The sequence below is a fragment of the Pelecanus crispus genome, chromosome 1 (assembly GCF_030463565.1).
Source record: "Pelecanus crispus isolate bPelCri1 chromosome 1, bPelCri1.pri, whole genome shotgun sequence".
NCBI lineage: Eukaryota > Metazoa > Chordata > Aves > Pelecaniformes > Pelecanidae > Pelecanus > Pelecanus crispus.
In genome coordinates, this window is record NC_134643.1 from 158,582,974 (window position 1) to 158,726,683 (window position 143,710).

The window sequence follows — 143,710 nt, forward strand, 5'->3', positions numbered from 1 at the left end:
ATATTGTGGTTAATGGCACTTCCACACTGCAGTGTTTTGTTTTCTGTGTGTTTTTCATGGTTATTTTAGTCCTTTACCGAAATACATCTCCCATCTTTTTAACTTGGAGTAGCTCTAATGAAAACAGTACAAATTTGGAAGATACCTACTAATTTTTAAATCAAGTAGATGAAACAAACCCTGTTTTACTTTGTTCTTTTCAAAGGAAGCATGTTAGCAAAATAGTCTTATGTCTGGCATTTTTGTATAATTTCTGTGGTACTTCCCAAAAAACTACCATATGGCATAAATGAGTCACAAACATGTCTGACCTTTGTGTTAATGTAAGTGGTACTATTTATGAGGCCAGAATTATTTTGGATCCTGGAAATGTGAACCCTGTGGTACACTGGGGTACGCTGCAATTTCAGCTTAATATTATGTGAAAAAAGACTAATTCCATTTTCTAAAGCAATGTAATTCAGAGCAAAAACTTCTCCAAGACTGTGCATATGTGTGCATGTATGCAGAGATATTTTGCATAGACCACAACACCCCCAAACAAAAAAAGTGGTTTAGAAGAGAAAGCCAGAGTTTGTAAGTCTGGAGAATTACAGAAAGCAGGGGTCTTGTGTCAAACTGGATTGTTTTTAATACCCTACAGCAGTACCACGCTGAAGGAAGAGGCAGCTGCTTCTATATACCATTGAAAAGAGGAAAAAAGTGATAAGCATTCTTTCATTCCTCCTCAGTCACTGTGCTTTGACCCAAGAGAAATATTGATTTAATTTTTGTTCTATTATCAGTCTAGGTGCTCAACTCAAAGGGAGCAAGTCTGTTCTGGGCTTTGAATCCCCAAAATGAACCCTGGTGGTCCCCCGGTAGTATTCATAGTGAGTAAAAAGAAGTAAATTTGTAGTTCCACTCATTTCACGATCAGGGTTATTGTGCTCTTCACAGCATGCATCTGCACAAGAACGAAGCATTTTGGATGCGCCAAATTCATGTCTAAAGGAAAAATCATGGTCTCCTCTCTGTCTTCTGCTTCTCTTAACCAGGTTCATGTAACTCACCTTGTCAACAATAGACGTAAGGCACCTCATCACTGATGTTAACATTGCTGGCCTAAAACTTTGCATCTCAGAAAACCCTGCTTAATTGAACAAAACATGTTTTTTATTGTCCATATAAATTAACCTCTGATCTTATGTGTATTAGTACTGAATCTGGTTTTTATACATAGAGGTACAACACATAAATTAACAAATTTCTTGAAAGGTGGAAAATATTATGTAAAAGGCTGATCATTCTTTGTTCTATTTTCGGCTGGTCTGATGGTGTCACTTCCTTTCAGAGGAAACTGTCAAGTAGGCTGGTTTTGTTTATATAGGGGTTTTTTTTATAGTTTCATAATATGAAGCAGCTGCTTAAAATGTTAATGAGAAATACCTTCCTTTCCATGCTTTGCTCTTTGGCCTTTCAGGAAATTTCTATAGCTTCATTGCTGTCTAGACTGTAAGACCTATAGAGCAAGAAGCACCACCACCCTTCCTGCAGGAGGAAAACACAGAGAAAGGATGAGGCAGTCAGATGGGTTTTCATGCTGGCATAGCCACTCCTGCCCTGAAATACAGCAGCCACGTGCTAAGAGGGATCCCAGCTAATGTGATGCACAGTGAGGGGGCAGGGTGCACACGACAGGGACAAGACTTTGTTCCTGTCGTTGGCACTGTTACAGGTATCACTGCTTAGCCTTGTCAACATACTTTTGTCTCTATACAACAGGAGAAAATAAAAAAAAAGAAGGTATTCTGACCATCCATTCTGTTTCAGTTGTCGTAAAATGCCTGGATCAGGTCTTGATCAGTTTAAAAATAAATAATGGGTTTAACACAGAGTGGTTTTGGTTGTGGTCCTCTTTTGACTAGGAAGGAATTAATCTGAACACTAAAGTGAAGCTTAAATGCCTGTCTGGAAATTACATCTTTAGCACACTGACATGACATTTTATTATGCAGACTAGACTGGCACAAAGTTCGGATAAAATAGTCCCAATAAAATTAATCTTTCTGCTTGAAACCTGAAAGAGGGAACTTTTTCATTTGTTTTTTTGTTTTCCTGTCCTTACACATACACACAGCCTTAGGTACAGTATAAATATACACAGTTAATTTTATTGTAAAATAACTGCCACACTTTTTTTATCGGTACAACACTTTCACCAAAAAGGGTTATTAAATAAATACTACAAGCAAACAAACACCTGGTCTCTTCCTACCCAAAATGATTGACTCAGAGAGCTCCAGACTACCCACTCAGACAACACAGGCTAAACCCCCTCTATATTGGTTTATGAGAGCAGAACATATACCCAGGGTGCTTTCTTCATTTCTCCTCTTGAAGAAAAATCATTCTTCAGTAGATGGAGAAGGAAAAAACTCATGCTTATGGTAGCCAGAAAGCAACACTTCATTTGACAGCAGGCAAACTGGTGGTGACTGGTCACCCCGCTAGTGATGTGCCTGCCCTTACGTTTCCAGGGTTCTGCTCTGCTCACAGTGAGATGCAAGTAAAAGCAGAGTGGCCATAGCACACTCTGCAGTGGGTTCCTTGTCTAGTGCCTGCACGGCATGGTTTCCACAGGTTTCTTAAAAACAAAATAAAAGCCTACCAGCTACCTAAAAGAAATTCTTTGTTCTATGGTGCATACGGTGGAGGCTTTTCTCCAGGCAAGAAGTAAGTTGGTGTATAGAGGGCTGGAGCATTGGGAGGAAGACCATAGCTGGAGCTGGACTGAGATGGAGGCTGAGTTTCTTCTGATAAAGAAATGTCAGTAGATGATGTTCCTGGAAAATTGCTGGCAGGCTGTATACAGACAAAGAAAAATACTTCTTCAGTAAAGGATTACAACCCATTTGCAGCTCTGTATTGTTTGCCATGTAAGTGTTATATAATAAGCCCCATGATTAAATTTCTCAGGCATTGCAGCACAACACTCACTTTAGTTTTAAAGCACCTGCTTAAGTATAGAAATGATGGTGTCTAGTGAAACAAGACAGATTCCATCTGTAACCCAAGTCATTTTTAATAGACATTGCGCATACAGCTAAGCAATAGAGCAGAACAGGAATTTCTGCAGGAAAAGATGCGCTGGCTTCCTGGGTGAGGCACTGCACCTGACTGGCTGATTAGGTTACGTGTAGCTGCTCGTTTCCAGGCATCCCTGTGAAATTTAAATTGTCTCAGATGTAATTAATCTCAGTTATAATACTTGCATAAATGCAAGGTCTTACTCCTGCGTCAAATGCAGACTCCTCTTAAGACAATATTTTACAGGTAGGCATGTTTCTCCCTGTAGGTCTTTCAGTGTGGCTGTCTCAGCTGTAATGGGGCTTTGGCTGAAAGAGGCATGAAAAATAGAGCTTAGGAACCAGCCCATGTTCAGGAACAAGCAGAGTTTGTTAAAACAAAAGAATGCATGTAGGGACTAATGTTCTTGATAAAATCCTGCCACTATTTTAAACCAAATTTTGCCATTGATTTCAAGAGGGTCAGGTTTTCAGTCCTCCCCTCATATGCCAACACAGGCAAGTGCATGGGCCTCATCAGAAGAGTTGTGCTCAGCTCCCCTCAGGTTCAGGCCTAAAGTGCCTGGAATTTAAAAAACAAAACAAGACAAAAAATAGTAATCATGGATCTTTTTCAAGGGGAAATGAAAAATCTGGGCAAGTAAATGCTGCTCCTTGCTGCTAAAAAAATTAATAGTCACCATCTAGAAGGCCCGTACCAGGGCTGGCACTTGGACAGCGCCAGCTCAGAGCTGCCCAGACCCCCACGCCACGGTGCCTGGCTTCTCCGTGGGGCTCTGGATCAGCAGGGGCTGGGTCAAACGCCCATGGCGAGGAGAATGCTGTCCTGCATTTGTACCCCAGGGGGAATGAGTGAGTGAGAATGGGGATGTCCTGACAGGAAGGTTGATTATGCCCTTTAACTCTCCAGGAGCCAGTGCAGGTATACTGATGGACCTGCTAGCGAGATCAGCTCCAAACGTAGTTGTTGGGGTTTTGGGTGGTTTGGGGTTTTTTTTATTTATTTTGGAGTTGTTGCTTCCCTCCCCCCTCAAACTGCAGCGACTGTTTCCATCTGTCTGCCTGGAATTGCTTCTGTAATGAGCTCTCCTCTGGCAGGAAGGACTGGCACAACCCTTAGTGCTGTCCTCACCACCAGTCCCTGCACAGCTAATCATTTACCTGACCAATTGGCAGGCCTGTTACCAAGACTAGTTGTGACTGAACTGGACCAGTAAAGGACGAATGATTTTGTTAGCACATGCCACAGTAAACAAAAGAAATGTCAGTTACATCCTTGTCAAAATGCGTTCCTGTTATCACCCTTTCTTTTTTTGCATTTGGCTGATTTCTGCTTGTGGACAAGGAAGCATGAGGAACCGAAGAGCGTTTATCACCAGCTCAGGCTGTGGTTTTTTTATAAAGACTTTGTCCCTCCAGCAAGCAGTTATTCAGTGAGATACTGGATCCAAAAGAGGACTAGGAATGAATCTGCTCAATGGCGGGAGCCACAGCTCCTTTGAGCTAATGGAGCTTCAGTCCCTGCAAGTGGGGGCAGCACTTAGGCTGGGTGTGTTGGATGCCAGACTAACCCCAGGTGGGATGTGTTCCCAGGAGGAGGAATTATGGCTGCAGATTTCCTCTGGTTGAGGTGAGGGTTCAAACTAGAGTTATTAGTTGGTAATTGATTGCTAACTGCTTAACTTCATTAACTGGCATCAATTCACTTTTTTCCCCCCAACTCTTAGCTGAAGAAGGTCTTGCTCCTTTTGTTGTACTGAACCACCACCTGTGTGACAATGATAGGGCAATGTGAAATGCAGGGGAACAGTGTTTAGCCAAAGCTTCGGTGAGCCAAAGGGAATGCTGAGACGAGAAGTGCATCTTGGGGCCCTTACATGGATCTTGGTCTACGTGAAAGCAAAAACATTATGCCTTTTGAGATGCCCAAGGGCACCCTCTGCCAGCTGCTCCAGAAATATGTGCGAGTCTCATGTAGACCTTGGCCCAGATCAGCCAGCCCTGTCTTGTGGACATTAGGCCATCTTAGATGCCATATCTTTAGGCAAATGAACTACACCCCTAGGATACAGGGTTCAGCCTCAGATTTTGACGTCTCAGTTGAAGGCTCAAGAACATAGATATCTAAGCATATGGCACAGTGACATGTAGCAACTGAATCCCACCCCTAGTCAGTGGAAAGGCCTTTAGGGTGCATTTGTAGCACTCACATCATACATCTTTAGCCTGAGATAATCCATGTGTGGGTCTCCCTGTGGACTCTAAAGGGTAGACCAGCTCAGGCAGGGTCTCCTACACTATGGACAGCTAGAGCTCAATTCAGTTGTCCAGCCCTTTTGGGATGCCATGGGATATCCCAGACATCCACACAGATGTGACATGGACTACAGGACCTGGACCCTCCCGGAGTGGCAGCAGGGGCCAGGTGGCCCCTGATCTCATTATCAGGCAGCACCAGATCCCTACATGCCCACAGACCCTGCATTTAGCCAGACGAATCCCAGCCCCAGGGCCTGTAGTTGCCTTAAGGACTAGGACCAGCTGAACAGGGCTTGTGAAGGCATCAATCCAGCAGCTGGGCACTGCTTTGAGCACTTAGATGGGTCATGAAGACCCCCAGCCCCATGGATTCAGCCCATAGCTCTCAAGTCATGGAAGCGGATGACAGTTAAGCTTCTGGCTGTTCCTAATTGGGCCTGCTTCTAACATTCACCATTTGTAGCTTCAAGTAAGTTTATTATGATTTTTTTAACTCATATACTGATGCAGAAATTAATTCTCTCCAAACTACAACATAATGAGCTCATATATGCAGGAAGGTGGCTTGCTTCCCCCTCCCCGCCCCAAAAAGGATTAAGCACTTTCCCCTTTGGAGCCTACTGCTTCTTGCTAACCTCTCCTGGCTTGGGGACAGCTGGTGGTGTCTGCCTCTGAATGTTATGAAGGGAAGAGAAGACAAATGAACACATTTCTTAGAAAAAGTAGAAATCTAGGAAAAGAACTGTGTTTCTTTTGGAATGCAGTTAAGAATTTGGGGTAAATATGACATATTTCTGTTCCTCAGTGGACACAGGACTGAACAGTTGAAATTGATCCTCATAACTACTTACATGCATCTTTTCAGCTTAATTGCTTGCTTTCATCTGTTTTTATCCCCTTCCCTCTCTACTCTTGGCTACGTGCTAACTGAACTCTGCAGAACAGCACAGCTTTTCAGCTAAAAGCAAACAAAAAGAGATGCTCATTTTTCTCCTCTCAGCTCGTGGTCTCCAAAAGTGCCAGGCCCCATTTATGTTAATAAGACGTGCCAAGGACTGTTCTCTGGCTGTGAAGCCAACTGGCACAGCAAATATCACACCCTTACAGCTGAACTCTTACCACCAAACCAGCGCAACTGTCTGTATGCACACTACCTACCAGGAATGGTCCATTGCCCTTGCCATCTTCTGACCCCTTCCTGAGCATTGTTGGGAGACTGTGAGGTGGTCTGGGCCAAACCCATATCAGGAGCATGCTCACAATTCACTGGTGTGGATGATCATCATGTCCAAGTACTTGTGCCTGGTAGCTTATTGGCCCTGAAAACAGGGGTAGCCCAGGAGGCTGTGGGGAGCTGGTCCACAGCTAGTTCATGCTAAACATGCAGCGTTTGCAATTAAGTTCCGTTTCAATTAATTTCAGTATTGCAAAACTTGTGGTACCCACTGGTCTAGCACTACACAGCCAAAGCATAACAAGCCACTGGATGGAACAAAACAGACTTACTGTGCTTTAAAAAAACTAAAAACTCCTATGATTGTTCCAGGGTGTCAGTACATTCAGTTATTTACCAGCTCACCCCTCTGTTCTTTACTTCACCCTGGGGCAAAGAAAAAAAACCCATACACCATCCTCAGCACCGCTCCCTGCATTTTCCAGGCCAGCTCTGACGGACGCAGCCCAGGCTTGGAGCACGACTTACACCTCATCCTTCTGAAGGAGGTGAAGCAGAGTTGACTCGGCTCATGCTGTATCCCCTCCCGCAAGGGGAGGAAGCTGCACCTCTGGCAGCTTTCCCTCCTGCCTTCAGGCCAGCTGCCTCTGGTCAGCAAGGCTTGCCAGCCTCCGCCAACTGCCCTAGCAGCTCTGTACCTGTCTCCCAGTGGTGGCGTGTAGCAGATGTTTATAGGAAGCTAAAAGAATAAGGGCTCCATCTACTGATGAGCCCTGGTTGGCTTTTGTGGCAGGCAGCCATCTGGGGACTTGCTGGGCTGCAAGTGACACCTGAATCCCTGTATTTAACAGCAGCTGATGTTCATAACCCCTCATTTATATTCTTCCACAACATCCTGTGGCATTTGAATCTTCTCTGGTATGTAAAAATACTTCCTATTTCTGGCTTATCTTGCCACTTAATAGCTTTACTGGGGCAACCAAAACTTTGTGTGATTAGAAGTTGTCACTAATATCCACCCACAATCCTTTCCATATCACTTAGTTTCACAGACCTCTTATTTCCTCCCCCTTCTTGTCTCCTTTCCATCTGATGGGTCCTAATCTACTCATCTCCATATGAAGAGTAAGGTGGGCTAAGGTGTGTAAACTTTTCTGCCAAATCCTGTGTGTATCAGATGCTTCCTTTGGCTTCCCCAGTGCCTCTGTTGCTGCTTTATCTTGCCCAGCATGGGGGCTGCGTTCACCTTCATGGCTACTGTAGTGCAGCTCTAATCCCACATTGGGATTCCTGGTCAGCAGACAGAGTCCAAAGGACAACCAGAGAAAGCCTGAGATCTGAGAACAGACCTGAGAGCTAGGCCCACATTAAGTCATCCCAGAGACAAGTCTGTGAGTTGGGATCCACCTTCCTTGCCTTGTTTCAAACCCCCAGGAGCAAAGATCTACCACTGCAGAGTTGTACTGAGCAGCAGCTTATGCTTTTCTGATGGAGTAAGGAAAGTGCCATTTTGTACTGTACCTGAAGAGGTAACGGGTAGGATGGATATGTAGAAATAGTTGCTGCAGAAGGACAGAACCCAGCATATGTCAGGATCTGCTGGGCAGGATTGTACAGGATCTGAGGAGGTGCAGCACTGAAAGCAATTTGGGACAGAGGTACCTGTTGAGCACAGAAGACAACAATATGTCAGCACAGTGCAGAGGGGGCTGGAGCAGGAACTGGTCCTAACACAAGCAACTAGGCAATTTAACAACTTTCTATTTTCCAACACAATACTGGTACTACAAAAAAACAAGGAGCAGACAGAATGAGAGGAGGGTGTATCTGGAGTGAATTTTCTGACCAGAATTACACAGCTGTTTTAATCTTCTTCCCATGGAAAAAGACTGCTGCTGCTTCCCTAGCACCAGTTACAGAAGCACTGGCGGGACTCCAGACCCGAGACACCCTGAAAAGCACAGCATACAGCTTTGACCGCCTCTTCTTAATTCACTCCAGCACGAAACACCCAGTCCTTCACAATTTGCTGCAGACTCTTTCCAATAGCAGCTACCTGATGCCCTCATGTCTTTTCTCTCTGCTTTCCAACACAGATCTACAAAGATCTCCCTTTCCAGACCGCTTGCTCTTCTTTCACAGCTCCCTCTCACTTGTGAAATGGAGTTTGCTGCTGGCTGCCCAATACCACCTCCCATGTGCATATCTCATTCCTACTGTATAAAATCCTTCATCGTATCCCATGGCTTTATTGGCATGTCCCTTAACTGCAATGTGAGATGAGGTTTGCAGGAAGAACTAACAGCTCATGTTAAATCAGCTAATACAACTGGGGGAGAAAAAAAACCCCAAAAGCTAAATGTGAAAGGGGGCTTGCGTTAAACCCTAAAACCCTGTGCTATATAACCATTTATGAAGGACAGTAGAGCTCTGTGAAAGATTTTCATGTCCCTCTGCTTTGCAAAGCGAGACAAATCCAGTGGTTTCTTTTCTCTTTGTTTTTATTAGCAGATTCCTCTACATGAGAGCATGGAACTTTCTTTTTACTGAAATAATAAAATATGGTGGTTGCCAGACAAATGCTGAAAGCAGCAGCCAGGATTTTTTTTTTTTTTTTTTTTTTGGCATTTCCTTTCAGATTTATCAGTGAGAGACAGAAACCACTGCATCCTCTGGAGATAGTGTGAGGCGTCTCTGTGATTGAGAAAGAGGTATATTGTGTTTGTACATGGAAAACATCATCTAGGTCACTGATGTAGCACATGATTTTACCTGACAATCTAAGCCTTAGCTTTCTGCAGAACCTTAGCACCCCAGGAGCTGGCGCAAAGGCAGGGGTCAAAAGCAGAGAGTTTCATGGGAAAAGGCAAGTCTCTCATCTTCAAGGCAACCTCCTCAATACACCTCCTTTCTACCCACCCTGTCTGGGTGGGTATGGTGGGGACAAATGGAGAGACACTGCCTTTCAGACAGGAGAAGCGAGAAGCAGCTAATGAGCTTGCCTCAGACCCAAAGGTTTGGGGCCAGCGACATAGCTCACCCCAGCCAGGGCTGAGTCCGCACCCAGAGCGTGCCCTTCCTTGGAGGAGGGGGGCCCTGGCGCCATCAGATCCTTCTGGCTATGGACGTAAACACGGCAAGAAACACTTGTTTTGCCCAACGTGAAACACAGGTGCCTGTTCTGCATCTGTCACCAACTTTCTGGTGTGGGTCCCTTTGGGTGCTGCTGTCCTTCTCCCAAGAACCTCTCTCAGTCCTCTTACGTTCTCTCCATCCGTAGCAGCAATGCTCTCCAATTGCTATGGATGAACATCACAACAGTCCTAGAAGACAGTTCTGGGGAGTCATCCACCCCAAATCCACTGATCAAAGTACCTTATTATCAGGCTATCTGGTCTCAGCCTGGAGCCAGCAATGACTGGCAGGTATTGAAGCTGGTTAGATGCTTTTATCAAGTATTCCAGTAATGACACTATGTTAAATTAGCTACATAAAATACAAGGGTAGGTGGAGACATTTTAAACTGAAACGCCACCCAAGTCAAAGAGATAAGGAGCTGTGAACTGGCCAGGGAGCCCTGCCAGCACCATGCGGGCACCTGGGGACAGGGAGCTGCTGCTCGCTGTGTGCTGGGCTGCGCAGCTGCAGAGCAAGGCAGGTCAGCTCGCCGGCATGATGCAGTGATGCATGATGCCAAAGTGTTTATTTCTGAGCTACAACTACTTTTAACGTCAGACCGCACTTTTAGTTGCACGCGTGCTAAGACATGAAGCTCGGTAATTAGGGGTTCATTTTGTTTTCCTTTTTAGATCAGGGTGAGGGAAGAGGAGAGGGGATAAGGGAACGACATTTAACCTGTTCAGATTCCCTTGAGGACTCCAAGAAGGAGACTAATTGGGAAAAAAAAAAAAAGCCAGCAACCCCCCCCCAGGACCATCAGTAGCACTGATTAATGCAACCCTCAACTCGGGGCAGGCAGATTCCTTGGCAAGGTGTGTCAGGAAAATATCTACAATTCATCAGATGAATACTGGGGCAGGGAAGGGAGTTTCTAGATTAACTCTTAGTACCAGCAAGTGAAGTTTTCCATGCATTTCTTTACCTCTGCCTTCTGTAAGAAATAATTACAGTGTCTTACCATGTTGGATACTCCAAGTACATACTTCTATTTACATTATATCTTAATCTGCTTTTTATGAAAAGTTACTTTAAGGTAACTGCCTAGCCGGCATCCTATACCCAAGCTATAGATCCGAAAAGGAGGGTACTGTCGTAACCACTGCAGCTCCCCCAGCACCCAGCATATCACAGAGGATGGCCCCACAGGTGACACAGGGGCCACCGAGAGCTGACACCTTGGGGGTCAGGAGAGGATGAAATATTTCCCACTGAGCCAGCACGGCCCTCTGGCAGGCAGCAAAACCACGGGGAACGTGCCAGGGTCTGCAGGGAATTTGTCACAAGAAAGAAAACCCGCAACAGCCAAAACAACACTTCCTTTTTTTTTCTGTCCAGGAAATGTGATGGGTTTAGAGGCAACGGCAGTGTTTTGCAAACTCTCCCCTTTGTAACGTGTTTTGGCTGCCAGCATTCCCCAGAGATAAACATGATGGTTTTTGTTTGACTAGTCAGCCTGGCCCCGTGTTTTCTGGAAGTCAACCTCAGAGCAATGCCCTGAGGCGTTTCAGCGGGCTTTGCAGCTCTCCCTGCAAAATGCCAGTGAGCATTTCTGTGGGGAGGTGACATCCTGAAAGAAAGAAAACTGTTCTCCCACACATTTTGAAGGTTGGGGTTTTTTTCCTTATTTCAGTCCCGTGCCCCTTTCTCTCCCTCTTCTGCTTGATGTTTTCTTGGCCCCCGTCTTTCCCCAAGAGTTACTCCTTTCCTAATGAAGGCGAGCAACAGATTAGCGAACCAGCTCTGGTACGTCACTCAAAAGGACCCTGAAAAAGCACGGGCCGGAGCAAGGAGCGGTCTTTGCATTTCGGATTGCTGCTTTAGTAACACTTTCACAAGCATAGCATGGCTCCTGTGCTGAGGTAACTGACACAAACTCATCTTTCCCTTGAGCTAGTGAATGGGTTTTTTTCCGCTCCCGCTGCAGAGGAGACATTAAACAGGTTATTCAGATCAGGTTTTTAGCTGGAGCCCTGACAGACTCACTCCAGACGAGCCTGGGGGGAAGCTGCACATCCACTGCTGCTGCGATTTCCTTGCACAGCTTTATGCCGTCCAGAGGACCCAGACCTTCACCCAGGCTCTGCCTCCCAGCAAGGGAACATACCAGGTCATGGAGACCCCAGTTCTCCCAGGAACATCTCCTTGGCTTGGCGTCCCTCACGAGCAGTGCAGCAATGGCCCCTGCGCAGCACAGATGTGTGCTGGGCTGGGGCTCGCCCTGCTGTGAAGCATCAGCCCAAATCCCATGTAAGCCTCGGTTTGTTCGAGACAGATTAGGTGGGCTCAGGCTGGCTCTCTGCACCCTTCCCCATCTCAGGGGAGCACTAGCAGCTCCCACAGCTGCCCTTGGTGGAGGCACTCGCACCCATCTGTTAGGCAGGGGAAAATACTTAGCAGCACTGGAAAGCTGCAGTGCTCTACCAAGGACTTACTGTAGATGATGCCTGCCTTCCCCTCCTCATGTAGCTGCTCTTCCCCTCGTTTCCCACTGTGGTTGTTTCTGCTCCCCGTCTGCCATTGCTCCTCTGACAGAGAGGGGATGAATTAAGCTGGGAAAGCTGCTTCCACTCCCTCCTGTCGGGCAGCCACAAGTCTTTACTGGCTGGCTGCAATCTGTTATCAACTCCTTGCAAGAGTCCCCTCACGTAACAGACAGCTCAGCTGCACATTTCTTACATGCAAAGACTCAGTGTGCTTGTTTGCCTTAAGCTAGAGAGAGGAGTATTTCCGGCAAACATTTTGCAACTCTTAACAAAGGTGAATTTCAATAATTCATATGGCCCTGCTCTGTCACACGGTTTTAAGCACCCAACACATGTTGTAGATAGCTTGGACATGCTTGCTAAGGGACGCTGGGTGGTCGGAGCAGGGCCTGGATGGCCTGCAGTCTGACTGGGTCCTTGGCTCACTGGCTGCCAGCTCTGAGCCACCCCTTCCCTCTAGTCTGACCCCCCAGTGTACATCTCACCCATCTCTCTTGCTTTCTCTTCCCTGCTCCATCCCACTCTTCTTTCCTTTCACCTGTCTTTCTATTTAGTCTACTCCTCTGGAGTAGTCACCAGAAACATCACGGATCTAGACCTGTGCTGCTGTCACACCTCCCTTCAGCTCCTGCATTTCACCTCCATCCCCATGCCTCTGCCCATTTACTTTGGAAGCTCTTTGGGCTGGGGCCGTCTACTCTTCTGAGTGCCTAGTAAATCATGAGTCACTTGGTTGGTTTTTAGGCACTGCTTTAGCAAACATAACCACTGACAGTGATAATCCCAGGAACAGCTACTTCACCCTTTTAACATGTCAGAAAATCTAGGTGATGAGGCACTGTATTACAGAATCCCTCCTAGCACGCAGCCTCTTCTGACTGCAGCGGTGCACATCAGCACAACACGGTGGTGTGGCACAGGGAGCAGATAGAGGGTGTCAATCCTTAGTGAAATGAAAGAGGTTAATGTGACCTCAATACAACTGTTTAAATAAAAACCTGACTGGTGCTTCAGAGTTAATCCCCATTCTTGGGAAAAGAACTACATAAGGTTAAACAGGCACACCTAGGACTTGAGTTTTACATGCTAGCTACAAACTAGCATCCTCTAACTTTGTGCTGCCCCCCCTCTTCAATGCTGAATTAGAAGGAAAAAAAGATGCCACTAAGTGAATCACCAGCATCTGTTCAGAGAGGCTCCTGTTTTTTCCCTTCCATTCATGTATTTGACCATGCTTGACCTACTTAGCTGTTTGCAGCTGGCAACAGCTTAGCCTAAAGATATGACTCCAGACTCCCAGATCACACAGGAAACATGTTTAAAATGCCTCCTTCGTACACTTATGCTTCCTTGGTTTTAACCCATTTGATAACATCAACAAGCACAGAAGTCCTCACATAAGGCAAAAGACTGTGAGCCTTACCATGTCTTTAAATGCCCCAAGAATGGCTGCCGTAATAATCCCCAGAAACAACCCGATGATGTTGAGGACTGTGGAGGACCACAGCAGCCTATACAGATGAACCACATCCTGACAGCTGTTCACGCCGAGAAATTCATAGTAGCCAGAGGACTGCTCTGAACTGAAAGGGAATGCAGACAACGTCACTGCGGTGGGAATGGTTTTGCAGATAATGCAGAGCACCAGAGGATCTGAATTCCTCCTGCTTACTTTCCTCTTTGGCAAAGTACTTCATCCACGCTCCCACCAAACACTGCTCAGATGAATTCGAGAAAGTTCTACCGTAGACAAAAATTGGCTCTGCTAATGCCAGCATTAGGCATGTAGTCCAACTAACACCAACCCTAGTTTGGCTGATCGGTGTTGTGCACCCGCAGAGACTCTTTTTTTTTTTGCTCAGGGTGTCTGAACACAGGCATAGTCCTAGCATATGGATGCTGCCCTTGTCATTTAGCTACCAGCTAAAGCATGCTTAGCGTTGCTTTTTTTCCCAGCTTACCTGGACATCTGCTGGCATCTCTGAAACTGGGGAAGGCAAGTTGCTTAAGCATTAATTCAACCACAGGAAGGGAGATTTTGCCAGCTGGCTACATTTGTTTATGGTGTCTGCGGTTCCAAATTAGCAGATGCAACACAGTACAGATAAAGATGTGCCTTTACACTATGGATTGTACTATCCAGAAATCTTTCTTTGTTCATATTTCTACACTGCACTGGCTATTGTAAATCAGGCATGTTGTGAAGTTAATCCTCACTGTTTTGCCGAAAGTCAGAAATATCCTGCTGCAAAATTTGAAACCACAGTTTCCTGCAGTTCTTTCCAGTACCTGCCTTAATGCTAGCCCTCTAATGAGCTCCGAGAGCAGCTACTTGAGCTGGAAACATTTTTTAAATGCCAAGTCTGTTTTTGCACTGTTAGGAGATTGCCATCAGATTATGGTGGAAAACAGAAGTGAGCAGTTTGTACTCACTCTTCTGTTCCTCCACCCCCAGCACATGGGGCAGCAGTGGAGATGGTGGTTAGGGAAAGCTCTGCAGAGGAAGGTAGCAGCATGGAGAAACCCACATTTCTGGGAAGAACCAAGCCAAGCACAGTAATTCCTGGAAATGGTCAATCATTTATTGTGGGGCATGGTTCTGGCATTGCAGATCCACTACTGTTGAGTCCTATCATGAACCCAGAAGTTGCTTAACTAAATAAACCTATAGCTTCAGCTGCCATGAGGCTGAGGAAATCTGACTTGCGATCCCGTCTGCGTGCCAGTCTATTGCATGGCTGACACCGAGTCACTTTGTGTGACTGTGTCTCCTCCTACTTCTCTCTGGCCGCCCTATGAACTGGAATTGTCAAGTCTGTAGAGAAGCAAGACTGCTTCTTTACTATAGATTTGTCCATGCCAGTGCCATAAGATCTTGCTGTCCACTGTGGGCTGCTGACAATAGCAGAACACATGTGTTTAATTACATCAGTGAATACTGTCACAGCAGCAATCGGTTCCAGGTGTTTCAGACAAACCCAATGTCTTAAGCACTGGAGGGGGAGTATTCCCGATCTCTCCTTGTTGTTACCATATGCTTTAAGCAACAGAGTTGCAGTCACTTTATTTGATAACTGAATACTTTCACCCCTTTAAGACCCCTGTTCTTTTCTGTATTGGGGTGGGCTGGTCGATTGTAGATGTGGAACTTTGGGACATGGTTTAGTAGGCATTGTGGCGTTGGGTTGACGGTTGGACTGATGATCTTAGAGGTCCTTTCCAACCTTAATGATTCTATTCTAGTTTTACTTTCATTAAAAAATAATCCAGCCACCAAGCCAGGAAACATGAAATTAATTATTACTCTACCCTTAATTGGTTTAGTGGTGGACTTGGTAGTGTTGGGTTGATGGTTGGACCGGATGATCTTAAAGGTCTTTTCCAACCTGAACAATTCTATGATTCTGTAATTCTATGATTCTATGAGTCAGTGTTAACATGCAGTAGTTAGTTGTGTACCATGGAAGAAAGCATTCTCAGCATAACCATACTGCATTGTAACTATGATGTTCCATCATTTGTCTATCATAGAAAAAGTACCAAAGTTGTGCATACTCTACCTTTCCCATGTCATTTGTTTTGTATACCTCCATCATGGCCAGATTTAACACTTCTTACACAAACAAAAGACTCTAACATTCAAAGAGGATTTTAATCCATTCCATAGACCTGCACTCACTTCGTGTCTCTTGTGTGCATGAGAAATACGTATGAATAGATAACTTCCCTCTAGTCCCAAATTTTGTTTTGCTTCTCTAGTTGAGTCAGGATCTGGGCAAAAGCTACTCCTTTATGCAGAAGCCTTGTGTAGAAGCCTCATAGTGCTAGCCTCATTCCCCTACACCTAAAATGTTCATGTCTGGTAGCATGCTAGCCAAGGCTTACAGAGGACTGGGGTTATTCAGGGCTGCTAGCATGTGAAAAGGAAGCAAAACCAAAATAAAACAGGAGACATAGGAAGGAAGAAAGATGAGAAATACAGAGAGGGAAAGAAAGAAGAGTGACTGTGGGTAAACTGTAGAGGGTTGCAGAGGTTGCATGACAGTTCATGGTAAGATGATACTGAGGTGTGCAGAGGGTGAGTCAGGCAAAAGATCTGCTTTGGGAAATTCTCCCCAGTTTCTTGTATGTGGCAAGATATGATGCTACTTGCAGTTGAAATCTCTATGTGCCAGGTGACCAGTCAGTTGTGTGAGTTCATTTCATCTGTCTTCCACATTATAAACTCTTGGATTTTGCTGTGATGTAGTTTTCCTAACCACCTTTTTTACTCCTGTTAAGTCACTGCATGGCAACCCTGTGCTAACCTTCAGCTGATCTTCGTAAGCATATCCAGACATTTCCTCTCTTATCTTCTGACATCTCATGCTTTGGTAATGATGAAGTCAAATGGACAGCTTAAGAAAATGCTCAGAAGATCCTCTGTACCTATCCTATAACAATTTAGCAAAATCCCATGCCTACCGAGGCTGTTGCTAACAAAAGAGCTCTGCATATGCCTATAACATGATCTTTGCTCATGGACACCTATGTTCCTATTCATTTTATTTCCCCCAGTTTGGTAGAAAAAAAAAAGGATTCACTAAATCTAATAGGAAAATTGCATTGCAAGATCAACAGTAAATCTTGGCAGGGCTATGACTTGAGTGGTCGATTTTGATCAAACAGCAAAGAGCTTATGGACATATTTAAAGAAAAAGAAACTGAAATAACGCCAACACTAATATGCAACCCCTGAGCTCTTCTCTGCTAGCATCAGGACTTCAATTGCAGAGGAAGTGGATTGCTCAGCGTACAAGCCCCTTGTGTTGCTTTTCCATGCCTAAGGGCACCCCTCCCCATCATTTAAGAGGAGGGACAAACAACCAAGGATTTCTCAGAGGCCATTGACTGCACACAGGTACTTACTTCTCACAGTTGTACAGGTCACAGCAATAGCACGTGTTACTCTTTACTTTCAGCTGGCACTTGCTGCTTAAGGTATAACATGTCACCTGCCAAAAAAGAAGAGACTGACTTTTATTCTCAGTGTTTCAGTGTTGTGTGAATCATCCTAATGACCACAAAGAAGCAGCTACTGCAGCATCAGGTTTTATTACCTATTGTGCAGAAAGATCCTGAGATTCAAAAATCCACGACTGCAGGGCAGAAGGACATCCCTGAGCTCCCAGGAGTTTCATTTGGGACATCAGCCCCTGAGTCTCGGGGCATTTGCACTATGGAGCCCAGAGCCCCCAGCACCGACCCGCAGCCAGGGCTGCCAGAGTTTTCAAGCACTTTGCTGCACTGCCTGGTGCTAGTTTGCTGAGACCCAGAGTCTGCAGCTGCGAGATGCAGATCCCTACGGCTGTGATGCAGGGACCATGGGTCCTGAGAGATACACCACAGCAAGCCACTGAAGTGGATAAGAATACCACTCTATTACAGTGGGGAAATGGACAAAGAAGTCAATTTGTCTGAACAGCTTCCAATGAATGGGAGCTCTCTCCTTTCAGTAACACCCTTCTGAAGAAGGAAATAATTAGGAACAACAAGAAGATGATCTCCAAACCCACACACAAAACTGCTCAGAAAAGATCCAAGCACTCCAGCAAGTAAGTACCATTTACTGCAGGCTCTTGAATAGAAAACTGAAAAGGTTTATTTGTGTGAGCAGCAATTGCAGGGATGGACAGATGTTAGAACAATAAAGGTAGGCACACATAAGCCACTCTCCATCCAGACAAGAAATCATTTTAATGACTCCTTAAGTGTGGTAAGCATTAATCACTTCTATTTGGCACTACAGACCAATTGAAATATTTTATATGATGTAAGGCTTTTTTTTCCTGAGATTTTTAGCTTATTGACTTTGAAATCCTGGAGAACTGTCAGGTTTTAAAAGCCAGCAGGTCAGAAAATTCTTTCTAAAGTTTTTATTTTGATAAAAAAATGTAGCGTAACCACTGAGAAGTATTTTGTTCATCAAATGCAAATAAAATGCATTATTGAATGGAAAACTCCTCATAATGAAAAAGTAGAAGGAGCATGCTTTGGACTACATGCCTGCTTTTGAAAAGCTTCTGTCGGACAGTTCTGCTTAGCCATGAATGCATTGGTCTGTGGGACAGTCTCCACAGGAGATGTTAAACCAGATGTTTGTCAGCTCTTCAGCATCTGTGCATCCTTTTTAGTGTGAAAACTGCCACTGTTGATGAGTCTGTACTCCTCACGTGTTTGTTCCCAGCAAAAGTGAAAGCCTTAAACACACACACTCAGCATCAGAGAAAGTTCATCTTGTAGCGGGTCTCAGACTTGCCACACTTGTCCTTAGCAGGATTTGCTTCAGCAGTGGAATTTGGGTGATAAAGCTAAACTTAAATGGAAGTTAAAATTATGCCTTTGGATTGCTTTGCTGGCCAGGACAAGGCTGTACCTGTGGTTAGGGTCTCATACAAATCAGCTCTTCTAACCCAAAATGGAAGTTTGGTTATAAAAGGACAGTCTCAGTCTAGGCTGCAATCTGGAAATGGAGCTCACAGCTTGATACCAATACATCCCACTTGTCACAAGAATAAGACTTTGTTTCATCAGCCTTGTTCTGTTGTGTCTGAACTTACTGGAATTTGACATAAGGGCTTTGTTGGCCTGAAGTCACATTCAGCTGAAGCTGTCCTCAACCTGAGCTGCAGAAGAGGAGCCGGCTACTGTCAACGACTGCGTCAGCTTAATCAAGATCCAGCTCAGAAGTGGCTGAAACGCCACACCCGACTACTTCTCAAAGCAGTTTGAAAAATGATCCTGGAGCAGACTGTGCCAATGCATCCACTACCACAGCCATTTATTTGGGATGCCCTAGTGCTTTTGCACTGAATGGAACTTAAGATTTTGGTTTTGATCCCCTGTACGCTGTCAAAATGGCCTAGGACCTGCATAGTTAAAATACCCTTTTCCCATTACACAGGCATGATTGGGATCGAAGGGCTTTGTAAGATGGAGTGGGCTGCTAAAAAGGTGGTTTGTTCTGATGCATGGCTTTGGCGACCACTTCGGATGATAGGAAATAAAAGTAGTTTTCCCCTCCCCAAGCATCAATAAGGCCAGTTTGCCCCTTTCTACTGTAGATGGCCAGAAGTACAAAAGAGGGAGACTGGTAAGATCTTAAACATGTTTTTAGCTGCTTCTAGGCTACAAGACATATTATATTATTGGCCAAGGGAGTTACTGTAGTTGTCTATTTTTATCACTGCATTTTTAAAACATGCAAAGAGCAAGACACTCCTTTTTAGGAGAACAGTGAGTAAACCAAAATTACTGAATAAAACAAATTACTGTGTGGTGTGAGCAAGGGTGGTGGAAGCAGGCCATTTGTGGGTATTCTGCATGTCATGACTTACTATTTCATTTCAGTGACCAGACATTTAGCTTTTTCATGTTCTCGCTGTTTGTGCCTGTCTATCCCCTCAGCACCAATTGAGGAGATGTTCTCACCTCATGGTAATTGCAAGAAAATCAAATTCTTTCTGCTTTGAGCAAAGAGAAGAACTGAAACAGGCAAGCTACATGAGCTGGAGACCACTCACAGGCTAGAGGTGGTAATCAAAAAGAAATCTGCACTCAGTAAACAATCTGCCTTCCTCGTTAGGTGTTCGCCTGGCATGCAGAGCATGTCCCCTGCTCACTAGCTGGCTAACTTTGCAAAAACAAAAGCCAAATTCAAATGCCAGGGATCATTAACTCTGAATTAGCACATGCTGACTCTAGATCAGTGGACAACCAGACAAGAATGTTATTCCAAACTAACTACAGTTTTAAAAGATAGAGGGGTTTTGCCAGAATAGAGCAAGGAGCTCTGGGTGGCCCAACTTTAGACATTCCCAGAATCTGCAGAGCTGGGGAAACCTGTCTGGCCAGAAGCCCAAGGCTGGGGTAACCTGCAGGGAGTTGTGGTCAGTGTGACACCAGCTACACGCTTATTGCAGGAATGAGAAGCATTTTTCAGGCCATGTCTGTGTCTGAGTGTGCATGCACACTTTAGAAGAAGATGGATTAAAACTTATAGGAAAGGGTGTTGTCACAGATCGTAAGTTTGTCTGGGTAGGTCTTTAGGCAAGGAGGTCAATGAAATATTTTTGTCATACATTTTCTGGAATCAATAACAGGGTGCCCTAGCAGCAAGATTTAAGCAGGATTAGCTGCTTAACCTGGTAATATACTTTGCTAAGCTGTCTACAGTTATTAACGGTAACACTCCCATACACTTTTTCTTAGCCATGGGAGGAATGGTGATGAAGGACATCTGGCTTCTTGTAAGTTATACCACTGTTTAGCTGTTTTCAATCCCGCTCTGCTTGATTTCCTTTTCACTCTCACCAATTTACCACAATAATAAAATGAAAAATAGGAAAAGAAACTAAATCTGGACTTCTCAGGAGGCTAGCCATTTGGGTATGGGCACTTTTCCGACCATGTTAATGTCATTGAGATAATAAAAAAGCTGCATTCAAACCACTGACATTCTTGGCCTGTGCTGGATAAATAAGATTTTAAGTCTTCTGGACAATGCAAATGGATTAATTTAGATATTTCCTATTCCACTTGAAGTCTACACAAACCTCCTTAGAGAAAGATGCCAATGTGACAAAGACATTCCAGACAGCTATTATACAGTATAGATGGACTAGGAATCTTTCCAGTCCCAGAGTAATGTACTGGATAGAAACACTGATGACAACTCAAAACCTCACTGGTTGTAATGATTTGCAATCATCAGAGGTTTGGACAAGCGGGGAGTCACTTGTGAGAGAAAAAACAGTAGGGTTTCTGTCAACCCATGACCTACATGCACAGACATGCTCTCAAACACCTGCCTCCCTCCTCCCAAGCCCCTCAAAGCACAGCAGAAACAAGCATGGGATGAGGTGGGTTTGTTTACCTCTGTCTGGTAGGCATCATATAGGAATCCTACACCACTTGAATAAAACTGGCACCTTTTGTTATACAAAGGTCTGGGTTCCTGCAAAGAGAAAAATAGCCAAAAAAAGTACTCAGTCTGGAGGAAGTGTGAAGGCACCATGTCCCATGTCCCCATGCCAGATGCTTACAGCTCTGTGGAGCTGAAGCCAATGCAGATACTCGGGTAAGCAGCTCACACCCCCCCGTGTCGGCTTTCTTTCCAGAACGGCTCTCCTCAGGGTTACATTTTCCTTCCTCGCTCTGCCACTAAGCTACATGAGTATCACTTATTTTTCTCTGTACCAGCCACCTCTTTTAAGAAGACATCATCCCTGGCATTTAACCACTTCCTTCCCTGATGTCAAATAGTACTGGTCCATGAGAATGGTCCAGTCACTCTTTTTGATGGTACAGTTTCTTACCTAGCAGAAAGAATTACTTTGCTATTTGTGTTCAAGATAAGGGACTTTCTTTTTAAAGGATTTCAACAATATCCATAGTGAAAACAAAGTAAAATAGCAGAAAGAATTACTTTGCTATTTGTGTTCAAGATAAGGGACTTTCTTTTTAAAGGATTTCAACAATATCCATAGTGAAAACAAAGTAAAATAGCTAATACTTTAAGCATTCCTCTTAGTACAGACTTCAAACCCCAAAAGCAAAACAATGAATAATGAAGAAATGAAGGCATAAAGGGGAAGTAATTTGCACTTTTCCCCCCTTATTTTCCATTTAAGCTTATTGCGAAAGATGTATTCACTGCTCATATTTCATATCTTGCTTGTAACAGTTCCCACAAGCTGATATAAAGGAAGAACACAATGAACACAATGGCCAGATGGAAAATATGTGTTTCTGAACTTGGCGAATGGCCACTTTAAGGCTAGAGGGTGCACACCTCAGCCAATTTCAGGACTAGGCCATATTTGCCTAGGGAGGATTTGATGATGGAAGAGTCCTCTGTGATCAGATGTCTATCCCAAATAAAAGTGTGGGAATGACTTATGCTGGCAAAAAAAGTCTTTTTCAACCTTCTGTCACTTATCCAGTCCTAGGTCATGATCCGTGCCTTCAAAAGCACTCAGGTGCTTTCCAGTATGTCAGTCAGACCGCTTCCAAGAGAGGAGAACAAAATCCACTATGTGCCATCCCCTCTTTGCATGCTAACTTACAAGGAAAGAACTACGCAAGCTGTTAGCAGAAACCTGTGCTGATTAACTTTCACTGCATTTTAAAGCTCTATGACCCATCCAGGAATAACCCAGAAATTGCAGAAAGATCTGCACTATTAAGATCACGTCTAAGTATTCTATGCTTATAATGAAGTGTGAACTGTATAAATCTGCTGACCCAAATACATTATCAGTAAAAATGCAGAGCTAGGCAGGAATGCAGACAGCTCAATGAATAAAGCTCATCCATCAGCTTGTTTGCCTTTCTGATTACCCTGGCAAACCCAAGGAAGTTTGGACACCCACTTCCAAGGGTTAGGGAAAGGTTAGTTTCCTGCATCCAAAAATATTTATTTTTACCGCACAAGTGTAAGAAAAAAATGCTTCAGCAACTCTTTTTCTCTAGAGGAAAAGCAAATACCACACAAACAGCATGCCATGTCTTGAACTAGGACAACATTCTTCCATAGGCCTGGGAAAGCACCAAACTTTAGCCATTACTTCCAGGGACAGATCTGGTTGGGAGGACTAACAGGATTGTAGTTTCTCTGCTAGCACAGCAAGAATAGGATCAGGATGTGCTTGCTGCCCTTCTTTCATAGGGTATCATACTCCAACCCTGATTTCATCTGTTGCATGGTGATGAAATGAGAGAGAAGGAGAGTGAGCAGTAGAAATGGCTTTTTCTACCATGAGGAGTAAATCCATGAAAAACTGCTGTCCATCATATTCACAACAAGTTTCAGTTTGATCCTGGAAGATCCTGGAAGGAGGTGATGGTCAAGGGCATGGAGCTCAAGTGTTGTTCTCAATCCTGCTGGTGAAGAGAAATAGCTTGAGGAGGGCTGGATGGATCCACGAGATCAACAACTGGCTGCACATTTGGTGTCAGTAACAGGAATTTGGCTTTTATGACCATGAGAGCATCTTTCACTTCAAGGACTTCTTGGAAGAGATGGGATCCAAATGACTAATCAGGGCAAAAGCATTTTTGCCTACAGTCTAGTCAACTGGTGACAAGAGCTTTAAACTAGGAGCAACAGGGGAGGAAGATGAGGACCAACAATCAAGTGAGGAAGTAGTGGACCGATGGGACAAGTGAAGTGAACAGGGTGATGTGGACAAGAGAAATCTCATAATCAACGTAACAGGACTAAATGGGGCCCACTTCAAGTGTATGCACATGAATAAGGAAGCACCCATAGGACAGCACAAGGAAAGCTCTCCTCCCTTTTCTGGGAAGCTGAACAGTCTTTGAAGCATCCGTACACTGACACACACAACATGGAGAACTAACAGTTTGAGGTTTGTGTGCAGTCACAGGGCAATGATGTCACTGGGATCACAGAGATGTGGTAAGATAGCTCACAGGACTGGAGCGCTGCCATGGATGGATACAGGCTTTTTAGGAAGGACATGTGGGATGGCGGAAAGGGGAGTTGCTTTTTATGAAAGCAGCAAGAATGCATGGAGCTCTGCCTAGGGACAGATGAGGAGCCAGCTGAGAGCTTCTATGTCAGTATTAGAGGCCAGACCAAGATGGGCAATGGTGTGGTGGGTGTCTGCTATAGACTGCCTGATCAGGAAAAAGTAGATGAGGCTTCTTCAGACAACTGGAAGAAGTCTCGCACTCACAGGCCCGGGTGCTCATGGAGTACTTTACTACTTCAAAGTATTAAAGCGCTTTACCCCAATATCTGGGGGAGGCACGATGCATCTGCTGGAGGAACAACACAGCAGGGCGTAAGTAATCCAGGAGGGTTCTGGAGTGCATTAACAACAACTTCCTGACATGGGTGATTAAGGAGCTGACAAGGAGAGGAGCTCCACTGGACCTCATACTTACAAACAAGGAAGGATTGGTCAGGGATGTGAAGGTCAGGGGCATCCTTGCCCCTGATAGTGAGATGACGGAGTTCAGGATCTGGAGAGGAGAGAGCAGGGAAAAAAGCAGGATTCCAAGCCTGGACTTCAGGAAAGGAGACTTTGGCCTATTCAGGGATCTGCTTGGAAGAATCCCATGGGATACAGCCCTGGAAAGCACTGTGGTCCAGGAGAGCTGGTTGATATTCAAGGATCACTTCCTCCAAGCTTAAAAACAGTTCATTCCGACAAGCAGGAAATCAAGCAAAGGCAACAGGAGGCCTGCATGGATGAACAAGGAGTTCCTGATACAACTCAGACATAAAAAGGAAGAGTACACGAAGTGCAATCAGGGCAAGTCACCAGGGAGGAAAATAGAGAAATTATACGATCATGCAGGGATGGGGTTAGGAAAGCCAAAGCCCACCTGGAGTTCAGTTCAGCGAGGGCTACAAAGAGGAACAAGAAGGGTTTCTATGGGTATATTAGCAGCAAAAGATAGATTAGGAAGAATATGGGCACGCTACTGAATGAGGCAGGCGAGCTGGTGACAAAACACGTAGTAAAGGCCAAAGTACTCAATGCCTTCTTTGCCTTGGTCTTCAATGGAGACCAGTGGGAAAATCTGGGGCAAGAAAGACTTACCCTTGCCGGAGGAGGATCAGGTTAGGGAATGTTTAAACAGACTGGAGATACACAGGTCCATGGGACTTGATGGGATGCACCGATGAGTACTGAGGAGGCTCAATGTTGTCAGTGCAAAGCCACTCTCAGTTATCTTTAAAAGGTCATGGTGTTCAGGGAAGATTTCTGAGGACTTGAAGAAAGCAAATGTCACTCCTATCTTCAAGAATGGCAAGAAAGAGAATCCAGGGAACTACACACTGGTGGGAAAGTGATGGAGCAAATAATCTTGGAAACTATTTCCAAACATCTCAAGGACAGGAAGGTGATTGGGATTAGTCAACAGAATCATGTCTGACCAACCTGTTAGCCTTCTACAAAGGATGCGACTGGCTTGGCTGATGAGTGGAGCTTCTCACTCGTATGCTTCTGGATGTTGTTTATCTTTGCTTCAGTAAGGCCTTTGGCAGTCTCTCACAATATTCTCACAGACAAGCTGATGAAGTACAGGCTAAATAAATGGACAGTGAGGTGGACTGATGCACTGAAAGCTGGCAGAACTGCTGGGGTCATGGTGTTGTGATCAGTGACATGAAGTCCAGCTGGAGGCCACTCAATAGTGGTCTAGCCCAGGGGTCAATACTGGGGACAATATTGTGTAACACCATAATTACTGAACTGGGTGATGGGTAGAGTGCACCCTCTGCAAGCTTGTAGATGATACAAAACTGGGAGGAGTGGCTGAAGCACCAAAGGATTGTGCTATTGTTCAGAGGGGCCCGGGCTGGAGAAATGGCCCACAGAAACCTCAAGAAGTTCAGCACAGAGAAATGCCAAATCCTGTACCTGGGGAGGAATAATCCCATGCACCAGAAAAGGCTGGGGGCTGACTGGCTGGAAAGCAGCTTTACAGAGGACTTGAGGGTCTTGGTGGGCAGCAGGTTAAACATGAGCCAGCAATGCACCCTTGTGACAAAAAAGACCAGCAGTATCCTTGTCTGCATTAGGAAGGGCATCACCAGCAAGTCCAGGGAGGTGAGTCTTCCTCTACTCAGCACTGGTGAGACATATTTGGAGTGCTGGTCCAGTGCTGGGCTCCCCAGTATGAGACAGACATGGACACACTAGAGTGAGTGCAGAAAAGGACCATGAAGATAATTAACAGATGAGAGCATCTGTCATAAGAGAAGCTGAGAGAACTGGGACTGCTCAGCCTAGTGAAGAGAAGGCTCAGGTGTACCTTATCAATGCATATCAATACCTGATGGGGAAAGTAGATGGAGCCAGACTCTTCTCAGTAGTGCTGAGGAAAAGGACAAGAGGCAATAGGCACAAACTGAAATACAAGAAATTCTGTTCAAACATGAGAAGAAACTTTTTTTATTCTATGGGTGATTAAACACTGGAACAGGTTTCCCAGAGTGGTTGTGGAGTCTCCATCCTTGGAGATACCCAAAGCTCAACTGGACACAGTTCTGAGCAACCTGCTTTAGTTGGCACTGCTCTGAGCAGGGGGCCTTTGATTAGACAATCTGCCACCCAGCCTCAGCAACTCTGTTTTGTGAAGAGGGTCGGAGCCTACCTCAGGATATGAGCACACTAAAAAGTTCTCTCAAAGTACCACAGGCTGTGAATTTAGCAAATATACCTTAGCACCTGGGGACAGATGCTCCCTGACCTTACCTTCTGGGCATGCATGCCCTTACCACAGGCTGCTGATGAGTGACACCACCACATCACACCGGGAGGCTGTCTGGCCCTGAATGCTAATCCTTGCCTCAGACAAGTCTGTATCTTGTCAAAGGCAGTGAGAGAGCTGTCTAATCTGCCTCCATCAAGTACAAGACCCTCACCTTGGCCCTGATCTCTCGGCTCACACAGTTTTCCTACCCTTTACAGTTCCTTCCTCTTAATAAAGGAATCGGTCCTTTTATTGGTTTGGTCTTTCAGCACAAGTGTGCTTGTGACTGGAAGCAGCCTGTTCCCTGAGGAGAGAGGTGATTGATTAATCCATACCCGCTATTATCGCTTCATATTGCTATGCAGCAAAAAGGTCAGAGCTGTGACATAGAAGAGACCACTGTGAATACAGTTAATACATTTGCATGCACAATCATGGCAAACGAGTACTTTCCTTCATGCACCTGATTTTGAAAAGCAAGCCTGCTGCGCTAGTAAAGCCAGCTTTCTGCATTCAGTCTGTTCTTCTAAATGCATTTGTATGTGCAATTAGTCTGGTGACCCCAAATCAAAATACATGAGTGGTGATCGAGTGTATAAAAATAACAAAGATTACACATCATTGTTTTTATCCAGACACCTACAGACCTCAACACCTAAAGCATGCAGCTTTTAAGTAGAGGTACACTGGGGATGCCGAAAGGTTGCATTGGTAAAAGCTTCTGTTTGAATTAGATTTTCATGCTATAGAGGTGTTGTGGTCTGTCTGTCTACTAAGGTGTTTATATGAATAAGGCACCACACAGACATTACAAAGTAAAGTTTAAAAATTACCCAACAGTATGTCACACTGCATTAGCACCCATTGGATTTGATTGGCCTCTCTAATAACAAAGGCAAATGAGACATACTTCAAAGCTATAAAAGTATTCCTGACAGACTGCTCATAAAATACTTCATATTTTCATATCACTCACTGCAGACTGTGTATAGGATATGCAATATAATATAGGATACCTACCAGTCCTTGATTCTACTTGATTCTACTGCTTATAGCAATACTGGTAGAGACAAAGCTACTTTTACATATTATATATGTAAGTGTGCATATATATATATTTGATCTATTATCAGTGGCTTTCAAGTATATAGCAACAATATTCTGTTATATCTCCACTTATCACTGTATAGAAATAAGTAAGGTTATATTAAAATCCATTTTCTAAACTTAGACTGATAGCAATCTGATTGTATCTGCCTATTATACACAAACACACTCATACATAAAGTAAAAATGGCATCAGCATATTTTTAAAAAGACCTGAATATACAGACACAGAGCAGAAAAGATGACTACCGCTCTTGGGCTCTGCAGTAACACAGATAACAAATAACCACAACAAAACCAAGCACAATTAGCTAAGAAATCATCTTTTCCAGCGCTCAGAAGGGTTGAATGAAACCCAGCCATTTTTCCTTTACATCAGTAAATAAACCCAAGCATGCAACTACATTTTTATAGAGAATTCTTCCTCTTTCTGCCAACCTACTGGTGTTTGTCCTCTGTGTATATGAGCAGAGCTCTAATCAACAGATTTTTGCCACCCACCCATTTCCAGTTAGAGAGAGTTACTCAAAGAAACAGAAGGGGAATGCATTATTTATTATATATTAATGTATTAGTATTACACATTAGTGGGAGATATTGCATAGCTTTGTTCCAATAACAGTGGTTGAAGAAGTTCCTGGTAAAATCTGGTCATGTAATATGCTGTGCTGGGAAATACTTTTGAACGTGCGGCACTCAGTATGAAAACTTGATGTGCTGAAGTCAAAAGAAGGCTTGCTGCTGAATTCAGCAGAAACACATTAAGATCAGGCTACTGAAGAACATCCATGAGCCTCTGGGATTTGACCGTCATGGCTCCTACAAGACCTAACACTAGTCATACTAGAATTTGGGTTAAAATTTTCGGAGGTGTCAAAAAAAATCTGGACACCCAGTAATTCCCTTTAATTTCAGGCAAATCAGAATTGCTCAGCCTTGAAACCTACAGAGCAAACTGTAGCTCTCCCTGATCTTGCATGGGTTTTATTTCAATATTTTGTTTGCATGTGTATTAGAAGCTGGGAGTGATGAACAGATGGCTAAGAGGGAAGGCTTTATGCCAAGAAAGAGAAGATTTGGTCCAAATATAGAGGGGTTTGGTTTGGTAGGTTGCTTTCTTTTGAGAGCATACAATAAAACCCCCACATTCTCTTTGATGGTGGGAGCATTGCAATACATTATTTGTGTAAGGAAAGTATTTTTTGAACAGTATCTTTGGTGGATTTGATACAATGTCTGTGGGGAAGGAGGTTGTATGGCTCTTCACTGAGGTATGGAAAGTACATTTTTCTATTCCAGGTTCTGTTTCCTTGGAGAACAAATATATTCTGGATAACGGGGAAAATTCCATCTCCCTTATGTGTAAGTCCACTTTCTGAAAACTGAGATATAGCATAAATGATATTGACTGAAATTTATGCCATACTTTACAGACACAAAACATGGCTAATAATTTATTGAAATAATTATACAGTGAGGGATGTTTTTTTCCAATTACAGTATTTATTTAGTCTTAGCTTCCATGGCTGCATCAATAGAAGTGTAGATTAATCAGTGCCGGGGAATGTTCCCAGGCCTGAAACTCAATCACCTAGCCCATTAAATTGTTAGAATTGTGCCTGTGATGGCCTTGGCCTGGGCAGACTATCACTCTTCCAAAATAATTTCTGGGCATGTTTTGGAAATTAACTTGGGCCAAGAACCATTCCCAGTAAGTAATTTGGACATTGCCATGCTGCCTGTGACTGTAAGAAACTTCAAGAGTAAGGACGTGGGCTTCACTGTGCCAGTTGGCCTGGGGACCACAGAATGGTCCTGGGCACATGTAAAAGACAAATATAGATAAAATAGAGGAGTCCAAAACCAGACTAATGTTTTTAGTGGCTCATTAACTTGAAGTTTCTCATTTTCTGCTTTCTTGCTACAACATTTTTGTAGGTCCTTTTCATCTACAGCATAGCTAGCAATGAATAGGAGAGGGAGCTGCCAAGATTTTTCAAGTTTAATCCTAAAAGCAAACCGAAACATAACCCTTCAGTGCCAGCTCAGCCCTGTGCCAACAGTTGAGTGTTCTGGAGATTATCACTCCCTTCAAGATCAGACCCTCTGCTAACTTTCTGAAAACAGGCATGCAAATATGAACAAACAGATGTTATTAGCAACTAGCTTTTATGCTTTTCTGGAGGGCTAGATGGAGCATAGGTATCTGCGCTGCCTCACGCTGACTATCTGAGAGCGCGTAGCACATCGGAGCATACAGACTCAAGAGCTTTCAGACCAAAGACAGAAGAATCTCATGAAAGAAGGTGACAACATATTAGGAGTCATATTAGGAGTCTGGGAAAGCACGCAGACTGGATCACTGTCTGGGGACCTGAGCTACAGCTAATTGGATCCCACCCTGTAGAAATAATGAGCGGAAATGCTACAATCTTTGGTCATTCCTGTCTCTCTCTGACCAAGAACTGTTTCTCAGTCTTTTTCAACAACATTCTCAATGAGATGGGTGACTTCTGAGGAAGACCACCGCTAGGAGATCGCAGGGATTCATAGGAGTGATTAATACAAACATCTTTTGTGCTTTCACTCATAAACAAAAAAATACTTGTGCATTTTTTAAATGTTATGAACAGCTTCCATATTGGGCTGTGACAAGATGGGTATTAAGGAACACCTGAGTCTAAGGTACAGGTCAGTAGCTTCAGTAGTTGCAGTGAGGGGGTATCAGCTTTAAGAAACAAAACATTTTATACTTCTGTTTGCTCCCCAGCCTTGCAACTCCCACATAAAGAACACGATTATACCTTCTGGAATCAGAAACAAGGGTGGTGTTTTTGACAATTTTTTTTTGGCTTTTACTCATTGGCAGCTAAACATGCAATTCAGTTTTCAGTTTGCAATTTCTAGAGCAGAAGAGGCTTTCAGCAAACAATTTACCTTGCATAATCTCACTCTTCTAAGAAAAGAGCAGAAATAATAACCTCTCCAAACTCTCCAATTCCAGACTTACAATTATTGACCCCACATCAACTGATGGAAAAGAAAATAAACTAATTACAGTAACCACTTTAAACTGGCTAGTTTTTTACAGAACTGTATCTTCTCTTGTTTTCAATAAAGAATCTTTAACGTCCTGGTAGACCAACAGAACACCTTACCCATAATTCATGAGACATTAAATTTTTGTACACATAGTTTACAGATAGTTATTAAAATATTACTCCTCATATGCTTCACTGAAATTTATTTCTGTAAGCAATGGCATTATTTTCAGAACCTTTGCATTTCAGAGAGCAGCTGGGAAGAGAGGGGTCACTGCCCAACTGCAGGAGCATCTGGGCAGGATGGAGCATGTGTTCCCACAGGAAAAGGTGCCTCCTTGGACAGGCCAGTGCCCTGCGGCTGCCCACCACCACCATGGGGCTCAGTGGGCTTTTCTCTTCTCTCCCTTCACCATCAGGGAGTGCTCTTACGGGAGAGCCAGGCATCAGCTCCTGGCCTTTGCTGCACTGGGTTGAGCAGAAGTGCTCTTTCAGTCAGTGCCAGGGATGCTAAAGGAACCAGCCACTGCATCTCCATCTCCCTCATTCACTAAGAAACTCAAAACGCATAATAAATTGGCTGTAAGCACGTGGTTGACAGCAATCTGGAATGCTGTGGTTGCTACAAAACCCCAGGTTTTAAAAAACTCTGACCCTGAAAGGAAGTCCAGATGTTAGAAAATAAAGTCCTGAACACTACGGAGAGATGCCTGAAATACAGGAATTGTAAAAAATACCTGAATTTTATTCAAAATTAAGGAAGCTGGGAAAGTAAAGTTATGGGAAGAAAATGAACTGTACTGGTGGACTTGGCAGTTTAAGTTTACGGTTGGACTCGATGATCTTAAAGGCCTTTTCCAACCTAAATGATTCTGTGATTCTATGATAATTCCTACCTGCTTCACATTTTGACCATGCACCAAGAGAGTCTTTTCTACAGTTATTAACAGCTTTTATCTCATTGCCACCAAGCTCATCATCAGCTTTTGAATCCAAATGTCAGTTTAGTTTTACTTCATGAAGTGGGCCTCCAAGTCTTGCCATTTCTGCATTTCAGCAGTTTTCCTCCCCTGTAATACCAGTGCTTGTTTCCTACTTTTTCTTCTGTGTTTTGTCCTCTTGAGAGCATCACCTTGACTAACAAGACAGAAAGTCCTGGGCTGTCAGGGAGTGCACAGTGCATACTGGCTGGGATTTGGAAGGGTGAGTGCTGAAAAAAAAGAGTAAGCCATTTCTGGACTCCCATAGTCCTACTTCTGTGTACCAGCCTAGCCCTGAGGTTATGCCACTGCCAAGGGCTACAATGGACTGGACCATCAGGAACAGAATGTTTTCAAATTTTTTGCCATGTTTTCAAAATTCAGCCAATAATTAGCAAATTATATCAAGAAACTATATGCCCTAGAATTAGATTTTCACATGTTCTTTTGACCTAAGCTGCAGACTTGGCTAGTGTGCAATGATTCAGCTTCTACATGTACTGCTCCGCCTTCAAAGTCAAGGGTTCCCAAATGTACAGTTGAACAAACCCTTCAAAGTGATGTAGAGCGAGAGAGAGAGACGGGATGCTTCCGTCCATGCTGTACTCCTACTGTAACTGCAAGACATTAGTGATCCCCCGGTGCAAACAACACATTCCCAGTTTTGTTTACATACTTAGAAGGCAGTCAGGATAGTATTTGTTTACATACTTTGGGTGAGGTCATGCCATGAGAGCAATGCTGTGAGTTTCACTCTAGACTGCAGTCATCACTTACCCTTCTTCATGCTTCTCCGTCTGGCCTGCATGAACTTAACTTAGGAGCTAAACTTCTTCCAGAAATGCTGGGCTCCAGCCTAGGGACCCTGCTTGTCTTGTCTGCTATGCTGAAATCACCCAACTCCAGTGCTGAAAATAGGAAAAGCAGCTGGTGTGGCTTAAACACTTCTTCACTCTCACAAACCAGATTTACTTCACACTGTGCTTTCCAGGGGCTCGTTTTAGGATTTCTATTTAATTTGAAAGACTAGATCCTACAGAATACTCTTCTCTTAACTCTCGGGAGCAGCAGATACTCATTTCAGCTCTTTCAAACCAGCAAGTACTCCAGAGTACCTGTATATTGTCATGGCTGAAAAACACACATACACGGATCTGTCCCACTTTGTATTTCCTCACTGATTTTTCTTCTATTTGAAATATTTTGTAGTGGTAGCCTCAGTCTCACTCTCCTTTATTTGGGGAACATTTCTGGGCTGGTAGTACTGCTACAGTCAAATGAAAAGCCTCCAGATGCTGGAGCTGCCCCATTGCTGTGCACAGACAGGTCTATTCTTGATGTGGAGAGACAAGTCTGTTTTCACATGGATATAGTTCTATTAGGAGAGGTTAAATCCTCTTCAAATAGTTTTTTTCTTTCAGTGGCTTTTGGCCTCACTCTTCCTGGCATGAAGGCGGAAGGAGAGGCCCATCAGCCTTCACCACCATACACAGTGCAGTAGGACGAGTAGAAGAAACGGGAGGTGACTCCCCTGCACATCCCCATGGAGGTTCAGCAGCCCCGGTGCCTTTAGCTGATGCAGGCATAGGTGGTGGCAGGAGGAAAAGAGGTGCGTGCAGAGCTGCTGAGTGACACTGTGCCCGTCTGCTCGGGGGCTGCTGTGCTACAAACTAGTATGACATTAGGGGCAGTTGCTCTGGCTGTACTGGGGAGTTGTGGCCACACAAGGCTCCAGCGAGGAAGCCTACTCCTGCCTTAATACCCCAGACCTCTGGCTAATCTAAGCTTGGCACTGGAACATGACTGCTTTTCTTTAGTCAAGTTTTGCCAGCTAATGCCTCTTAGGATGAGGCTGTAGACCTTCCCATGATACCTGCAACAGCTATTTTGCATAGTTAAAAACTTAGATTTACCATTGGCTTTTACACAAGTTTCTAATGATGCAATTAGCTGATATTATTCAAGGCTGTAATTTTAGTTATTGCTTGATGCAGTTAGATATTTAATTGCTTATTATAGTTGATTACTTACATTGATTACATTACGTTGATTATAGGGTTTGCTATATGAACTGATTGCTCTGTCTTGATTATAATGATGTTGTGCCATGTGAGTAATTAACTTTTCCACAAGAATGCAAGAACTGTTTATTCTGTTTCTGGTAATGTAACTCAAATACATGAAATACAACCTGTCTCCTCCCTTTTGCCTTAATGCTATCAGAATATACAAGAAATATATATATATATTACTGCAGGAAATGTCATTTTGCAACACACCAACCTTTACATATCTGAAATACTGAATATCCTGCTGACTGAAATGTAGGGGGGTTTACATTTATAATGCTCTTTTGGATTTATTTTATATTAAAGAGAAAGAAAAGAGGCTGCATTAAATGCATCTAGTTGAGCAATATATATATTGAATATCTACATACACAAATAAAATGCTGGCGGCTTAATTAATGTTACAATGTTGATTTTAATTCTCAGGGCATGGCACACCACTGACAGGCACCTTTAAATATCCCCATCATAATCCAAGTAATATAATAACAACTGTATGTATGACATTTTTATGTTAGCTATTGAGCAGAAAACACACAGAAAGTAGGTGTTTATGCCCAGCAATTTGCCACCAAAACTCCCTATCATCCCTGTGAAGGGAAGACTCCCACTGACACACATCCCAGCACACTAGAGGCCAGGCTGACAGGGCCCACCCAAATGGAAGGGACTGCAGAACTAGCCCCCAAAATATAAAAGAGTAAAAAGTCCATGAGAGAAGCCCCAGGAGGAATGGAAAGACATGAGCTATAAAATTAAGGTGGTCTAAACAATTAGTGAAATGATTCATGCATACCCTGCTTGCTCAGGTACAATGAGCTTTTCCCTATCTCCACTGGCTTGTCATTTTGAAGCTCACATGCATTTCAGAAGATCAGAGATGTTCAAATACATGGTGTTCAGTGCTCCAGAGGCAAAAAAAACACTGGATATACTGCTGGCTGGGAGTGTGGAGAGAACTGCACTGAGGCATACACACAAGGAAATTCTAGGCAGGTTCGGTAAAAAAAAATTTTAACTAGGATAACCTAAACCCACATTTTTTCGAACTTGGAATTTCTCATCAAAGACTAAATAAATATATTAGTAGTGTGAACTTTCATAATCTAACAACACTGGTGTAACACATATGTTAATAAGCTCTTAATAGAGCCATAAATAATCATCAATCAAAACTTTATTGAATACCTGGGAACACACTTTTCATAGACACTATTTGCAACTGAATAATCATCCACTCACAGAGGGAGAAATTCCTGCTACATGATATTATTATTCATACTAATCATGATTTCTTCTTAAAGATGAAACAAGTAAAACCTCTGGCTTTTTGAAACCTTTTGCTAGGGCAAAATGCAGTATACTTGAATACCCTAAATTTTTACTCTAGTAGTATTTAAGGACTTTTACGCGCTTTGCTGATTTAGATCCATGTGAATAAACATCACCCTTTTTGGTTTTTTTACTCCACTAGTTCTGCACAGGGCAACTCAAAGCACTGCTTTTCCTTTGACAAATGATGGAAAAAATGCCAAGTATTTTTGCTGTAGTCTGAAGTCTGCAGGTGGCTACTCCCTCTCCCCTCTATGTATCTGTGTAGCAGCTTTGAATTTTTTTCATACAACAGAAACATCTGTTGATAGTCTAGAAACATTTCTGAGAATAGGAAACAATGAAGGAAATTATCTTCTGCTGGCAGCACATCAGAGGGAAATAGATGATGCTTTTCAGAGCAGACTGCAAGCCCTTTACCCCAGTCACCCACCTTTCATAGGATTAAACTGTAATTAACTTGCTTTGTATGCTTTGCATAAATCCCATCATGGCTAGTGCTTTGTAAAGTAAGGTTAAAGATGGAAGTAGACAGTTAATCTCCCTCGATCCAAGCTGCTATTCCACACTGCTAAATAAATTCCTCCCCACCCCGAACTAATTTTGGATGTATAGGAGCCACACAGATGCAGAAAACTATAACCTATGGAAGAAGGTGTAGATTATAGAAGACTATAATCTATGTACAAATGCAGAAGACTATAATCTATGGAAACTAGAACACCAGTGTCATTTTAAACATGGATCAAATCCTGCTCACTGTCTCACCTCTCATATTATTTCTCACACTAATGATATGATTATTGAGTAAAATGTGTAGAATTTCCCTCCATATCTCTGGAGTTCATTTACAGTATACTCAGTGGAGTTTGCACCTACCTAATTACACTGGAAGCAAAGCTAAAAGAAAATGATTTAATTTTCAGAGCCAAAGAAATTGGAAGTGCCAGATTTGCTATTGCCCCAATGCACTGAAAATTCTGCCCTGTGAGACAGGGTCATGTAATTAAATGGCAGTGACATTTAAGCATTAGCTTTCATATGCTTAAATGTGTGGGTCATTCCCTTAGTGTCTTCTCAAAGTTCAAACTCCTAATTTAAAATAAAAGAGCAGCCTTCCTCCCACCCTATTGCATGCAGTTGTAGTAAGATGCCCTTTACTACCTCTCGAAAGAATTTTTACCTCAAAGCTACATTACTGCAGCTTGAATGACCAAACTAATGACATTAAGGAGGGATTAATGTGTGGGCTGTTACATCTCAACGAGGGAAGCCAATGGACCAATGTTTGTGTCATGGGGCTAGGGGAAGCTGGACCAATCCTTGGTTTTGCCAACAGTGAAGGCTTTTGTCCTACACAGTGGTGCAGATGAAGAGCCGGGAAGGCTTGAGACAACCTGTCCTGGGGCTGCAGAACAGCACAAGGAGACCATGTGGTAGATCTAGAGAGATGCCACTGGGAAAGGAACTGGGAATCTCTCTTTTTCCTTCCCATCGACAACCGAATTGCTCTTTGGCATTCGAACACAATGTGTGTGCTGCCTAATAGTGTAGACATTTGCGTTTAGTTGGTGCAATTCCAACCCTTTTCCCCCAGGAAAACAAGTCACACCAGAGAAGAAAAAAGGGATTTTAAAGAATCTGCAATTCGGCTAAACCTGAAAGGAATTTCAGTGAGAAAAAAAAAAAGAAAGAGGAGCTGTATAACCAGGGGGCTTTGTCCCTGCCAATGTGAGATGCTCTGCAAATTGGAGGGGGGAATCTTAAGAGTTTCTCCCAAAAAAGAGTTGCCATTATTTTTCTTGCTGGAAAATACCTGGCAACCAAACTGAAGCATCCTACCAGCTCCTCTGTAATGTTAATATATTCAGGCTGTAAGCATAGTATGTACCTGTGCAGATATAGAGGAATATCAGACTGCAGATTCTTGGGGACAAATACCCTGAAGCCCTCCTCTGTCCCTCATACAATTTAAGTTCTCTGTGTTCTAGCCCAGAAAACATTAGCAAAATGACTGTTTTGCTCTCAAGCCCTTGGATGCATCCAATATATTCATCATTGGGTTGTCTTGTGTGTTATCCAATATCTGAGGAATAGTGGTTTTAGTAGAGATATTATTTCAGCTATGTTCACGTTAAAGATTGCATTTCCTTTGCAGATTTGAAGACCAGCAAACCTAGATCAGAAATCTTGATAAATGGTTTTCAACTGTTTTTAATCTGTGAACCCCTAAATGTTTTCCAGCAGGGAACAGGTCCCGGCACCACACAGAGAGACCTACTGCTGAGAGGCAATAGAGTTTCCAACTGACCATAAAAATAGTTCACAGAACCCTTCTTTGAAGACCCTGCTCTATAATGACCTTCTGAATAACATAGGCTAAATAATTCACCCCAAGACATCTGCATCAAGTCCATAACTTCTGGATAAGCTTCATAAGATCATGTAAAAAGAAGGTTGGGATTTAAATATTTCAGTGACAGAGAACCATCCATACCCTTGACAAAGGTGTTCCTGTAATTCATTGTTGTCAAAACTGTGTCTGCTTCATGGTTTGAATCTGTTTAGCATTGACTTCAACCCACTGCACTTACTTGTGCTTTTGTGAGAGAGACTAAAAGCCCAGTTATCTGATAACCTTTGATTATATAGATATCTGAGAGGCCGAGATCAATTTACCTCTCAACCTTTTTCTTTGATAAACAAAATAAATCAAACTTCTGAGTAGTGTTGCTAAGTGGTGCCACTCCAGATTTCAGATTTTTCTTCTCTGAACTCCTTCCAAGTTGATAATGTCCTTTGCAAAGCACAAAGAAACACCAGAGCTGGAGTCAGTAATCTAGCAATGGACCCACAGGCTATACCTATATTGCCAAATAAAAGCCAGAGACCAATCTCCAGTCCTGAGGCCACATGGTCCTATCCACACTGCTCATACCCACATAGCTTAGCGTTATCCCACTAGTTCAGATTTGTTTACAAGAGAGCTTGTGGGGTGGTCTGAAACTGAGCTGAAGTGGCAGCTATCCATTAGACAGAGGTGTGATGCTTGAGTTTATTCTATAGCAGCAGAGTAGACATGGCCACTGATACCTTACAAAATACCTGTCATTAAAGGTCACTCAGCTTCCTCTTGCTAGTAGACACTACTCTCCACTGATTGAGGGGTTGTGTTAGCTCAATTAACTACAGTATCTCCCCGGAAGATTACTTTACATTCAGATTTTCTACCACATTGACATTTCATCCCACCTTAGACTTGCTGCTTTCCAAAATACAGTGGCTCCATCCTAGAGCTAGGATGTCCTTTTTCTCTACTCAGTTCCTTGTGCATCAGCTAAAACTACTGTCATGGCAAAAAGGCATCCAAAAACCCCTTCTTTGGCCCAGGAAGGTTCTTCTGGCAAAAACACAATAACCTACAACAGCACCAATATAACTGCAGTTTTGATGGGGGAGATCTTCATCTGAAAGTAGGTGATTTTGCCAGAGCAGACAGCAGAGCAAAGCTTCCAGGCTCTGATGTGGCAGGAAGCATCAGACATCTGTAGATATCTGTAACTCATTCCAGGGCTCTCAATTAGGCTGGAGACCTATCCAGTGTGAGGAGCTCTTCTACCATCTGGATTGTGGTGTTCAAAGAAGAGTATTCATCCTTTGACTTAAAGTATACTTAACTGCATTTGGATACATGAACATACTGCTACGCGAATGTGGTTATCTTGCAGTACAAAAGAGAAATCTTGGCAGACTGGCTTAAGGTGGTTGTAAGAGTCTGCCTTTGCTCCAGCCCTTAAATGAAGTCCATAAAAAAGAATTAATCCCCCCTTGTAATTAAGTGGTACTGTAGGAATGCAGTCTGTGCTTCCCATCTCATGGGAAGATTAGACCTCACATTAGATGCAAGGTCCAATACTAGTATTTAATACTGTGGGATAATTGCACATGCCTTCAAAATGCACTGCTTGCAAACTTAAGCACTTCATATTTAAGAATTTTATCAAAAAATCATTTTTCACCTCAGTGGACCATCAATATAAAAATCACTACTGAACTAGTCCTAGTTTTCAGTTATAAATGTTTAGTGCTCACCCTGCTAAAAAAAACCCAACAAAACCCTTTATGGTATATGGTATGCCATGCTATTATATTAATGAGTCATACAGGATGGAAATGGAATTAAAAGTAATTAGCTGTAATTTTGTCTCATGTAGCAGCATGGAGAAAGTAAAATGCATTTAGTGTTCTTCTCAAGAGAAGCTAGCTAACTTAACTGCAATGAGAAATTACTTATTCTTTGTTGCATTTTCTAACACCAGTCATCAAGGTAACAACTTTGTTAGACATGGAATACAACTATTTGGTTTTTTCTTCAAAGGAAAGGCCAACAGGCTTGCTCAGAACATTTTCAAATGTCTTTTTAGGACATCTGGCTTGAAGCGTGCAAGGCTTTGGGGCGTGACAGTAAGCCGTGTTACCTGCCATGGGCTCATGAAGTCACCCTGTAGTAAAATGCAGTGGTTGTCAGTGAAGCTGCTGGGCACCCCTGCTACAATTCTTGACTGAGTGTCTGTAATCTGCACAAGAAGCTTCAAAGATGGAAAGAGGATCGAAATTCTTGGCCATTGCATGTGCAACCACCAGATCGTGCCACCCATTCTTGAGTGCGCACATGCAGCACCTGCCTCTCCTGTGCAAGGCTTGGGGAAGCAGCAGGGAACCTGCCGCTTGGTGCTGGTTGGGCATCCACCCCTGCCTGGGGTCCTGTGCTTACAGTGGAAATCATCAAATCTTCATGGCATTTCAGACTGTACTTCTCAGACTAACTAAGGTCCTGAGCTGAGGTCTTGTAATGTTTGACTGTTTCAGTCATCATTGGATTCATCGCTTCTAACTTGGCCTGACGTTGAATTTAAGGTGAGCCAAGTGAACGCTGCAGCCCCAAGAACTGGTCCTGCGTTCCCTCCAGCTCCCAGCTACACCTCCCCACCGCTCATCTTGGGTTGGCACCGACATTGTGTGTCTGTCTGCCTGAGATAAACTGGATGGGGCAATCCTGCTGGCAGCCAGCCTAGCAGGGGGAAAGCACACGGGGTGAGTTTTCCCTTCAGCCTGCCCTTGGCAGGCTCCTGCGCCTTAGCACAAGAGGTGAGGCAGAAACATGAAACCAGGGGAAGAAGGGTGCCGCTTTTTGACAGCCACCCTTATTTAAAATCCCACAAATATTTTACCACAGACAGCTGACCTGTCTCTGTAACCTGGAAAACACTGAAAGCACTGATGTTTGCTGAGGCTGACAAACCTCAGAGTGCTAATGCAGCTTCTCTGTTCTCCTCAGGAGCTTTTCTCCTTAGGAGGGAAGCTAGAGCACCAAGTGGCCATGATGATTTTGCAGCTTCAAAGGTCTAAAGGTATAAAATACCACATAACGCAGAGTATTTTACACATGCTTTCTGTGAGAAAAAAGCAGCACTCAACTCCCTGATCTGGTTTCTGTAGCTCAGAAAGGGACAATGCAAAACAGCCCTGATCTAAATCCTTTGGACAAGCTGAAAGAACCAAACCCCACACTCACTCCTGCTATTTGTTGCTGGGGTTTGCTGGGACTGCAGATTTATAATGTAGTTATTTGTTCACCGGACGGGGGCTGCCATCTTGGTATTACTTAGTACAGCAGCTTTTGAGCTCTACCAACCAGAGCCCAATTTGCATCAGCATCCCCCAGATGAAAGACTTCATTTTCCCCTCTATGCCTCCCAGAAGGTGAGTTTACATAATGCCACTCTTATTAAACAGTCTTTTGAGTTAACATACATAAAGAGAAGACAAATATCTCAAGTTTAGTTTCTAAACTCCCAAATCTATAGGTAATTACCCAGCTGATACACTTCAGCAGTCCACAAGCTGCACTTAAACCATGTGGGTGAAGATCCCATGCTAGGGATAAGTGTTTTAGTGTCCTCCGGTTCAGCTACAGGTTCATTTCAGAGCTTAGTGATGATGATATTTTCTATTGTAATTAATTCCTTAAGCCACCGCTATCAAGAGGAAGAAACTAGATCAGCCGAAAATGAAATTAAATCAATGTGACACAGATGAGGCTTTGCAGAAGAGGAGAGGAATTCAAGGGACAACTTAACACTACCTGGTTTGATGTGCATTTTAGATCTCATGATGGACAAGCAACTCTGCCTTTCCACAGCATCCTCCTTTTCCTTATACACATATCCCCCTAACATCTACATGATACATATCTACATTTAATAACTTCAGTCATCAATGTAAAGCTGGCACATAGACATAAAGTCACAAAGAGTGCAAAATGGGAGCTCAGGATTGGAGCTTGACTCTTTTTCTGTTCCAATTCTTGCACATCTGAAGTGTTGAGAACAGCTTCTATTGTAAATCACAATCTAACATGTTGTCTCTGCTTTTAGGCAGGATGGGATTTGAACCTTTGCTTGAAGTGAGTGATGTCATGCCTAAGGCACCAAGAATTCTCTCCTCTATATATATGCGGTCACATTAAAATGCTTCAGCTAGACAAGATCACTTATCATGTGTATATACAATATATGATTTCAAAGCCACGGCAACACATTTTTATCCCAGAGGCGCTACAGTTGGATCTAGTCTCCTTCAGAATAACTACTGTTTACAGAATTATCCTACATCACAAAAAACCTTCAGATGATCTCTTATTCCTCTGCCATTTCACTACAATGATCCAAGGCAGTCTGTAGCAAGAATAAAAAAGTCCCCAGATCTCCATAAACAAAGCAACCATTTGTGTTTCTGCTTTCTAGTGAAGATGAGCAAACCCCCACTGATCTTGGGCAGGATAATCTTATGGATAAATGGATTTTTTCCTTTCCCTGGACCAGTTTTCTCAACATTTCACATTCCACTACTTTCCCAGTTTCTTATTTGTGGACACTTAAGAAAATTCTTGAATGGATTAGTATCTATCTGTATAAAAATAGAGGTCTGAAATTGCGAAACAACAGAGCAAGATGGTCTTCTCCTCAGGCTCTTATGATTTCCCTTAGCATAGTCCATTTCAGGGTTCAGTTCCTAATACAGTACCTTATCATAGTGTTTTCTCAAATTGCTAGTAATAAAGTAATGAAGTAAGCCATGTTGTTGGCTACCTGTAAAAACTAACCTGAAGTGCATCTGATTATTCTGCCAATTTGTCACTTCACCATTCACAATCAGAAGCTGTAAGCAGCTTATAATCTTCTGAAGGGTCACCATCCATTACACTATCCAAGCATTCATTCGAAGATGCGTCCATTCAACCCAACCAGATGAAAACCATGGAGGCTGCTTTTAAGAGGCCCCTGAAATTATGACTATTTCAGAGGAACATCTTGGAAGCACTTCTAAGACTTTACGTACACAGCCGTTGGCTGAGCTTTTCACCGGATCTTACAGCTCTCTGTGACAGAGGAACCCAGCTCCAAGCACAAGGGGAAAGGACAGTGTGCATGCGCAGCAGTTCTGATCTGTAGATTTATGCTGTCCCTTCATTGTAGAACATAAAATCAGACTCTCTTAAAAATCACTTCCCTTTACAGCAAGTTCATGCCTGACCATAAACTGCTTTAAAACAGAACTTCAGCTAAGAGGGTATCGCAGTAATTAATGATAAGGTACATAAGGGTCATTATCAAAGTCTTAGGCTTTATAAACACAGAAAATTCATCCCAGTTCATGCTTAAAATAAAGCCAAAAATGGTAACGAAATGGCAATTAATAGAGCATCAAAACTTTTTATTCTTTTCTGTTGGTTATAGGAATTCAGAAACCTAGTGCATCTTCAAAAACAGTTGAACCTGAATCTAAATTCTTTGACTGTATTCTGTTAGTTTTTCTACAGTGTCACTGTAAAGTCCTGCATCTGGCAACAGTTCAAGCTGGCTTGGTAGCAGCTTGGCAAAGAAAAAAACAGATGTGTTTGTGGTCAAGTTGAACAAGTGTTGGCAGGGTGCTTTTGCAAAAGTGATGGCCAACTGCATACTGGGCTGCATTAGCAAACCATCACCAGGAGGTTGGAAGAAGTGATTGTTCCTTTTTGCTGAATGCTCATGAGGCCACATCTCAGTATGGTGTCCAATTTTAATCCCTCTCCAATATAAGAAAGACAAATTACAGTATGACCAGTGGAGGGCCGCTAAATGATCAGAAGACTGAAGGACAGGATGTACCAGGACGGGTTGAAGGAACTGGGCTTCTTCAGTGAGGAGAAGGGAAGGCTTAGGGATGTATTTATTGCTGTATTGAACTACCTGAAGAATTGTTACAGAGAAGACAGCCAAAGAGGTGCATAGAGAAAGGATAATGACAACTGTCCCCAGCTGCAATTTCAGTGCTGTATCTTCTGGTATTCTCATTGGTATTATCCCAAGCTCTTCAGCTCTGCTCTTTCTTTTTAGTGGATCCCCTTTAATAAATCTGTCCAGATGTGGTCTGTGAATTCCACTCAAGAAGATCAAAAAGCAGTTCTTATAGTCAAGCAGAGAGGACTTCCCCTGCCTGAGCCCTTGGTTCCTCCTAGAGCTTTCAGACACATTAGAGTCTCTTTTTATCCCATACTTCAGGAAATGTGACTGGCCATGTGTCAGTACCGATGTTCCATGATTCCCAGCTGAGCACGTGAAAAGATGATACAAAGCATTTGTCTCCACAACTTAAAATATCTGCCCGTGCTTTTGCATCCTACATTTAGGAGCTCTTTTGGGAGCCTGGAGGGCTCACAGCACCCCTAAACGCTTCCCTGCCCGGTCCCCCAGATCCGCCCTGCTACCCACGTCCCCTGGGGTATTGGTGGATGAAAAGCTGGACATGAGCTGGCAATGTGCACTTGCAGCCCAGAAAGCCAACCGTATCCTGGGCTGCATCAAAAGCAGCGTGGCCAGCAGGTCGAGGGAGGTGATTCTGCCCCTCTGCTCTGCTCTGGGGAGACCTCACCTGGAGTGCTGCGTCCAGCTCTGGGGCCCTCAGCACAAGAAGGACATGGACCTGTTGGAGTGGGTCCAGAGGAGGGCCACAAAAATGACCTGAGGGCTGAAGCACCTCCCCTACGAGGACAGGCTGAGAGAGTTGGGGTTGTTCAGCCTGGAGAAGAGAAGGCTGCGGGGAGACTTTGTTGCAGCCTTTCAGTACTTAAAGGGGGCCTATAGGAAAGATGGGGACAATCTTTAGCAAGGCCTGTTGTGACAGGACAAGGAGTAATGGATTTAAACTAAAGGAGGGTAGATTTAGACTGAATATAAGGAAGAAATTTTTTTACAATGAGGGTGGTGAAACACTGGAACAGGTTGCCCAGAGAGGTAGCGGAGGCCCCATCCCTGGAAACATTCAAGGCCAGGTTGGACGGGGCTCTGAGCAACCTGATCTGGTTGAAGATGTCCCTGCTTATTGCAGAGGGTTAGACTAGATGACCTCTAAAGGTCCCTTCCAACCCAAAGCATTCTATGATTCTATGATCTTCCTAACCTTCTCAGGAAGCTCTTGCAGGCAATTTCCACAATTCATAACTGGACTTCTTGCTGCTGGCTATTTTGTGTTCTGCCTGGGGGATACCTGCAAAGCTAAGGATCATGTGATCATGGATAGGAGATTAGCAGGTACTGCAGAGAATGTGTACGAGGTGGGACAGGGGGTCTCTCTGTGTGGTGAGAGGAGGTTGTTTAATGATCTCCATTAGCTGTTGCACAACTGGGCTATTCTCATCTGCTAAATAACAAAACATCTCAGGCAAACACAAATTTAGATAATGGATTCCTGTGATCACCATATTTTTCTGAAATAGTATCACTGCACATTAATTCCAGCTTTGATTTGTTTAATTTGATTCTGGCTTCTTTTTTTTTTTTTTGAAGGTGAAAAGTGCAGCTGAAGGGACCAATGGCAAAATTAACTTTACACAGTAAATTACATCTGCATTATTTTTTAAATAAGCTACTGCTATTTTAAATCAAGCTACTTTTCCTTCAGTGTTCTTAATTGTATAAGTGCTGTGCTCCAGAACTTTCTATTAAGCAAAGTGTTTTAAAATGAGTCTTAAATAATTTAAATATCTTTTTTGTGAAATACATCCCTTTCCTGGAAGAATTTTTGTCAATTTTATGCCTTCTTGGGAAGAAAATAAAACAGAGAAAGTATTTTATTATTCTATCTACAGTCTTACAAGAGCAGAAAAAATGTGCAATAGTAATAGTCTCCATTCCACAGCAGGCACACACTAAGAAAAATCTATAATAACATAATTTGCCTTCTTCACATCCCTCCCAACTCAAATGAAGTTAAAAATAAAATGAAAAATGGGAGACATTTCTTATTCCAAATTGATGTGAAGGAGGGTGTTGTATTTGTTGTCCATCTGAAGCCTGCCTGGCTTCAGCTAGTACTTCTCCCTCCAGGATAAAAGGGAGCTGGAGCCTTGGTATCAGCACCCTGATACTGAAAGCAGAAAAGTGAACACTGCCCAACTCGTCCTCATGAAAACTTTATAGCTGTAGTGTAGACCTGGGCACCTGCTCTGACAGGCCAGGAGTTTGTCCTTTCCCTGTGTCGTGGTTTAGCCCCAGCCAGCAACTAAGCACCACGCAGCCGCTCGCTCACTCCCCCTACCCGGATGGGATGGGGGAGAGAATCGGAGGAGTAAGAGTGAGAAACACTCCTGGGTTGAGATAAGAACAGTTTAATAATTGAAATAAAGTAAAATAGTAATGATAATAGTCACACTATAATAATGATAATAATAATAATGATACACAAAGCAAGTGATGCACAATGCAATTGCTCACCACCCGCCGACCGATACCCAGACAGTTCCCGAGCAGCGATCGCTGCCCCCTGGCCGCCCCCCCCCAGTTCATATACTGAGCATGACGTCATATGCCATGGAATAGCCCTTTGGTCAGTTTGGATCAACTATTCTGGCTGTGCCCCCTCCCAGTTTCTTGTGCGCCTGGCAGAGCATGGGAAGCTGAAAAAGTCCTTGACTGGCATAAGCAGTACTCAGCAACAACTAAAAACATCAGCGTGTTATCAACATTCTTCTCATACTAAATCCAAACCACAGCACTATGCCTGCTGCTAGGAAGAAAATTAACTCTATCCCAGCCGAAACCAGGACACCCTGCATGGAGGACAGTTTAGTCCCATTCTCCAGCAGTTATCCCCTAAAAGACAGTGGCCAAAGTAGCAATAGCACAACACAGGTCTGAAAATGGCTGGTACTGGCCTGTAGGGAATGGACTAAATGTTGGGTTCCTGCTCTCCCTCAAAGAAACTAGTTGTGACACAAAGGCGATGTAACACAGTGGCAATGACACCGTAGTCTGCATGACACACCTTCTTCTGATAAGGCCCCTCCATTCCTGCAAATCATATTGGGAGTGTACTTACACTACCACTCGCAGATTTCCCCAGGTGTGTTAGTCAGAAAAGTTAGGTGATGTACAGTTCATTTCATATTTCACCTGATCCTATTAAGCTCCTTATTAGACAGAGGAGGAGAATGAGATGAAGCGAGTGTGACCACATTGACAGGCAAATTAGTTTTCCAGCAAATGGTACTACTACGTATTTCTTTGTTCTGTAATATGTGAAGGAGACCAGGAGAGACAGATATGATAAACGAAAGTCGGCCCAAGTGTAAACAGCTGGAAATGGATTTCCATGAAGCATGTCATGCTGTGACTGAAGCAGGTTCATGTCATTGGGTTGTACATCTGCAGCACTCTGAGGGATGTCTGGATGGTGACCAGCCCCTTCCAATCTCCAGCTCTCCACAGATGATGCAGTCATGCCCAGTCACTGACTTAACCAGATACAGAACTGCACCCAAGATTCTAAGATGCTTTCTTCTTGGGTCAGTGCAACAACTTTGTGCCTTGATGCTCTCCTACAACAACTCACTGGCTCACTTTCTCCCTGGAGAGCACTGCAATGAACTGAATCTCATGAGGTTCAACAAGGCTAAGTGCAAGGTCTTGCACCTGGGTTGGGGCAACCCCCGGTATCAATACAGGCTGGGGGATGAAGGGATTGAGAGCAGCCCTGTGGAGAAGGACTTGGGGGTATTGGTGGATGAAAAGCTGGACATGAGCTGGCAATGTGCACTTGCAGCCCAGAAAGCCAACCGTATCCTGGGCTGCATCAAAAGCAGCATGGCCAGCAGGTCGAGGGAGGTGATTCTGCCCCTCTGCTCTGCTCTGGTGAGACCCCACCTGGAGTAGTACTGTGTCCAGCTCTGGAGCCCTCAGCACAAGAAGGACATGGACCTGTTGGAGTGGGTCCAGAGGAGGGTCACAAAAATGATCCGAGGGCTGGAGCACCTCTCCTACGAGGACAGGCTGAGAGAGTTGGGGTTGTTCAGCCTGGAGAAGAGAAGGCTGCAGGGAGACCTTACTGAAGACTTTCAGTACTTAGAGGGGGCCTATAGGAAAGATGGGGACAGTCTTTTTAGCAAGGCCTGTTGTGACAGGACAAGGAATAATGGTTTTAAACTAAAGAAGAATAGATTTAGACTGGATATAAGGAAGAAATTTTTTACAATGAGGGTGGTGAAGCACTGGAACAGGTTGCCCAGAGAGGTAGCGGAGGCCCCATCCCCATCTAGTTAAAGCTGTCCCTGCTCACTGCAGGGGGTTCGGCTAGATGACCTCTAAAGGTCCCTTCCAACCCAAAGCATTCTATGATTCTATGGTTCTATGAATCACTTTTAGTCCATAAGGAGACATCAAGGGCATGCCATGACAGTAAGCAATGCCACACAGCTGTTTATACTACAATAAAGATGAGGCAAATATAAACTCTAGGTGTTACATATGAGATGCTGTTTCTTCAGATATAAAGGTACAATAATATTCAAACATGATATTGTTGTTTGATTTAGATAGCAAGCAGTGTCATTTCTAGAACAGATAAGTAATGTATGTGAAAGGAACTTAAAGCCAAAAGAGTGCAAACTGACAAAGCAAACACCTAGAAAGACGATTGGTAATGCCTGTCTCTGTGTTTGAGATTGGGCATGCACACTGTCCTCTGACACAGTAACTTGCCTCAGAAAAGGCAAGATTGTGTCTAACCTCAGCAGTTGCGGGCTGTGGCTGCACAGTTGCATTGCAGTTGTAAGGTGTAAGACTGTACAAGTGCCATCTGAGCACTTCCTAATGATCACATCAAAGCAGAACAAAAATAAGTCCGGGAAATCAGGAGACAGGTCCAATATTTGAATAAGTGGCAATAGTTTTCTGGGGCACAACCACTGAATTTTCAGGAGCAGGAAACCTACATAGGAATCTGCTCCCCTCCTCTTTTAAGTAGCTCCCATAGAAAGGCTCCGGGCCTCACACTAATCAGAGACAAAGTTATACCAAGTGGCATCCAGACCAACAGCAGGACAAATCTGAGTAAAAGCAGGCCACTTCAGCATCCGGCAGGGTCTGTTTAGCACAAAACATGATTACAATCCAGAGTGTTTATTCATGCTCAAATTGCACAATTCAGTTGTTTATACCCATAGATATCTCCTTGTGCAATATACGTGAGGTTCTGAAGCCCACATTTGGTTCAAAGTCCTCTTTCATAACAGTAAAAAAGAAATTGGTTTATATCTTTATGCTCCAAGTGATCCACAGCCTAATTATTCTGATGCATTTGCTAACAGAAGATTAAGCATAGTTCTGCTGATGCCAGTGATGTTATGCTGCCCCTCAATGAACATAAGCAGAAAGATGAACAGGACCATGATATTTGATAGCAGTGAAGAGGTCATATACCATCATACTTGCTGTATTATGCAGCACACCACACCTCAGTTCTATTAAAATATATAACTAATTAATTCCTGATGCTTTTGGAAATCAAAGCTCAATTAAAAGGTTCAGTTTAGATTGATTTTTAGGCATTCTATCACAAAAGACAGAACAGCAAACACCACAGATCTAGCATGTAAACTGGCAAATTCAAATGACCCCACAACCCAGTCTGTCTTGTTCTTCTATTGTTCCTTGTTGTCTTAAGATTTTAATTTGAACTCTGTGAGCCAAAATAAAAAACCTTTGTTATAAGTTTGTCTAGTGCTTACACAAGAAGGTCATGAGAAAAACTCATAGGCACTCATAGACAGTGATGAACTACTAGTAACACCACTGCTACTGCAGCACTGTGAATGGCTATAAATGTCCTTTTGAAGCAGAGATGGCAGTAGGTTTGGTGGAAGAAGGAGGACTGGGTTTTGAAGACATGCTGGAAATACTAGTCACTCTGGTTAAATGACCCACCCACCTTTTGATGGCAGGCAGATGGTGAATTTTGGGTTGTTTGTCATTCAGTAGGTTCCCCCTTCACACTACCTCTAACCAAAGCCTGCCACTTTCTCTGCTGTCTTTGCTCCAATAAAATGTTCCCTTTATGCTGTTGCAATCCACTTCCCTCTAAAGATCCCATGGGGACTTTTGGTGCTCATCACCGCCTGGTGCATTCCGAATCCTTACCGTGCCCACAAAGCCTTTGTGCAAAAGCAAACAAATGCTGGTGGTGGCCAAAGTGTTTTCCCTTTCCTAAGCAGGCATGCATTTTAGCATTCCTGTCATTACATCATTTTACATCACCTCTGTATCTGGAACTCCCTGAGAGACAAATAAGCAGTTGGCATCATCTCTGGATATTGGCATGATGGGCTTTTGTGTCAATTTTTTGCCAAAAGACATTTCTCCAGCAAGGAGAACTATCAAAAAACCTAATGTGCCGCTAGACATAAACCAAAACGCTTTCCTGCTAGAAATGACATAAGTAATAAGAAAAGAAAGATGACAGAAAATCACTGTACTTACTATGTGTCGTGCTGCAAACACTCCATCAACTATTGCACAACAGAACGCTGCTACCACACCAAAGCTGATAAACACGATGGAGGCTACTAACTGAGAAGAGAAAAACAGATTGAGTAATGTTTTCAATATAATTCTTTAAGTAAAACAGTTATACTAATTTTTCTAGTATTCTTAAACGACGTTTCCCCCTGCTGTAATTCACTTTAGATCAGTGTGGCAGGATGCCAGTCATGCGATAGAAAAAAGGCAGAAATTCTGGATCCTGGGTTGACATACCATCCTCTACCTGAAAAGCATAAGTCTTCCTAGAGGAAATTAGATCAGCTGTAAGAGTTATTAAATTCAATGGTGATTTCTTCTAAATCAACTTATTTAATAAAACAGCAGTGATGTCCACAGGGAGCATGGCAAAATGCTATGTTCCTGTTGGCTCACATCAATCTCTAGAGCTTTACTACAGTGGTAGTAGTTTACACATATGAATAAAGACATTGTAGTAAGTTAATAACTATCCCATGAACTCTCAGAAAGCTTTTATCATCCCAAATAGCTTATGATACCTTATGCCACAACAAAATCAGAGACTCATAGGACTGATACCTCTGGATGGGCTGGGGTGTGCTGCCTTGGCCCCTGCCCTAGTTGGGGTTCCCAGCCTGCTCCTCAGTCTCAGAGTGAGCACGGCAGAGCACAGCAGAGCTCAGTACATATCCCAGCTGCAGCACAGACAGCACACCATCTTTGATAACCTACCAGCCATAGCTTCAGACCTCATTTTACCTCCCAAGCTGCTTCATTCATTAAGAATTATTAATTCTTTATCAATGGGACTGCGGATGGCGCAATGCTAGAGCACTGCTCTAGCACAGATGGTGGCAGTATGGAGAGCTTGGGGGGAAAAGGCTGTGCAGGCTGGGCATGCTGAGCCCCCTGCTAGCTGTGCTCACTTTATCTCTGAGGATGACTACAGCTGCAGCTCTAGCAGCAACTGCAGGGCTAGCACAACCCCAGATATGGCAAGCTTACTGCCCAATTCACTCTGAAAAGAGCAATAGGACTTGGAAAGGCTGAGAATTGGTCTGCGTCTTCATCAGAGACCAGTCAGCGTGCTGTGAGCACACACTCTTGAGATGGCACTGGTTTGTTTTGAGGGCATGTCTGAAGGATGCAGTGCTGTGAGTGAGGTGAGATGAAGTGAGTTCTGAAAGAGAAACCCTGTGTATGCCTGGCAAGACGCTCCCCTTGGCCTCATTAGCCCCAACACTATCAGATGAGGGAGAGATGCTGTCACTCCTTCCTCACACAGATTAGAGGGTTTTGTGACTTTAAGGACTCTGCACCTTGAGTTTGGATAAGTGGGTACCTGCAGGATTTAAGATGAACCTAACGTGCACTCACTGGCTATGTTTTTAATATAATTTAATGTACATCTTCATATCTCTGGCATTTCTGACATGAAGTCACAAGAGGAACCCTTGGAAACATCCTCTATGATAGTTTAATTTTAATTTACAACAGTATTAAGTTATAGTTAATAACTGCAACAGATTAAAAAATTCCCTTGAAAACTGACAGCGTCCTTAACTGATAGAGCACGCGGACCAGGGTTTCAGTTAAGAATTTGGAACCTCTTTGTTATTTATCAGTCATCAGTTGCTCCTTCACAACATGTATTTCAGAAATGCTCAGGTATAGATTACCAAAATTACATCCATACAGTTCATATATCCCTTTTGCCTATACAAAATCCATATTCACATTACCTCACTACTGCTTTCACGTGTGTAAAATTTGTAAGGCATCACAAACCCACTTGAAAAATGGACTCTTTAGCTTATGTTAGGCTAAGAACAGTACAATGTCAATAGTGTCAACAGGGGACACAGCATTGATGACTTCCTAAAAAAAACGCATGTTGGGCAGGTAAGGAATTACAGCCTTATAAACCCATAGCATTGGGCACACAGATCAAAGCAACATGAAACATTTGGAAATAAGAGCTCTCAGGGAATCAGCAAAAAGTACAACTTAAAAGCAGAAGAATCACAGCTTTCAAATGCTTTCTGATACACTCTTAATCTCTCATTAGGTCACGGCTCTTAGACCATGTAATTGGAGGCGAGCCAGCACTGCCACAGGGATTGCCGTGTAATCTGAATCCTCAGCATGGGGAGGAAAGGGGCACACGGAAGTGGCTGAGGCTGACGGCACTGGCTGATCCTGGGAACCTGCCGCATCCCCCCTGCAGCCAGCTCCATCCTGCTGTAAGGAGGCAGAAACCCTAAGAAAGCACTGTTGGCTGCATCGCCCTTCAACCTCCTCTATCCCTCGGCTCCCCAGTACGGCGGGTCACGTCTCGTGAATCTGGTTGTCTAAAGATCTTGGCATGCAACTCATCAGATCAAGAAGGCTGTGGGCTCCTTGTGGAGAGCTATTATCACTGCAGACCAGTGGGCTGGGCTGCCCTCTGGCAGCTGCATTTGCCACAGACCGTGATCTCTTTATTTGAAAAAGCAGCAGTGTTTGAAAGTTCAGACTAAGTCATTATTGTCTGGTACCTCTATCTTGTTTTTCAAGTCATAGCAGTCAATCAAATAATTAGTGGGCTTAGCCAGGTGTTTCCAAATTGCCTGGGCTCAGGATGAATTTACTGGAAGCTGACCTCAAGGTGGCTTTTCATTTCACACATGAGCAACTTATTGATGATCTACAATCACCAAACCAACATTTTACACTCATGGAGATAGCTTAAATCACCTAATGAGTATGCTGGCCTTTCAGTTTCACCATAGAGCTATAAAAGACCGCATATAAAGGTGCACAGTAAATTGTAGTATAGACAGGAGCTATGGAGTTGGCTTTGCACTCCTCCGTCATGTTGGTGAGCATCTACCCATTCAGGGAATTGTGTGCAAGTCAAACGTTGTCAGCCAGAGTCTGCTGTTCTTATCCATGCCTACTAGCAACTACTTCAGTGAGTGGTCTCTCTGAAATGAAGAGGACCATTTCTTAACTGAAGTGATATTTATTACAATGCCGAAGTGGCAGAATGTGACACTAGGGGCTTCTTATGACTTAAATTGACTTCTATATGTATTAGAATTATAAAAGAAGTAATAATACAAGAACAACACAAAGAAATCCTTAAAATAAAATTACAGATTCATATTCTCTCTCAGACCTCCCATTGCTTATTGAGAATGTGAGAAACACATAAACAAAGTACAAAATTAATTACTTCTAAAAATTGCAGCCAAGACAGCCAAATGAAGAGCTGTTGTAAATTCAAAAGCTAATTTTCCTGAGTGGTAGGTGATTGCTGGAGTTGTGAGTTCATGAGCCTAGCACTGTCAAGAAAGAAAAGCAGTGCAGTTCATTGAAACATAGAGAATTTTTGTTGATAGGTAAAAGAAACAGCACTTTCAAAAAAATAAATACTCATCCCTCACATCATCTCATCTCCTTTTTTGTCAGGAAAACTATTCATTCTTTATAACAACATATTTTAACAGTTATTCAAGGAACAGTTTTGCTCTTGCTGTTCCATGGCTCTGCAGCCAGGCTTCTCTACAGCTATTATCAGAACATGTTTACTCCTGGTTCTGGTACAGAATACATAATTTGGTTATTTACAAGGGAACCATGAAGCCAGTTATTAAACAGTGAAAACTGTGCTGTGTGGGCCTAACAATCAAAACCAAAAGCCAGTTGTTTAACAGAGGTGTTTTAGCAAAAGGGAGAGCAAAACAGCAGTTAGAATGAAGGACTTTCGCATATAGTACTAACTGAACAGCTGTTATCTTCAGTCATGTCAAAGAAATATGAAAACACTCAAAAATGCAAAACTAGGGAAAGGCTGGACTGCTGAATTCTTGCATGCTGCCTTCTTTCAGAAGAGGCATGCATTTTATTGCAGAATTTACCTGTCTTAAACAACCTCTTGTCCTTCAGCAGGCATACGGCATCACTGGCTGCACTGTGTCACCCTCCCCTGCAAGCGAGCCTAGTCAAAGCAAAATAGAGCCAGGGGACACCCTGTTGCCACAGAAGCTGGTCACGGACGCTGTTCAGCTGTCAGAAATGCACCTAGCACAGCTACTTGGCAACTAACAGTCTCCCACAGCGATTCCCAGGCATCGTTTTGGAGTTCAGAGTTGGCCACAGACCAGACCCAACGGGGAGTTTGATGCAGCCACCCTGGCTGCAGCCACGCTCTCATGTAACCACCACACCTCAGGTCCCAAGGCACTTTGTGTGCTGAATCGCATGCTGCTGGCACCATGTCCCCCTGGTGTGACACACGGAGACCTACAGCCAACGTTTGCCAGCAGCCACACAGAAAATCACATTGCTCCCCAGCATAAGCACCCGCTTGCTACGGGCTGGTACCTTGCTGGGCTGCTTCCAACATCCCTGTGAAACACCTCTGTGAGGCTTGCTAGGCTGCAGGTCTCTGTTCTCGCACATACCTGGTTTCCTCATGGCTCTAATTTAGCTCTTACCTGCTTCGGTCAAAAAGCACAACTGCTCAGATAGTGACAGTCACTTCTAGCACCAGATGCTGTGCGAGATGCCTCATTCTCTCGATTTAGACTAAGTAGATCTGTGACTTTGGAAAATGCATGGATTTTTGTTTTCAAAATTACCTCAGTATCAGATATATGTCACATTATATCTAACAGACCCACTCTGCTCATGCTAAATGGCTATTTTTGCATTGCACGGCCTCCAATGTCTCCAAGCATTGTGCTGTTCATCAAGTCCCTCTGGGATTTTTTTCCAGGCAGAGTTAGAATCACAATTACCCTCATCAATGTAAATTGAGAAACACTGTCATCCAATACCTTTCACTCCGGAAAGTGAAGGCTTTACAAAAAGCTGTGTAAATGTTATGCCACAGGTTTATAAAGCCCTTTTTATCCCCACACAGGTTCAAGCAAATGTATTTGGAAAAGAAATGCATGTGGCAGTTTGTTGTAGGCTGCCCCTAACATTACATTCCCCAAAATACAGTTTAATTCTGTAGGCCTTTTTACTGGTTTGATTTCCCTGTGCCTCCAAGCTCTGAACATATACAGGCTTAAATAAATCCACTGCACTTTTTCAGTATGCTGAGGATGAAAATGTAAGAAGTTTACAAAAACTGTGTCACAAATCCAAAACAGAGAATGACTTCTCACACCTGGTGCAATCTCAAACAGGAGTTGTATTTGTTACCATGGCCCCTCAGCAGGGCCGTACATTAATAACGTGCAACACTAAGGCAATTAAACTCATTGCATTGCATTTCTGATGCTGCTATCAACTAAATACTGTCTTGTGAAGTGGGACGATACAAAAGTACCTTTAACTGTGAGTTCATTTTCTCTAATTTGGAAAGTCCTCTCCTGTGTGGCTCCTTCCCCTCCCACAATGGCCACTTTTTTCCCCCGCCCTTGGGACAGAAGTTTTGCTGCTGCAATGAAAATTAAGCTCAGGCAAGGCTCCTACTACATCGGTTTTCACAACTGGGCTAATTAGGAGGTTTCTCACTACACCAGGTAATGTGCTTCACAATTTATGGCCTGCCAACCTATTCTTTCCAAAGGTTGGTTCTTCAGTAATAGGACTGCTGTACTTGAGGCTCTGCTGGAGGGTTGTCACACCACAGGAGGTAGGAGTATGTCATGTTCCTTATTCATTAATGCCAATTCCAGTCGGAGCACTAGTTACGATGACACAAATTCATAATGATGAAAGACTTTTATGACTCCCCAGCTTATGCCTGAAGAACTATTTCCTAAACTGGCTTCCAGATGAAGGAGGGAAGAAAAAGTAAACACTAAATGTCTCCTGGTTTTAAGAGCTGTCCTTAGTTTGGTTCCCTGCTGTCCAGCCCTCTCTCCTGTTCTCTCTCCCAAAGGGGTGCGTCCCTGCATACCAGCTGTGTGCTTGCCCAAATACACAGCAAGTCAGGGCAATTCACTCACTAGGCAGAAAACTATTTGTTTCCCCAATTGAGTTAAATCAGATAACTGTAAGGAGAGATGAGCATTACACCCAGTGGAAGTGAGAGGGTGGGACCATGTGGCCAAGACAGAAGGTAAGGAGGTAGAAGTGCTGGCAGCAACTATTAGGTTGTCTCATCTATTTCATGTAATTTGCACTCCTAGGGATTACCAAAATAAAAGCTAGGCTTTAGCTGTAATGAATGAATGATAACAACTGGGGTTATTTTGCTGTTTGTGGTCAAGGAGACTTTTGTTTTACTGCCTGTGAATGTTTCCCATTTTTCAGTATGGTGTCAGGGATAATTAAGAAAAATAGCAACTTGAAAAGGCCAGTTGGTGTAACACAAGCAGGGGAGAGGTCCCATGAGAAATGTAAGCAACCTCACATGCATAGAAAGGCAGAATTAATTAGATAAACAAATGTTGGGAAAGAATACAGAAACCACGAGAGGTATCAATTACTATGCCAAGGAGAAAAAACAAGATCAAAATCCACTTTCAAAGTACAAGCAGCATTTCCATTCAGAAAATGTCTCTTTTTTTCTTGACCCGTATCCTGAAGGGCAGAATGGTGAAAGGCAGAATTCGCAATATCTTTTGTCACGTCTTAGAGTTAATTTACATCATATGTAGGCATAGTTAATGCATATTGCTTTCTCTTTTTCTCTTCCAGTGGTGCTGACGCTCAACTTTTGCAGAGAGTTCATCAGCTAGGCTGCTCACAAGGGCAAGGGACCACAGAAGCGCCCGTGGTCCGGCAATGCGCAACAGGGCAACTTAACAGTCCCAGCTCTCCCGCAGCCCAAGAGGGCTTATGCAGCACAGTTGGGTACGACAACAAAGAGAGCACAGGCATCTGAGTCTGCGTGCTCCACCTCCTTCAGGCACACATGGAGATCTTTAGGACAGGGACTGTTTCTTTACTGGTCAGGTAAACAGATTTCTTGAGTTATTAGGAAATTTATTTGCACCACTTGCTGGGACAGTTATAGAGATGGGGGAAATTAGCATCTGATCATATCGACACATGCCCAGGGTTGTGTGATAGGTGTGCTGGGTCCCACGACAGGAGGTGGCTCACAGCCAAGCTGCCATAGAGGAATGTATGTAATGATATAGCATGTGCTGGCTGCCACACAGGTCATTGTCCCTCCGAGCTCTGGGACATCTCTCACCCAACGCCACACAATATCCAGCACCCAGGCTCTCACGGGCAGGGGAGAGGCAGCAGTGCCATGCTGCATGGTGGGAAGCATGAGATGGTGACCAGCAGGATGCATGTTCCTCTCAGTACCTCAGGCTTGAGGAAGCTCTGCAAATTCCATATAGTGTTCTTCCTAATAATATCGCATGATTTTCCGTACACATTTACAAATACACTTACCTGAGTCGATGGGCAGTATTGATGCTCTTTGCTTTTCTCTCTGTTTCTAGTATCAGCACGGGATTCTCTGCTGCACATACTCTGCTATGGATATCTCTGCACATGCTCAATGATTTCTTCCCAGAAAATTTTCCTGCAAGCTGTGACTAACTAAATGTTTAATTGGCTTTGGTTTAGTCTCATTTCACTACATCTTTTCAAAACAAATATTTTCTTGAGGAGAAGCACAGGAAAACCCATCTCGGCTTCTTCCTCCATCATTTTTGGTTTTCTTAATAGTTTTCACAATCCAGCATCCTGTTCCAGAAGCATCCATCTATCATTATTTCTGCATCCATCAGCATGTTCATTACCATCTCCCTGCCTCTATTAGTCTTAAATTCTCATTTTTATTTCAAAATTGTCAAACTCTCCTTTACAGCCTCTTCACCTACTGTCTTGCCCAGTAGGGACATAATGATATCACCCTATATGTTTCAGCTACTCCCAAACAGCCATCTTGGCTTGCCATTTCTCTTTAGGACATGAAAGCCCATGGTTCAAAACTGCTCCTTAGTACCCTTGTTGTTAAGCTCCTCACAAGGCTTCCCCAGCCATCCACGCATACAGCATCTCTCCCATCCTCCTTCCCCTCTCCCTGCCAGCTAGCAGCGGCTGTGCTGTTCTCACAGGTGTTGAGTACAGCAGCTTAACTCTTTTGCAACTCGTCATCTAGAAAAGTGGCATGGAAACATTTTGCCTTAACATTCTGCCGTCCAAATAAAAACTTTGTATGCTAACTCTGATAGTTCCCTAGTCTAGGTTTCTCAGTTGATTTCACCCTCTAGAAATGCTCTCGAGTGTTAATTCCTAACTTACACGAATCCACTTTGCACTACCATTCCTGTAATTTTTCTTTTCTTCTAACCCGCCAAAGCATTTGGAGATACAGTTTCTGTGAAAGATGCTATATGAAATAAAGATGAATTTTCCTGTATTTTTATCTTCAAGCAATGAAAGAATGGTGGGAATTAAATCAATAGCCATTATGAAACATGAAACAAAGCTATTGAGAAGGGTTACCTGATTCATATATTCTTTCTTCTCTCATAACCTAATATTAGCTACAAAACCAGACCTGAAACAGCCAGGAAATTATTTCAAATTGCTTTATGAGCAAATCTTTACTATAATGACCTATCTACTGAATGAGATAACCTATATCAAGCAGTTTCTGTGCATTTAAGACTTCAAAACTGGAGTCACTGTTGCATTGCAATCAAAGAATGAATTTGATATAGGTGTAAATGAACACATATTAAATTCAAGATAATTCGTTCACTGATGAGTAAATGCTTGTCTTGACTCAGTTAAAATTGTCACCACTGATGATGCACTGTCAGGTCCCCTGGGAGTTTGGGAGAGTTCCAGCTACTGGAGTCCAGCAGATATTACTAAAACAATGTTGGAAGAAAGACTGAACTGTACTTGGTTCACATTTTCCAAGACAAGAAACAGAAGGCAACCAAAACAAGTCCCTTTTTTTTTTTTTTTAATTTCCTGGGGCAGGGTTAGTTTTATTAGTGGTGCTCTTTTAAGCTCCCACAGCATCTGAGGTCCCCTGTTCATATCCCAGTAACCATGACCACACAGTTACTGATTTCCTTCTAGCAGCATCATATCTCAGCTTCACTCAGCTGGTTCAAACAGCACTGCTCTGTTTTCTCCCTAGTCTGAGCTGATACAACCACCCTAATGACTGACCCTTTCTAGTTTGAGCAGGTGTTCTGCTCCACCCATGTTTTAGCTGCTTTTAAAGAGATTTGTTTAAATAGCTGCTCTACTTTTCTTTAAGCCCATTAAATAGGGTGCTAACTATATGATCAAGTCTCTTCCCCCTGTTTCAGCTTCTTACTGGCAGGTAGAGAGGCACTGAGGCTTCCCAGGGCAGTTCAGATGTAGTGTGCTTTTACAGGCAACACTGCTCTCCAGCCATCTTCTCCTGGTTTTGCAAGTCCTTGTCTCACTATTTCAAAGTCACTTTGAGAATCAGAGTTGGCACGCCCAAAAGATTACTTTGTTTCAAGAGCTGTCTTTTGGCAAGGTACTTTTTCATTCATGCTCATCTTTTTACATCTGTATGGCTTTTAGCTTTTTATTTCATAGGGGTCTGTTGCCCCCTGTATTCTATGCCAAATCACATGAACTGATTCCAGATGACTCCTGAGACCAAAATTATTGGAGCATCTGGTATTATATCCTCATGACTTGGTTCATTTGTGCAGATATAAGTATAGACTGGGGGATACCAAAAATGGGAACAGCATGCCTTCACAAAGCAGATGGGCCTGTATTCAGGAATCAGCTAGGCTCTGCTCAGTAGAAGTACAGGGTGTGAAGCCTCAATATGTATTTCTGAAAGCGGAATGTTGTGCTGCTCCACCCAAACTGAAGCAGTAGCTCTTAACCGTGCTGCTGGGTGGTACCAAGAGCAATGTTTTGTATGTGGTGAAGCTGCTAAGTAAATTCTCCTAAGGGGTAGATTTCATCATACATCACTCCAGCTACTTGAAATATAAGTATTTGTCTCCGGTGGTTATCTGTGCTCCTCTGTAGTCAATGGAGAGCCAGATACTTCCAGATACCTTCTACACCTACTGTGGAATGGGATGAATTACCTTCTGATGCTATCTGTCTTTTTTTCCCACTGGCTATAGAGGGAGCCTAGATGAGGAAGTATCTGTGCTGCCAAAACCAACATCTTGTCAACACTTCTTTCATTCCCTTGATGTTGGCTGCTCTGATATTTGCTTTCTCTTCACTTCAGGACTCTCCTTCAGTTGCTTGCCCGGGACTTGCAAGGGAGGGAGGGGAGTAAGGTGGAAGGAAGGAAGGATGCCTGGGATTTGAATGAACATGGAGTGATGTTATAGAGAGAAGAAGAAACAAATCAGCTGGATTTCACAGCTGGAGAAATGCTAATGATTTTGGAACCAGCCTAAGCAAGCCTGAGTCCAGTAAACACTTCAGACTGGTAAGAATTCCCCCTTGCAAACATCAACAAAAGCACTTATCTAAGAATGGTTAAAAATTATTACAGATCTAAGGATAACAAATACAGTCAAGAAGCAAAAACTAAATACAGCATTAAAAGGAAAGGGGGCAAAAGTGAAACATAAATTTAGATTCACTGGTCAGCAGTGCTGACATTAGAAGAATCCATCACATACTTCCTTTCATGGATGCTCTTTTATTGATTAAAATAGAACAAGCTAATTTCATCACTTAAACAGAGGCAGCTGTTCAGAGCAGTATGAGAACAATAAACCAGAAATAAATAGCATACCATGTATCATAAAAGTTTGTGTTTCCTGGTAAAAAATGGTGGAATTGACATAGATCAAGACTACTACAGCTGACACTGTTTTAACAGCAGGAACTTTTTTTTACAGGAAGGTCTGCTAGCGCCTTTACAAATCCCCTCTCACGTTACAGTGACTGCACTGGTTTCTCAAGAAATACACACTCTTTATCAGAAATGTGTTACAATTACATTACAAGCTTTCATGTAGTGAAGTTCTACCTGCTAGGTATGGAAGATTGTATCTGGCCAACAAGGGATATTCACCCATTTACTTTGATCTCATTCTTCAAAAAGAGGATCCAAACTGCCTGTCCTTTTCATAGGGCACACCCCACCTCACCTTCTCCACCTTGCATACATGAGCATGTATCCCAGATTCCTTACCAAGACATTTATCCCCTGCTCCTGCTTACTAGGGAGAGTAATCGATTTCTTTAGTGTTCCACAAGCACATTTCACAGGTCATAAAGTTTACTTTTGTTTTCAGCTGTGTGACAGTAATGCTTTCATTACATAAACAGCACAACAAAACAAACTGGCAGTTAAAAAATGTCCTGTTAGGCACTTAATTCTGTGTGCTGTTTCCAAGCACAGATCTTAAAGGAACCACATCCCAAAAGACTTCTACTTAGTAAGATGGGAGGATTTAAACCGAACTGGTGGTTTGAGTCTCTGACTCAAAAGAACACTGACAGCCTTTAAACATTGGAGTGTCAAAAGTAAGCTGTACCGGTGCATGCACATATTCATACATATATATATATATGTATGTATGTATATATCTCCCTCCTGTTTTTCTAGAATTTAAGCTTCCAGAAGCAAACTGAAGCCATTCTGGTTGCCAAGAAAGCTCTCAAAATAGAAGCCAAAGTCTCCCTTTCCTAAATTTTTACCTTTGTAATAAATTTTCCATTTCTTTCTACCAACAATAACAGTTAAAACATGATAGTTTCTTATCTGAGACTGAGCTAATGCTGTCTTGAGTCACAAGCTGGAGAACCTGGGGTGGGTAAGACCTGGGACTGGTACAACCAACACACCAGCACAGGGTTTTATGAGAGGGAAAGAACTACTGTGCTAGGCTGCAGCTGGACGTACTTGGTGGCATCTCTCTAGTATGTCAGATAGACAAAGCCCTGATGATGGAACAGAAAAATTACTACAGACCTGACTGTACTTCCCATTACAGCTTTACTGGCTAAACCATCCTAGCAGACACATCTATACAGAGTGCGAAAAGCATTTTGCACAATGACGACATGGTATCAGTGGCATAGCGGCACAGACTTTTTTGTCATTATGCCAGGTATTTGCCAGCATATGTCAGCTGTAAAAATATATATATGTATGAACATTTATTACATGTTATTATATGGTTATAACATCATAGTACATTATAATATTTACATATAAATAAATACTTGCATGACTAGCTGATGAATCTGCACTGGTGAAATGTGAAAGCATAGACCTGTAGATATGTGACATGAAACACTGATCCATAAGGAACTAGGCAGAGAAGAACTGAAACATCCCCCACAGTGCCTTTGGTAATTCACACAGTGAAGGCATCTACTTTTGTCTTTGAGTCCCTGAACTTCAAAGTTCTCAAGACGCTGTGGGGAAATTTATACTACTTAACTTCAGGCACTTAACTCACTGACAGCACTTAGATGATGGTTTCACGGCATAGTGAGTTGATATAACACTTTATACCTAGCAAAAGGGACAAGTCCTGTTCCCTCCTCCCACAGACTCCTCTACTTTCAGCCATGCAGCCCCACCAGTTACTTTTGCTATGTCTGATGCTCACTTGGTTATGAACCTTTTAACTCACGAATCCAGTGGAAACAATTTTTGGCTGGGGCAAGAAAGAGAAGAAGGAGTCAGCAAGATAGAGGAAGGAGGAAAGGGGGGAAGAGGAGAAAGGAAGACCTCCCTGTGTCAGTGGATATTTATATTTATTATAAATTGGAAATCCTCACTTTAAATGCACAAGGTCAAAGAACTGTACTAAAAAAAAATCACAAATATTTTACTTGGTCCTTCATTCATGGAATACATCATACTAATAACAGCAAAATGTGTCTCATAATATTATGCTAACTAAAATAAATTATAAATAAAGTTCAACTATTTACATTTTTAAAAGAAGAAAATTTTATGGGCAATAATTTCACTTGCCTTCACTTTGAATGGTGCTTTCATACCCACAGACATAACACCTGTCCTCCTCCTCTTCAGCTGAAATAACTGAGCCTTCAAAACATCTCCAGTTCTTTGTCATGCTTCTACCCATTACTCTGCTGAATGTTGTCCTGCATTACAAGGAATAACACAGATTTCCCAGACCTACCATGGATAGACCACATTCAAAATCCTTCCCAAAAAGGATTAAAAAGGGGTCACAAAACTGATTCCTGACAAATAAAGCAGCTAATACCCAAGACTACGCTATGTTTATAGCATAAAAGGAGACTGGACAGTCTATACCATAGGCTGCTCTACTCTAAACTCAAAACTGGGCAGAGTTATAGTATGATATCTTTTGTAATCTCCTCAACATTATAGAAGAGAAATATAATTGTCACTTAACATGGGATTCTTCTTACCACACTTTAGCTACCTAAAACTCAAGAGTCTAGTCTAAATCACACTTCAAGACCCCTTCCAGAACCTAAGGAGAGAACGAGATGCCTCCAAAGGGCACTGCATTACAGGGGTCTTAGAGCTAGGCATACAAGAGCAGGAAGGTGCTCTCTAAGAATAAGCTCCTTGATCTTACCAGCTAAGATGCTGTTATATTTTGAAAGGAATGCACATACCTAAAGAAGAGCCATGCTTGAGGTCATACAAGTGTCAGTGTCAACCTGTATCTTTATATAAATCTCCTTGTCTGTTTCTGAAATGTGCAGTTAGATCACACCACAAAATCTAGCACACATTTATGACTGAAGAGATAGTAATGGGTCCTTTCAGTTTTAATAATTTTAAAGGTGCTAAACAAGACAAGGATGATTGCTAATTTGTTCCATTATTATAATTTTTACAACAGCATTGATGTTTTTCCCTGAACTATGTGAAATATAAGCACACAAAAAATAATCACTGAAAAAAAGAAGTGCTGTTAACTTTCTCTGAAGCTTGAGTTCAACAGAGAAATAATACCTTGGTAATGACAACGATTGCCTTTACATTATCTGCATTTCCCCTGTGCTACAATAAGACTTCTTCCATGTATTTGTGCAGAAACACCAAAGATAGTCTCAGGGGATCTACAGAATTGTAATGGGTTTTCTCTTTATGTAAACAAGCTGCTTTAATTGGCTTAATATGTGATATGGAACCTACCAGCAATTAGCATCTTTGATCAAAATCTGCACTAAAGCCAGTTTCTTTCAGAATGTTCCATTTGCATGAAAAAGTAGATGAAGCACAACATGTTTGAACAGAGCAGAATAGGTATCCGTATCAGTATCTTTTTTTGGTGTACATATTAATAACCACCACCTTTACACAAAATGTCCAGTGGACATTTTCTGCTGGACACAATCGATTTACAAGATATATTGGGTTTGAAAAGCAAAAGAGGTTTGGCTCTTATAATTCTGAAAAACGGCTCACACATGTAACTCCTTTAAAAAAGCTTTTCTTCTGAAACAGATACAAATTCTAGTGGCAAGAAAATAATCAGATAATATTGAAGTACTACCTCACATACATCTCAAGACAGGGTAGGAATGCATGCACTGTCAAGGAAGTCTATCAGCTAAAAACAGAAGACAGAATTATTGCTTTGTTTCTCCAACTTCTGCTATAGTTGCTTTTCAGCACTTAATTTGAAATCTAATTATTGTTGACAGAGATCGGGAACCAAGCATATTAAAGCACCTAAACTTAGCGTCCCTTGAGAAGTCTGAAGGAATAGCTTTGCCTTTTCTGTTTGTGTGCAGAGCTCCATGTTTTAACCTCCCTCATGTTTTCAAATGCCACTTCTGTCAGAAGCAATGTCTCCTCAGCTAAAATTGCTGCAACCATCTCTACAAACAAGTCAAGGACCAGGTTAAGCCAGCTGAGCATTAGGTTTATATCTGAGTATGTTGTAGACATGTCAGCAAGAAAATTAACTGTGTGTTAGCATGAAGGAAAAACAGCAAGACTCAGCAATGGATTAATTCAGGTCTCAGACCTGCTGCAGACGTCTGTCTTCATCGTAAGTAGTACTGAGGTTTGCACTAACTCGCACCTCCTGAGGGGTCACTCCTGCTTCTCGGACCCCTCCCAGTCCTCTCTGTGTCCTTTACGCTCCTGCACCTCCTCCCACCCCCTTCCTGCCTTTGCCGCTCTCTGCCGTAGCTGCGCTGCTGTCGGGGTGACTCCTACCACCCTACCAAGAGCTCTTGCAGGCAGCACTGTGATATTGCAAATGTTCAAAACCCTGACAGTTATTACGGTGCCCTTGCATCTCTCATCACTCTTGCAGGCACCACACTTTTGGCATGCTAATTTTCAGCCTTGTGAACAGTACGTCTTGATGAGACTGGCATTGGAAAGACGTGTGAGTGGAAACTGTGAGCCAGTGCTTGGTTTATCCATTGGGTTAGCTAAAACAACATGCCTGGTGTCTTATCAACATTGCACACTTAGAGAGTGCTTCATTTCTGGGTGCTAGCTCATGCCACCTCCACATTTATCTGAAGAGAAACCTTTTACAGCACTGCCTCAGCACTACTTACTGCTGTCAGCTCAGCCCTGCTGCCACGAACCCCGCCGTGCATCCAGCCTTCCCCACCTCTGTATGCAATTTCAGCATCTCATTTTCTAATTGGAAATACTTTGTACTGTAATGTGAGGAGATGGCAAGCAAGCAAACAAGCAAGGACACTCCATGTCTTACAATCAAATCCATTTGATTTGAGCAGTATCATATTTTCCACCCATCTGGCTAGACTACGTGTGCCTTTGGAATGAAACAACTTACAGCTATACTCTGTTCTTCAATCCATGACCTCCTTTGCAGGGGGCAAGAGAGGCAAAAAGGGACAGAAACATATTATTCTTCCATTTCTGCTGTTTGCCAGTTAGAAACATCCCAAATCAGTGCAAACCTTTAGTCAAAGGGAAATTTTGTTCCGCTGGTGCCAAGTTCTGCATAGCAGAGCCAAGCATGAATGCTAAGAGCTGAAGTGAAATCATGCTAGTCAATGAGGCAGAGCCTGCTTCTGCAAGCAGCAGTTCCTTTGAATTAAGGGTTATACCTTGGTCAGCACATTGAACTCCCACTGTGGGCCCTGGGATGCCAAGAACGAGGTCAAAGAGGTGCAACATTATTAATGCTGTGTTCTAAGAACAAACCATTGTCCGTTCTGCCAAACTGTGCTTTCGTTCTTTCTCAAACCCTGTGCTCACATTTATTGAGTGCTGGATATTTGTCGGACTAGTTCTGCTAACCATTACATATTTCATATTGCACTTAGCATTTCATCAACCATGAATAAATCTGGACTTACAGAGGGTAGGTCACAAGAAAACAGAACTTCAAGACAAAAAGAGAAGTAGATTTATGGAGAAAAGGACAGCTTAAAATAGATTTTTTTTTTTCTAGTGTAATTGAATCTACATTCATTTTCAATTTAAAAAAAAAAACAAAAATGAAGTATTGAGTCATTACAAGGGCCAGACAGTTGTCAGAGCTACACTGGGTTGAACTCAAATTATACTGCAGTAACTGCTCAAAGGAAGTCCAGTTTAGAAGCAATGAAGTAAACAATTTCTTTTCCTTCTAACCCGCTTTTGTCCTGCTGCAATGCATAAATTTTTTACTTACAGGAATATGACATTTCCATTACATATCTGTGCTTATATAAGTATTTACAATCTTATTGATGGCTGCAAATTTGTTAAAGCTGCTCTAAACCCTTTCAATCGAATATACTCAGTTACACCCCAGGGAATAATTACTGCCCTCAGTTGTAGTATGACATAAACCCTTTCAATCTCATTTCCGTAACATTTGAAAATAAGCAGCTCAGCCTTAGCAAAGACACTATTAAAAGGCTTAGCCCAATGTGGATGATACTCAAGGCAAGAAGCATAATTAAACTTTCTAGTTATTTTATTGGTCTGTTCCCCAGAATCCCAATCTTTCAACAGTCAGATCATCACTAAGTGTTATTAGCAGAAAGCAGTTTTCCTTGTTCCATGATGGGAAACGCAAACAGGCACTAATACCAAACATAGTGGACACTTATTTCTCCACAGTGCTTGTGTAAATGACACAACGTGTTGAGTATTACATGGTTTAACTGCTGCTTACCCACATCTTTTTCAGCCATTTTACTTTCTGCTAAGGACAGAAGTGATAGAAAAATAAGAGGCAGATTAGAGAAAAACTGAAAGATAAAACAACCCTAAAATGCTATGCCTGTTAGTAAAGTAGCATGAATGCTGCGGAAGACAAAGGTATTTTCATCTGCCCACCACTGAGTCTGCCACTTGGAACCTGCTGTTCATCCTGGTCTCTGATGTAGAAATCAGGGGCAATAGTTCTTAAAAACAAATAAGCTGTTTGGTTAGTAGCAAAATTAACGAGGCCTGGCCTGCTGCAGATTTGTGTCTCACAGGTCATGTCCCATTGGATTCTCTAGGGTTTAATAAGAGATGAGCTGGCACTGCAGCCTTTACCACCATGGAGGAACTAACTCATAATTCTCTCCTCTACCCACCTGTGAAGTTTCATAAAACTTGAAGGAATTGCACACCTTTGAAGTCTCTGCCTCCCTGCTGAACTTGCCTGAAATTGGTCAACACATTCAAAAAATGCAATGGGGAATAGGGAGCAGAGAAAAACACAGACAAACATCATGGCTTTATAAATCTCATCCTTTGGGAAACCCAGCTAGAAACAAAAGTTAAAAGCAGGGAAATACTTCCAAATACATCACTGAAACTTAACAGCAATGCAAAAAAGTGATATTATGGAAGAACTTTGCCTACAATAGTGACAACAAGACTGCATTTACGAAGAAGAGAACAGGAGATCACAACAGACTGCTTGTAAGTGAAGTAGTTACTTGTTAGTAAAAAGCAAAGTAAATCCATCATTTCCTCCTTTGAGCTTAACACTACTCTTGATTTATACCAGTGAAGTCTCTGCATTATGAAATTAATTATATTTCATGATGCTTGGCCATAATCAGCCTACTGTAAAATGCACATTGGACATGCTGTTATTCAACCAAGACACTGCTATTTTTTGCCGAGAGCAAGGAAAGTGTAAGACTTTCCACAAATTCAGTCCTACACACTTCCCTTTACCCAGATACCCCAAGGACTTTCTATGACTTCCTCACGTAAACAATAGCAAGGCGTTTGTAAAGCCAAGCTAAATCTAAAAACAAACCACACAGTGTCATCAGATCCTGTCTGACTGAGCCAGGGGACCTTGACAGCAAAAGCTCTGGGTTTTTTTCTTCTTTTAAAACCATATAGTTTCAGGAAAGTGTTCCTGACTTAAACTTCTTGCACAGGATGAGATCACTTATTACGGTGAGCTGATCATGTGCCTCGTTGCTGCCCAAACTGGCACAACCCATGCGTTTTGTCTCTCTTCCCATCCTTTTCCCAGTTACGTGGTCCTGGACAAGCTCTGGCACTCATCTGACCCTGCCCTAGGTCGATTCAACTCACTAAACCAGCAGGGAAGTAATTCAGTAAAAAAAAGCAGGCTGCTTCTGTCAGAAGTGAAACCATCCCTTGCCCTGTACAGATGGATTCACTGGCCGATTCATGCTTCTCTGAAACTTCTCAGAAATGGTGAAACAAATGACTAATGTTTTGAAGCAGATGCAGCAGTTTTAAGTCAACTGAAAATCCCTGCTTTTCATGTTTTTAAGACATTCTGATACAAAAAAATTAAAACAAAAAGGGCTGTTGCTTACCATTTGTCTTCTGTTCTCTACCAGGTGGATGCCAACAATCCCTAGGAAAGATCCAAAGCCAAGCTAAGGCAAAGAACAAAACCAACAGAAATACATGAGGTCAGCTTATTTGGTCAACTTACCAAAGCATTACAGTGATACCTGAGCTGATGTATCATACAGATGGGCTAGTTTCGGTAGGTCAGGGGAAAGGGTGGAAGTTACTGCTGGACATAAATCACATAATGTAATAGAGAATGACCAGAACTGCAGCTCTTTGATATTTCAAAGCAAAACTTGTCACGTAGTAAATGGAAGCCTGTACAGACATACGCTTCTATAACCTGGCTACCGTTACCATAGTCACATATAGTTTTACACAGCATAAAGCAAAAATTAGGTGAAGTAGGAGAAAAGAACACATACATTTAGCCCATACATCATTAATCTGGAAAATTGCAAAGCTTTAGGCAACTGCAGACAAACTTTCCTCAAAAAATGGATGTGTTGCTGCCACACAATAGACCCAAGTTCAAACCTTTAGGGTTCAGTTTGTTCAATTTTAATGACTAAACACTATCACACATCCCAGAAAAAGTTCTTGCTAAAATGCCAAAAGGACCAGTACAATTAGTTTCAACATGGTACAGCTGCAGCACCAACAGCCACAGGAGAGAGAGGGGGAAGGGATGCTGGAGTAAGCTGGCCTTACTGTTCCTACCAGTGCTGCTTCGACACCAGGCTGGCAAGAAAAGCCCTCTTCTTATGATGGGCCCATGAAGGTTTGGAGAGGTAGAAACTCCTTGGATTCGTTGTTAACATGAGGTAAAGCAGCAACAGGCAAGACCAGCCTTTCATCAGACCTTCCTGGAGTCGGGACCCCCACAGGCTTGAAGAAAAGGGGTCTCCTTGGTGCCACACACCTGAGATGTAGCTGGCCACAGACTGAGAAGCAGTCAGGTGCAGGTGTCAGCCGGCTCTTTCCACAGAGCTCCCTCCTTGCCTTGCCTGGCCACACGCTGCCCTGCGGTCACCTCGGTATCAATCCCCCATCACTTCCACTCTCCTTGCTTCCCTCTTCACTGGGGCTGACATTCCTCCCTGCCCCAACACACCCCCTGTCACCCCCTCAGCTCCCACCCACCCCTCCCCATGGACAGGGCATGACATTTCTGCTAAGGAATCTAAGCCCCCTTTCTGGAATGAGGTCTCTGAATCTGGTTCAGAGCCTCTCCTCCAAGCACAAGTTAAGTTTTTAAGGACTACACGTCCCAGCCAAGGGCTTGAGCAATGCCCATGAACTCCTTGCTGTTATGCACAACTGCTCACAGCAGAAAGCAAATCTCCTGCAAGCACTTTACTCGCTCAGTATCACAACAGGAATCCGTCACTGCCTCTCAAGAAAGCAAATGTAGGGAAAGGAGATTTGCTCTTGAGTGCTTTGGGAAGATTTATGTGAAAGGAAGGCACAAGGACTAAAAGCAGAGACTTTGAAAAAGAAAGTGTGCGCAAATGCATCCATGCTGACAGCTGAATAGGAGAGAGACTTGGAACTGTGAGCAAGGACACTCCATTCAGGGGACAGCAACTTTGTAAATTAAGATAACTACATAAAAATGACACCTGGTTTCAAGCCCCATTTTTCATCCCAACAGGAACAATCCAGAAAGCCCCATTTACGGCTGATGCAGGGGACACAGAGGAGAGTAATATTACCCATATGAAGGAAAAATGAGCAAATATGGAACAATAGCAATTAAATCAGATGAAGAACCATAGATAGAGATCATGATTTAAGCCACAGCATTGCTGAGATTGGTTTAGGGTCACAGGCACTGCTTTTTTTGTCTGTTTAGACAACAGGCTATTTGGGTTGGGAACTCTGAGAGTCCAGGTCAGTATGGTGACTGGGACAATTGTACCCTGTAGACTTGAAAGATTATAAAAATAGCAAATGAAAATAACATAAGCAGCAGTCATAGAGAAGCTACTTTAAATATCTAAGTATATGCAATATTTATAAGGAAGTGAGGTTGAAGAAATTCCAACTCTGGCTTTGCAGCCCATTCCACAAAGACAGCCCTAAACCTAAACTGACGATCAAGCAGTAATCTACTTAAATGCAGGCACCTTCCAAAGTGGAACACTATACTAACTCATCTACACACAGAAACATTTTATGTTAAATTACTTTGGATGCATAAACACATATAATACCTACCACTATAAAGACGTATTTACAACAAACCTTTTTCCAAAACAAATTACAAGTCACAAAATATGCAGAGTAATTAAGGCACCTATCTCTTCTTGAAGCCAACAGAAATTAAGTAGAAGCCCAAATTATATTATGGATCTAGTCCTAAAGCCCTGCTCTGCAAATGCTTCTAGATGCAAGTAAATCTATGCAAGTGGATGGTCTTATTCACATTTGCAGGTGTTTGCAAGATAGAGACTAGTTCTAAATGGTTTTTATGACCAAAATCCCTTACCTAAGGTCAGTGGAGATTTAGATCTCACCTACCAGCTCTCAAGTTAATATTTTGCTACTGAATTATGTGAGCACTAGACCTTATTTTTAACTGTAATTAACACTGTCTGTCCTCATAATCTTTCTTTTCTTTGAGCCCAACAGTTAAATATGCAGTGTTGAATTTACTCCCCTAGCTTTAGGTATGTAAAAGTTTGGGATCAGTGCTATGTTGGTTTTCTAAGCTCCCTCTACTGTCAGCGGAGAAGAGAAGCACCTTTTGAGGGTTAGTCAGCTCATTCCCTGGAGGTATTTAAAAGACGTGTAGATGTGGTACTTAGGGATATGTTTTAGTGGTGGACTTGGCAGTGCTAGGTTAACTGTTGGACTTGATGATCTTAAAGGTCTTTTCCAACCTAAACAATTCTATGAATCTATTCTGAAAGAGGTGGCTGACTTTGCACAGAGGTGGAGGAGAGGCTACCCCGTAGTCCATCTGTCAATGTTGCACTGGAGTCAGTAACCTCTGGCAATGAGGCAGGAACACAGCATATATGACATGCTGTCATACACCTCTGACCAGGCTTTTGGCAAGATATCATGCAAGGTTTGCATAGCACCTTTAACTCTTGCTAAATGTTTGGGATATTTAGTGTATTAATGAAGTTTACACTGACAGTTACCCATCACTCTTTCTCAGTTATTTCAATAATCCATCACATGTGAACAAAAGGAATTCTGAATCTTATGAAAATTATTTAGCTCCAGCAATCTTTTGAGGAGGAAAATTATTAATAAAAAGTTTTGTTTTCAAAGTGTTCTGATAGATTCTAGCTATTCTATCTGGTTATTAATGACACCAAGATTTTAAAAAAAAATATTTTAGTGATTATATTTTTTTCAGCTGAGTGAATAGGCATTGTGTTATTTCTAAAAGAAACTAAATGCTGAAATAAACTGGTTTGTGCACATGGGTTTATTACTTATTACACTTACTAAAGACAACAGTTTAAAAATGAAAATTCTTTCAAGGGAATGAATGCAGCTAATATGGTCTTCTAAAATATTTTAATTCAAATTACAGAAAAAGAATTATCAGTACTTTATCAGTATTAATCTATCTATTTTAGCTTAATGAAAGGAAAATTAATTCTTTTAAGGTTTTATTCTTGGAACCACTTTTTTGTTCTATTTTTAAAACACCACTCCTTATAGATCATTATCCCAAAATTATCTTTCTGAAAGACCTGTTCTCAGCATGACACTAAGATGTAAGAGGGCTTGCTTAGGAGGAACAGTTCTAACTCACAAATTATTAATGGCAATGCAAAATGTATGCACAGTATTAAAAGATACATATCCCTCCTCCTGGGCATTTCACTCCATAGAGAACAAGAAATAATGATACCTTACAACACATTTTGCCACATACCTAAGCAGGTGCCTAACTCGAAGTACATGAGTTTCTTTCTTCACCTTGCACCCTCTGCCTCCTCTTGGCTGGCTTGGAGAGACCAAACAAGGCAGATGGGCCTTCCTCTATTTGCTGTCCGTACTCCTCTTTTTTAAAACTCAGCCCAGGCATCTCAAAAAACTTTTTGACTCCAGGGGTTTCCACCCTTTTGGATATGACTGATCTGTTCTTCTGAGATCAGAAAGGGCCATGGAGGTTGAACCGGCAAGGACCTGGCAGGGCTGCCCCTCCCCAGAAGTCACAGAGGCACCACAGGGCGAAGGAGATACAACTTGAACCTTGTGCCCAGTACAGGAACGTGTTTAAGTGGTCTGTTCCCAAGACAAAAACAAGACTAAGGATTTCAGAAGGGCATCTTGTACAAGAGGACAGCAAGACTGCACAAGAACATGTTAGGCAGGCTCCAGGGAGAAGCTTCCATATGCCCATCTACAGGGCTTTCCCTGTGATGGACACAGCAGAATTCCTGGCACATGGACGCAAGAGCAGAGTGGCTCTTTCTGCTATCAACACAGTAAACCTCTAAAAGGTCATTTAAATCTAACCCATGCCTACTGTCCAGTCACTTATATGACCACATTTAAGAGATCAGTGGGAAGTCAAGCAGAGGTTCTCACACAGGCCCCTGAGCCCAGCATACTGCTGCGCAGTGCAACCTGCACCCCCTTCTGCCCCCTAACAGCCTCCCCTTTGGGGCACCTCAGAAAAACAGAGTTTACCCCCCTACCTTATCATACACTAGAACTAGATCAAAACAAAGGAGTATCTCTCTCCTGTGAAATGCAAGAGGACTGAACTTTTTTCTTTTTTTTTTTTAATCAATCAGAGCTTCCCATATCCAGCTGATAATAATTTATCTGGTTGTACCCAATAATCTAAAATAGGTTTCTTTACTCACAACGATGCCTGGGTAGTAGCCTCCCACGGTAACATTTTCTGTTCTTGTGGTCGCTGCCAGACCTATGGTCAGTATGAAAACAGACACTACCAGCAGAGAGACTGTGAACCAAAGCGAAGTCTTCTTCCTTTTTGCAAATTGTCCTGTAGGGAGTGGGGAGGGAAAAAAAGAGAGCATTTCATTGCAATCATGGCAGAACATACAAAGTAACGGAAGATTTTCTTTTGTTAATCTTTTCTGTTGTTAACCCACTGTTGTTCTCCCACTACAGAAAAGAGCTGGCAGACAACAGAGGGAATTAAAAACCACAAAGTTAGCTAGAGCTCAGCATAGCTTAATGCACACACATTGGGTACATGCATGAGATGATGAGTTTTTATTAAGCTGAACTGAAAGTCAGTGACAATGATAATTATGCCTTGTCTTCAGTAATGTTTATAATTAAGTGTTGCTCACATCCATACGTCAGATCCTGCAGGCCTTAAACGCTTACCTACGTGAAGTGCCAATTTGACTCTACCCAGACAGAACATAAAAATTTGTATTTTAAACAAGATTAGCAGAAGGTCTGTGTGCTATCATGAAAACAAATGTGCTCTTCCTATTTACTAGTGTAAGCAAACCAATCTGCATCTCTGAAGCAAAGCTGTAATATAGTTGATCAGGTAATGATATATGGGACTACCTTTTAAAGCAGTAGCTGCTTAGTGAAATATATTCAGTCTCACTGGGATTTGGGTTCAGATACCCAAAAGTGAAAAATGGCAGGCTCATCTCCTGCGTCCAGCCACTTTAAATCTATTTAAATTATTGCGGTGGCATATCTGAGCTGCAACCACAGGCTACTAACATCAGAGCCCCAGCCTATAGCACAGACTTAGGTAAGACTTATTTAAAGACAGCAATCGATACGTGACTCTAACTAACAAAAGGCACACAAATGAATCAAACTGCGGTCCCCCTTTCCACTCCTTTTTGCTCTGAAAGGCAAGGCAAGCGTGTGCAGGATCACCCCTAGAGCACTGGGCCATGCCATGCCATGGTACCCTCGGCTGCAGTGGGGCAGCACGGAGCTCCAGCGAGAGCACAACCTGCCCACAGCGCAGGGCCCGCGTCTCTCCCCTCCGCAGCCTCACGAAGCTGCCTGCGCGCCCAGTCTCGGGAGGGGGCAGAGGCTGCGGTGTTGCACCAAATACTGGGGGCAGCAGCCCCCGCCAGGGATGGCTTAGGTGAGAGGGGGAGGCAGCCTTGTGTGGACTGGGCTCTGTGGGCGAGGCGTGATGGTGCTGCTGTAAGCAAAAGCAAGGGCAATGCAGGAAAGTCAAAAAGCAAGCAGAAGCCATTCGCAATGAGCCATTTGAGTTATATGGCAAATTTAAAGTCAGGTAATTGAGTTAAATGTTTACAGTTCAAAAGCCAGGCTAGATTAGTGATGTTTGCAAACCAAGTCAAATAATTTCAATGAATAAATAAATGCATTTATAATAAAAATCTGCTTGCTGACATTTCTCCAGTAGAACAACCAGCCAAAATGAGTCCAGTCTTTTAGTATGAAATGCAAGCAACGTTACTGAAGACAAATATCATCTATTGAGCTTAAGCAAGCCTCTTTCACCTGCATGTACAGTCTTCCTGCTAAAGATAAGAAATAATTCATAAAACTCCCCAGACGTCTCCCCTCCAGCCTGTGCCCCAGCTGTCTGCCTCTGGCAATTCCCTGTTAATCCATGGAGGATCACTGGGGACATGGAAGTGGAGAGGTTCTTCATTATCAATCAGTTCTTCACCAAGTATACGGGGTTAATGGCAGTTCTTTCAATGAAACCAGTTCACATAGCCAAGAGGGGAAAGCAGACTTCAGACTTTTAACTCCACAAATCAGTTTCTCTTCCCATAAACTAAAATGATTCATTCAATATATCGACCAGATTTTAAAAAATCTCTGACGTCCCTGCCGCACTCTGTCATCTTTGAAAAGTCATGGAGATCGGGGAATCCCAAATAACTGAAGAAAGACAAATGCTCCACCTACCTTTAAAAAAGGCCAAAATGATGATTCGGGGAATTACAGGCCAATCAACCTCACTTTGTTTCCTGGGGGACTGGAACCAAAAATATGGAGCAAATCCTCTGGTAAGACATTTCTGGGCACATAAGGAAAAGGTGATTGGCAGGAGTCTGCATGGATTTACCAGGGGCAAATCATGCCTGACCAAACCAACTGCCTGCTATGACAAAATGACTGGACTTGTGGAGCAGTGGATGTGTTCTACCTCAAATCTAGCAAAGATTTTAACATGGTATCCCCACAACATTCTCATAACCCAGCTGGGACATCATGGTCTGGATGGGTGAACAAGCCAATGGTTAAAAAATTGGCTGGATTGTTGGGTTCAGAGGGAGCAGTTAATGGATTGTACTCTACCTGGAGGCCAGCAACAAGTGGAGTATTTTGGCAGTCTGTCTTGGGACCTGTCCCATTTCATGTATTCATCAATGACCTAGAGAAAGTGGTAGCATGCCTGCTCATCAAGCTGGCAGAAGACACAAAACTGGGGGGCCAGTCCATACCCTGGAGGGCAGGGCTGCCATTCAAAGGGATCTAGGCAGGCTGGAAAAATGGGCCAGCAGAAACCTTACCAAATCCAACAGACAGATGCAAAGTCCTGAGGAAAGGAAGGAATAACGCCTTGCAATGATACAAGCTGGGGACTGCCAGGCTGGGGAGCAGCTCTGCTAAAAAGGACCTGGGGGTGTTGGTAGACAATGAGCTGAACGTGAACCAGCAGCGTGCCCTGGCAGCAAAGGCAGCAGGCAGCATCCTGGGCTGTATTAACAGGAGCATCATCAGTAGATCAGGGGAGTAACTATGCCCCTCTGTTCAGCACTTTTTAGACCACATAAAATATTACATCCAGTTTTGGACCCCCAGTACAGGAAATATATCAATTAACTGCAGTGAATTCAACAGAAGACCCCAAAGAAGGTCAGGGGGCTGATGCACTTGCTGTGTGGGAAGAGGCTGAGGGAACAAGGCTTGCCCAGCCTAGAGATGAGATGATGTCGTGGTTTAGCCCCAGCCAGCAACTCAGCACCACGCAGCTGCTCGCTCACTCCCCCTACCCCGATGGGATGGGGGAGAGAATTGGAGGAGTAAGAGTGAGAAACACTCCTGGGTTGAGATAAGAATGGTTTAATAATTGAAATAAAGTAAAATAGTAATGATAATAATAACATAATAATAATAATAATAATAATAATAATAATAATAATAATAATAATAATAATAATAATATACAAAGCAAGTGATGTACAGTGCAATTGCTCACCACCTGCCGACCGATACCCAGACAGTTCCCGAGCAGCGATCGCTGCTCCCCGGCCAACCCCCCCCAGTTTATACACTGAGCATGACGTCATATGGTATGGAATAGCCCTCTGGTCAGTTTGGATCAACTATTCTGGCTGTGCCCCCTCCCAGCTTCTTGTGTACCTGGCAGAGTATGGGAAGCTGAAAAGTCCTTGACCAGCATAAGGGAAGCCCCGTCTGAGGAAGGAAAACTGTTGCAATATGTGGATGACATCCTGATTGCCACTAAAACAAAGGGGAGGTTTAGGTTGGATATTAGGAAAAATTTCTTACAGAAAGGGTAGTCAAGCATTGGAACAGGCTGCCCAGAGAGGTGGTGGAGTCACCATCCCTGGAAATGTTCAAAAAACGGGTAGATATGGCACTTCAGGACATGGTTTCGTCTAGTCTACCCTTGATTGGTTTAGTGTGGACTTGGTAGTGTAGGTTAATGGTTGGACTGGATGATCTTAAAGGTCTTTTCCAACCTAAACGATTCTATGATTCTATGATTCTATGATTCTAAGCAGTACTTAGCAACAACTAAAAACATCAGCATGTTACCAACATTCTTCTCATACTAAATCCAAAACACAGCACTATGCCTGCTACTAGGAAGAAAATTAACTCTATCCCAGCCAAAACCAAGACAGATGACTTTTAGCAGGGCTAGTAGCAGTCTTCCAGTGCCTATGAAGTAGTTGTCAAGAGGACAGACTCAAGCTTTTCATAGCGGTACACAGCAGGAGGACAAAAGACAATAGACATAAACTGAAACACAAGAAGTGTTTCAGACTGGGCATAAGGAGAAAAAATTTCAACATTAGGACAGTTAAGCATTGGAACAGGTTGCCCAAAGAGGTTGTGCTGTCTCCATCCTTGGAGGTTTTGAAGATCCAACAAGAAAACGCTGTGAGCAACCTCGTCTGACCTCATAGTTGACCCCGCTTTGAGCAGGAGGTTGGATTAGCAACTTCCTGAGGTACCTTCTCACCTGAATTATTCTATGGTTTTATGATAGTCAAGACAGCTAGACTGAAGGTGGCTTGGGTATGTGTGCTCATATCCACTGTTATGAAACTGCAGCTGCAATGTAGACATACTCTAGAGGGACATAGGAACACAAACCTTCTGAAAGTCAATGGGACAGACGCTCCTCAGCCAAGCGCTTCTGAAACCACTGAATGTCTGCGTTTATGAAAAGTGCCTGAGGAGACAAACCTATACATTGTTCTCAAAGTAACACTGTACTGGCAAAGGTTAATCAGATTGCATGGAGGTAAACTAAGGGTCCAACCTGCCCTCCAGAGTTTTGGTTATCAATAGTGATGTAAAAAAAAGAAAGGCATAAGTTTGCCTAGATGGAGTTTGCAGGAAAATGTCTTAGGAAAAGCATGCTCTTATTTGTAATTGGAGCAAATTGGATGTGGATTTAGTGAGATAAAACAGAAAAGGATGTAATTATGTGTAGGGTCATTTTTCAGACTGAACTACATTTTAACTTCAAAATGTATGTGTGCCAGAAAGCATAATCAATTTATGTATGTGATACCCTTCAATCCTCACATTTGTTGATCTATTATCAGCTGCATCTCAAATCAGATACAAATATCCATTCATATCTCTTCTTTTTCAGACTCCAGTTTGGAAACTCTCATAACTACACGTAGTTAGCTATAAACTCCACCCTTAGTGGAGATGACTTACAGGCAGGAGTGCAGAAAAGCCCCTTCTGGAGCAGAGACTGACACAAGCCCTTGTTCTCAAAGACTGCCACATGCTCAGAAAGGATGGTTAGAAATCAGGTCTAAATAGGTTTCTGCTCTGTCTGTGTTTCCTTAGTTGCATCAATAAAAATCTTTGCTGTATCTATCAAAATGTGTAAAATTACATATATATAAGTCACCAGCATATTGTGAGGCCTAAGTAATATTTGTCAAGCAGCATACCTTCAGACAAAAAAGGCTACAGCTGCAAAAGGCTCCTACTATTAGCTCCCTTCTGCTATTTCGGTCATGTTGGCTCCCAAGATTTTTCGGGCCATTGTTTACTGATGTTTGTAGCAGTTGCCATACAGTTTTTTGGATCTGTTTTTAATGTACCTACCAGCCAAAACCCAGTGCCAGACTGTTCCCTGAGGAGGCCTGTCCACAGCACAGACAGAGGGACTGGCCCAGCCTTCTTCCCTGACACTCTCTGTGGCAGGGCTTGGACCGAAGGCCGACCATATACAAGAATAGCAGTTAAATTAAGAGCAGAGGAAATGTTGCTGTCAGTATTTCTAGGCTGAATTTTCTTCCAACACCGATGTTCCTACAGTGCAGGAAACAGTTAATGTAGGCTATTGACTTCCCAATTTTTTTAGTACTGCAGTGACTCTCAGAATAATTTTGACGTTCATCCCCTTTAACTTCTTTAACAATGATTCAGTATGAACATCTAAACTCTTAGTCTGGACCTTACTCCAATTTAGTTATAGCTTCAAATTCATATCTCTAGCATACCAAAAATCAAACGTGTAGAAAGAAATCTTCTGATCATATCCTTACTAGCATTAGCTTGAGGCCGGGGTCAATAGAGGGTGTGAACATGTTATTACCTTCTACTGACAATATTCTTCAGCAGTTTTGGCCAGTGAAGTATTAACTGAGTTTTGATACTGCAGCAACGGGCACTACAATAAAAGTTGGGAGATAAATTAGAGAGGTAATGCTGCTTCCACATCGTGGCTTGTGCTCTGCCTGGCATAGATTTAAATTGTGCATGAAAAGGACAGTCCCAGAAACACTCTCTGCTTTGCTTGCTAAATGTCTGTCAGGCAAAGTACCTGCTTGAGCCACTCAGCCCTGCTACCCCAACAGAAGGAAAGACAACGCCATCAAGATAAAGAGGGGAGACACCAGACTGCTGTCTCCTTGGGACAGAGAAAGGCCTGTGAGGAGAGAAATTGAGATCATTCTCCAGAGAGTAAAAAGTGCCTGCTGAAGACCAAGCTCAGCTGGACTCAGCAAAATCTTTTGTCTGTTCATCAGTTGCAGAAAACAAAATTATACTTACAATGCTCTGTTTATGATGGCTGGGGGATAAATTCAATTGTAGGAAGACTATGGAAAATGAAAGGTTTTGTGGGGAGGGTATGGATCAGATTGGTGGTAGAATGCAAAGTGGTAGATCTATTGGTGAATAGTAGGGTCTGGATTTGAATGAAGCAAAGGGTGAGTTTAAAAGGACAACAAACAAATTTACGATGAAACATGTTGATGGTACGGAATGCATCCAATGGTCAAGGGAAAGAAAGAATAGAGCAGAACAGCACCTCCCAACTCTGGAAAACTTGCATATGATCTACAATTTAACTCAAAAAAAAAAAAAAAAGTCTACATTTAGACCAAGGCAACTATACTTTTCTAACTTCACCGCTCCTTTTAAAATCCAGCTCCAGACATCATAAAGTCTATTAAAAAGTGTGGAATGATTTTTGGCAAGGGAAGAATCACTGCAGGATGTAGCAATTTGCTGGGATCACCATCACATTTGCTGACTATTAGCACCACACAATTTCATACCTTCCTCTTTGATCTAGTTAGGGACATCTAAATGGAACCACTTATTCCAAATAGTGCCCCAGCCCAATGTACATTAGCATCCTAATATGAGAAAAGATAAGGGAGGAAAGTTTTGTAGCAGAAAAAACAGTGCATTTTATTACCTAATGAATACTACTAAAAAATGTGACATGTTTCAGAGAGTGGCATTAACCATATATAAGAAGATAATTTAAGCAGAAAATCACCAGAGGAACATAGTATCAAAGGTATCTGCTGCTTTGCTGCTATCAAGAACATATTTAAGGGAAGATGTTTGGAGCTAAATTAATAATTTTTAATTACTGCGGTGCTCACTTCAGTGCCAGCTCTCTCTTGGCTATGGTTTTCATTGCATATTTTCAAAAATGGTTTATGCCAGTGAAATTGAATTAATCTTACATTGCCTCCCAAAATTAAATGTGATGAACTGAGATGCTTAGGAGATATTCACACCTGCTATTGGTGATTACTTTCCCTTTTCTGATTAAATGCTTGACTTGTCCAGAGTGCTGAACTAATTAAACCAGATGCAACAGCATTCGTTTTGAGCCACAAGATAGCAGCTTTTATCAGGCTCCTCTCTTATCTTTATTATGAATTTGTTGAGGAAGAATCCGTGAGTGTGTTATATATTCAAGACCATAGGAAACATTGCTGTGCTCTTACAGTTCTATTAAAAGGAAAAAAAAAAGCCCCAAACAAAAAACCTGCACAAACCCTTCTTTGACACTATGTAGTATAGCTATAGTAACTGATACCATGCAGTATGACTATGACTTCATTGCTTTGGCAGCAATTGTTTCACTAATAAATAATTTAATGAGCAGCTAATCACTGGTTTAAAGCTAGCATACAGATTCTTCTTTTTCCACTGATTACCTGAAAACATTTTTAAGTTACAGCACATCTTCCACTGCTACTTCTTCAACACTGACACACACGATTTTTCCTCCAAATTTAAGACGAAAATCAAGATCTAACACATTTTTTACCTGGCCGTTACAACCCTTGGGTCCACAGGAAAGTCTCTGCTCATCCTTTCAAACACTACACGGAGTCATTCCGAGCAGTAAGTTCTGTATTTCCTCGGCTTTAATGAATTTCACTTTAACAATAACGCAATGCTTGCCCGTCCTTTTGCCTACGCCTTTATTTTTCAGGACGTAACGCTGTAAATAACAAGCAGCGCAACCACTTGAGCAACCAACCCCTAAATCGGTAGAAACGGGCAGGGAGACAACCCGCTGCCAGCCGGCTGGGATGCCAAGTGCCCAAAAAGCTGCCACCGGCCCGTCCCCCTGCTCCAGCGCGGCAGCTGGCCCCCGGCACCAAGCAGAGGAAGGCTCCCTCTTTACAGGCGCTCTTCTGTCGACGTCCCGTACAAAGCTACTCGTTCGCATCTTAAACCAGCGGCACAGCGAGTCACTAAGCACGGCGGAACGCTCCACAGAAAAACCCGGTGTTTTTAAACACCTCAGCGAGCCAGGGTGAGCCAGCCAGCGTGCCCCACGCCGGCCATCTCGGGCTGCACCGCCCCTCGGGGCCCCCACTCTGCGGGACACAGCCCGGGCAGAGCCTTTCCAGCCCCCCCCCCCCAACTAAAGCGCTGCCCCTGCCCAAAAGGGGAAGCCCCCAGCTCCCCTCCAGCCTCGCCCGGCCGTCCAGCCCCCGCCCTCCCGCTCCCCCGCCGCCGCGTCCCCGGCGCTCCCGCAGCCGGCGGGGCAGGAAAGTTGCGGCGGGGCAGGTTGCCGGGGCTCACCTGTGGGGTCCAGCACGGCCAGCGGACCCGACACGGCGGGGGCGGCCGAGGGCGCCATCATCTTCCGCGGCCGCCTCCGCTCTGCTCCGCGCCTCGGCCGGGGCTGGCCGCGGGGTGCGGGCGGCCCGGAGGGCCCGCCCCGCCGGGGAGCGCGGCGGGGCCCGGGGCGGGGCGAGCGGTGCCAAGTGCCACCACACAGGCGGTCGTTGCCTGACGCCGAACCGGCCGTTGCCGCCCGCCGCCCCCCGCCTGCCGGCGGCGGTGCCCGCAGCCCTGAGCGGGCAACGGGGAGGCCCCGGCCGCCGCCCCGCCGCCCTCGGTCGCCCGCCCGCAGCGCCTCGGCGGCAGCCGCAGCGGTCAGGGCACCGCTTCAGGCGGTGCTGCAGGGTCGCGTTCGAGGGGCGATGGATGGCCCCCGTAAAACCGAGCGGCCCAGGCCCAGGCCCAGGCCCAGGCCCCTGCCTCTTGACCCAGGGGCCTGAAAATGGGCGAGCTGCCTTGTGGCCCCTGTGGGCAGGGCGGGCGCGCTGGGCATCTCACTCAGGGCCCCTCAGCCGCTGCACCCCTCGCCTTCCCCGGGCTCTGCCTCTGCCCCGGTCCACCCACCCTGGCCAAAAACTAAGATGTGGTGGCCAAAAACTTAAGATGTGGCACAAAGTCCCACAGGCCGGCTCCAGGTGCAGGTCCGTTTCCTCACTGCCTTCTGGTTTCTCCTTCACGAGGCCACAGCTCTCCGTGTATTTTGGCTTGGCAGCCTTCTCCTCCCGACTATCCGTGTGCACCGTGAGCAGCTCGCTTCCAGGCTGACCTTCGAGCGTGTGGGGGCAAGGGAGGGGCACGGACTAGGTCTTTATTTGCGTAGTGGTTAACAACTAAATTCATTATATGTTCTACCGGTGTCCCAGGCTTGGCTTCCCTTCTTGGTTTGTTCTTGGGCTATGGCAGAGGACCAGTTTGTCACCTGGTGGAGATCAGCATTATCAAGCTTTCCTTTCAGCTCTCCTCTTTTTTTAAAAAATCACTATCAGTCCGCAACAAAATACCACAGCAACCAGAAATATCAGTAAAAGTAGTAACCAAAACAGGCATCTCGGAGACATAGGTTAAGGTAGGCATAGGCTAAGACAGGCAACGTCAATAGTCAAGAGATACTGCAGGGCTATTCTTTTTCTTAGGTGGTGTCTATCAATTTCGCAACCTCACTGGCTCTCTTTCTGTCTGTGCTTTCATTCCCACAGCATATCCTGCCGCTTGTCCTGCTGCCACCCAGGAACTGCTGGCTGCTGCTTCTAGTGCTATCGACTGCAGGCACCTGTGACTTCTGCCTGAAAGAGTCAACTGAGAAGAAACAGCCAACAGCCCCTGTGCTGTTTTGGTGCCTCCTGTTCCTTCCGCAGGACCTCCCCATAGCAGAGAACAGAAGCACATTTTTTTGTGGACAATGTTTTTGATAGGCTGCCAAGGGCTTTGCTTACGCTAAGGTGTGTTCGTTCTCCCACTTGCAACAAACGCAACTCTATTTAACATTCTTGGTTTCCTTTTGCTCAAACCTCTAAGTGTGTATGTGTATATGTATTTAACGTCTTTGATCGTTGGCTGATTTCCCCAGAAAATGGTTAGGCAGAAAGAAACAACTTTCTCAGGTACCACCTGAGTCTATGAAGCCAAGTAAGCCAGGAGCTAAGGCCAACCACAAAGACACTTTTTTCTCTTTGTGTCCTCTATCCTGGAGGGGTTGAAGAAAAGACAAAAATGAGGATAGAGGTAGTATTTGTACTAACTATTAATAATTATTAATAGAAATTAATGAAGTAATAGATTGAGAAGACAGAAAAGGTGATGGTACAAATAAAACATATCTTTGAAAGTAACCGTGGGTAAAAGTGATAAAAAAGCCCCAAAATTCTGGTATAGACCCTCAGGTTCAGGGATGGGTACAGATAGAGATTTCCATTAACAGTAAATAACAGGGAGGGTTGGGAAAGACTCTAATTCCCCAGACAGTTTGGAAAACAGATACCGTATACAGCATGTATTCTTGGGTGTGATGGGCAATGAACTTTTTCTACCAGCAGCCACTGAACAGACACAACAGCCCAAAGGGAAGCTGCTTTAGACTTCAGTAAACAAAAAGGACATTATAAATCCTTTCAAAAATAATTTGATTATAGAAAATAACTTTTGATGAATGACTCATGGTTTTCACTGCAAATTTCAGGAGAGTCAAAAATAGATCTGGTCCTACAGCCCTGGATATCAGAGGGCAAACATTAAGAAACTGTGGAAAAAAGGATTGGTGAGGCTGCCTGGACCTAAAAATGCAAGCATTTGAATGCGGAAGAATCATGTACTTACTTCAAATCCAAAATGAAAAATCCTGTGTAGCACTTTCATCTCCTAAAAGATGTTAGAATAGGACAAGAACAACTGTAGACCCAGTAGGTAAGTAACAACCCTGAAAGAGGATATTAAAGTAGTGAGTGAACCTGCAGGAAAGGAAATACGAGAGCTGCAGTTTGAGGGGTTAGAAACTGCAGAACCAGAGAGAAAGAATGGATAAAAATCTAGCTGAGCCAGATGTTGCAAAGAAAAGGATAACATATAAAAAGAATTCTTCAACTATATAAATAAAAACAATTCAAAGAAGGAAGCTGTACGGTCACTAAATACCAGGAATGGGATGAAGATTGAGGCTGCTCCAAATCTTGAATGAATACATTGCCTCAGTTTTCAACCAAAAAATTATTTATATGAGGGCATTGGCAGAGAACCTAAAGCAGGTGAGGATAATGTAAATGATGACATTAGCAGATGTGAAGTGGAAACATAAGTTTGGCTGTTTCTTGTAACAGGCCCAGGAAAATTGCACCCCAGATGTTGAAAGAATTGGTAGCTATCTTTTCAAGTCCTGAGCAACGTCTTCAATGAATCAGTCGAGTTGGAGGTGAAGTACTGTTACTGGAGAATAGGAAACCTCTTATAAAAAGGCAAAGGGAGTGAGGGTGTCCTGGTTTTGGCTGGGATAGAGTTAATTTTCTTCCTAATAGCAGGCATAGTGCTGTGTTTTGGGTTTAGTAGGAGAAGAATGCTGATAACACACTGATGGTTTAGTTGTTGCGAAGTACTGCTTATGCTAGTCAAGGACTTTTCAGCTTCCCATGCTCTGCCAGGTGCACAAGAAACTGGGAGGGGACACAGCCAGGACAGCTGACCCAAATTGACATTCCATACCATATGACGTCATGCTCAGTATATGAACTGGGGGAAGTTGGCTGGGGGACAGCGATCGCTGCTTGGGAACTGTCTGGGTATCGGTCAGTGGGTGATGAGCAATTGCATCACTTTTTTTTTTTTCCTGGGTTTTGTTTCTGTCTCTTGTTGTTTTCCTTTTCATTACTATTATTATTATTATTTTTATTGTTACTATTATCATTATTATTACTTATTATTTTTTTATTTCAATTATTTAACTGTTCTTGTCTCAGCCCATGAGTCTTCTTCCTTTTGCCCTTCTGGTTCTCTCCCCATCCCACCGGGGAGGAGGGCAAGCGAGCGGCTGTGTGTTGTTTGGTTGCCAACAGGGGCTAAACCACAACAGAGGGAAACAGCAACTCCATGCCTGCCCCATTAATTTGACTGGGGAAAGTCTTAGAGGTAAATGAAAAATAGGTTCAACTACAGTATGGTTCATTAAAGCCAGATCATGTCACACTAACAAGATCTTTGATAAGGTAAGTGATTCCTGAGGCAAAAGCAATGCAGTGAAGCAAATCTGTCTGGATTATGCTACACATTTAATAGAGTCCTTCAGAGAAAATGACTTAACATGGAGCAGACAGCTACAAGTATGGGTCACCACCAGGTATGGAGATTGCTAAAGGGAAGCCAGTATACTGAAAGAGGCAGGCTGTCTGAGGTGCACCTCGGGGACCAGTCTGGAGGCAAGATCACCAGTGTTGTTGGGTTTAAGGAGTGTATGTGTGGTTATGAAGTATGTGACCATCATGAAGTTGGTAGACATTGCTATTTCTGAGGACAACAGGAGCAGGAGCATACTACCATGTTAGAAATGGATTGAGGTGGAGCTTACACACTTTAACAAACAATGAGAGCTTTTATTTTAACTTTGGAGTCTCCCCAGTTTGGTGAATTTGAGGAGAGATCTGTGTATCACTAATGGTGCTTGCATGATGCTAATGCAAAGACTACTAAACAGATGTGTTCTAGGATGCATTATTTAATACTTGTTAATTAGTTCAATGCATTGTAAGTGTGGTAGAACTTCATTTTATATTTATGTTGCTGATTGTCTCTAAAGCCAAAAGGATTTTTTTCACTGTTTTGATGTGTAACTTGGACCTGAATTTTCTTAATTAATATTTTTAAGGTCTTTGTTTCTCAGATGCCTGGCTCATGTACCTTACTCATCTGTCAAAATTAAATAATTTGCTAGATATGTGCCCAGAAGGAGTCACCACACTCCAAGGTTAGGCTGGCAAGGCTGTTAAGAGTTCTTCTAATGTGTGTGTTGCATGGAACATGGCCTATTTGTTGGGACAGTCTTTGCATTCTCGCCTAAAAAGTACCCTGTCAGCACTAGGCCTGAAGGCCTCCATGATGCCCTAGATATCTCCTGCTCCTTTCCTGTGGCACACTGCAGGTTTGAAGGTTTTTGTCTTTTGTCCTACAGGTCATAATTATGCTGTTGAATGCTTTGGAGCTGAGGTTGGTCACATGTGAAATTTGTATTCTGTGTGTCCCTGAAGTGTTTTCTTCTTTATTTTAAACAAGATCAATCTGTTTGGTCTTTCCTCACAGGCATGTTTTGCAGCCTAGTGGACATTCCCATTGCTTCCTTCTAGTCTCTGTGTGGGCCACATCTTTCTTAAAGGATGATGCCCAACGGCTGGGCAATATTTACAATAATTTTGAATTCTGTCTACCAGCATACTTCCTCCAAGATACTCAGCAGTTTCTCCCAACTTTATGTCCTCTGCAAATTTAAAATACGTTATATCCCAAGGCCACCGGTGACAATACTGAATAGTAGCAGACAATGGAAACACCTCAGCACTTTCCATCGTCCAGGACCATTGACAGGCATGACTCTCCAGCTACTTTTTTCATCCCTCCTGTAGTATTGTCATTTACCCTGTTTCTCTGTAGGAGGGTCTGGTTGGGTACTAAGTCCTGTTGTATTGGCTTCATTCTCTTGCAAGTTATTTTCTCAGTAACCCCTTTTGGAAATACACTGTGGCTTTTGGTGGTGGTGGTGGTGTCTTTGGGGGAAGGTTGGTTGGTTGTTTTTAGTAAAATTCAAAGGAAAAAAAATTCCTTCCAGCCCTCCTCCATGACTCCTGCTCTCAGCAGGGGTTTGTTTCCCAGGCCCAGGCTCAGAGATCCAGTCACAGAGACTGCCAGTGTGAAGCAGCTTAAATCACTCCAATGCTCTTAACTCTTCACTACTTGGATTGCTTTTGTATTCCTCAAAAAGTTTGGGCCCTGTCTCCTCCTCCCATTATTTGATCCCCCAACAGAAAGGTAAGCCAGTCATCACTGGGGCTAAACTCAGGATTCTTAATAAGCCAGCTTGCCCAGTCACACAGGATCAAGAAAATGAGGTAAGTAGATTTCCTTTGTTCATAATTTATAAATAGTATTTATTGGCATGGTTACTGGTACAATCCCTCCAGGAATACATTGCCTTAGTTCAGCTGGGCAGTATAAGGAAATCATGCAGGAAGTGAAAGGAACAAGAGAAGTAGCCATGAGGTTGAAGTTAACAGTCACTGGCAATTTGACTAAAATTAAAAGACAACTGCTAGACAATTCACTTCAAAAATTCTGCTTCCTGGCGCCAGCCAGTTTCCAAGGTATGGCATGGTGTGTTTTTATTAGCAGAAGATTTAAAAGACTCTGTCTGTCAACTTAAAAAGGGACTTGAGAAGATGGAGCTATTCATAATATTGTTCAGAGGCACCTGAGATAAATGAATGACACACAGGTACATGTTTGTCAAAAGGAGGTTTAAAGTCTTTAATTGCCTTCAGTAGACTTTTCACCCATTAATTTGTGCAGTCATTTTCTGAACTCTATAAACTTTTAGCATTCACAACATGTTGTGCCAAGGAGCTCCATGGATATCTGTGCTGTGTGAAGAAGTGGGATATCCCAGTGGGAGCAAGAAGCAAACTGAAAAGAGCAAGATAAAAGTCAAGTTAAATGTTAGGTATATTTAGAGTCATAGGAGAATGTACCTGAGGAAAGGTACATTACCCTCACAAAAACCCAATTGCTACATGATACCAAAAGTCATTATGTTACCTATCTCTTAATAAAGCTAGATAATGAGAAGTCATATGGATGATGCACTCGATACCATTCTTGTGGTGTAGCTCATAACCATATCAAGGAAACAGTGTTGTGAGAAACGGACTTGACTTTGCTGAAGACTGACAACTGTCTTTTAGCTGGGCTGATGACAACTCTGCTTCCTTCAGGAAAATCTTATTGCTCAGTGAAAGAAAGGAATTAATCTCATTTAAAAGATTTAAGAAAGGAAGACAAAACAAAATGCAAGGGGTAACCAAAAGGCAGAGATGAAGGTCTTTTGCAGTAGTTTGGAAACAATCATAACAAAATGCGAAGATGTCAAGTAATTCAGAGTCCTAATAATTCTATGTCTCCATTAACACAGACAATGAAGACATGGAATATCAGAAGACATACAACCCATGATATGAATGTGCTACTACAAAAATGAAACATGCTAATGATTTGTGTGAATCTGTAACAACTAATGAAGTCACTGTACCCTTATCTCACTTCATGGAACAGACAGCATGGTTTCAGTAAAACACGAGAATATCTTCTCTTTCAGGTGCCTTCGAAAAGGATTGACTCAATACAGAAATAAAATCTCTGAAAATTGAACTCTGCCTTTGATGGATTAAAGTGACTTTCCTTGGGTAGTTGTAGGTCAACGACTGAGAGGTACAGAAATAACATACCAGACCTTTGTCAGGAAATTCCTATTGCTAGGAATAATCCAGTGTTACAGTGAAGACTGTACAACAGAAAGCCTTTTTATTGGGAAAAATCTCTGAAAACTAAAGTAAAAAAAGGTTTTCAGAGAAGTACCTGTTTTTTTGAAATATGAAATGATAGACCCTAAGTTTATATAAGATGGATGTGTGCCTCTGAAAGATGATTGATAATAGTATGTTTGAAATGCACCAACAATAACACAACAGAAGTGTGACTGAATGAAAAAAACCCTTAGTTTGTGTTGTGAACTGTTACATTAATTTGTACACAGGTAAAAATGTATATACAGAGGTATTTATACCAGTCCAAACAGGAATAAATCATCAACTTTTGGAATGCATGAGGAAACTCCTCTGGAAAATGCAGCTTAAATTTCAAAAATATGCCACCACCAAAAGAATAAATCAATCTGAAATACAGGTGTGGTAATGATATTTTTATAACAGGCATAATTTCAATTATACTTCTAAGTAGAAAACATAAAGTTTGATTAATTATTTTGCCCATCTCAAGGCATCTTCAAAAATTCCTTTAATAGCACAGTGAATTATACTATCCATTCAAATTATAGATTTTTTTAAAGCCCAGAAGTAAGTGAGGCATCCTGTACCTTTCCTCATCATCTAGTGCCTAATTTAGTCAGGCGCCCTTCATGTCTGCTGTAGTAGACACCATTAAAGTCAAGGACAATGTATAATAGAGTCTCAGTGATGGAAAAGAGCTATTTGCACCTCACTCTTCCCATGCAAGGATGTTTCCTCAGTGTATTCTGAACATCTTTGCTCAGTTCAGTTTTAAAGTCTCAGTTATGAGGTTCTCCTCCTTTCCTTTGACAGGTACTGAGGAGAGTCAAGAGCCAAGTTCCACACTGAGAACCCCCTCAAGAGTTGTAATCTACTGCAACATTTGTCAAACTGATCTCCTAATTGTGTTACTAATGTACTCCTTAAATGTAAATAACTCATAGTACTCTTCAGAAACTCTGGACAATGAAATATGAAATTAGAGTAATATTCTGACATGCACTGCAGTTTCCACTGTGTCAAAAATGTCTTGGTAAGGAGAACAGCGAAGTTTGGAGAATGTGGTAGTGTGGCTCAACTGGGAAGAAGAGAGCAGAGGGAGAGGGTGAGCAGAGACGAGTGGGTCAGCCTAGAAGCTCACTCTAGAAGGAAATACACCCGCTGTGGAGAGGTATCCCAGTAATGTAGAGTGGGTCTCTTTCTCTCTCCCAAAGTGTCTTTACGAACCACCCGGGTATTTAGTGGGGGATAAGATGGTGGGCTCTTATTGTAGTCCAGTATCTCAGCGTTTTTACAGTGCTCACATCCATTGAAAAGTTTGGAACTGTAGCATTTATTTCGCACAGGGGAGAAGCAGCTTGCCAATTCTTAAAAGCTTGTGTTTAGGATTAATAAAGATGTGAAAGTGTAGCAGAAAGAAGGCCATAAAACCTGACTTTGAGGCTGGGCCCTCCTGCAGGTTGTTGTATGAGGTTGGAGAGATGAGGATTCCTGGCTACTTGGCAGAGTAAGGCAGTGAACGGGGTGAATGACGCTTAGCTGGAGACAGTGCAGGATACGCAAACAGCAAGTGAGTTCTGGGTGTTAGAGTCGAGGTGGCTCTCCACCAGTCTCGGTAGCTGGCACAGTGACTTACAGTGGCCGCTGCTTTAGCTCAGTTGCACCTTTCAGCCCTGGGAGGGGTCACCTTTACACCATCCCACTTGTGGCTGTACCCATGTTGGCTCAAAAATAGCTGAGGAACTTGGCCTTTAATTTTAAAAGGGAGGATGATGCCCCATTCCCTGTTGATACCTCTGTGGGGGAGAAATTCTTCAATTAAAAGTTAAAATGTCAGCACTTTATCTTCGAAATTCCTAGCTTGGTTCATTATGCCAGCACAAAGGAAGGGCTACAGCCTGGTTTATTTCTTCTGCTTGATTTGAAAGTACCAGAATTAATGGTGCATGTGGTGACATGGGCTGCTTGTGGAGATAAGGAGGAGATGTAGGGTTGAAATTAAAAAAGGTGACAGGTTTTAAAATGCATTCTCTACCCCCAGGGCCAAGACACTTTCAGCAGCAGTTTAGAGTCTTCCAGGCACTTTGTTTTGTAAAATACTAAATTGTCAATAGGGGAAAATCAGTTAAAAGTAGCTGGTGGACCATGACTTGCTGTTGGGGAGGTTTAACCACCCAGGAGATGGGCTATGGCTTGTTGCCATGGAGGTTTAGACATCCAAGTAGAGGACAAAAGACGCAAAGCCACTGCAGCCCAAAGCATTTCACAAAGGAAAAAATGCATAGAAGAAAACTACATTTGGAGATATTAAAAAATGTTTTCATTCCCCCCCTCCGCCTTTTTTTTTTCAGCTTTGAGGCCCTCGTACTGGTGGTGGTAAAGGGGAACATGTTACATGTTGCGGTGGGCTTGACCTTGGCTGGATGCCAGGTACCACCAAGCCGCTCTATCCCCTCCTCAGCAGGACAGGTGGGGAGAAAATGAGATGGAAAAAAACCAAAAAAACCTCGTGGGTCAAGATAAAGGCAGTTTAATCAAAAGAGAGCAAAGCAAAGGACATGCACGGAAGCAAAAAAAAAGGAAACAAAGATTTTATTCTCTACTTCCCATCGGCAGGCAATGTCCAGCCACTTACTGAGAAGCGAGGCTTTGGTACGTGTAGTGGTTGCTCCGGCAGACAAATGTAAATAACGAATGTCCTCCCATTCCTCTTCCTTTCTCTTAGCTTTTATTGCTGAGCTGACATCATACGGTATGGAATATTCCTTTGGTCAGTTTGGGTAAGCTGTCCTGGCTATGTCCCCTCCCAAGATCTTGCTCACTCCCAGCCTACTGGTGAGGGGGGAGAAATGTTGGAGAGACAGCCTTGATGCTGTGTGAGCACTGCTCAGCAGTAGCCAAAACCCTGGTGTGTTATCAACACCTTTCTAGCTACCAATACAAAGCACAGCACTATGAGGGCTGCTATGGAGATTAACTCCATCTCAGCTAGACCAATACATGTCTCCTCTTTTTCCCTCCAACCTCATCATCCAAACAAAGTGTTCTGTGAAGTCGTCATATTCTGATGCTAATGACAGCAATGAACTTGGTCTAGGAAGCACACATCACTTCTAGGTTTCTTCTGTCCCTAATTTTTGTTTCCTTCTGCTGTCAGTCATAGACATTTCAAGCATTTCAAGCATTGGAACAGGCTGCCCAGAGAGGTGGTAGAGTCACCATCCCTGGAAGTGTTCAAAAAACGGGTAGACGTGGCAGTCTAGAACATGGTTTGGTCTAGTCTACCCTTGATTGGTTTAGTGTGGACTTGGTAGTGTAGGTTAATGGTTGGACTGGATGATCTTAAAGGTCTTTTCCAACCTAAACGATTCTATGATTCTATGATTTCTCCTGACCTCGAAACTGTCACTTAAGCAGCAGAGTCCCAGTGCCTTATGTGGTTTAGACCACAAGAACAACAAGAAACAGTGCAGGACAGCACCCACAAGAACCCAAGAGAAACCTCTCTAGGCTGACAAGAGTTAAGCCATGAATAAATGTTGAGACTGGATTAGAACGACCATGAGTCAGACTGGTATTTGTAAGGCCTGCATCCCTGGTAATAAATGTCCTTCTTTCCTGTCTGTGGACCCCCACAGATGGAGCCCTGGCTGCAAGGGGGTTGTGCAGAGGTGAAGAGGCTGCTCCTGAAGGAGTAGGACAAAATCAAAGCCCTTCTGTCGTGCTTGCTCTCCTTCATGCAGAACTGCCTGCTACCCTGGAAGAAAGCCCTGCCGCTGTTGGCAGTGGTACAGGGGCGTTGAAGGGTGACAGCCCATGGAGGCAGTTCAAAAGGTGACAAAATGCAGTTGCTCAGGAGGAGTTTCAAACTCTCTGAGTGCAGCCACTGAAGACAACCGCCTTTTAATTAGCTGCTGTATTACTCCTCAGCAAACAAGCTATAGCATTGGATAGCAAGCCAAGACATATTCTTTGCCTATGCACAGATGAAAGCAGGTAAGAGAACTAGAATGAGAGCAGGAAACCAGTCTCCCTTATCATGAACTTTTTCAGTGTGAGTAAAAAAATGGTCACTGATGTATGGGATGGGGAAAAAATAGAGTGAGAGTTGAAATCAATCAGCTTCTGTGGGCTGGATGCACTGAAACACCTGCGGAGGTAAATGTGCAAATGGTGCCCAGCATCATTCTTGATTTTGTAGACTTTTAAAGGAAAAAATAGGTTATATCTGGAGATGAGATGAGATGACTGTTCATAGTAAACAGATACCTTGATAAATGAGACCATCGTTTTGCCTCACAGACTATGAATGATGGTTTATATCTGATATTGCATTAACTTTGTCCACTCACATGACTGTTCATTTGAACAAATGTAAACTTAAGGTGGTAAGTAGCCATTACAGGTTTGCCTCCAAGGTCCCTTACAGTTCCTTCCCAGATTTTGATCAAGACATAATTTTTCACAGTGCTCCCCTTAGCCACAGCATCTGCTTGGTTCCAGCATAAATGCAACAGCAATAGATGGCTCACAGATTTCTGGCCCTTTTTCCTGAGGATCTACAAGAGTGTGATAAGTTATCTGCAAATTGAGCCTTTGTGTATGTTGATAAGATAAATGAAGCTGTAATAAACCTATTTTTTTCATAAATCATCTTCAAACATCTATGTTTTTTTTCAGTGAATCTGTTGTGCAAATAATTCAAGGAACTTTTAGAAAAAGATGCTGGCCACTTCCAACAAGAATACACTATTGAATATTTATTTATGCTAATATTCACATCTCTTTCCCTTTCCAAGAACAACCTTGATATTATCTAGTTATTATAAATGTCACAAATGCCATTAAAGAGCATGTCAACAGCATGTCTTTATTATTAAGTTTTGCTGTATCTTCCCATGTTCTGTGAAACTTTGAGCTGATAAAACAGAGAATATCTCTTAGCACAGTTCTGTAACATCTTCATTTCCTATATGTTTTTCCAGGTCACATCGGAAAGTGTTATTTTTTAAATTATTGTTGTTAGCAATGAAGCCATTGAAATAGATACTGAAAACCTTGATCCAGCAACCTAGTAGGCATCTGCTTAACATCTCACCCTACAATTCATCCCTTTGGCTTCCATGGACACCCCCCAGCACCTCTACTGTGGTCCTACTGTGAAGAAGGTGGATCCTGCAAACCCACAGGCAAATTCTTCTGACTTCAGCCTGGCCCACTGGCTTCAGATGGTCTCTAAAACATATGAATGCCCTTTGCACACAAGTCAGTGCAGGATTGGGTCCTCTAAGCTTATAAGCTTATATTTTTCCAATATGTAGAGAATGAACTGATAGAAGTGGAGTAATGAAGATTTATTAGCGTGACTGAGCAAATGCCTGAGCAACTGGTATATGGTAAAGGCCTGAAGGATTTAGAAAGGCCATTCCTAACATATGCCACCTCCAAACAGTACTGGAAGGGTACAGTACATATACCAGACAGTGGTAGAAAACCTGCTGTAGGTACTTCTTAGCAAGGATACTTAGGCAACTATGCTGCTGACAGTTTTCACATGACTCTCTAGCCAGATGCCTTAGTACAGAGGCACCAGACTCAAAGGAGAGTGAGAAGCTAACTGTTACATTTCTGAATTCTCTGACAGTTATTTAAAACTGCTTTTCCATGTGCAATAATGCCTCAGTTTTAGGAGCCGGGCCATCTGACAGGAGATCAGCTATAAAGGTGGGAATCTCCATTTCCATTTGCACAAAGCCTTCAATCCTGGCTTTGTTGCATGTTGACATTTCAAATCTTAAGCCTGACTGCTTCAGCAAAGGATGCTACATTGCCTTGCTGCCTGGCTCACTGGGAGGCATGCGGAAGGGCCTGAGGACAGGCAGAAAAGCACTGTGGAGATGGACTCAGTGAAAGATCCATCTTCGGAAAGGGAATGTTTGCTGAGAGCTCATGCTAGTGGGAGGACATCACTTGTTCATCTTCCATGGCAGCAGCAGTTTGAAAGTATCAGGGATTTATAGTGTGCAAACTGGGCCAAAAGGATACAGATTAGTGGGACAGGGTACAGGGAGGCTGTAAAAAATGCCTGGTGAATGAGTTGTAATTGTACACAGTCACACTGCCATAACTCCCGTAATGCATCCCATTAAAACATGTTGTTAGATTCGTAAAAACATGAGCCATATCATAAGTCCTTAGTGGGGCTCAGAGCCAGTAGGATATTTTATTGCAGCTAATTGTAAATCTTTGAATTTACTTCCACCCTTTCTTCATGAATTGATCCTTAGTCTACACATATATTTGTTACCGTAATTAATCCTAAAGACGCAATTTAATACGAGAAATAAGCCATTCACTTGATCTGTTCTTTGCTTCTTTTTGTTGTGTGTGCTTAGTCATCTATCTCCAAGGCTTTCCTGTGGTCACAGCATGGGATTGCCCCAGAAGGAAGGAATGAAGGCTTGCCCCTCAGAATACTCCCTCAGTGTTGTTGTATACCCTCAGCCTTGCATTATGCCTGCCGAGGTGCAAGGAGGCGTGAGACTTCCTCGCCATGCTGGAGGGAGACCCGATGGCTTCCAAACCCAAGATTTCAGCCCTCATTACACAAACATACCTGCTCCTGTCTCAGTGCCACTGCACGTTGCCGAGGAAAACAAACCTTTTAAGATGAACTTAAATAACAATTTGACATACCCTCTGTACTATTGTTTGCTCATCAGTATATGTGTTTATACAGAGAATAGCCATTTCTTGAGCATCTGTGCAAACAAAAAATCTCACTCCCACAAAGGTTATGAACAACATGTAACGAAAGTTACACATTTAGCAGTTATAAAGAAGAAATATTTGTGAATCTAGTTTAGTACTGGGCTCATTCTAGTAAAAACAAACCAACAGACTTTGAAACCGGGACTTTGCAGTAAACCTGAATTGCATCAATATTCACAAAAGAGAGCTCGGGCTTTGGGGAAGGACGCAGTTTTGTGGTTCCCTGTGTCTGTTGGGCTGCACAAGACAGAAAGGAGACAGAGGACCTAGCTAAAAATAGCTGCTTTCTGCATTTGAATAACCCACTCTCCACGCACTCTGTATGTCTTTCGTTTTAGATAATACTTACCCCAAGGTCCAAATGAGTCAGTAGATGCGATCACAGCTACTAATATATAGCAGCTTATTTCAAGTGCTACAGGTACTTACTGCTTGCTCCCTTAATAAAACTTTCAAAAGGGCCTTCATTTGGCTGTCAAATTTTGATTTAGGGTCTTTCAAGTAAAGGCATTCTTCTGTCAACATAAATCCTTTAGCAGTAACTAAGTTTACTGATCCACTTGGCTATTGTCCCTGGAGGGCTTTCTGAGCAGAGCTTGCAGATGCACATTTCCAATGTCACTTTTTAGTCACTCGGGAGCATTTATGTACTAAAACAACTCTGCTTTTGTGGACCTTGATTTTGCATTTGCTTTGCATCCAAATTCCTGCTAAGGATGATGCCAGCCTGGCGTGCGTGAGGGAAGTGGCATCAGACCCAAGGGCTCTCTACCCTGACAGTACACTTAGGATAATTTAAGATTTTGAGTCTGGCCCCTCCTACATCTGTACTGAAGCTTTTATACATGATGTCAGAATTTGGCACAGGTCAGGTTAGCAAAGTCAAATGAGCTAAGCCTTGAAGTCACAATCTTTGGAAGCCAGAACTTCACACAGTTCAGAACAAAACAAGGGAAGTATTGATGGTATTCAGGGTTCACACTGAACACAGGATTCCTGAACACACTCAGAGAGAACTAAGCTGGAACACCAACAGAAGTCACTCGTAAACTGTGATATGAATGTGAGAGTTATTTAATATCAACATACAGGACAGTGTGTGTTTAAAGACCTGGTTTTGGAAAAGCTCCTTTTGCCAGGCATCATTTCATACCTCTACATTAACTCTCTCTGCAAGCTACTGACAATTATTCCCTCAGATCTTATCTTGTTAGCAGCAGATAGCTGTGTCACAAGGCTACGGTTTGTACTCACCATTAACGGTGGGTACACCGTTAATCCAGGTCCTCCGTAGCCCTTGAATATGGTGGGATACAGAAATACAAGAGCTTCTCTCTCCTGGATGCCTTTGGAACATGTTGCTGGCGCAAATATCCCCGGGCAGAAACTCAGACCCATTTTGGTTCATTTGTAGTTGAGAGAGGAGAAGTACCACTGGGGTCGTTACATGTTACATCTGACATGGTGACTGCAAAATCCAAGCTACAAAGCCAAGTTCTTCCTGTTCCTTTGGCCATTTTAGGTTGGTCTTGAGTGTTTATACTCAGTATGAAATGCCATAGTCTTTTAGGGTGAGAAGAAACAGGTTAAGGGTTGGAACTGAAACTACATTGAGGCTAGCTGATGGCCAAAGCTGTGACCCTAAAAAACCCCAGGCAGCTGCCAGATAATACCAGAGGTACCTCCCTGCTTGACTCCAGCAGCAGCGTGCCACCTCTGCACACCTCTGGGGCCGTTCCCAGCCTGAGCAGCTCAGCACCTCTCCTCAGCCCAAGGGCCTTTTAAAAATATGGTGGTGACCACATTTTATTTAATAGTTTCATGGCAGCAGTGCTCACCTGGGGAGTGGGAAGCCTCTGTCTGAGGACAGCCTGTGTTCGCTAGGTCAACAGTACTTTGGGGAGAGTACATTTGCTACTATTTACATTTGCTAATGAAGGTGGACTACCATTACTGCCTCAGCCAGCAAGGAGGCACTGATTTTGTTTCTTATCCTGCCAGTATTTAATGAAGAATGCACAAATAACTCTTGGCATATGGGCCACAACTGCCCTATATCAGGTGAGTATTCTAACCACTAAAATACAGTGTCCTGCTGCAACGTACCCCATCTCTTCCACAGTCTCCATGTGTTCAGCCAAGCCTTTATAGAAAAGTGTTAGCTCCACTGATGCTTTGGAAGCAAAGGCAGAGAATTTTTGCCCTATAAAGGAGACTAAATGGACAGAGGCATCTGCCTGCAGCCTTTTGGGATGTATCTAAATGTTGGAGTATAGGATTGCTATAAACCGCTCTTCATGGTCCCTCCTCAGCATGCTCAACATTTGGGATGCCATGTGAGAAGGCCTAGCTCCATATACTCTGCATAACAGTCCCTGGGCTGCCTCTGTTTCAGAGGTCTGAATTCAATTTAGGCAGAACCTGTAGGATCTTCAGCTTATGGGCAAACACCCATTTAACTATCATTTGAACTAGAGTTTAAATTTTATATAAGATTCCTACCTTGCCCATGAGCATGGTTTTTATCCACGGTAAACACAAGGCCACTTTCCACCTCACTGGAAGAAGAAAAGATGTCTGATTTGAAAAATGTTAATAAAGCAGCATAAACAATGGGAATAAAACAAGAGCTGAGTGCAAGATTCCTGCTATAATGCAAGCAACTTTTGAAAGAAGTCAAGTAACACATCATTCTAATATCTGATGTATTTAGGTTGTTCTTTCTGAACACAAGCATTTAATAATTTTAGTTACTACAGAATCCTCATAAATCTAGAGGACTTCCATACAGTTGAACAAGACTGTCTTCATCAGTCTGGAAGATTATGGCCACCTGTTGACAACAAATCTTAAACTAACCCAGCCTTCAGAGACTTTAATTATCAGCAAACAATTCACATGCATGCATGTGTGTGTTCAGCTCTGGTTTGGACATAAATGCCTACCATTTCTTTTGCCCTTTTAACTATAGTGCACCATAAATAAACATGAAGCATTTCCTTCCTAGAGCACTTTGTTCCATTTTTTACTTCTTACTTAGACTTTTCATTTTTAACTAGAAGCTACTTGTTGGTTTATAAGCTGCAATTTTCTTACTGTGTTAAAAATTTCCTGCTATACAGCACCCTACATTTCCCCTGCCAAGCAAGGATGCCAGGTCTTTAATATTAATATTACGTCCTCATCTATTTATATATGACAGTTGTTTGTGGAAAATCCTATCCTTTTCTTTTTGATGAAGGACACCTTTAGGAGAATGGGTAAAGTTAGTCTGCTGTGTATGTGCTGTTCATGCAGCACCCAGCATGTCCTGGCTTCTCATTTGAGGATAAAAGAAGGACTGGTGCCTGCTTTAGAAAGCCTAAACCTAAGGAGAAACACAAATGGAAAGAAAGTAAATGGGACATGAAAATCTTAAGTGGGTTGGAGGTTGGCCACGTCCTGCTTACTCAAGAGGCTTCTGTTTTGATTTTCTCCTCTGGAAATGTGGCTGAAACAGTCATGCTGCCTGCAAGTCTTTTTTGGGAGGTGTCTCACTAACAACTTTTGAACCCTGGCCAAAGGGGCACCCCTGGATTTCAGCTCAAAGCACACAGCACAAGTGGCTGGACACCCTCTAAGATGTTTAGGGTGTATAAGCACGGGGGAGGAACAGAGGGTCATACAGGACCAAGAGGCCAAGGCAAGACCTCGGCAGAGGAAGGAGAATGCCAGAGGAAGGATTTAGGGAGAGCCAGGAAGGAGGCAGGTAATAAATGCTGCAGCATTTTAACTCCTCAAATAGCAACTCTGCTTTCAGCAAGACATAAATTGACCCTCACCTTATGGTGACTTTACAAATAAAAGATAACTTTTAAATTAATTGCACAGTGAATAAGAGAGAAATGAACACTTCTTTTCTATAATGATGATGTGCGTTTGGTCGTGCTCTCTGGCTGCCCAAATAAATGGCAGGCAGAGTGTTGCGGTGCTCTGGCAGCACTTCTGGAATTGGATTATCTCCCCTCCTCCACTTGGCATTGCAGAACAGTCACTCTTAATTATGCCTTCTATCTGATTATTAACCACTGCTCCATCATGCTCCATCTCTTCCCTCATCTGTTTTTCATCATTTGCATTGCCTTTCTATAATTGCAACAGACCTGCCCCAAAGCCCTGAATTATTTCCTATCATCTTCAGGTGCAACATATTGTTTTGGGGATTGTGACAGCTCCACTTGTCTTAGTGCTGTTCATCTCTCGCCTGAAGCTCTGGCTTGTTGGGGTTCTGACATTGGCCAAGAACAGGAGCAGTTCCTACAGATGGTGGTGATCTGAACTCTACCTCAGGGGATGAAGACCCTGAACCAGCATGACCTGCATGTGGTGGCAGTCTTCAAATAGCTCAGCAGGCCCAACAGTGAAAATACTGTGAGCTACAAAATGGGAATCAGTTTTGGTACCACATTGCCCTGCCTGTCTTCAACAGGGCAAATATAAAACATAGTGGTGGCTGCCAGCCCGCAGAGGTTAGGTGAAGCAATGATTTTGCATCGTGGTCCAGAGGCACTGGCATAGTGCAAGCAGTGCATGGCACAGGTTGTAAAATGGCAGTCATTGCCTTCTAAAAATCCTCACACCAACCCTCCACACAGCCAGACAGGAATTGCCTCGAAGTCACTGAAGCAAATACATCTCTTTGTTAAAATCCTAGGAGACAGCCAGCCCTCCTTGCCAGCAAGATGATTAGGCCATCACTTGGAGGCTGGAGCAGAGGAAAGGAATAAATGAAAGAGATAATAAATCCATCTATTCATATTACAGATCATGAAAGGGGAAAAACTGGCAAGCATCTGGCATGTAAGAAGCTGGTCTGGAAGTTGGGGAACAAGGAAGAAAGAGCTTGACTGGAGCCAGACTTCTCTGGAGGAGCAAAAAGACCCAAAATCCCTAAGTACTGCAAGTCTCCTACCCAGTTAGATAGCAAATACCAAATGAAAATAAAATTCATGTTGGCTGAGTTACTAGTTTGCTAAATAGCCAGCAGCAGCCAGTTCTGAGCTGCGGTGCTGAGTACAGCAATGCTGGAAATTTCAGACAGGGAAACTGAATACCGAGTCTGTATTGCCGCTATCGATTACTTTGCTTTCATTTATAAATAATGCTGGGTTGCTTAGGCTGCCAGTTAGGAGCTCTAAGACTATCCAGGGTCATATCTCATTCCTTTAGAAAGACTTGGCTTAATATGTTATATGCTCTAAGGGGCTTCACTGCAGAAAGAGGCAATAAAGCCACAAAGCAAGAATCAGCTGCATGGAAAAAATGAGTTTTCATGCCATATCAAGAGGAATCTGAGATCTTCTGTCCTTTTTCCTGGATGAAAACAGAGACACCTACATCTCAAATAGTAAGTCACCAAGAAGTTGAGCTCACGTACGGAAATGTTCTGATGTTTTGGACCCTGGCTCCAGAGTTACATTTACTGAAATGAGAAAGCAAAGCCACACATCCTGATAAAGCCTGTGATACAAGAGCTAGTACTTGGCAGAAGTACATCTTTGTAGGAATGTAGGAATATACAGTACATCTACATCTACACATGCACACCCACCCATATGCAGCTGATTTGCCTGTTGAAACCTGGGAGAGGTTTGGCCGCTTTGAAATTGAGGCCCCTTTCATTGAGATGTATACCATTCTTTCACACTCCAAAATAGTCATCAGAGGCACCAAACCCATGGGTTTTTTACAGTCTGTGTGTTATGAATAATTGTAAGGCCCTTTTCTTTTGTATGTTATTGTTACCTGATATGCAGATAACATATCTGTCCATACAACATCTGTAGGTCCAGCCTTGTGCAATAACTCTGTCTGCAATGGAGGGATGTGCTTCCACTTGTTTAAGAGGAAGAGCATTGCCTGGGAAAGCCCTGCTCAACCCACGTTTTAGCCAATGAGTGCTTGGAGGTTTCTTAAAGCAGGTTATTTTTCTCCTTTTTGTTCTCTCTGAGGGATTTTTATCCTTGTTTCCACTGAAGCTGAGACTTGCGCAGTTGTGCTGCCTATAAATCCCCTGTAATAACATTTGAACCCAGCGGCCAAATGTAATCACACTTGGCAGAGGGCTGGACCTCTCAAGCATCACACAGCTGGGGAAAGAGGCAACCAGATAATGAAGGGAGAGGGAGTAAGTTAGTGCATTCACTGCAGAAGGGTTTCAAGGAGAGATCGACCACGTGAGGAGGCACCAGAGGTCTCTCCCCTACACAGGGGAGAGAAACACAGGAAGCAGCCTCTGCTGACTCTGCTTATCATGGAGCAGCTTGTCTGAGGAGTGTTAGCTTCAAAAACCCAGATGAACTGTTCACATTGACACCATCAAGTACACGTTGAAAAGCAACGGATGTCATCGATCTGGACTTCTGTAAAGCCTTCGACGTGGTCCCCCACAACATCCTTCTCTAAATTGGGGAGATATGGGTTTGATGGGTGGACTGTCTGGTGGATAAGGAATTGGCTGGATGGTCACATCCAGATGGTAGTGGTCAATGGCTCGATGTCCACATGGAGACCAGTGACAAGTGGAGTCCCTCAGGGTCCCTACTGGGACCAGCGCTGTTTAACATCTTCATCAATGACATAGACAGTGGGATTGAGTGCACCCTCAGCAAGTTTGCAGACGACACCAAGCTGAGTGGTGCGGTTAACACGTCAGAAGGACGAGATGTCATCCAAAGGGACCTGGACAAGCTGGAGAGGTGGGCCTGTGTGAACTTCATGAGGTTCAACAAGGCCAAGTGCAAGGTCCTGCGCCTGGGATGGGGCAACCCGCAATATCAATACAGGCTGGGGGATGAAGAGATTGAGAGCAGCCCTGTGGAGAAGGACTTGGGGGTACTGGTGGATGAAAAGCTGGACATGAGCCAACAATGTGCGCTTGCAGCCCAGAAAGCCAACCGTATCCTGGGCTGCATCAAAAGCAGCGTGGCCAGCAGGTCGAGGGAGGTGATTCTGCCCCTCTACTCTGCTCTCGGGAGACCCCACCTGGAGTGCTGCGTCCAGCTCTGGAGCCCTCAGCACAAGAAGGACATGGACCTGCTGGAGCGGGTCCAGAGGAGGGCCACAAAAATGATCCGAGGGCTGGAGCACCTCTCCTACGAGGCCAGGCTGAGAGAGTTGGGGTTGTTCAGCCTGGAGAAGAGAAGGCTGCAGGGAGACCTTACTGAAGACTTTCAGTACTTAAAGGGGGCCTACAGAAAAGATGGGGACAATCTTTTTAGCAAGGCCTGTTGTGACAGGACAAGGAGTAATGGTTTTAAACTAAAGGAAGGTAGATTTAGACTGGATATAAGGAAGAAATTTTTTGCAATGAGGGTGGTGAAGCACTGGAACAGGTTGCCCAGAGAGGCAGTGGAGGCCCCATCCCTGGCAACATTCAAGGCCAGATTGGACGGGGCTGTGAGCAACCTGATGTGGTTAAAGCTGTCCCTGCTCACTGCAGGGGGGTTGGGCTAGATGATCTCTAAAGGTCCCTTCCAACCCAAATTCTATGATTCTATGATTCTATGATTTTATGATTCTATGTCTGCACATAGATGAATTTCCTCTCCAGCTTTCAGCTTCTCAGTAGATTCACAAACAGATGAGGTGTGCTGGACTAGTTCAGTCCAGCTCAGTTTTATTTTATCTACAGAATCAGATTTGCTCTTCTTTTGAAATGACTTTAATAGACAGTGTTCAGGAGGCATCTTTGGCACTGTTCCCTTCAAGAATCAATTGCTGAATGCTTATAGCGAAGCACTTAGAGAAAAGGGATATCTAGTAAAAAGTAAGTCAGCTTCCTTCCTCTCTTGTCATGGATTGTGCTTCTCAAACAGTCTATGCCATTATACAGAAAAGGACAGCATTTCTTCTCCACGCAGTCTATACGGCATAGTCATGTTGAGCACAAGTGGTGGTGTACCAGGTGGTTTCCTGAATAGAGAGCAAATATGCTGATCTGTGTCACAATGTCTCATCAATGTCTTGGAGAAATTGTGAAGCCCACTGAAAGAAATTACGATGGACTGCAGGTATAGGAAAGGAGAGGCAAAGTTTTCCATCAGAACCCAGCAAAGTGACACGCAGCAGCTGGTAATACCTCCCCAGGCAGGTTAGTGCTGCTTGCAGGGGGATGTTCTCCCAGAAGGAAAACAAGGCTTTACACTTCCTTACTATGAAAGGCCATCTGATAGCCCAGATTGCTCTATTAGGCAATCTATCATTTATTTATTGGGCTTTAATGGGATTGAATAGCTGTCTGCCCCTCCTGGATGCATCCTGCTTTCTGCTCTGTAAGTGACTGATAGGCACCGTTAATATTGCTATGGACAGATACATTGATTTTAGGGGGAGGAGACGTTTCTTAAGTTGAATACTGTGTGCTTCTCCCCACATCCAGAAAGCTACAGCAGAACTGGAAAAGATGCAGAGATGCATCAGGATGCATCTGTGCATTGGCAGTGAGGATAATCAAAGGTACCAAGTGGCCTCTGCACCAGAAGCCACTAAATCAAGGAGGACTCTTCTGTTTGAAGAGGAGATGAGTGGGGGTGGCATGAAGGAGACCAGTAAGTCCATGAATGGCAGGAAGAAAGCCAGCGGGGGACAGTTGCTGGCTGTCTCTTCTAATCCAAGAAGCACAGGGCAGCAAGCGAGCCTGTCAGGCAGCAGTTTTAAAGGACAGAAAAATACATAATATGCAGGTAATCTGTGGGCTGCCTTGCCAGGGGCCTTTTGTAGGCTAAAAGGTCTCCTGAGCTCAGAAATCATCCAGAACTGTTGAAAAGAGAGTCATCACCACTAGTTCAGATGGTAGAAGTGTCCCTCTGTCCCCTTATGCTCCGGGGGCATTTGGGTCTGCGTCTTACATCCAGGCATGATGGCAGGCAGCTGGATGAAGGCTGCTAGGAGCTCCACAGCTGCTTCCCACCCCCAGCCCAGCCCATGGTGGCCGCTTGAGTGTGGGCATGCTCTGGGGCTTCCTGACCCCTGGCACATGGTGGGGCTGGATGATGCCAGAGGGGGCCCCTCTTGTGTCTCGCTCAGCGGGCGGTCTCAGGATGTGGAGCAGTTCCCTGTCTGGTGGGTGTTGGACCAAGCGCCCCACAGGGCTCAGCCACTTGAGCTGGGGAAAACCCCACATCATAGCTGTTCTACAATGTCCTGCAAACTATTTGTACAAAAAACCCAAAAAGTAATTTGAATGCAAAGCATGTGTGCTGGGGAGACCATCCCCTCATCCCAGCCTCCAAGCCCCCTCCTGGGGCCTCGAACACACATGATCAAGTTCAGCTTGTTTGACACCCCACGTATGCACTGGTGACACCTTATATGCCCTCCTCAGGTTGCTCCTCAAATAGTCAGACTTACATTATTTAATGATTCCATCACTTTGGTGGCAACTGAAAAGACTGTACGAGACCAATCCTGAGAGCTGAAAGGGAGGGATACTGCAAAAGCAGCACTGAAAGGCATCCAGCTGGAGTCAACGGCATCCACAACCCAGAGTTTCTGGATGTCTTTGTAAGAGCCAACAGATGTGTTACCATTACTGGAGGAAAATAAGAATAACATATTGTAGGAAAGCAAATCATAATTTCCTGAATATAATGTTTTAACTAAGGTTGCTTTTCTTCCTTGTGTAAAACTCTTCTCAAAGTCAACATAGGTGCTGCATGTAGGGAGGTCCCGATGGAGTTCATGAATCTGGGTTGTCTTTACCCATCTGGACTTAGCAAACCCATTAAACCAACGAGAGAAGACAACAAGGGAAATTTATTAATTTCTAATATGTAAAAATACATTTAAAATAACTAAAATATAAAAACATTTTACTTTCACATATTCACTGCATGACTTGCATTTCTTAAGAACCTGAGAAGTAACAGGCAACAGAGACCTAAGAAGATGTCCTGTCCATATCCTTGCTGGTGACATTTGGCAGTGCTTTGCCTGATTGCTGAGAGGCTGTGCTTTCAGTACTGTCCCAGAAAGACTCCTCCTTACCCTCTCCACACTGCTTCATACTGCTGCTGGGGGCCAGAGAAAGCCCTCCTGCTTGCTCCTACTCCTCGCTAGACCACACATGCCATGAAATTCTGCCCAGTCTTTGCTACAATGACCTCCTAGCTTACAGAGTCAGAAGCTATTTACAATTGATCTGAAAACCTGTGGATGAAGTTCCCAAGGAGGGCATAAGCACATAAAATGTTGATACCCAGTACTTCACACCTAGCTCTGCAGAAATTTAATTTCCCTAGCTTTCAGACAGTAAAGTTTCCTAAGTAGCAGTAGAAAGAGCTTCAATGGAAAAAGAACTTTACATTTAGAATATAGATTTTTTTTCTATTAATCATGCCCTTTCTACAAGGTGACCAATAATGAGCGGTCAAACATGCCAGTACCAAAAAGCTCTGCCTTTCTGCTTCCTGCTCTGTGCTGAGGACACATGTAGAGGTGGGTCCTCACCCTCAGAAGCAGGTCTGGTTTTGCTGGAGGGCCTTCCCACAGCAGCTGTTACTCCCATGTTCAAAAACATGACCTGACAGGTTTCTCCATCTGCTGCTCTTCACACTGAACCTTTGCACCCGTGATGGTGTTCTGGAAATACAGTACCAGGTAACACATGCGGTCAGTAGATTACAACCTGCCATCTCATCCATTCTCACTGTCTAGGAGGAAGGTATATATTCACCAAATTAGCCCTTAATCCTTCAGATCAGTGCAACTGTACATGCGCATCCTTAAAACGTATAGCTTGAAAGGCAACTTCTACCAGCTAGCACACACACTCAGGTTTTAGTCCATATTGTGCAGGTAAGAGAGGGGGATCAATGCTATATAGTATACTGAGTGCTAGTGATTATTGATCCTCTGACTGTCTGAAATGACATCGATTTATAAATACATTTGCAGAAATGCTTAGGAAGGAGCAGACACATGTGCACGCGTTCCTCATGGACATAAAGAGAGAAGTGCTGTCAGCCTATATCCACGCTCCCCCTCCCATAACCCCAGCAACATAGGATCCAAACAACTCAACTTCACGTGTTACAATGGAATGAGACCACATATGAGTCAGCGGTGGGGGTATATTGATACACACAGCTACCCCATTTCTGGAGGGGGGCAAACAGCAGTGGGATATGTGGTGGGAGAGGAGACTGGGTGAGCAGCAGGATCTCAGAGCAGCTGGAAAAGCAGAGGGGAGAGGCAAGGAAGTAGAAGGTGAAACGCAGGAGAGAAAGAGAGCAGCAGACAGAGAAGGAGGGAAAAGCATGAGCAACCTCAACAGGGAGCAAAACTGCACTTTGCTATCCTCAAGGTGCATCAAAAGCTTTCCCTTCTCTCCCAAAGTTCATCAGCTTCATCCAGGTCTCAGTGCCAGAGCTTGGGATCCCTGAGGATGTGTGTGTTCCGGTGATGCAATGTGATGGAATTGGAAATTACCCACATTTCCCCAATTTTTTGGCCATGTGGGTGTAGGTATTCATTGTAACCAGGGTGGCTTTTGCTGCAAGGGGCCTTGGAGAATTGCCCCTGTGGCTCTGCAGTGCCTGAAGGATGAGGTGGGAGAGATAAGGAAATGTGAGGAAAAGCTGGCAGAGTCAAAGCACGGGGCCACAGGGTAGCTGCAGCCCCCACCACTGCCCCAGAGCTGTGGCCAGGGCTGCAGGCCAGGTTGCTGCCCCAAAGATCAGGGGAGCACCGTTGTCACCTACTCAGCAATGGCCAGATACTGCCTCTCCCCGATCCGCCAGCAGAAATACGTCTATAGAAATGATCCAAGGATAGCAAAACCTGGTAATTAAGGGCATTGAAGTAAACTGGGTCAGCAGGACGTAAGAGGGCTTGGAAACCATCTCATGTGCAGTTGTGCTGGCTGACTGGAGGGGGGCAGCAAAACATTGGGGAACTTCGGACCCCAGCTCAGCACAGCCTGCGTCCGGCCCCAGCCGTCCTTCCCAGGAATAGCCGACAGCCTTCGTACCCACCCAGCTGCACCCCACGCCCAGCTTCGGACCCCAGCAGGCACCCACACAGGCTGCAAAGTGTTAAGTGCCTCTGAGAGTACCCTGGACTCAGCTCTGGTCTTGTGACCTCTTGCTGAAAGTCTCCGTATCCTGTTACCCATCCTCAGAGCCACCCACTAATCATTCATTGATAACAGCATTTTGCAATATTGGCATTTAAAGTGAGTCAAGAAAAAGAAGCTGCTTACAGGGACACAGTCACAAAGCAGGCAGAAAATAAAGATCATCAGAGAGTCCTTTTGTCCCGTACATTCCCACCTAAGAGGGTGCTGCTGTCCTGGGGCCGCGGGAAGGAACAGCCCGCTCAGCTCCGTTGCCCTTGCGCACTGAATGATGCTATTGCTTTCGCAGCTGAAGAAAGGAGACTGGGCTTGGATTTTAGGACATTTTGGTGCTCCACATCTAACTGAGGTCATGACTGCCCATAGGACCAACTGGAGCAGATGTTTAGTACAGGGGTTATTCAGGGACTTGTCAGTTCCTCCTCTGCCACTGATTACCTGTGTGACCTTGGGCACATCGCTGAGCCTGTCTTTGCCTCCATTCCCAACCTGAAAATGGTGATGACAACCCTCCCCCCCGCAATCCTCACAGGAGTATTGCAAGGTGGTAAGATGCCACAGCGGTGGGACCCACATATGTAACTGCAGTACCTGGTCCTGGCAATGGGAAATGGGATTTCTTGTGGATCTACAAATCTTGGGAGTTCAGCAGTAGGGCAGCAGTTCAGACCAAAGTCATGATGGGGCTTCACTAAGAATGGGCATGATCTTTAAGAGATTTTCATCTAAGTCTAAATTTAGCTTGAAGGGATATGTCTGCATCCCAAAGCATGCACTGCTGTATGCCTGAGGGATCTGGCCTCTCCAGGGTTCAGCTGCACCCTACTGCTTCCCTCCTCTGTTCTCTGCAGAGCTCTTTTCATGCTTTGTCAAAACAAAGAGACAAAAGGATGGTGTACCTGGATCCCACCTTGATCCAAATTGGGTTGAGACTGAGCCTGCTTCCCAGTGTGGGAACTCGAAAACTTCCAAGTCTGACTATGGAAACCTATGAATAAAGCTACTGACCTCCCCTCGCATGCCTGCCCAGGCACCACAATAACATTGGTATTCGTTGTGGGGCCACTCTGTGTGCATACACACAGCTCCCTTCCTGCACCGGCAAACCCTGAGTGATCTGAGGCAGGGCCAGGACTCACCTGAGATGGCCTCCATCCAGTCTTGGGAATTCAGAAATGATCCCAAATAAGGAATTCATACTCAACTTCAGATAAGCTAAATTGTGTGCTGTTTCTCCGCTGACTCTGCAGGGAGCCCTGACTGGTCATGTAGGGGCTCCATTCCTGTGCCAGCAGGCAGGCAGCATGAACGCATCCCCTAGCCATCCACATTTTATCTGCTTTCATCAAGGTATGGGCACCTACATGCCTAAGGTCTGGATCCCCCAAGATATCTAAGCACCTAAGTTTCACTGAAGCACTGCAGAGTGTACTCACAGCTGAGAGCAAGAGTAGGATACAAAAAAACCATAACAAAATAACAGCAGAGTCTGTGCTAGAGCATTTGGAGGTCTGTTTATCCACTGCATGAGCAAGAAGAGCCAAGGATATAACACAGGTAACTGAGAAGAGAAGGGACTACTAACTACTACTCAGCAGCCTGACTTCCCCATGAGCCATCCCTGAGATGTCTCTCCGCCAGTCTGCAATGGAGCACTTGGAGAATTTTTGCAATCCTCCCTGCTGTCCTACAGTAGGTTTATAAAAAGCATCCCCCCATGTCCTCATTAAGATGTTTCTGCACTTCAGTGATTGAAGTAAAGACAAGTTTTATTGGATTTCTGTGTATATATGGTTACCCTTAGGACAAGCCTCAATGTCTTCCTAAACTGAAAGAAACCCTTCGGCTCATTCCCTGGCTTTCTAATTGGAAAGTATCTTGTTGCCTGTCGTAGATATTAGTCATTATGTCCTCTCTTATTGCGCCTGTTTCCCCCTGGTTCTGCTGTGCGTCATTCCACTCCTTCTGTTTTTAGCTGAGTGCTATTACATGAGACACTTTCCAAATGATCGATTATCACCCCATCTTTAACATCTGATTCACTGCCACATTGCAGCCTGAGGTCTTCATCACAGTTTTGTATCTGCAAGACGTTTTTTTCATCCTGGAATATAAAGTACAAATATCCATGTAAAAAGAATAACCTGAAAAAATGTTATGACTGCCTGCTCAGACTCACTCACCGAGCAAATAAATAAGCTCTTACAATTTCATTGAAAGCCCTGAAATTATCATTCTAAATTTGAAAGATAAATTTATGATTCATTTTCATGCCCAGCTGAAAATCTGGCCAGGGAGGAAAATAAAAATACTAGATAAAATCTATTTTTAGACGCGTGTGTTTCAGGGTTGGAAAAAGCCTGTCTAGAATTATCAGTCATAGTCATGTCCAAAATAAGTTTCTGGCAAGTCTCATGAATGCCCCCCGTCTCTATGTCCCCCTCTAAGCATGCCATAGGGGTGCTGGCCCTCCCTTTGAGAATGCTTTAGGCTCCTGTGTAAGTGGATCTCTGTTGCTGAGCATGAAGCGGTGCTGTTACTCGTTAAGAGTATGCAGAGCACTAGGACTAAGGAAGTTTCGTTAATCAAAGAAGTCAAATCATGCTCCACAGGTTTATGAAAGCAACAGGGGGCTTTGCCATGGGACCAAAAGCAGCCAGCTGACATGGTGTGACCCCACACTCTTAAGCTGATATGGTGTGACCCCACGCTTTTAAGCACATAGTTTGTCTAACGCTTGTGAAATGCAAGCTCTGCCCTGAGCACGTATGCATCCTCCCTTCTGGCAAAGCAAGCTGTGGCTGCCATGTGATGGTTCCTGTGTAGGAAGCAAACCCAACCCCTGGGCTGCCCTCCTCAAGCCACTGAAATGCCTGATTTGCAGGGGACCCCGGTGCAGGCTGCTGAATCAGGCTCACTGTCTTGCGGGGTGGCCAGCGATCTTTGCCATGGAATCTGCCAAGTCTGCCAATCTTAATACTTATTTCTTAGGAAGGAATAAATCTAGCTACAGGTATAAGGCAACTGGTAAATGCACCAAATACATCTTTGTGCCAGTCTTATAGTTTAGGAACAGAATAAGTTTGTTATAGCAACTGGGATATATTATCTCCACAACTTCTGCTTATAGCAGTAGTTAATTCCAAATACTGGGATTTCATGATGGTGTCTTGGGATCACAAGCTTCATTATCTATTATGGATGCTGATCCCAGGCACTCAGATCAATATAAAGATGCACTGATACTTAAATTCTGATGCATAGCCATATTCTGAAATGTTCCGAACTCAGCAGGATGACAACTAAACGTAAAAGTGCCATAAATGCTCCTAACCCATTTGAGCGAAACACTCAGTTTGAAAATAATTTTTCTCAATCTGGCCTTCCCTTGAAATGTTGATTCAGCCAGCATTTGTGTTAATGGCATCTCCGTTAAAATTGTTCACCTTGTCCCTCTGAAAACAGTTTTCTAAGTCTTGTAGTCAAATAGCCAGAAGTTTCACCCATAGCCATGTACCTTTTTAACGCCAGGTCGCCAAATACAAGATTGTTACAGAAGATGGTGTAGCTTAGACCAATGGTTTAATAGCTCCATGAGTAGGCACACAGAGATCATCTAATGCCGAAACCTGCTTGTGCTCAGCTCTTGGCCTCAGATTTCCGTTACCTCCTCTTTTCTTGAGGATCCTGCCTTAGCACTTACAGTCGCACTCTCAGGAGAAATCTCATCGTCTTTTCCCAGTTACCAACATTTACTGGAACAAGAGAAATAATTCTGCCTCTGGATAAAGACTGAATGCATCATTTTTGCCATTTCCTCAATCATTTAGGCACCATTTTAAACTGCCTGTCAGCATGCACAGTTCAGAAGATGTGCAAAGGGAGATTTGTAGTGATTTCCAGAGCTGCACAATCATGCGCAGCTCACCATGGCGGGCCCTGGGGGCTGTTCCTCTTGCACTGCATCCTCTTGGGCAGCCCCGGAGGGATGCTGCAGTGGCTGCCCCTGCCAGCACCCTGCTGCTGCTGCGTGTATGGGTGCAGGACAGGAGCAACACAGCCCCACCATCACCCCTACTGCTGCAAGAGGAGGTGAGAGGTAACTCTTCAAGAAACAACCTGGCCTGAGTTTGGGGTCCCTTATAGCATAGCACCATTACATCATGCTTTTTGATAGCTCAGAATACTTTATTCGACACAGATGAGTATCTCTTTATGCAGCAACAGGAGCCACATCAATTAAAAGAGAATCGGTCTGTTGTTACAACAAGGCCAGGAGGACGGCTGAGCAGCTCCAGAGGGACAGGGAGTGTAAAAGGACGTCTGCATGCTAAAGTGAGCTCATTAACTGCTGAACAGCCACTGTGGTTATACTGGAAGATAATTCCATGCTTTCTAGCTGGCCTCATTTCCTTGTATCAGCCTGGAAAAAAATGCCTTTATTTGTATATATACACACACATTTTAATATACGTGCACACACGCACACATATGTAAGTATTTATATATATATTCATACATATATCATTGGCACTAGTAGGGGAGATAAGGCTTAGCTCTTAACAAATATGGTACTACTCAGACTGACAACAAAGGAGGAATCAGCCACGCATACTTGAGGGAAATTGTCAACAAGTATGAGGGGCATCTGTAAAAGCAGATTTTCCCAACAGTATTTTAACATCCTCAGCTTGAGAAGCTTTCCAGTCAGTATTGATTTCTTACCTGGTTGAAGCTGACCTTCCCCTGCCCAGCCTGACACAGAGTTAACATCCAAAACAGCACTCTCGAAGGTTGCACAAACCCACTGTGTGCAGACAAACCCTGATGCCTCCAGGCAACTGCAGCTGGCCCACCCTTACCTCGGTTGGGCTGCCTGTGGTGTTGGGCAGGGTGGGAGCCTTCTGTGCCTGCTGAGGACTCAGCTCTGAAGATGCAATAAAGAAAACAATCATCTTGTCACCTGGATCTGGCAGGGCCCCACTGTGGTTGGGGGGTGTCCGCTTTGGCTGACACCAGGTTACATCCTTCATCTGTTTTGGCTGGGAGGGAAGGGGAGACCACACCTTGATTCACCCATTACCTGGGGGAAGTTAAGGTAGCAATCAGCAGGCAGCAGCAGCCCAGTATCAGACAAAGCCAGAAAAAAGCAAGATCAGGTTAAAGACCGTGTAGATAAACAAGTGTTTTCTGCCTGGCCAAGAGCAGAGCAATTCAGCAATGAGCCAAAGCAATCGCTGAAAATCTTTCTGAGGACCAGCCTCCTTCCCAGGGGCCCAAAGACAGGTAAATACACCACGTTTGTTTAAAAACAGAGAGAAAGGAATGACCTGTGGAATTAGGTCAGTCCCACTTCAGTCATAGAATTATAGAATCATAGAATCGTTTAGGTTGGAAAAGACCTTCAAGATCATCCAGTCCAACCATTAACCTAACACTACCAAGTCCACCACTAAACCAGTTAAGGGTAGAGTAGCAATTTCATGTTTCCTGGCTTCGTGGATGGATTATTTATAATGAAAGTAAAAACTAGGAGTCATTAAGATTGGAAAGGACCTCTAAGATCATCAGTCCAACCATCAACCCAACAACACCATGCCCACTAAACCATGTCCCACAGTGCCACATCTACACGTCTTTTTAACACTACCAGGGATGGGGACTCCACCACCTCTCTGGGCAGCCTGTTCCAAGGCTTGACTACCCTTTCCGTCAAGAAATTTTTCCTAATATCCAATCTAAACCTCCCCTGATGCAGCTTAAGCCCATTTCCTCTTGTCCTATTGCTAGCTACTTGGGAGAAGAGACCAACAGCCACCTCACTACAACCTCCTTTCAGGTAGCTGTAGAGAGCGATAAGGTCTCCCCTCAGCCTCCTCTTCTCCAGGCTAAACAACCCCAGTTCCCTCAGACGCTCCTCATAAGGCCTGTGCTCCAGACCCTTCACCAGCCTTGTTGCCCGTCTCTGAACACGCTCCAGCACCTCAATGTCTGTCTTGTAGTGAGGGGCCCAAAACTGGACACACTATTCCAGGTGCGGCCTCACCAGCACTGAGTACAGGGGCACAATCACCTCCCTGCTCCTGCTGGCCACACTATTCCTGACACAAGCCAGGATGCTGTTGGCCTTCTTGGCCACCTGGGCACACTGCTGGCTCATGTTCAGCCGGCTGTCGACCAACACCCCCAGGTCCTTTTTGGCCAGGCAGCTTTCCAGCTACTCTTCCCCAAGCCTGTAGCATTGCATGTGGTTGTTGTGACCGAAGTGCAGGACCCGGCACTTGGCCTTGTTCAACCTCATACAGCTGTCCTCGGCCCATCGGTCCAGCCTGTCCAGGTCCCTCCGCAGGGCCATCCTACCCTCCAGCAGATCGACACTCCCACCCAGTTTGGTGTCGTCTGCAAACTTACTGAGGGTGCACTCAATCCCCTCATCCAGATCATTGATAAAAGATATTGACCAAGATTGGCCCCAAAATGGAGCCCTGGGGAACACCGCTTGTGACCAGCCGCCAACTGGACTTAACTCCATTCACCACTATTCTCTGGTCTCGGCCACCCAGCCAGTTTTTTACCCAGCGAAGACTATGCCCGTCCAAGCCATGAGCTGCCAGCTTCCCAAGGAAAATGTTATGGGAGACTCTGTCAAAGGCTGTACTGAAGTCCAGGTAGATGATGTCCACAGCCTTTCCTTCATCCACCAGGCAGGTCACCAGGTCATAGAAGGAGATCAGGTTGGTCAAGCAGGACCTGTCTTTCATGAACGCATGCTGGCTGGGCCCGATCCCCTGGTTGACCTGCACTTGCCTGTTGAGCTCACTCAAGATGAACCACTCCATAATCTTCCCTGGCACCAGCAATCAGGCTGACAGGCCTGTAATTTCCCGGGTCCTCCTTCCGGCCCTTCTTGTAGATGGGCATCACATTGGCAAGCCTCCAGTCATCAGGGACCTCCCCTGTTAACCAGGTCTGCTGATAGATGAATGCAGATGAAGAGGCTAGAGAAAGGATTACACAATCAGTTTACAAATACCTACAAGTTCATAGGGTGATTTAAGTCATGCTGAAAATGCCAGACCAGTCTCATTTCTTGCTTTGCCTAGGAGGGCAGGTGGTAAACTTGGCATGTCTTGGTTTAGGTAAGGTTTTAAATTGTTTCATTTAGCATTTCTCCAGCAAACTTTGATACTGGGATCTAGGTGAAATAACCATTAGGTGAGTTCACAAGCATTTGAAAACCTGTTCCCAAAGAGGAGTTTCAACAGTCATCTGTGCTTATCCATGCTTTCCTGTAAATGGGGAGGGTATTCTTGAATGAAGGAATCTTTCTCCCTAAAAATACACTATGGGTTTAGTGAGGAACTGGTACTTCATTGCCTCCTTACCATTACATCACTGGTAATGCACTACCTGAGTTAGTGATGGATTTATCGAATAGTGTCATTAATTATCTAGCAGAGGCTGGATGAAGAGTGCAGTCATGAACTGGAAGGATATCATCTGTAATACAGACACCTGCTGCACCAGAACAAGGGAATGATGCATCAGCGTGATGGCAGGTGTTGCTTGAGTGCTGTTACATGCAGTTTTCCCAATCTCTTGTCCTTACCATGTAAGTACATGGTGAAGCGGCTTGCCTTTGCTCTGCTGGGTGCAGAGTTCATTTCTGAAAACCAGGTGCAGGAATTGAGCTGGGTGTCCTTTAAAATGAGGCTCTTGGGACATGTTTGGACAAGGACTAAGCAAGGTACATTAAAATTAAGACCCAGATTCTGCATTGTTACTTTTTCATCTCAGTTAAAAAATGAAAAATCAGCATGCGTCTGCTACTGATGCAAGAGAGATGGTCAGCCTGCCCGCAGGGGACTTCAGCAACAAAAATGGAGCAAGAGCACAGCGAGGTCTGGTGGGATTAGGAACTTGGGCAGAAAACAACATTATTTCAGTGTGGCAAAGTACCAAGATACTAAGCCAGAGGACAAGTATGTGAATGGCTAAAATTCGATGGAAGGACTGTGAGAAGAAGCAGCACCCAGAGCGGTTTGGAGAATTTGCTGAATAGTAAGTACACACAAATTTGCAATTTGATAGGGCTGTGGAAAAAAACAAAGCCCTAAGTCATTCTGAGTGGCTCATGCTGAGGCATCATGTTACCAAGCTGAAAAGTGGTATTCTTCTCTTTGGGCCAGATCCCAAAGTAAATTTAAGCGAATGGGCATGTTGCCATTGATTTTAGTGGGTTTGTGGTTGGTGAGGCCACATCTTGAACACCATTCATTTTTGGGCACCTTATTACCCCCAAGACACTGACAAGCTGGGAGAAGTTCAAAGGACAATGGCAGTAACAGAGTGTAGGAGAACTGGCTTAGGAAGGAAGATTGAAGAGTTATTAAATTATTAATAGCATGGCTAAGCAATATCTCACCAGTCTTTGAAGCAGGGAGGCATAAAGAAAGGAGAGAAAGGTGAGGGGAAGCAATACCTCACAAGGTGGTGGTGCCACTACAGCCATGGTGAGGCCAGAGCTGGGGAGAAACCCAGCCTGGTGCACCTGGACAGATTTGAAGGGTGAGCCCACTGTAACTCAAATATGATGGGAATTCCTTCCAGCTAAGGGGTCCCCACCACCCACACTGCCCCCCCAACCATGCGTTGCAGTCCCCAAAGGGTGCCTGGCCTGCCCAGGTGTGACGGGGTGCCCCTGGTACAGGGCTGCTGTCACCATCGGCCAGCCACAGGCTTAGCAATGAGTCTCAGGAGCGAGGTCCATCGGGTGTGCTGAGTCTGGGCTTCTCTCGACCTGCCGGCAGCTCTGGGTTACTTGGTTTAGTTGTAGCAGCTGCTTTTCTAGTGGGCCAGGTGTCCTTGGCATGTTTGCTTTACTTGTTTTTTATCTTCATATTATAAAGCCATAGTTTCATACATAGAGACCCCCTCGGCTGTCAACAGCTCATGGAGGGGCAGGTGAGGACACGTGGCCTGGAGCTGGGCAGAAGAGACTTCAAGGCTCAGGACGGGAGCCGAGAAACCAGGCCTGACAGGCAGAATAACTGGCAACAACATAGACAGTACACATCATGCGTAGCAAATTCGGATGCAATGTGAAGCTGCAGACCAGTGAAGAAAGAACAAGGTGCAAAAGCATGTTTGCAAACATAAAAATGACCCTGCGTGGTTACTTGGTGAGGCCCAAGAAGCCGTCAACACAGACATCACTTTGCTCCTGGTGCAGGACTTCAGATGCTCATGACTCTCCATAGCCCCCACCAGATCCACCAGCAAGACACCACTAACCTCAGGAGCCCAAGGAGCAGGGGAAGGGGGAACATAACAACAGGAAAAGGGGCAGAGGCTAAAAAGTGTGTGCACAGTTTTAATTGCATCATTATTCTTTCCTGCAACAGCTAGATTTGGAGTAATAATGATGAGATTTCAATTACACTAACAATAAATTCTTGGCTTTACTTGATGAGCATACTTTTTGTCCATGAACAAGATATTGAGTGTAACGAGAGCCAGGGTGCGACTTTGCAGATGGGCATTTGGCTGGGCGCGTGGCTTATTTCCTTGCAATGCCACATGAAACTCTATGGCCTGTGATAGTCTGTGCAGATGGAGAAATCCTTTCAGTGAAAGTTGATGAAGCCAGAACTGCTGGAGGTGTTTCATGGGATCTTTAATGTTCCCAAGGACCCTGTTACTCGCCATCATCCAAAAGAGACCACAAGCAGTAGTATGTTGCCCCCACAACAGCAGACTTTGGCACTCAACCACGTCTGAAAGGAACATCATTGGGTTTTCCCAAGTTTATTTTTGTGTTCAATTTAGCAGGTTTTCATAGCAATAATTTCCTTTAGTTTCTCAGGAGATGGAGGGGGTGTGAAGGGAGCTGGCTGGGCTCATGGTGGGGTCAGCAGCCCTTGGACAAACAGGAGCAGGACAGAAAAGCAGAGACCAGCCAAGCTCCTTCTGGAGAACTGGGGTGAGTGGTAGGTCAGCCCTGAAGAGAGGCTGCTTTGCCTTTTCCACAGCCCTGATCATTCTGTGCTATTATAAGCCCAGCATTGTGCTTTTGCCAAACCCCCTGCTTCCTCTTATTACTTGCCCCGAGGCTGGAAACAGTGGGAACATCAGCTCAGTTCAAGTCCAAGATGTTTTCACTGTTTTCTTCCCTTGAATTGCTCAGGCTGCAGATCTGATGTCTTTATTCTCAAACGCAGAATAACTGTGTTCCCCAAGTCTGAAAAATGCTAACACGTTTTCTCTCGTCAACCTGAGAAACACAGGAGAGAAGCAAATGAGAGGGATTGCTAGTGAAACACACAATCCAGCTAAAAACCAAAAAAAAACCCCCAAACCCCAAATGCCTAAACAAAATACAACCCTGGACATGAAAAGCATCCCTTCACCATGCTGCACCCTCTGAGGCACTGGCAATGATTTCTGCTGCATTCTCTTACATTCTAAATTTTAGATTTCAGAAATTTTCAGAAAATTTTCTTTACTGTCCCCATGGGAAAAGCAGAGCAAGCCTGGCATGTCTGATCACCTGCCGACCTTTTAATAGAGAAGGCAGCCCATGGGTCAAAGAGAAAGGCATAAACCTCATTTCTCCCACCGGAGATGCACTTCAAATGTCAGCCCAAACATACGACCCCATTGGCGACCCCCGGGCGCACCATGGAGGGAGCCCACGGGATCCTCCCCTCACATCCTGCTACACCAGGGTGGATTTTCCTCCTGGCCGGCACTGTCCGTGCCACGCACCAGGGATGCACCAAGACGGCACGTGATGTGCACCTCTTTTGGGGAGCCAGGCTGAAATCACAGTGCTTGGAGAGGCAGCACCATGGAGCCGCCCAAAACCTGCAGGCCGGCCCCCCGGCGTGGTGCCGGCGGTGCTGCGGTGAGGCAGCCGGCAGTAACCTGTCCCTCCTGGTACTTCCCCCACCACCGCCTGCACGGCCTCCACAGGAGGGAGGAATCGGTGCCGTTATCACGAGCGAAGGAAGTTAATGTTATATTAACATTGACACCGAGCTCCCACCCGGTGCCGGGCAAACCTACAGCAGCTCAAGCAGGTACGGCGTGTGAGGAGCTCTGCGTAAAGCAGGCCTAGCTGCCGCTGCCCAAGGCGTGCCAGCATCCATGTCTGCTCAGGGCAACATCTCCAAGGGATAACATCTGTCGTGGTTTAGCCCCAGCCAGCAACTCAGCACCACGCAGCCGCTCGTTCACTCCCCCTACCCCGATGGGATGGGGGAGAGAATCGGAGGAGTAAGAGTGAGAAACACTCCTGGGTTGAGATAAGAACAGTTTAATAATTGAAATAAAGTAAAATAGTAATGATAATAGTAACAGTATAATAATGATAATAATAACAATATACAAAGCAAGTGATGCACAATGCAATTGCTCACCACCCGCCGACCGATACCCAGACAGTTCCCAAGCAGCGATCGCTGCTCCCTGGCCACCCCCCCCCCCCCCAGTTTATATACTGAGCATGATGTCATATGGTATGGAATAGCCCTTTGGTCAGTTTGGATCAACTATTCTGGCTGTGCCCCCTCCCAGTTTCTTGTGCACCTGGCAGAGCATGGGAAGCTGAAAAGTCCTTGACTAGCATAAGCAGTACTCAGCAACAACTAAACCATCGGTGTGTTATCAACATTCTTCTCCTGCTAAATCCAAAACACAGCACTATGCCTGCTATTAGGAAGAAAATTAACTCTATCCCAGCCGAAACCAGGACAACATCTCAACCTGGATCTAATCTTTAAAACATGGTGCTCCAGAAGAGGCTTTCAGGCTTATTACTCAAGCTTGCTAATTATGCAAACCAACGGGAGAGGAAGGGGCTTCACCGCCCTCTTTGTGCACACAAATTCAGCTACCTGTCATTACAGCAGCGTGGCTCTCCCAAACACATCCTCCATTACTTTTTTGGAGAGTCTGGGCCTCCCTGAGGCCAGGCTTTGCTTTGTTCACGCCTACATCAGCAAGAAAGGGAAAACGCACGGAGCCTGCCTACCCCTGCCCACCACCATGCCTGCGCTGGGTGGGAAAGCGTGTGCTGGGCTCCCCTCAAAACTGGTGCCAGGGCTGCTGCCCACCCTGGGAGGGGAAGGCGGGCCACGGTCTCACCTCCAGCCTTGTGCCACCCCCACATTCCTGCCTGACCTTCCCCCTTGGCCGTCCTTCCCTTCAGTGGCCAGCCCAAGGTCAGCAATGCAGGCATTAAATACCAGCCGCGGAAAGCAAACAGCAGTTCCCCATTTGAGCAGCTCTGGGTACATTAAACATGACGAAAGACTCCGGGCCAAGAGGTTGGCACAGCAAAGGGACCAGGGCTGGCTGCAACAGCCGCAAGGCCAGGGCATCGGGGCAGCGCTGGACGCTGACAGGCAGCCCTGCACGGTTGGATAAGGAAAACGGGCGCTGATTGAATCCTGATGGACTACAGCAAGAGGGTGCTTAGAGCAGGGACCCTCCTGTGGGGACATGAGATGTCCTCCGGTGAGTTAACAAGTGTCCTGACAAATTACTGCAGTGGCCAGGAGCCCTTCAGCAGACCCCATAGAGCAGCCATCGCTCCACCCTACCTTGATAAACCTCTTCAGACAGGCAATGCTCGTTTTCACTCACACGCACAAACTTTCCATGACAATCCCATATTTTTTATAGCTGCACATGGCTCGTGCCCGTGGCTCAGCCGCCCCACGCAGCCGGCATGTCACGGGAGCTCTGATTTCAGCTCCATGCACCAACACCTTCCCCTCCTGCTCTTCCAGCAGGTTTCTCACCCCCACTTGCCCTCCACGTTTGCTGCATCCCCACATGCAGACGTCAGTGCCCTCTGCTCACAGCTTTCCATCTCCAGTATTTTGTCCACCTGAAGTGGTAGGAGATGAGAAGAGGGAGGTTCCCCTGGCCTCCTGTGCAATTCAGTAGGTAAATAAAGGTATCAAGGCCTTTCATCAGCTCTGTGCAGCCAGATTTCACTCATTGTTAATAAAAACCCTCAAAGAAAAAAAAAATCTGTCTTTGCTCCTTTCATCCCAAACTTTTCCTACAGCCTTTCAAGGGAAACACCAAGTTCTGAGTCAGTTTGTTTGCAGGGAGGTGGAAAATCCCCAGGTTCCCCATAGGAAATTTCTGCACTCGGTCCTCATGCATGTAAGAAGGTGCAGCTCTCGATGGCCCTTCTCTTCTCATGGTCTCTGCTGCTGCGAAGCAGAAGAGGGCAGGGGGATGAGCCCATGAAGGCAACGTGGCTGTGCCTGCCTCGGAAGCAGGCTGCCCACATCCATGGCATGCAGCACACTGCCCTGGGTCACCTCCAGGCCCCTCGTGGTGCCTCTTTGGCCCCACCAAAGACATAATCAGTATTTTTGCATGCTTTTCCAGGTCTAGGTCTTGGAAGAGGGGAGGGCTGTGCAGCAGGCAGCCCATCAGGGGGCTTTTTGTGATATGAAACAGAGGGGACCCATTGCGTGCGCAGGGATGGGGCCAAGCCACGTGGGTGATGGGGCTTGTTGCCGCTTTTCTTTAGCAGTGGTTGCACTCCTGGAGTCCCGTTGTCTGATTCTATCTTTATTGTGTGAATTACATACACTGTTGTTTGTTGGGGTTTTTTAAGGCAAGCTATTTAATAAACATAAACCTGGAAAATTTAGACTTTACAATTTCGAAGTCAAGCTGCCACAGAAGGAAGGTATGGTTTCCTTCCACTGGGGCACACCCTGCCTGAAAATAGTTTTGAGTCCTGCCCTCACCCGCAACACTTACTCTCTTACTGCTTCAGTAAGAGAAGCTTTACAAAGGCAGCGCTACTTTTCAGAAGAATGCTGCAAAACACATTTAAATTCATGCAAAATCTGCACCAGAGTCTCCTCATTTAGTGCATCACAGTGGGTACAGAAGAGCTGTGGTTGTAAATGACTCTGTCACATGCCTGCACATACACAAGCAAGGGGACACATGCACAGTCACCCTGATGGGCTCACCTCCCAGAAGTACCAAACCCTCCTGCCGAGACAGGAGGAGCTATGAGTGGGGCAAGAAAATGGAGAGGATGGAGAGGGAGGGCAGAAGGGGGAGCGCGGCTCCCATGGCAGCAGCAACACGGAGACTGGGAGGCCGTTTGCAGCCTTTAACCAGACCTGGCAGAAGGAGAGGTTGAAATGTCAAAATATCCAAAGAATGAAAAAAACTCCCAAAATTTTAAAACATTCCATTTCAGGTCAGTCCAGTGTCAGGCTGGGTTAGCCTCTGCTGTCACATCACCTGGGGTTTTAAGCTTGAGCACCTCTTGTGCCCTGGCCAGGGTAATGGGACAGGCTCCCTGGGCAATGCGGTGTCTGCGGAGGAAACCCCCATCCCTGTGTGCAACCCCACTGCTGTGCCGCGGGAGCCCCGGCACAGCCCTGATCCCAGGGGCCGAGCAGAGGTACTCAGAAATGGGGGGAATTACTACGCCTGAGGGGGTCTCTCAGAGCAAGCAGGTACCAGTTAATCTATGCTGAACCAAAAGCAAGCAATTTGTCCTGAACAGACATCAAACCAAAAACCAAAAAATTCTTATTTGGATGAAGTAGCCTGGAATAAAATATTGTATTTTTGTATTCTCAGCTAGAACTGGAGAAGAAAATAAAGAAATAGCAAAGTCAACACTTAACTGATTGACAAGTATGGTGCTTATAGGACTACAGAAACATATGCTGTACCCCTCGTGCTGCCTTCTAAACCTGCGAGGTTTAGCTTTTTCTAAGCATTTTTCATCAGAGTTCATCCCTGTGCAGAGAACATATGTTCATGGGCACAGGGCCTGTTTTTCTGAATTACCTCTCCCAGAGTGGTTGGAAGACTTTCATACTGAGACCTCAGGGGCCGCAAACCACAGGTGGAAAACAGTTCCTTCTCCATGGTCGGCAGGTCTGCAGGGGGAGGAAAGGAGAACGATGCCTGCGTGGGTTTTGGTAGTGGTGCGTATGTGATTGCTGCGGTTCAATGGGCGTGATGCAGAGCAGCCACCAAGGGTTTGACGGCTGCTGCTACGCCGAGTTAGTGCGACACAAGAGCTCCCAGGGAGGGAGGAGCGGAGCTGCTCGGGGCTGTTGCAGGGGTTCTCTGTCCTTTCCGGCTGGGGCTGTGGGACCTCCAACATCAGGTCATTCCCATGACACTGAAGACGGCGCAGTGTACACTTGATTTCATGAATTCCAGCAACAGACCTGGAAGTGACAAACAGAGAAATACAAAGTGTTGCCTTATAACAACACTATCACAGATTGTCAGTGTTAGGTGTCCTTTTCTGGTTCGCATCCTGCTAATTAAAAATAGATTAGGATCGTAGATGTACAGGATGGTCTGTGTGGGAAGCAACCTTTGGTGGTCACCTAGTCCGACCCCCTCCCAAGGCAGGGCCAGCCCCAAGGGTACAGCAGGTTGCAGAGTTGCACACCGCTGGGTTTTTAGTGTTTCTGAGGATGGAGACTGCACCACCTCTCGGGGCTCCTGTTCCTGCGTGTGACCACCCTCAAGGAGACGAGTTTTTTCCTTCTAGCTCGCCGGCGTTTCCTTCGCTGCTACCTGTGTTTGTTGCCTCTTGTCCTTTTGCTGTGCTCCTCAGAGAAGAGCTTGATCCTATAACCTCCCTTTAGGCCACTGAAGACAGCCGTAGGATCTCCCTGCAGCCTTCCCCTGCCGCTGAGCAAGCCCCCGACACAGGGCTCCCAGATGTGGCCTGGTGAGCGCTGGATGAAGGGGAATAACCCCTTTTCCCAGCCTCCCAGCTGCACTCTTCTTCCTGCTGCCTGGTATGGGGTTGGCTTTCCTTACTCAAGGGTGCAGTACCAACCGATGTACAACTCGTCGTTCAGCGGGGCCCGTGTAAGCCCTCTCCTGCAGCAGTGTCCCGCAGCCAGTCCGTCCCCGCCTGTCCTGTGCCGTGGGGCTGCCCTGTCCCAGCTGCAGAACTCTGCCTTTGCCCTTGCTGAGCTCGGGAGGGTCTGGGGGGCCCCTCCGCAGCCGGCTGACGTCTCTCTGAGCGGCAGCCCTGCCCTCCAGCACGTCGACCACCACGCCGTGGCGTCCGTGGTTAACGAGGACGTTCGACAGCCCCAGCGCCAGTGCTGGCCCCTGAGGGACACGGCTCCAAACCGGTTGCAGCTGAACGTCCACCCGCTGAGCACTGCGCTGTGGTCCCGGCCGCCCAGCTGCTGCCCTTACTGTTTTCGGTAGTTAGTCCATTTATATATATAAATTTGCTTTATATATATAAAATGCTTTCACTTTTCCTATTCTGGTTGAGGTGAATGTAAAAGTATGTCAAGGTTTATACCATGTACCACTCTTTCAACTGCTAGGTCTCCTCTCTGCTTAGGATTTAGGACTTCAGACTTTGGGAGGATGGTTTTGGTTTTAAAAGAATGTTGTTTGGTTTTCATTTTATTAAACTATTACTTTGTGTGCAAAAGTGAGCAAAGTGAATTACCTTGTTTTAATAGCTTTGCTTTATAACATATGTAAACCCAATGCCATAAATCTATTAAATTATGGTTAAATTGTTGAGGGGTTTTGTCAAATTGGAAAGCCACCGCCTTTGCCCACCAGCCCGCTTGTCTCACAAGAGAAAACAAGCAGGCTGGCGGGCACGGTGCGCCCTTGGTAAATCCCAACCACCTTCTTGTCTTTCACTGTGCTTGCAAATAGCTTCCAAGAGGAGTTGCGTACTGAATGAGCGGTTACTTCTTTACTAACCAATCCCATTTCTTCAATTATATTTGGAAACCATGCAAGTGAAATGCAGTGTTTAACGAAAATTTTCTGCAGTTACCCATCTAGTGTGAAATAGGAAGCGCCTGTTCACAAGCACCAGGCGACTGCCACAAGCAGTTGGCGGGAGGCGCACAGGGCCCCACTTCCACAAGCAAGGCTGGTCTTTAAGTTCGATGCTGGTGCAAAACTCCTGGTGATTTCTTCAATAGAACGCAAGTTTCTCAGCTCAGATCTACTGACGTATCACTCTCCAAATATCGGCATCTTTCACTGAGAAATGTCCGACATTTTCATTAACAATTTCCGGGACCAGAGTAGAAATCTGAGAGAGAAACCATCTTAATATAGCTGCCCACTCTTGTATGACTTTGTTTTTCTTACTTCTGTTTTTTATGTAAATGCATTCCTGTATTTTGTTGGTTCTAATATATTTATGTACTTAATTTCTGCATCAGTTGAAATTCTGTACATAGCTTATTATACAATAAGGATATAATAAAATTATACTAATTCTATTTACGCTTTTATATTAATGTGGTTAATGCATTTATCTAATTTGTATTTTTGGAGCTTCTAGTCAGAGCAGATCTCCATCCGTAATATTGTTCTGCTTTATTCTTACCCTTTATTGTAGATACTGCTGTTAACTTGGTGTGTTTTCATTTTCAGTTTTCACTGAACTTTACTAACCCCGGTTTAGAAATAAGGAAATTTAATTTAAATCATCCACTTCGATAATTTAGCTTCCTTACTCTTGCCTAATATAGCCGCCACTGTTGAATCTAGGTTAGCAGATTATGTACAGGTTTACAAGCACCATTAAAAGCAGCCAGCCCCTCCCCGTCCATTTGAAATCTGGCTTTCCTTTCCTTCGACCATCGTCTTCCTGCCTGTTCTGTAACATCCAAATCCTGACAAATTTCTTTGACCCCGCTGGGATGAAAGCAGCCGACGGCGATGGTCTCCCATGCCCACGCGGTCCCGCTGAACTCGCCCTCCCGCACGTGGCTCTGCCCTCCTGGTTTTACGGTCCCCTTCACGCTACGCAGCCACACCTGGCGAGTGGTGCTGGACTCGGCGGAGTTTTAGGTTCCCCAGCCAACGATAGATGGGAACAGACGGGATATAATACAAGAGAGAGGAGCACATGAAATCCTTGGCCTCCGTCTCGTCAGAGCGCAAACTCCTACGTTTTGAGAGGCTCCATTTCACCTCCTGTGCAGACGCTCGTGCTCAGCCTCAGCTGTGCCGACCTGAGCGGTGCCCCCTCGCCTTTACTTGCGGAGGAAGCCCTGCTGATTTCTACCTCATCTTCAGCGTCTGGAAACAGAAGTAGCAACATTTTGAACGTAATTTGGGATTTAATTTTGTTACGAATAATTCATCCGTTTGTTGTTTAGATTTAACTGCATACTGAAGTCGTGCACTGTTAAATTACCACCTTTCTGCGAGCGGGGTCGAGATTTATATTTCCTTCTCTTCCTTCATAAATCTTCTAAGTCCTCATCTGAGTCCAGTTACTCCCCTCCATCTGACTCACCAGATGGGCTCCTGCTCAATATGGAAAAAAGTTAAATCCTGCTGAGGACCTGCTATTTCCCTCCCTGCTTTTCCCCCAACCTCTTCACGCCTCTGTTCCCGTTGCTGAAACTGCCACGCGGGAGCCTCCACAAGCCTTTTAACCTCTGGATAGCTGTTTCGTTTTCATCATTTTCAGACCACTGCCCAATCTCCTTGTCTTATTTTAACTTTAAAAAAACCCAAGTATATTTGCCCTAAATATTGGTCAGCTCATGGTGTAAAGATTGAAAGTACCTTTCTGTTCATCCTCCTCTCCTTTCTATGGGAAATACAAAGTGGCCAAATGTCTGTGAATCTTATTTTTCTTTTACTTGGCCTGACTCCTATTTCATCGTGTGAAAACAAGTTAAATCACCCCAAATTGGTGGCTGTTACACTAAACTATCATGCTGCTTGATCTGAAGCAGAAAAGCACAATAAATCTTTCTCTGTGTTCAGAAACTCAGCATTATTTAGCTGACAGAATAACCCTGCCATGTTACTCCGCTGACAGGCTCAGTTACAGCTGTCTCAACGTCCAAACGATCCAACGTCTGTCAGTCAACCTTCTCATATGTGCCCATTTTAAAGACTTTGCCCCCACCGTGCATCCTGTGAAGTGAGTGAAAGGCAGCAGGGCACACCAATATACCTAGTTAAAGGTGATGAAACCCCGGTCCTGCTGAATTCACAGGGCAATTTGGGGGTTTGACATCACTGGGGTTCAGTAAGAGAGTAAGAAAGAGCATTAGCGAACAACATCCACAAGCAGCAAGCACAGCAGCGTGCCTGGAAGGGCTTTCTAAAACCCAAGCTCCCCTTGCAGCGGGGGCGTTTAGAGAGCCCGTCGGCTCTGCCATTTGCCGTGCGCCCTTTGCTTCTCTGTCTGCGAGGAGCTGCTGGGGGCACTTTTCAGTCCTGCTCCTCTGTGCACAGAGCGAGCTCAGGGCTGGGCGTCTGCCTCTGAACACACCCGAGCCTTTGGCTGTAAAGCAGATATAAAAGGTAGTTAAATGTCACCCGTATGTTCTCCTCTTTGCCTTGCCATATACCTGTATGGCAAAACTTTTATTATGCTATTACATTATTATATTATAAATTATATTATTTATCATTATATTATTATATTGTTATTTTTTCCTTTTCTCTCCTCCATCTTTCTTCTGGCTTTTCTGGTGGTGTGCCAAGAGGGAGGCAGGCACAGTCAGCAATCAAGGTGGGGACACCCTCCAAAGCTGAGTTAGCATCGTCAGAGATCACCTAAAAACATTTGGCACAGAAAACAGAAAAACATTGATCTTAGTTTCCCCAGCTGTGCAACATGGCAAACACTCTGGGAAATGGTGCTTGTTCCCCACTCAGTCACGCTGAGATCCCCTATATCCCAACAGATGGCTACAGGTTGTAGTGGGGAAATTATAGCCACTATTTGCAGGTTAATTGGGAAAAAAAAGAAAAGAAAACCTAGAGAGAAGTAAGTTCTCCTTCGCTTTATCTGCTCTGATAATAGCTATCGCACAGCGTCTATCGCAAGCCCTACGGGCACTTGGCAAAATGCGTAACTCCGCTGATCTGCTGGGTTGGCCAAGAGAATGGAGAAGGGCATTTGATAGGAACTGATTTTTCCTTGCCAGCCTCAACACTGAGCATTATCAACACCCTTTATAAAGAATTGTATCTGCTGCAGGTTGATAATGGTGAGCAGGGGCTTTCATTGGTATAGGAAGTAATCTCGTTGACCTTCAGCAAAGAAGAAGGTATAAAAACCAAAGTGTTTTTCTTGGGCGACTGTTTGGGCACCGGCTGAATTTCTTAGTTTCTGAGGAAGACGTGTTTTAGGGAAATTTTGTGACAAAATGGCAACTTTAAATGAAAAAAAGACCTGCAGCGAGCGGATGGAAAATTTCCGTCGTTTTGTCTGGAATCCAGAAACAAAGCTCTTTATGGGAAGGACCTTAATTAACTGGGGTAGGTTTTCACACACAAGACTCTTCTCTTCCTTCTGATATACTTAAAAATCTTGGGTGGGGGGTCATCCTAATGAATGGGACATAATGTGGTGGTAGATGTGTGGTAATTGTTAAAGACATCAGTTCTCATACATGCTTCTGAGCCACTTTTAGGGAGGCCCTGTAGGCCAATTAGATGAAAACCTTGATCCAAGTAGTTCCTGAAAATATAAGAAGACTTTAAACTGGTTTTGGACCAAATATTTCAAAAGGACAAAACTTAACACACTAACAAGTAACTTATTAGTAGCTAAGGGGGATGGTTACAGTATGATTCTGACATTGCCAGCTATAGGGAGTTCTGGTACACAGAGAATTTTGCTTCCTCGGTGGGTTTTGATCAATTCTCTGGAAAATTTTGCTTTTCCAAAATTCCTTTCTAAATTATTGTCTGCTCAGTAGACCTTCTCTCTTATCACCGCGTGCTAACGCAGACTATGTGGGCGATGTGTTTTCTGATCTACCTTCTGGGAAGGGCAGCCCTGACCATTGTAAGGAAGATCCCTGCTCCAAATTATTTTTTTTTCTGCCCTGAATTTTTTTTTCTGCCCTGAAGCCCGTGAGTGTAGCTTATTAGCCATTCTTAAATCCATGATTTTACAGAAAATCAAACCGAAATGTGAGCCTTTCTGCTTTGGAGAGAAGAAGGTGCTATGAGGTGCCGATGATTACAGGGAGCGGTTTCTGACGGCTCCCCCCAAAATACTCACTGGCTGCTTGTAGGGCACCAGCCGCCTGTAAGACAGGTTATGCACACACAGACAGCGACACAGCGTCGTTCTACATCTCACACCAGAATAAAACAGCGAGATGACAGATTTCGCTGAAGGTGATTTCAGATGTAGAAAGCCGTGAGGTGATGCAGGTCTAAAATCAACACACCTGAAATACTGACATCTGTCATCCAAATAACACAGGGAGCATCTTGGTTTTGTCGAAGAAATACCTCGGCTGTGTTGCCTAGTCCATGTTAACAAGCAGATAAATGGTCTTAATAGGTGAAGTGACTTCAAGAAGCCACACAATCTTTTAAGCTTTAAATAATCTGGGCTAAGCGCCAACTACTTAAAAAATCCTTGTAAAACCGAACAAATTTACAGCCAAATTTTTCTGGAAGAATATTCTTCTGAGTGTAGAGAAAAAGATCCAAACCACCAGTCCCTTTGCAGAGAAAAACTCCCCGGGGCCAAGGGCAGAAAGGAGACAGCCACTGCTGCCAGGACGGTCCCGGCTGTGGAGGAACCACTGCACCACCTTGCTCGAAAAATGAGATTTTGCCCTCCTTTTTTTCCACAGTGTGGATCAGCCTGTACTATGTGGCTTTCTACGTGGTGATGTCGGGGCTGTTTGCACTCTCCATCTATTCTTTAATGAGGACGGTGAATCCGTACGAGCCGGATTACCAAGACCAGCTGAAATCCCCAGGTACTGCCACGGGCCGGCCGGCTGCTGCCCGGCTGGGAGTGAAACCCCCCAGGCTCCCACAGCGGCTGCGTGGGGCTGGGCTGGGCTGAGGGGCATCGGCAGAGCCCGAGCATGAGGGGGGACAAAGCCTGGGGATCTCGTACACTTATAATAACGAGCCTTGATGCGGCATAATCACTACTGTCAATTTGAATAAACAAATCTGTGCCTGGCACCTCTCCTCTGCTTTGCCTTCCCTTTTCTTCCCCCACAAAGGTGTAACGTTACGACCCGACGTTTATGGGGATAGAGGACTACAAATTTATTACAACGTATCCGACAACAAAACCTGGGAAGGTTTAGTGACAACTCTTCGGACTTTTCTGGCAGGTAAAAATGAGGTTTCCTGCATAATATCGAAGGAACGTGCTGTCGTATCTCCCTTGTTGGGTCTGAGGACCTTAAGTCAGTGTTTCCATTTTCTGTTTGTCCTGAGATCAGACTTTGAGTGGAAAATGCATCTTCTGAAAGGGACGAGCAAATCACCTCATGAATCTATAAATCAAACATATGTAAATGTCTACTAGAGCAGAGCTTTTACTTGCTGTTTCATAGCTTTTACTTTTTTTAATCCTGAATAGCCTTAATCAAATGGGCTAATAGAAAGTTTAGAGGAAGAGGGTAAAAAAAGGCCTTCAAAACTAGTCTCATCTAAATTAATCTAACACTGTCCGTGACTACAAATATCAAAGTGCCATAATAAGTCTTGTGAAGCCGTTGCATAGTGTCATCAGAGAGCAGTCAAAGTAGGTTAGGTGCTCCGTTCGCCTGTTCATATCTTAATACGTTCATATTCCTTGTGAGCCTTAATATCATGTTGCTGTTTCTCATACACATATTAAGAAAAATTAACAGTTGAAATGGACTTTACGTGGAGCTATCAACACAAATTGCCAGCCTTAACTCAATTTGATCTCTTTTTTGGGTATTCTAAAAAAACCCAAAACCCAAACAATTTAAACTTTCCTCATCCCATCTAATCCCAACTTCACTTGAAGCACAGTTTCCCGTGAAATAACCTCCAGCCTGATATTGGGATGTATAATTTGTATGTGAAAAACTTCAGAAGGGAATTTTTCTTTCTTCCTTCACACATCTAGCATATACACCAGCTGCTCAGCATTGGAACATCAACTGCACCGGTGACACATACTTCATTCAGAACACCTTTGATGGCCCGAATAAAACAAAACTATCCTGCAAATTTACCTCAGATATGCTTCTAAACTGCTCTGGCATCACAGATCCTACTTTTGGATTTCCAGAAGGAAAACCCTGTTTTATTATAAAAATGAACAGGGTAAGTACAAGCTCAAGGTGCTGAGCAGGAATGAAATCTCCAAAGAAAACCCTGACAGCTCAAGTCTCCGCTGGAGACCTGCTACGTTGTCTGCTGCCACACGCTCTGTACCGGGAAAACAAATTTATGTGCTTTTCCCGAGAGACCTCCGGAGTTAACGGGGAAATAGCGAGACTCAGTCACCACCCCTAGGAAAGTAACATAGGGAAAAGCGATCTGTAAACCAACTCTCTAAAGCTTTGGGGTTTGTTTAGTCTTGTTAGTATCCCCATAGTGCTCTCATCCAACAAACCAGTGCGTAAAACAGTTTCATTCTGCAATACCACGATCCTGCGCCTTCAGCTAAGGCGTGAAGATGTGACAGTAACTGGCGTGATTTGAGAGAGGTGAAACTTGCACACCTTATTTCTCCAGGCTGCAAAGAAAAATCTTTAGCAGAACCTGTAAAAACAAAATTCAAACCTGGTGGATACGTTTTTCAGTAAAAAACACAAATGTTTTTTTGGAGAGGAAAAAGGGAATCTTCCTTGCCTCCTTTCATTTTTTCAGGACATAGACAAAAGCACAAGCATTTTATTTTTGGTTTCAGATAAGATTCTGAGCCTTCTAGTTCAATTTCAGTACAAAGTGAAGAGTTTGTGTTCTCCACCAGCTCCTCATAGACAAAATCACTTAATTTTCGGTTGGGATTGCACCCTAGACTCAGGCAATGAATATTTTCAAGAATCTGTGCAAGGTCCAGCTGTGAGAGGAGAGCTGTCCCCTTGATTTTGGCAGGTGAAACCCAGGCTTTTCCCCCAAAAGCCTTTGCCTCCTTCAGCAAGGCTGCACCCAGCCGTGGCAGGGGAAAGGCATGTGGGTAGCGCCTGGGGGCTTTACAGCCTTTCGCCATCGCTGCCACAGGGTGCAATGCTGCCACTTTCCTAGGACCAAACAGGAGCAAGAGTTTCTGCCAAAGCCAAGGTTTTCTAATAAGGCATATGATGAAAGCACAGGGATTCAGCTTTTCCTTTATTTCCATGCAACTAGCCGCTTTAAGAGATCCCCAGCCCAGGGCAAGCAGTACAGGCAGGCAAATGAGCTGGACTTGCTGGGAGGTGCAGCCAGGAAAGAGCGCGCCCGCAGCGCCCATCGCGGGCAGCACGGAGTCCTGCTTCCTAAATACGCAGCCACAACATGGTTTTTTCACCCAGGTACACAAGATGAGGCGATCCGTTTGCCTTACGCAGAAACACATTAAGCAGCATCCCAAGCTCAGTTAATTGTTCGCTTGGTTTTACCTCAAAATGACTTCCGAGATGACCGAATACGTGTTTTCTGTTTCAGATTATCAAATTTTTCCCTGGCAATGGCACTGCACCAAGAGTGGACTGCACATACGTGGTAAGTGTATGAGGTCTGAGTCTCAAAAATTTCAAGCGCTGCAGCTCTGATAGCAAGCGAAGTGCAGTGGTGACCAGAAAGACTACCCTACAGCTCTGGAAATGAGATCATTCTGACAAAATACTGGGAATATTCTCAGTTCTGTGCAATTTCTTGCACCAGCAGGCATCCTCAGAACAACAACAAAATGTTTGTTTTATTTTAAATCGCCTGACAAATTGTTTTTCCGTGCTGCAAAGAACATTTGCTGCCTGCTTTCAGCTCCCACTAGTGAAGTTCACGCCTCAGAGCAGCTCCTGCAGGCTCTCGGCACATTTCAGCAGGTCCCCAATTCACAACTGCTAGGAAAGAACACTTGCCTGTTTTTCTCGGCAATAGTAACAGCGGGAGATTTCCGCTTTTATTTGAAAAATAAAAAGAAGACTGGCGCTAAACAGACTGCTGAACTCGAATTTTAATACACGCTGCGCAGCTTTTAGCAGCAGTAAATCACTTGCCCGGGGCTGGCTTACGATTGCCCAGCCAACAGAACTGCTTTCTTTACCAACAGGGTGACGAGTCTCGCCCGCTGGAGGTAGACTACTACCCCGTGAATGGTACCTTCAACCTCCACTACTTCCCCTACTATGGAAAAAAGGCACAGGTGGGTGCGCACGGATTTCATTATCACTTTTCTTCTTTACCTTTGCATAAGATGAATGTAAAAGATGATGTATGGAGCACCTCTGCAATCTTACGAGAACTGGAGAGAAGGCTAATTTTAAGACTTTAAATCGGTAGTGTAAAATTTAAAAATTGGTAGTGTGCAATTAAAGTACTTTTGTTTGTTTGTTTCCCCTCCTAGCCCAGCTACAGCAATCCTTTGGTAGCTGTGAAATTTCTCAACATTACGAGGAATGTAGAAGTTAAAATAGTGTGCAAAATCATTGGAGCTGGAATTACCTTTGATAATGTTCACGATCCGTATGAAGGAAAAGTGGAATTTAAATTGAAAATAGAAGACTGAGCAGCAACAGAGACACTTCTGAAAAACCCATGTGAAGAGTAAACTTACCTGTTACCACATTCATCCGTATTTATTTTCTCACTATGATTTCCATATAAATTCACACAAATTGTAGTGCAAAGAGACATTTTCTACTGAAAGATGACCCATATAGCTAAAAATCAAGATACCACTCTCAGTGTGTGAAGGAGATGAGGATTATCTCGATGTACATAGCTTAATATTCCATGGCTACAGTGTGCTGCTGCCTTCATGCAAATAGTTGTACAGAACAAGTTTCCTCTAAACTGAGCAGCTGTGCCTTCAAAGAAAATAACTATAGGGTCAAAACATCATTTCCTGTCACTTTTCAAACCATAATAAATAAATTATGTATGATACTAAATCTTGGATACTGAGAAATAATTAGATAGCTAGAAAAAGAAATCAATACTTTGAAATACTACCAGGTAATATAATTCTTAGTCTCTCTTGTATAGGATGTATAAATTATAAAAGTATATTAAAATTATCTGTAACCCAATGCGTTGTTTTTTTGTACTAGACAGCCAAGTCAGATTTTTTTAGTTGACAGATCAATGACTGCAAAAGAAGTGAACTCGAAACCTGTCCTCCAGCTTACCAATTTTATTGTACCACTTGCAACTTCTGTATGTATATAACTTAAGAAAAACGACCGGTAAAGACTGTAACATCCAGTTACATCCAGGAGAACTGTGTTCATTTAACTATTAGATATTGTCATTTGTTTGGGTTTTTTTTTCCAGTAGAATAACCCTGTATTGCAATGATGAGTTTTGGGTTACTTGGAATAATCTGGAAGATGCCGAAGTAACACTGTATCTTTAAGTGAATCTAAAATTTGAGAAGTCTAACTCTACCACATACAGTACAAAGACACAAGATTGCTGTGTCTGTATAGTATGTTTAGGTTATATGAAGTCCAGGACGCTTCAGCCAGAGAATAAACATTGCACATAAAAAAGATATTCAAGAGAAGAAATCATTTTACACCTTCACTGCCTGGACATTTTAGGAAGTGGGAAGATGTTAACAGGTTATCCTCCTTTACTACAGTGACACTCCGACAGCCAGCTTGCAGAAAGAATCCAGTTGGAGGGGAGTATTTTCCTTTCAAAACCACAAGTGGTATTTGAGCCTTTCTTAGAAAAACTGGGCATCCCGCATTTCAGAAACAATATCTTATATTGTACATCCTCATGTAAGAATTTCTTTCACCCCCGGCCTTTCATGTTTCATTCTTCATAGCAGGTCTTTGACCCTCTTCTAAGAGACTGAATGAAAATCAATTTTATATCCTTTTTGGAACACAGGTCTTCCCCTGTGCATCCTTCCAAAATAACATGGAAAACAATAAAATAATAAAATACTTTCGATAACAAAATAGTAATTCATGCTCAAAGGTAATTCAATGTTGTCTATAAACAGAACACTTAAATATTATCAAGAAAACCGAGAACTCTTCCCTCAGTGTTTCTAACGTAGGCAGATTCTCTGCTTGACTGTATTTGATTTAGCGTCGACAATTTGAACATTTGAATTGGGCGATGCAGTACTACAAGCTCACGTTTTAGTCAGCACTACGGCACAACACAGGAAGATGCTGAACAAATTTCCCACGGACTGGGTGTCTGCACAGCCACAACTTCAGAATGACAGCCTAGACCGACTTCACAAAAAGACCTTCGATGGGATAAATTGAACATTGAAAGGAAAGACTGAAGTGTCCCCGTGTTGACCAAAGGATGAGGCGTTCTGAGGTCAAAAAAAGGGTATGCAGGTCCACCAGATCTGGTTCTTTAAGTACAAAGATTGTCACCCTGAACTTAGATTTCCCGTGAACTTTTAGCCACCGGAGATTATTCTCTTTCTTTACTGGAATTACAAATAATAATAATAAAACAGAGCAACATTTGTGGCTAGTGTAGCTTAAGTAAAAAAAGCTCTGTGAAAGCTCCAAGTGTATTAATCTGGGTATAGCTAATATTAGCTTGCCTGGAACCCAAATATAAGCACGCTTAAATAGCGGAACAACCAGCATGCGAGTATTTTGTAGTACTGTGATGGCACAGCCCGACACTATGTGCAAGCACGTCATGTAGTAAGCAACGTAACCATCAAAGCAGCAAAGACAGGCTTACACGGTTGCACTTTGGAGACATCTGAGCGCCAGAAGTTACAAGATAAAGACCAAAATAAGCACAGGGGGAGGAAAATGGGCAGGGCATCCTGCCCAAGGCACAAGAGGCATGACGGGCAAAAGCAAAACCAAGTTAAGGAGCAGCTGAATCCCCCTTTAGGCGGTCAGGGTGGGGAGCAAGAAGCATAAAACACCAATGACGGGAGGAACGAAGACAGACACTTCCTTTGGTGGAAGAGCTCTCCAGCCTGATCACCTTCACCTTGGAGACTAACAAGGACCTCGGCCACCAGTGCCAGCTGTACAGCTGCAGCTCCATGCGACTGTATAGTCACAGTTAATTTAGCGTGCAAGTATTACAGACTAACAGCTTTATATACATAGCAATGACTGATAATATGCAAGAACTAACCATTAGCACAAAGTGGGTTGTTAAGGAATGAGTTCAGTAGTTTTGTTTTCAAGTTTAAAACTGGCCTTTAAAAATGCACAGGGAGTCTTTTAAGCACTCCCACTGCAAGTCTCCAATTCCTTGAGAGACCGACAGAGATACACAAACACATACGAGAACATATATAGATGTATACATACACATAGATATACATAAACTCAGTTGCAACATTGAGAGATATTTGATTAGACTGAACAATATCAACGGGGAAAAAAAAAAGGTCAGACTACATAGGGTTTTGGTTAGGAAACTGAAGCAGCATATCTAAGAACAAAACACAAGTAAAACCAAATTCCTGAGTTAGGTTAGATGTTGATCAGCCAGGACATGACAGAAAAGGCAGCCAGCCCGTGCCTCTGGAGCAGCGGAGGGGGCAGGCAGGCGTCACCAGAGGAGACGACTGGGTGGCTGTCAGGGCCAGACTGTCTGCCCTTGCTCCCATCAGCTGCGCAACAGAGCCGGTAGCCAGGAGAAGAGGCACAGGCCAGATGATAACATGCCGTGAAACTAGTATCATTGACGCCATCATTTTTTATAGCCAATACATTTTAGTTCCCAGACTCATCCCATAAAGGCGTTAAATAAAGCTCTTGAAGATCAGTGCAGAGAGGACAGAAACACGGCAGCTGCTTTGAGATGTATCCTCAACACCTCCATCTATTCTTACAAATATTCATGTGACGGGTAAAGCCAGTAATTGCACCGTAACGTCCTAATATCCGTTATTAAAAATGATGAAGAAAAATTAAGAGTGCAGAAAAACACTGAATACAAGCTCCTCAATGCTTAAAGGATTTTTTTTGTGCTATGACTATGAGACTACATCAAGTTCAGAATGTTTGCCCTCTACCTTTCACAATTGCTAAGTACTATATATTAATAATTAAGTCTTCGCTTAATGGTCTCACATGATGTCACTGCTATTGCACTTGGGAATTCCTCTCATCATTTCATATCAATGGTTTTAATCTTTTACCTGTAATAAAAGCCAGGCAGAGATTCATTCTGCAGCAACTAAACCTGTCTAAATGCGCTACTTTCCTTAATTGGATGTAGAATAACGGTTGTATCAATAATGCTTGCAGAAAGTATTTTATGCTTTGCACGTATGCTCCCTTCACAAGCTTCATTTCTTTCAGATACAAAAGTTCAAGCTCAAACAAGATTATCTTGTTTAACGTAAAATAAAAGCATGCATGAAAGAACAGGTGTCCTTTTCTTTTCCTCAGTTTAATTTGAAAAACCCTCTCACTGAGGACAAAGACTGTTCACTTTTCTTCTCTTTCAATTTCTTTTTCTTGATACCAGAGTGATAACAATGGACACATGGCACTTCTCATTACGTTAAGAGCAGAAATTGGGCTGAAAATTCCCTTTTTAGGATCCCACTACATCCTCTCACTTGGTCTAAAATGAGAAAGAACTGAATTCTGGAGAGACGCTTGGGGTAATGCCCTTCATCATTAATCCGTGTGTTTATGTGTGGTCCTACTGTTACCAATGTGGGAATTCTATCATTCCAATCAAAATGTTCCAAGGGTTTATTACCATCTTAATCAACTAGGTAACTAAATCTAATTATTGTGATTTCAAGTCCCAGTCCTTAAATCTTGTGTCACTTTTCTCTCCAATATTGATGAGCCTGTTAAAATGGTATCTTTTTGTGTGACCTGACATAAATCCAGTCATTTCTCTTTTTTTTTTTTTTTTTTTTAAAAAAAAAAAAAAACCAAAATAGAGTTCATTAAACCTCTTACTAAAAGATCTTGACCATAGGTAGGGAAGGGCTTTTTTCTGAGTCATTCCCAATTTTTCCAATACCCTTTTAAAATGATGATGCTAAGAAGTATGTAGCTGCTCACTATTGGTCTCACTGTATTATTTGGATGTAATATCACTTTCCAATCCATTATTAGTTTTACCTATACATCCAAAATCAGATTAGTTAGTTCCTTAAAACACCATGTAGGAGACATACCCAGTTTTTGTCCACCTTGACACCAAGACCATTTTTAGGATCCTACATTTTCAGTATCCTACATTTTCAGTGTATAGTCTTACCTCCTGTAAGTGTAGCTTGAATTCTTTGTTCAAAAGACGTGTAGTTTAACCATAATGTTTTTTGGACATGCCCTGCTTGCCAAGCAATCCACATTAATATGTCCTCTTCATTGTTTACTTCTTTTCTAACCATTATCGCTTTAAAATATTTTAAAATTTTCTTCTGGGTTGTTGAGAAAACGTTAACCAGAAGTACAATCTTACCTGATGCAGTGATAATCAGTGAAAATGCCACAAAAACTATTTTTGATTCGGCAGTAAACAGTTTGTAACCATTTAACATACAACGTGCTGGTATTGTAAAATACGTATTTAAAATCAGAATGCAATGAAACAGAAAAGGCTTAAAGATGCTCAAAAATATCCATCGTTTCCACAGTCAGCTAAAAAGTTTCAATCTCCTCCCATATTCATTTGATAAGACCTATTCTGTACTTTGTCATTAATAATTAACCTTCCAGGCTTTTAATTTTCTTTTAGCCATTTCCTTCAACAGTTTTTCTAGTATGAGGTTCAGGGCTGATCTCAGGCTGTCTAGACCACATTTGGACAGGACTTCCTCACATCACTTTGAAAATTGGCACTCTAGCATTATTTCAGTCTGTAAGAATTTACTCACTATTTCAAGGTTCATTAAAAACCAGCACCAGAAATGCAGAGATCCACTCTCTACCTAGCATAAAGTACCTGGGTTGCCTGTTTTAAGAGAGTTAAGCTTCAAGTATGTGCTTAATATTCTCCTTTAACAAATTCTCTCAAGTTTACATGATAAAAGAACATGAACCTTGCCCAAAGTCTGCAGCTTTGCTGTCTTTTAACTTCTTACAATGCAGAAACTTTCCATTCTGCTCTGACCAGCCCTCCTGATAGGTTAGGGCTGGTATCACTGCAATATTTGCAGAAATGTACCACGATGCGTACACAGTGATATGCTAAAAAAATCAGATCTTTGAGCCCAAGTTTAGATTTCAACCTGTTCAAAACATCCAAAAATTTAACAAACAAGAGAGGCATTAGGAGAACAAAGAAAAACATTTGTAAAGATATTACATGGTTGATTTTCAATTAACGCCAGTCTCTCTTCTTTATTCTGTCACATCAGGACACTCTGCCCTTATCACAGCAAAGCTGTGAATCAATAATCATGATTTCCTCTGGTTAATGTTTCACTTGTTAGTGCTGACGTACTTTGAATGTCCCCCTGGGGACAGCAGCTCTCCAACTGAGTGAGAGGCACACACGCCTAGGTGACAACCATCATCGTGCCAGATGAGAATTACCAGTGTAACCAAATGCTGGAAGTAGGAAACGCCTGCGCATATCGGTCATTGCCCTTCTTCGGTCTGCTGTCAGCATCACCTGTATTTCTGCTTCTTAGAAACCTCATCCTAAAGGAAGACAGTCTTCGCTTCTACCCACTCATCTACCTACCTTTTCCCTCATAGTTTGGTTACATTTCATGGCTTCTGCGGATGAGCTGGGTTTCCATCCGTTTTCTGCTGAGTCTTTGGTACACAGGCAAGCCAGGTGACCCACTTGTTAGTCTGTCTGTGATACTGATACATGGTATTTTTTTTGTTTTCTTTTCCTCTCTCTTATGGGATCCATATGGTAATTCAGGCTGGAAGGCACCACAGGTCGTCTCTAGTCCAATTCCTGCTCAGAGTATGGTCAGCCATGAGGTTGTACTACATTACTCAGGGCTTTTATCCTGTCAGGTCTTTAAAATCCTAAGGATAGAGTCAGCACAACCTCTCTGTGCAACCTGTTCCACAGCTTGACCATCCTAGTCTCTTCCTTAAACCCAGTTGGAAACGCTCTTGCTTCAGCCTGTGTGTGTTGCCTCTCATCCTCCCACCATGCACTGCTTGTGGACTGACTCCATCTTCGCAATAACCTTCTCGCAGTACTGGAAGGCTGCCATTAGGCCTCCCGAGGCCATCCCTTCTTCAGGCTAAACAAGCCCCTCTCATAGAGCAACTGCTCCAGCCCCCCGAGCATCTTGGTAACCCTCCAGAATCCGTGGAAGCTCAGGGAGGAATCAGAGACCAAGAAAAACCTTGGGAAAATTTTAAATCCTAAATTTAGAAAATCATGACATTGAAAGTAGCTGCTGTCATTGTGCTGGCTTGGATTCGCTTTTCCTGATAAATGAATGACAATTAAAGTAAAGCAAGGCTTTAACAATAAAGCGTGTGTGATAATATTCACATCTTTCTGGAAGCAGACAGATCTGAGAAGGGCTGAAAGTTGTTAATGCAGTGTAGCAGTCAAGACAAATAGCCTACTACTCTTCCCGTAAGCAGACAAGAAAAAGGAAATCCCTACAGGAAACAATGGACTACCTGGGAAAAACAGTGTAAACACCCTCCTTTCTACTGACGACCATTCCAGTAGTAATATATCAATGCTGCTCCCCCCCCCCCCCTTTCACCCCTTTTATATTCAAGCAACATCCAATTTTCAGATTTCCCATTAATGTGAAAATTTCACAACCCATGTATTCACTGATAAAGAAATGGAGAGATTTATCTTGTGACCGTTATCTCCTTCCATGAACAATTTACTAAATGGTCACCTTCAAGGGTGCTACCTTATCAGCCCCATTTATTTTTTTCTTCTCTGCAATAGCTGCCCTTCATTGAAGGAAGATTTTAAAAAAAAAAGTTTCCAAAATCATAAAGGCTTTTCTTTAGTTAAGACAAGCTAATTCCTATGGGACAAACAAAACAGTTTACTTCTGAAACAAACGATTCAAGAACTCCTTCTTGTTACCCATGTCGAAGTAGAGACAGTCTTTCAAAGCTCAGTATCACTTTAGAAAAACCAGTAAAAGATGCACACTGTTCCCAGGATTTATCTGCAGGACCATTTCAGAGATATAGATACACATACTTTGCAACTTCTCCTCTTCTTCAGATCACAAAAAAATGCTGACAAATGAAAGGAGTAAGTGCACATCCCCTTCCTTGTCATGTTTTTCCCCAAACTGAGCCCTTAGTACCATTCTCATTACCTTTACCATCTTTTAATCTTTCTTAAACCGAATTCTAGTTCCTATTTCCTTACAATATTTTCTACTTCCACAGATTTCCTCAACAATTTCCTGTTCATGATTTCCTCTTACATTCTGTTCCTGCTTTTGATCTTCCTTCTCCATCTGTATGTGTGGCACCACCCTTTTCAGAAATCAGAACCATATAGTTTAAAGTTACCTCCCACTTTCCAGGTCCTTTCATGCCAGGCCTGACATTATTACATCTGTTCTACACATTCCTCTGCCTTTCCTTTTTTTATTAAATAAAGTTTCTACTAGTAGTCTTTTTTGTAGTCTTTGACTACTCCTCTCTTGTTTTCTCATTACTTCTTCCCAACTTACACCTTCTCTTTTTATGCCCCTCTGTAAAGACCCTAAGTTTCAATCTGTTCTTTCTTTTCTGGTTCCCTCCTCCTCCTACTTCAAGTCTCCTTTCCTCATTTCTACCTCCTCCCTCACCACTGGTTTCTTTTCTCTTTCTCCTCCTTCACCCAAACACTATGACCAGGTAACTCCCTGAAATCTAGCAAGTAATGAAAAAGTCCATAGACTTTCTCTTGTTAGTGCTTGTTGCCTTTACTAGAACATTCTGCTGAAACAAAGGCAATATAGAGTCATTCCCCCGAACCACTCCAATGCTGCTTGTTTAAACGCTCAAATTCTATTTCAGAGATTCATCAGCAACCAAAATAACCTCTTTTGAAATGTATGTTTTGCCACACTTTCACTCCCACCTTGACCTTGTCTCATCTGAGGTCTACTTCACTGATAAGAACCAAAAGGAAACCATCAGAGCTTTCAGTCCTTCTTACCTAACATGCCTGTACTCACTCTTTGCAGGTAAATCTTGGATCATACACTGGAGATTTAGAACATAAGGGAAAACAGGAATAACCCCCTTGGACTGCCAAAAGTTCCTTGATACCTACTGTTGGGCTCTGCAGATAAAACTGCCACTCAACAGCTAAGGTAATTTGAATCAGCTGACTCAACCATGACAAGAACCTTGCTTCTAGCATTAGCACTGCAAAGAATGACATCTTCAGTGAGGAGCAAAACACTCAATTAGCCCCCACAAAGCTTTTCCCAGGCCTATAAAATTAGGTAATTTTCTTGGTTCACTCATATCTTCTCCCATGTAGTTAGCGATAGGACGAGAGGAAATGGGCTCAAGCTGCGCCAGGGGAGGTTTAGGTTGGAAATTAGGAAAAATTTCTTTACGGAAAGGGTGGTCAAGCATTGGAACAGGCCGCCCAGAGAGGTGGTGGAGTCACCATCCCTGGAAGTGTTCAAAAAAACGGGTAGATGTGGCACTTCGGGACATGGTTTCGTCTAGTCTACCCTTGATTGGTTTAGTGTGGACTTGGTAGTGTAGGTTAATGGTTGGACTGGATGATCTTAAAGGTCTTTTCCAACCTAAACGATTCTATGATATTACAAGGTTTGATACAATTAGAAAACATTCACTGTGTATCAACTGCTCTGTAGTAATCCCCTTACCACACAAGATTTGTCAAGGCATAATCCCTCAGAGAAAAAACACATAACACGCTTTATATTTACCACAGGGTTTAAGTGCATCCAGGAGCCCTGATGACAGACAGTTACTAGACTGTAAGTTGTCTTTGCAGCGACTCCCTGGAGTTTGTGGAAGCAACAAATCCTGACTCTGGTAGCAGCCTGCAGAGTAACTGAGCCAGTTCAGTAACCTGTGCTTTCAGGTGAGAGCAGAAGATGTGATCTAACAAAAAGGTGTAAGGTAGAAGTATGCAGAAAGTAGATGAAGACCTGTTTTGAGGACATGGGAGTACTAAGATTGGCCTGACACTCTGAGGGGCAACAGGAGACGTGAAAGAAGAGAGTATACAGGGTAAGATACTGCTTTTTGTGTCATAAGTTACCAAGAGCTATAAGGACAAATTACTCAATCAAAGCAAAAAATCTGGGCCCTCTGTAGTGCAGATGCAGTACCCTGAGACAGTTAATTCTAGATCTTGTGACGAGAGGAAGTGAAATGTTCTAAAGTAACCCTAAAATTAGAAAAACCACAGAGCTTGTTAAAAATGCCCATGCGCGTTTTATTAATAAAAACTAACAGTGCCAAGGTTAAACAAGTAAAACAATTATAGTCTCTTTATATTCCATAAAATATTACAGAAAAGTTTATTTGTGTTTCAATAGAAAGACTACTGTCTTAGAATAGGCAGCTGACAGTATTTGTGCAGTTAATTGTTTGTGAATAAATTTAAAAAGACTACCACCTGCCCTGAAATTCCTTTTATAAAAATGAACTATTAAAAATGATTGACAAATTTTGAGTTAAAAAACGTAAAACATTCTCTATATTTAATTTCAACTTTATAATAGATTACAGGAAGATGCTTATGAAACAAATACAAACATTTGTTTCAGTACATGTCTTTATATGATAGACTTATAAGTATGTAAACAACTATATAATAAAAAGTTTCCAAAGTCTGCCTGTAAGAAATCAGGCAAATTTTACCATAAGCAATAAATCATTCCAAACCTTCAAGACATTTTATAT

The 143,710-nt window shown here is 43.7% G+C and overlaps 2 protein-coding genes across 3 annotated transcripts; one reads left to right on the top strand and one right to left on the bottom strand.

Moving 5' to 3' along the window:
* Positions 1 to 2,676: 2,676 nt before the first annotated feature.
* Positions 2,677 to 82,053, bottom strand: TMEM255B (transmembrane protein 255B). The gene is made up of 9 exons (XM_075710477.1): positions 81,993 to 82,053; positions 73,298 to 73,440; positions 68,477 to 68,539; positions 49,820 to 49,909; positions 21,079 to 21,159; positions 17,073 to 17,158; positions 13,588 to 13,747; positions 8,023 to 8,163; positions 2,677 to 2,844 (listed from the first exon to the last, which is right to left on the bottom strand). The coding sequence occupies exons 1-9, from the start codon at positions 82,051 to 82,053 to the stop codon at positions 2,677 to 2,679; spliced, it is 993 nt and encodes a 330-aa protein (XP_075566592.1).
* Positions 82,054 to 128,146: 46,093 nt separating this feature from the next.
* Positions 128,147 to 133,452, top strand: ATP4B (ATPase H+/K+ transporting subunit beta). 2 transcript variants are annotated; one of them, XM_009488350.2, is made up of 7 exons: positions 128,147 to 128,258; positions 129,596 to 129,724; positions 129,980 to 130,093; positions 130,864 to 131,063; positions 132,390 to 132,446; positions 132,997 to 133,089; positions 133,291 to 133,452. In XM_009488350.2, exons 1-7 carry the CDS (start codon positions 128,147 to 128,149, stop codon positions 133,450 to 133,452), a joined length of 867 nt encoding a protein of 288 aa, XP_009486625.1. The 2 variants fall into 2 exon arrangements, with proteins under 2 accessions (XP_009486625.1, XP_009486626.1); XM_009488351.1 differs by having other exon boundaries at positions 132,390 to 132,443.
* The last annotated feature ends 10,258 nt before the right edge of the window (positions 133,453 to 143,710 follow it).

Coding starts and splice junctions, on each gene's coding strand:
- TMEM255B (XM_075710477.1), bottom strand. CDS start 82,053: ATGATGGCGCCCTCGGCCGCCCCCGCCGTGTCGGGTCCGCTGGCCGTG. Junction 21,160..49,819: donor TGTTTGCAGCACGACACATA/GTAAGTACAGTG, acceptor TTCTCTTTGCAG/GAACCCAGACCTTTGTATAA. Junction 8,164..13,587: donor TTGGGGCATTTAAAGACATG/GTAAGGCTCACA, acceptor TGTGCTCAACAG/GTACCTCTGTCCCAAATTGC.
- ATP4B (XM_009488350.2), top strand. CDS start 128,147: ATGGCAACTTTAAATGAAAAAAAGACCTGCAGCGAGCGGATGGAAAAT. Junction 129,725..129,979: donor AGACCAGCTGAAATCCCCAG/GTACTGCCACGG, acceptor TCCCCCACAAAG/GTGTAACGTTACGACCCGAC. Junction 131,064..132,389: donor TTATTATAAAAATGAACAGG/GTAAGTACAAGC, acceptor TTTCTGTTTCAG/ATTATCAAATTTTTCCCTGG.